The 144,179-nt window shown below is 37.8% G+C and overlaps 2 long non-coding RNA genes across 3 annotated transcripts; one reads left to right on the plus strand and one right to left on the minus strand.

Moving 5' to 3' along the window:
* Positions 1-8,070: 8,070 nt before the first annotated feature.
* On the minus strand, positions 8,071-15,698 carry LOC140613112 (uncharacterized). Of its 2 annotated transcripts, XR_012014281.1 has the most exons (3): positions 15,492-15,687; positions 8,452-8,828; positions 8,071-8,339 (listed from the first exon to the last, which is right to left on the minus strand). It is a non-coding gene; the product is annotated as an uncharacterized lncRNA (long non-coding RNA). The 2 variants fall into 2 exon arrangements; XR_012014263.1 differs by having other exon boundaries at positions 8,071-8,828; positions 15,492-15,698.
* Positions 15,699-30,004: 14,306 nt separating this feature from the next.
* LOC140613171 (uncharacterized) lies at positions 30,005-89,656 on the plus strand. The gene is made up of 5 exons (XR_012014354.1): positions 30,005-30,107; positions 31,437-31,595; positions 51,891-52,038; positions 58,747-58,804; positions 89,567-89,656. It is a non-coding gene; the product is annotated as an uncharacterized lncRNA (long non-coding RNA).
* Positions 89,657-144,179: the final 54,523 nt, after the last annotated feature.

Here is a 144,179-nt window from a genome sequence, read left to right on the forward strand (position 1 = left end):
CAGTTCTAAAGGCTGAGAAGTCCCAAATCAAGTTCAGGTTGGGTTGAATTCTAGTGAGAGAGCTCTTCCTGGTTTGTAAATGGCCAAGTCTCACTGCTTCCTCATGTGGCTTTTCCTCTGTGTGCATGTGTGTGAACAGAGAGAGAGTCCTTTCTTCCTCTTCTTAGAAGGCCCCAATCTCATCCTGAGGGCCTACCCTCAAGACCTAATTTAGCCCAAATTACCTCCCAAAGACCCGATCTCTATCGCCCTGGGGGTTAGGGCTTCAACCTATGAATTTGAGGGGGATACAAACATTCAGTCCATTCCTGGCAAGAATCAGCCCTTCTAGTTTGCATGTCTCTTGTAGTCAGTGTTTGAGTCATATAATAAGAGAACTCTTTGAAGGAGGTTTAAGGAACCCATATACAAACTGTCTTCTGAACTTAGCCTCCTGTTGGCAGAGTCAACTTCAGAAATGGGAACAGCAAGCAGCATTCCCATTCTGGGTTTGGACCAGGCCTGATGAGCCTGCAGGAACAAAATGTGAGGCACACGGGACAAAAAGCACGGTTGGCTATTTCCCTTGGGGGGGGGGTGATCTTTGCAGCTACTACAAAAATCTACAATAACAGAAATAGAGGCACAATTTTGTCTCAATTCATGAGCATTCACTTTAAAAATGCATTTATTTTTTTAAAAATGCATTTATTTGCCTTTGTGAGCAGTTGGCTTCCCTCTGCTGTTTTTCTGGGCATGTAGTCCAGTTTGATTAAACCTTATTCGTTACTGCACACAGCAATCTACGTCTTTGCGTTCCCTTCTCTTCTCCTCACCCCTACTCGCTTCTTTTCGCATTGGCCTCTTTATTTGGGATTATTATTAAATGAAACAGAGTGTGCAGGTAATTAGTATGTGGATATGACACTGGAGAAGGAGGCATAAATGCGAAATTGAGAGGCAGCAAGCTGTGATAATTCCATTATAGGCTTTGCTTCAGTGGGGCCTTTGGATTCCAAGGACATAATGCAACAGTAGGAGGTCTGCTGTTTCACTGACTGAGGGTCTCTCTGTGATGTGCCAGGTCTAGTGAATTAGGTTTGAAATCCATCATTTTACTAGTAACATTTTATCAGAGTAAATTAGTGCCCGGGCACATGGCTGTTCAGGTTAAATCGATGAGCTCACCCGGAATGACTCTACCATCCGTAATCAGCAGTGCTTTTCCACAGAGTTCTAATTTAGTTGAATAATATTGTGTTCCTGTTAACTTCTCCTTGCCTTCACCTCCTTTTCTCCCAACTGCATTAGAGACGGGCATGATTTAAATATAGAGGCAAATTTAAAGCAAAGTAAGCCAACTAAATGTAAAATGCACTGATTGCTATTTCTCCTAACAAGAGTATGGGCATAATCACTATACTTTCCCCCCTGTGGTCAAGTCCCCAGTTCATATTCCAGTTCAAACAAACTAGCTCTGAGATGTGGAAAGTTCCCTAGGATTAGAGATACAAGATAGTAAAAAAGAAAAACAACAAACAAAAAGGAGATATTTTCAGAGAATTAAGCCAAAAAATGCCCTGGCTTAGCCAATGAGTATTAGTAAATTGCCCACAATGTGCTCAGTGCTGTGTATGTTCCTGCAGCCAAAGCAGTATTTGGATTGGTTTGGGAGCACTCAGGAGTGAACTCTCCCCTTGGAGGCTGTTATTCTGGGGGGGAGGGGGAGGGGAGACTTCTTGCACTTTCTCATCTCATCTGAAGATCTGCACTTGCACTGCAGTTCCCTGCTCAGCCCAAGCTCCTGTTGGTAATGAACATAAGAGAGGTAGGATCAGGGACCTGGCATGGCAGCAGATGAAAGACTGGAAGACAATGGACTATTATAAGGCAAAGGGACTCTCTGAGAAGGAAGGTTTGGTAAAACAGGTGAGAGAAGGCGGAGAGCGGGCATAGATGGAGACCACTCAATAAGAATTGCCTGGCTTCTTTCATCAGGGAACTCAAGAGGCAACGTAGCCCAATGAGAGAACAGGTGCTAAGATGGAAGTTTCTGTTTGGTAAACATTGTTGTTAAATATAATGCACACAGAACAAAATGTAGTGATTTTGAACGCACTGCTTGATGAAGCTTTACAAGGTAATTATGTCTGTGAATCCACGATGCAGATCAAGAATATTACCAGCCTCCCTTCTGCTGCCCGACCCTCAACATCCCTCAAAAGGAACCATTATCACAACTTTCATCTCCATAGAATCATTTAGCCTAGTTTCGAACGTCCTCTAAATGGAATCATGTTTTATGTAGTCTTTTGTCTATGGCTTTTTTAGCTATTGATGAGGTTCATCCATCTTGTGTGTGGTAGTATTTCATTTTTTTCACTGCTGCATTGTATGATTCCACTGCAGTTCTGATATCTTTCGTCGATGGACATCTGTGTTGTTTCCAGTTTGACTATCACAAATAATGCTGCTATGGGGACTCCGGGCGCACATATGTATTCGTGTCAGAAGAGCATATACCTAGGTGAGGAACTGCTGCATCATAGGGTTTGTATGTTTTTAACTTCAGATACTGCCCAACTGTTTCTTACCAAAAATGTACAAATGTTCCAACTGGTTCATAATGGAGTTGATATTTGATGTTATTTATCAGTTCCCTTTCCTTTTTTATTGTTAGCTATGTTAGTGGGTGTAGAATCGGATCTTATTATGATTTTAATTAGCATTCCCCTGGTGACTAATGATGCTGAGACTGTTTTAGTATTTTAATTGACCATTTGATATTCTTTTTTTGAAGTGCCTATTCAAGTCTTTGACACAGTTTTAATGGGATCATCTTATTTTATCTTACTGACCTGTTAAATCTCCTAATATGTATTGAAGATATGAGTTATTTGTAAGATTTATGCATTCCAAGTATCCTTTCCACTCTATGGTCTGCTTTTTTAGTCTTCCTCTGAATCTTTTGATGAATAGAAGCTCTTAAGTTTAAGGAAATCTAATTTTCTATTTTTTTCCATTATGGTTAGTGAATTTTTATGCCCTTTTTAATGTATAGTTTTTCCTTATCTAAATGTCAAACAAGTATTTTCTTATGTTTTCTTCTAGACACTTTATTGTTTTACCTTATCCATCTGAAATTGTATGAATGTGCATTGGATGACATAGAGTTAAAATCCCCTCCCCACCCCACCTATGTATATTGATCTGATCCATCATCACTTAATGAAAAGATCATTTTCCTCTTTCTATTATAGTGGCATCATTGTCATGAATTAGGTGACAGATATGTGTTGGTCTGTTCTGGTCTCTCTATTTTGTTCCATGGGTCTCTTTATTAATGCTTGTGACAAAATACACAAAATAATATTTGTAGTTTTATAATAAGCATCGATATATAGTATTGTAATTATGTGACTTTGTTCTTGACAATTGCTTTTGGTCTTCATGGCCATTGGTATTTTCATATATTTTTAGAGTCAATGACCATACTTACTGACACACACACACACAGAACAGAGATCTTGCTGCTATATTGATTTGGGTTTTGATCTATCTATAAATCAATTTGGAAAAATTGATGTCTTTATAATACTGAGTATTGCAATCCATGAATATGGTATATCCCTCCATTTATTTGGATCTTTTAAGTTTATTTCAGTACTTTTTAAAAAAGATTGTATTTATTTATTCATGAGAGACACATAGAGAGAGAGAGGCAGAGACACAGACAGAGGGAGAAGCAGGCTCCATGCAGGGAGCTGGATGTGGGACTTGATCCCAGGACTCCAGGATCACTCCCTGAGCTGAAAGCAGATGCTTAACTGCTGATCCACCCACGCGTCCTTATTTCAGTACTTTTTATAATTGTTTCAATAGATGTCTTATACATTTTTCATTAGATATTTCTAGATATGTAAGAGATTTTATTCCTGTAAATACTATTATTTTTAAATGAAACACTTATGGGGATCCCTGGGTGGCTCAGCAGTTTAGCCCAGCCTTCTACCCACAGAGTCCCAGGATAGAGTCCCACATCAGGCTCCCTGCATGGAGCCTGCTTCTCCCTCTGCCTGTCTCTGCCTCTGTGTGTGTGTGTGTCTCTCATGAATAAATAAATAAAATCTTAAAAAAAAATGGAACACTTAAAGTATTTGTTGCCAGTATATAGAAATGTAATTTATTTTCATAAATAGATCTTTTATAGAGAGATCCTGATAAGGACATGTATTAATTCTAGCAGTTGATCTGTAAAATCTTTTGGATTTTCTCACACACAATCATTTCATCTCCAAATAATGAGAACTTTCTTTCCTTTTAAATATTCATATTTTACTTTTTCTATTCTTCTACCTCTCACCCTCTCTTCTTCTCTCCCTTTCTCCCTCCCTGTTCTTTTGTTGTTTTTGTTTTCTTATTGCAGTGGCTCAATCTTTCAATATAATGCTGGATGGATTTGGTGATAGTTGGCATCCTTTCTTTTTCTGGTCTCAATAGTTCAAGGCCAGCCTCACCATTTCTAGTAATCCTTTAAATATTTCTAATTCTCTATTCTTTCTGTGATCTTTTTGCATCTCCAATTTCAGTTTTGTTAAAGTTTTCTACTATGTCTTATATTTCTCTTCCTCTCTATTTTGTATATTTCATCCTTTCCATCTCTGTGCTTCAATTTGATCTATTTTCTAGCTAATTAATTCCTTCTTCTCTGTCTACTCTGATGTTAAATCCATCTACCAAATCCTTAATTCATTATTTTATTTTTCAGTTTTAGGATTTCCATTGATTTTTAAAATATATTTTAATTCTTGAGTGAAATTTCCATCCTTTCATTTATTTTCTTTAGCATACAGACCATAATTATTTCAATGTCTATGTATAAGTCTAATATCACTGTGAGTTTCCTTTTGTCTATTTTTTTCCCCTCACATTTTGCTCATTTGGTGTTTCCTGGTACTCCAGCTGATATTTTGACCAAATGCCAAAAGTGAGCATGAAAATTTGTAGAGGAAAAAAAAAAAAAAAAGAAAATTTGTAGAGGATCTGGGTGATAGTATTCATTACAGAAAGGATTTTTTTTTTTTCCTGGCAGGTAGACTTTAGGTAGTCACCTTGATCCAATCAAAATGTGTCTACTGCAGACTTTCCCTATTCCTTGAGGTTGGCTCTTCAGTGGTTCAGCTGAAAAGTTAGGGCTATTTTTGGTGTTTGCTCCTTTTTGGCATATTCTTTATTCCAATTTTGTTTCCCCAGAACTGTGATGCCAGGAGATATATACTTAGTTCTTTATTCTTTAGCCTTGTGGCAGCTATGTTTTGTTTGGTTTTTAGTATGTTGTGCCAAATACATTCTTAGCCATGAGTTGGAAGATGTCTCAGGGGAAATTGTGCCCAGTATGTAAAGCTTGCTTCCCTGGAGTTCTCTATTCTCCAGAGTTTGGCCCTTTAAGCCCTGGCTGCCTCAATAATCCTGAGTTTCAGTTTTTGCCTTCTCAGCCCAGTAAAATTACCAGTAAACCTTAGCTTCTATGCTCTGCTGTGATATTGGATAAGTCCTGAGGAGTAAAAATAACAGCATTTTTTTAAACCTGTGTGTGTGTGTGTGTGTGTGTGTGTGTGTATGTGGTAAGAATACTTAATATTTACTCTTTTGGTAAATTTAAAGTGTGTGATACAATATTATTTATAGTCACATAACCTATTCATCTTTAAAACTGAAGGAACTTTTTGACACCATAACCCCTGAAAACAAACATTTTACTCTCTAAAATAACATCTTTTGGACTTGTCTCAACATCTGGATATCTTGGTTGCTCTCCAATGCCTTCATTTAGCTGGTTTGAATTTCACTCAGGTTTTATAATTGTTATGACAGGAGATTTTGTATGATACCGGGTATTCTATCATAGCCAAAGTAGAAGATTGAGATAAATATTTGTCTTTTCCCCTGATTGGCTTTGATACTGGGCAACTTAGTAAGTTTTATGAACCTGAGTTCACTCATTTCAAAATGGATTCAATACAAACTACCTTAATGTAAGATGGAATAAGTAAGATATGCACATAGAGTTAACACAGTTCTTGGCATTTAATAAACCAAATATTTTCATTTTTTTCTAATGATAACTTTAATACAAATAATCAGCTGCTTTACACACTTGTTCCAGACAGGGTTGAAAGAATGTTCAAGGTGTTAGGTACAGTATAAAGAATGCCCAGGGGCATATATATAATATGTTAATACTGCTCAGGCAAGTAGAGATTCAAGGTAGACTAAAAGACAGTACAATTATAGGAAAAGCACAGTTATAAGGAGGCAGTGGTTGGGAGTCTTAGCAGATAGGTAGGTGGGCTGTCTACATTAAAAAGTCAATTATCCAAGCTTGTCTGCTGGCCACAGGGGATGGTAAAAGGTCAGAACACAGGCAGGGCTCTTATTTCTAGGGCTGGCATGGACAAAGTAGGCCACACACACGTAATGTGTAAATAGACAGGATATAGAATGTTTAAGAAAAAAAAAAACACTCAAGCCCATTATTTTCAATAGCCAAATTATGGAAATAGCCCAAGTCTGCATCAAATGATGAATGGATAAGGAAGATATGGTGTATATACACAATGGAATATTATTCAACCATAAAAAAGAATGAAATTGGGACACCTGGGTGGCTCAGCAGTTGAGTGTCTGCCTTTGGCTCTGGGCATGGTCCCAGGGTCCGGTGATCAAGTCTTACATCGGGCTCCCTGCATGGAACCCACTCCTCCCTCTGCCTATCTCTCTCTCTCTCTCTCTCTCATGATTAAAATCTTTAACAAAAAAAGAATGAAATCTTGTCATTTTCAATGATATGGATGGAGGTAGGGAATCCTATGCTAAGTGAAATAAGTCAGTCAGAGAAAGGCAAATACTATATGATTTTGCTCATATGTGGAATTTAAGAAGCAAAACAGATAAGCAAAGGGGGAAAAAAAAGAGAGAGTGAGAGATCAAATCAAGAAACAGACTCTTAACCATAGAGAAGAAACTGATGGTCACCAGAAAAGCTGTGTGGGAGGATGGGTTAAGTAGATGATGGAGATTAAGAAGTACATTTGCTGTGATGAACACTGGGTGTTGCATGGAAGTGTCGAATCACTATACTGTACACCTGAAACTAATATTACACTGTTTGTTAACTAACTGAAATTTATATAAAAGCTTAAAAAAATAAAGGGAAAAAATAGGTTCACACCTTTATTAAAAGTAACCAGATGGAGAGACAGCCTTGTGATTAGGGCAGAGGCCAATTACAGGATTCTAGCTCATGTTTAATTGGATTTTGACAACTAACCATGATGGTAAGCCCAAGCATATGGGGTCAGAACTTCCTCTAAGCCTCAGGCTCAAAGCCAAGATTGGGAACTGGTAAGGGACTGAACTTGTAAGGAGAATTGTGTATCCTAAACAATGGAAAGATAAAGGGTACAGAAACTGGAAGAACAAGGCAGGATCAACCGGTCAAAGAGTCACAGAAGTAATGCTGCCTTCAGTCCCCTACTTTTATGCCATGGTTCCATGTCTATAGAAAAGTGTAGTAAATGGCAGGGACTATTTATTGGCTCTCTGGCTAGCTTTATATCCCTTCTTGAGTATGGAGGATCATGATCCCAGGGCGTTAATCATAGAAGAAAACCAGAAGCCTCACGTGAACACTACATTAAGAGAGGCATACTAAGTAAGTCTTCATGGGGATAATCTACTCCCTTCGGGTCTGTTACCATTGAACATAAATAATAGAGCTTGTTGTTTGTTCTGTTATTTTTGGGTCATGATCATGTTGAATCAATCAACACAGATTCAATGAAACCTACTACATGCTAGACTCTGCATTTAGACATTCTTTGGCCAAACCCCAGGTACTCCATTTTTAAGCCAGATGAGCCTCACCTGGCTCTTTGTACTCGTTTCCTAATATGTAAAATGATCATAATCATAGTACTTATTTTACAGGGTTGTTGTGAAAAGCAAATGAGATGCAGAGGGCTTAGCACCTTCTCTAAAGCATAATAAACGTTCCTTATATGTTTGAGTCATCTATTGTGAAACAATAAGTCACAAAAACAAACAACATTTATTATGGCACAGTTTCTGTGGGTCAGGATTTCAGAAGCAGCTTAGCCAATGGTTCTTGTTGGGGTCTCCTACGAAGCTTCAGTCAAGGTGTTGTCTAGAGGTGCAGTCATCTCTAGGCTCAACTTGAAGGATCTGCTTCCGAGCTCACTCCCATGGCTGTTGGCAGTGTTCTCCTCAGTGCGGCCTTATGGCATGGCAGCTGGATTCCCATACAGCAACACAAGCCAGGAGAGTGAGAAAGAGCACACCTAGGACAGAAGGCAGAGTCCTTAGGACATGACATCCTATCACTTCTGTTGTAAACTGTTCATTTGAAGTGAGTCACAAAGTCCAGCCCACACTCAGCAGAAGAAAGCATACCCACTATAGATGTCACTTCAATCTCATCAGGGCAAGGCTGACATGCAATGTGCAAAGCAGAAGCCTGTGTCACTGTCAGATAGTTTCTCTCAGTTCCAACTTCCTGACTGAGCATAAGGGACCCCAGTAGTCTGGAGGCATGAGGAGATGGCCCACGGCTGCTGAAGATACTGTGCGTGTCGTTGGTCTTGTCAGTCCTGGGAAGCTGAATATCTCCCTGTATGACAGCCATTCTCTACCAGGGACTTATGCTGGGACCCACGGGTGGTGGTTAGTTGCAAGGGCTCTAGATCCGTGCTGATCATATTCAAACTCTCCACCACTCACCAGCCAGGAAACCTTGGAGGAATTACCTAACCTTGCTGCATCTCAGTTTCCTTAAATGAAAATGGGAAGAAAAATAGTAAGTGCTTGTAGTTGAGAGAATTAAACAAGACAATCATGTAAAGTACTTCAGAATAGTGCCCGCCCCACAGAAAGTACTCAGTAAATGCTAGCTATTAGTATTTCTATAAACATAAAGGAAGAAATTGCATTATCAGTTTATCTACTTCCCTTTGTGGGCATGTTAAAAAACTTGCAATATCCAGGTACTTAGACTAACCTTAGAGTCACACAGGCTCCATCTTTCTACAGGGAGAAATCGGAGTTACTGCCCAGGCATCTTTGAGCGGAGTGCTACTGCCTTGAACTTTCTGGGGTTAGGCAGCCCTAAGGAAATCTATTTTCCATATATTAAAAGTGCCTGCAACATACTAGCCACTCAAAAAATACCAATTACCTTCTCATCTCTCCCTTTACTCCTATTTACAATGAACTAGAAGTGAAAAGATATCTCTCTATAAAATGTAATTGGCAATAGAAAGGCGTACCTGCTGAGTGAGTGGTTCAGGTGGTACGAGTTATGGGATCCCAGAGGAGGAAGTGATTTGGTGAGGTACTCAGGAAATGGATGGGTAATTATCAAGGGAATTTAGATTCTACAACCCACCAGAAAAGATAGTTTAGGGTGAGCGTGCATTTTCTTTCAATTACCTGACAACCCAAGGTGAAATCAGGCTGTTTGAAATGTTCTGGTATTAGCAGCTCTGCCCTCATATTTCTTCATATATCCTTAACCAGTTGGGTTTTCTTTTAGTGAAAATGGTGTTAACTAAATCAATTTTCTTCTAAGGCTGGTGATCAGTATCATTTACATCTTTACAGAGTTTTCAGCTCCTCAGAGGCAAGTTTTTTTTTTTTTAATATTTATGTATTTATTTGCAAGAGACAGAGAGAGGAAGCACAGGGAGGAGAGGGGTAGAGGGTGAGGCTCGATCCCAGGACCCTGAGATCATGACCTGAGCTGAAGGCAGCTGCTTAACCAACTGAGCCACCTAGGCGAGCCAGAGGCAAGTTATTGACAAATAAAAGGAAGTTTGCCCTTTTAATGATCATGTGAATTAACCAGAAAGAGAAATTCATTGAGGTGGTAATTGCTAGTCAATTTGAGCCCTCCTTATTATACATGCATTAGAAACACTTCCGTTAAGGGGCACCTTGATGGCTCAGTGGGTTATAAGCATTTGCCTTTGGCTCAGGTCATGGTCTCAGGGTCCTGGGATGGATCCCCGTATGTATCCAACTCTCTGCTCAGCAGGGAGTCTGCTTCTCCTTCTCTCTGTCCTTCCCCTCATTCATTCTATCTCTCTCTCATAAATAAATAAATAAAATCTTTAAAAAAAAGAAATACTTCTTTTAAAATAGGTTACCTGCTCTACTAGATGTGAGAATAGTCGAATGTGGAAGTATGTATATTTTACAATTATGACCCTTAAATGAATTGGCATCATTAGAACATTAATATTTCCTCTTAATTTATTAAGCATTGAATGAAAGAAATTTAGAAACTGGGGTAGAATTTTCTCGTTTTGGGAAAAAAACTTGGCAGAGTGTAAAAGGATAGATTTTCAATTCAGAACTAAGAAATTTGAAATGGAGCAAACTAATTGAAGGTTCCCAGCTCAACAATTAAGACTATTAACTAGATAAAATATTTATAAATTAGATACTGAGGATGGAACGTATGGCGTGAGGACTATAGTTAACATTGCTACGTGGTGTATCTGAAAATTGCTGAGAGTAGATACTAAAAAGTTATCGCATAGAAATACATGAATGTTGAGTCCTTATGGTGTATAGTTTAAACTTACATGGTGCCGCATGTTAATTATACTTTCCTAAAACTGAAAAAATTAGACAACTTACTTATAATTTGTAATGCCCTGTGGGATTCAGAATATCTGTTGGGAGCTGTTTTTGGTGTTGACTTTTAACTGGATTGTTGTATCTTCAAGGAAGTACAAAAACTACTAATTATCTAGTATTTCTAATTTATTTTGTAAAACTGTTCCATAGAAAATACTTATTAACCACAAAACATAATAAGAAGAGATATGATTTCCTTTCTTTTTTATAGCAATTGTGATTGTAATCCGAGTAGTTTTCCGAAACTACTTTCTATGGCTGAAACATGAGTCAGTTTGGAATTTAGGGCAATGCTCTCTACTGCAATGGACATTCACATTTTTTCCTGATAGATAATGAGCAAATTTTGGTAGCAATCAATAATCTAAACCTAAAACAAATTACTTACACCTAATCAAAAAAAGGTTTATTCTTTTGCAAGGTCCATTTTATAACTACAACGTATCACAGTAAACAGATTTGCAATAGCATTCTTCTCTTCTCCTCTCCAAACTGTCTTGATTTTATATGATGAGGCAAAAACACTCAAATTAAGAATGATGTATCCATTGATCTCTGAGTAGCTTTCTTCTAGACTCTGCCAATAAGAGATTATTATTTAGTATAAATTTCTCATCAAATTTTATTTTAAATTGCAAGGAAGATTATTATTTCACGAGAAAGACTAAGGAAATTCATCTCTTCTCTGGCTTTTGTATTTTGATTTAAAGCACCACGGTTCTCCCAGGCTTATAAAACATTGACTTACTGTATGAGGTTACTATTGCTACCAAATAAATCACCACAAACTTAGTGGTGGCTTAAAACAACACCTGTTATTATCTGTGTCCATGGATCAGAAGTCTGGGCACAGTGTGCCTCAACTGGTCTTACTCTGTGGATGGTCTCAGGAAGCCACAAACCAAGATTCTGATGGAGTTGAGTTCATGATTAGAGTCTGAGGCAGAACCTGCTTTGGAGCTCATCCAGGATGTCAGGATTTCATTCTCATGCTTTCCATGTGGCCCGTCCAGCTCTAAGCCCGCAACAGCAAGTTGAGCCCTGCTCACGCTTCACATATCTCTGACTTCTGCCTCTGCCATGTCTTGCTGCCTTTAAGGGCTGATATGATTATTTGGGCCCCAACTGGATAATCCAGGATAGTCTCTCTATTGTATGGTCTATTGTATGGTCAATTGGTGGCAAGCATGGGGTTCTAAAAACAAATTCTCAGGATATATTTTTGAGTGAATGTGTTTATTCTTGAACCAATCGCTGCCTAGTGGGATGGAATATGCTGCAAGCTTACACCGATCAAGGCCAACTCTTGGGGCTGGAGTAAATCAATTCAGCCTAAACCACCTGGTGGAAAATCCAGGGTCCTGTAGAGGAAAGCAGAGGCTGGCTTGGCAATTAACAAGTATCTTCTAACAAATTGCAAATAACTATGAAAAAAGAAAAAGGAAAAAAGTGTACTACCCTACCATCCTAGCATCACCACTATTAATATTTAGGTTTGTTTACTCTTTGGTTTATGTCTTTTCCCCTTAGATAAGTGTTTTATTTAGCATATTTGTAAAAATAGTATATTTATAATTTCATGTCATACCTTTTCATTAGATATTATTTCATATCCTTGATAAACTCTAATAACTGGAATAATGGTATTCCATTGAGTAGAACATACCATATTTACTTAACCAATCTTCTACTATTGAACACTATTGAACGTTTAATTGACTCCTTATTATTGTTTGCTTCGTTTATTTGTTTTGGTTTATTGCTTTGCTATTATGTATGCTAAAGGAAATCGTTATGTATGCTATTCCAAAATTTCATCTAAACAAGCCTAAAAAATGATTTAGTCTTAATGCCTATATTTATCCCAATATATCAACAAGATAAGAGATGGAATTTACATATGGTAAGTACCTGACTCTCCTATTGACTTCAATACCTTTTTCTATGTGCTAATTTATTTAGGCAATCAAATTAAATACTTCATGTCCATGCATGAGAACATACTGTAGCCTTCCCTAAAAACATAGAGATATGGGAAATTAGGATACCTTCTTTGGATTAAACTAGTGAAATTTCTAGGCACCAATGTATGCCAAGTACAGTTATAAGCACTAAGTGATAAAGCAGACATAGTCCCTGCTCTCATGGGTGGATATGATTAATCATCCATGGAATTAATTAAAGAGATTACTTACTGATGATTGAGTCTAGCATTTGGGAAAACCCTAAGCTTCAATCAAGACAACTTGGTTATCATTTTAGGGGGTAAGGATATGAATGAATAAGTCAGAGAATGGAAACCTAATTGATAACAGGAATTCCAGTTTGAAGATTGAATATGGGAGGCATAGAATTGAGATACTCAAAGATATAAAAGTGGTCATTGTCCATCCCTTAGCTGTGCAAGGAAGAGCCTCCCTGTGGATTCATGAAATCTGGTCCCTCTGAAAGGGACATCTGTGCTTGCTCATGGGACCATTTCATTTTGTTCTGATTTCAGTCTACTAATTGATATTTCTATAGTAGATTGATCCCCTCTAGTTTGATCACAGCCTGGTTTGGGGTGTATCTTTCAAGCACACCAGCTTCCCAGAGGAGACATAAAAGTTAACCCTGCCAGGGCATCACCTATATCCTGCTAGAGCAGAATCTTGCAATAGGCTGGGTCAGACCATGGGTGTTTGAGACAATTTTTTAAATCACTGTTTCTCAAATCATGGGGCAGGAGCTATGAAGGAGGGGATGAAATTAATGAAGTGGCTTGTGATAAAACATTTATAAAAATATGAAATAGAATAGAGGGGAAAATGTGTTGCTAACAATAAGGCATTATGGGAGTCAGGTGCTAACCTGTCCTGTCAACACACTATCTTTTCCTTTTTATTTGAATTGTAACACTGATCAATTCAGTCAGCTAATTAGTTAATTGAAAAATATCAAACCAGTTTGTGAGTGATTAAAAAATTAATAGGTTATTAATGTTGCAGATTAACTGTGCAATGATATCAACTAGAGTGCTTATTAAAAATGCAGATTTCATGCATCCACTCTTAGACATTCCAATTCAGATATTTATTTTTTTAAAGTTCATTTTATTTTTTTAATTAAAAACATTTTTTCAATGTATTTTTTTAGAAATTTATATTTTATTGGTGTTCAATCTGCCAACATATAGAATAACACCCAGAGCTCATCCCATCAAGTGCCTCCCTCAGTGCCCGTCACCCAGTCACCCCCACCCCCGCCCACCTCCCCTTCCACCACCCCTAGTTCGTTTCCCAGAGTTATGAGTCTCTCATGCTCTGTCTCCTTTTCTGATATTTCCCACTGATTTTTTCTCCTTTCCCCTTTATTCCCTTTCACTATTTTTCATATTCCCCAAATGAATAATTCAGATATTTTGAAGTGAGACCTGGGACTCTATTTAAACTAGAGCCCCAGATGACTTTGGTATAATCAGTCACATAAGTCCTGAGTTTGGGAACCAAGGTTTGGATGACAAACTCAACACAGGGAGGAGCTCTTTTTGTCTACTCATTTGAAGCACTGGGATATTTGTACTGTCAATACTTAGGTGTTTTAGGTATACCAGTAAAGCTAATGGAAGGTAACTTGCGGAGTATATGAAATTTCTCAAATGACGTAGAACAAATACTGTGCTGTGGAAAGAAAAATGGTGTCCCCTCTCTCAAGATAACTCAACAAAAGACTGATTTTTCTTAGGATTCACCATGCTTAGCATTATGTTGCTTTTCATCCTTTATCAACAACAACTTGGGAATTTATCAGAATATGTGAATACATAACGATGAATATCTAGGTTGGGAATAGCTGAAACGCTAAGCTTAGGAATTGATATGGAACAGGCAATCCCATTTATTTAAGATTTTTTTTCCTACTTGTGCAATCAAGTTACCATGGGAACCTAAAGGCTCATTTACCACATATGAATGCACAATGCTATCAGTTTTTAAATGAACACAAAAAACTTGCTAAAGATCCCTTCAGTTTCTTCTACCTTCAGAATGATGTACTTTATAAAAACGAACAAATTATTTAACTGTAGACAGTTTAAATGTAGAATTTTGGTAAAACTCCAAATTGGTAAATTTAATTTTGTAAAATCAAAATTATCTTTGTTCATTTGAATGTTTTCTCTAATAATCTAGATGTTGATGTATATAATCCTTCAAAGAGGGGTGACATTTAAGTATGCAATGATGTAATTAATCTGAATGGACATTGGCAGTAGCTTTGCAGGGCCTTGTGCTCATCTAGGCATTAACCCAGCTTTTGACTGGATTATGGAGAAGTTCTGAGAATGTCGGAAGAGCTAGAATGGCTAGAATGGGAAGGAGAGACAAAGAATTCAAACAGCAGATACTTTCCAACTAGTATAAAAAGTCAGTATTTTAACACATACACATTCAGTGTGTGCTATCTGTCTGATTTCTAGGGCTGCTTCAAAGGGACTTTTGAGCTTTTGATTTCATGTTGAAGTTCAGGCTAGTGAGGTAGCAATTAGATGTTGCTAGGAAGACCGTAGGTGCAATTTAGAATGAGAAAATATAAAAGTGCACAAGATAATCAGGGTGATTTTCCAGTGAACAAAAAAATTGGGTTGCATTGAGCAAAATGATGATTTGCTCATTTAGAACACCACTGATACAGAGTTTCACATATTTACACATAGATAGACAGGAAAATATGCGTAGGCAAATGTTGGAGGAGTCTCAAATGACAATGAATAAGAAAGGTCTCTTTTCTTTTGTTTTCAAACAAATATTTCTAACCTTGTTTTGTCAAAACTCCTTCATTACCAGATAGAGATTGGCAATATTTCAGTCCAACGTTGGTAACTACTAACTCTTTTCTCACCATTACTTCAGTTAGGATAGGCTTGTTGTGCGTGTTCCCAGGAGCTGCCTGTAGAGGTAAAGGGCCAGGCAGGTGGTGTCTTTGTCTTTCTTAGGGGAGGCTATAGCCCATGGCCCAGCAAACATGCAGGTAGGGAGAAGGGAGAAGTCACAATCATCCTTTGTGACTCTGACACAAACGATCAAAATAACTAGAGGGCCCTCCCTTCCTGCTCTCCTGTAGCAGTGAGGAAAGAGATAGTTGTCACAAACTCTGTGCACCCCCAACAGTCAATCCCGCTTCTCCCCTCTAGGACTTTTTATAGTAAGTGGGAGGGAGATATTCTACTAAATTTGATCGGGTAACTGATGAAAAAAATGGGTCTTCCCTAAAATGCAATAAATAAATTATAAGTCATAACAAAGAGATACTATTTCATATCTATCATATTGGCAAAAATTATATATGACCTAGTTTGGGTTATCAGATACATTTGTGCACCCTCATTGCAGTGAAAATTGGTCTAATCTCTTCGGGGGAAATTTTTGGCACTATCTTTTAAAATTAATTTTGAACATACTCAAAACATTTTTGATTGCATTAATTTAAAAAGATGCATATATCTTTTAACCCTAGATTTTAATTGCTAGGGATTTACCATTCATACCTATTGCATAAATCCAAGGGTGATTATTGCAGCATTAACATAATAAGAAAAAAAAAAGGACCAAAACCAATATAAACATCGTCAATAGAGTACGACTCTATTATATTATACATATAACAGAATACTACAGAATTTAAACTAATTGAGGCAAATGTATACCTGCTGATTTAGAAAGATCTGGGAGATATGTTACAAGAAATTCCAAGGCACAGACATGAATAATATATGATATGATGGTATTTTTATAAAACTACATATGCAATTGTTTCTCTCTATATCCTTTTTAATTAAAATATTTTTTGTACATGCATACAAATTCTGAAAGTGTGTATAAGAACATATATACAGTGTTTATCCCTGTGAGTGGCACTGACAATTGCTGGGTGCGGAGATGCTTTTACTACTCAAATTATATACTCTCTATTGTTTGAATGTTTTAAAACTATTTGCCTGCCTTACTGTCATAATGACAATAAAGTAGTAGAAAGCTAAAATAATTCCGGTATGAAGAATGGAGGTTATAACTAAAGAATTAGTTTTTGTTGCTCCTGTAAAGGTCATCAAATTTAGCACATTGAGAAGGAGGTGGAGAACCTGTTTTGTGACCCCCCTCCCCTGTTGTTCACTTGGCCATTGTTTGTTGTTATAAGATCTGTGTTGTTGCCCCAGGTGCTCATACCCCCCACCTGGAAGGCCTCCTGCCTCTTGCTCATATTACCGTTGGTCACTATGGCAGCTCCTGTTCAACACAATCCCTTTGAAATAAGGCTGTGTCCACTGCATGGGTGGCATGTGGCCGGGGTTAGGCAAAGAGTTTGTGAAGCAGCATCTGTGTCTCTCACCCCGCCTCCAGCTAGGAGTGGCTATGGATTTTCCTTTATTCTTTAAATACACCTGCATAACTACATGATGAAAGGGATTATGATTGTAGGGTAGGGAAATTGTCTAGAGCTGGAAGCCATACAAGGCTTTTCTTCTAGACCAACGGAAAAACAGTCAAGAATTTAATCCCTGGTGTACATCTACTTTTCTAAAATTGGTTCTACTGTCTGCTCTTCAGGAGTACCTCCTTCCTCTCATGCATGGTGCCAATTTCTACCAACCCTTGGGAAAATGTATTCTCTGTTCAATGTGCCTGAGAATACTAATTGTTAAGCAATAATCATCCTCTCTTTCTTCCTTAGCAATACAATCCTGAATTTATTTGATAGGATAATGTGTCCAGCTGAAAATTTACATTTCCTACACCTGCTCACATCTAGTGGTGAAGAGAGGTATGTAGAAGTGTTTTATGGGACTTCTAGGAAACATTTTTAAGGATGACTATGTGATTTTTGGCATGGGATTTTTGGCTTTCTTCCCTGCTGCTACTTCTTGAGGAAAGCTCAGCTGTGATGGCTGGCACTTGAGCCATCATCTTGAATTATGATAATTCTCTCTATTGAGAATAAAACCTAATTCAGGTGACCTGAATCCACCTCACCTTGGGGAGATCAACAATTGGTAAAGAAACAGGGCCACCGGCCTGCTTTGGTTTTCCAGTTTCTAGAGTTACAGTACAGATTGGACATAGTTTGGTTCCCTTTGAATTCTCTTTTCTGGAATATGTTGGAGACACACTATTTTTTCCAGTTATACAGCAGTAGTTTAAAAATATTTTCTATGGCTATTGTCTTAATGGGATGCCTCTGGGTTGCATACATTTTGGTCACATTAACCCAGCTAATCCCCACACCAGCCCTATGTATAACTCACAGTAGAGATCTCATTTCACGTTGCTATGCAGAGCAGTACTGATTTCTTTCATTGGCGATTCTTCCCTCCTGCTTTTTAAATTGCATTAAGTTGTGAATTGCTGGCACTTTGAAATATGCCCAGTCCTGACCCAAGTCCACATAATGATCACTACCCAGACCTCATAATAAAATTACTCTTACAAGAACTTGTTTTAGTTCTTAGGCAAGGTCATGCTTGTCCATAATCTCTGATGGTAGTACGGTATGGTTAGTGGATAAATTCCATATTTTTTTGTTTGTTTGAAAACAGTTTAACTTACCAAAAGTTTTTTTTTTATATTACTTATTTGGAGTTCAATTTGCCAACATATAGTATAACACCCAGTGTTCATCCTGTCAAGTACCCCCTCAGTGCCTGTCACCTAGTCACCCCACCTCCCCTTCCACTACCCCTTGTTCATTTCCTAGAGTTAGGAATCTCATGTTCTGTCTCACTCTCTGATTTTTCCCACTCATTTTCTCTCCTTTCTCCTATAATCCCTTTCACTATTTCTTATATTCCCCTTATGAGTGAAACTATATGATGATTGTCCTTTTCCGATGGACTAATTTCACTCAGCATAACACCTTCCAGTTCCATCCATGTCGAAGCAAATGGTGGGTATTTGTCATTTCTAATAGCTGAGGAATATCCCATTGTACACATAGACCACAGCTTCTTTATCCATCATCTATCAATGGACACCGAGGCTCCTTCCACAGTGTGGCTATTGTGGACGTTGATGCTGTGAACATCGGGGTGCAGGTGTCCCAGCATTTCACTGCATATGTATCTTTGGGGTAAATCCCCAGCAGTGCAATTGCTGGGTCATAGGGCAGATCTATTTTTAACTCTTTGAGGAACCTCCACACAGTTTTCCAGAGTGGCTGCTCCAGTTCACATTCCCACCAACAGTGCAGGAGGGTTCCCCTTGCTCCACATCCTCTCCAACATTTGTTGTTTCCTGTCTTGTTAATTTTCCCCATTCTCACTGGGGTGAGGTGGGATCTCATGGTGGTTTTGATTTGTGTTTCCCTGATGGCCAGTGATGCGGAGCATTTTCTCATGTGCATGTTGGCCATGTCTATGTCTTCGTCTGTGAGATTTCTGTTCATGTCTTTTGCCCGTTTCATGATTGGATTGTTTGTTTCTTCGCTGTTGAGTTTAATAAGTTCTTTATGGATCTTGGATACTAGCCCTTTATCTGATGTGTCATTTGCAAATATCTTCTCCCATTCTGTAGGGTGTCTTGTAGGTTTGTTGACTGTTTCTTTTCCTGTGTAGAAGCTTTTTATCTTGATTGAGTCCCAATGGTTCATTTTGCTTTTGTTTCTCTTGCCTTCATAGATGTATCTTGCAAGAAGTTGCTGTGGCCAAGTTCAAAAAGGGTGTTGCCTGTGTTCGCCTCTAGGATTTTGATGGATTCTTGTCTCACATTTAGATCTTTCATCCATTTTGAGTGTATCATTGTGTCTGATATAGAGAATGGTCTAGTTTCATTCTTCTGCATGTGGATGTCCAATTTTCCCAGAACCATTTATTGAAGAGACTGTCTTTCTTCCAGTGGATAGTCTTTCATCCTTTGTCGAATATTAGTTGACCATAAAGTTGGAGGTCCACTTCTGGATTTTCTATTCTGTTCCTTTGATCTATGGTCTGTTTTTGTTCCAGTACCACACTGTCTTGATGATTACAGCTTTGTAGTACAACCTGAAATCTGGCATTGAGATGCCCCCAGCTATGGTTTTCTTTTTCAATATTCCCCTGGCTATTCACAGAAATCATAAGATGATTTGTTCCAACTCTCTGAAGAAAGTGCATGGTGTTTTAATAGGGATTGCATTAAATGTGTAAATTGCCCTGGGTAGCATGAACATTTTCACAGTATTATTTCTTCTAATCCATGAGCATGGAATGTTTTTCCATCTCTTTGTGTCTTCCTCAATGTCTTTCAGAAGTATTCTGTAGTTTTTAGGGTATAGATTCTTTACCTCTTTGGTTAGGTTTATTCCTAGGTATCTTCTGCTTTTGGGTGTAATTGTAAATGGGACTGACTCCTTAATTTCTCTTTCTTCAGTCTCACTGTTAGTGTATGTATAGAAATGCCACTGATTTCTGGGCATTGATTTTGTATCCTGCCACACTGCTGAATTGCTGTGTGAGTTCTAGCAATCTCAGGGTGGAGTCCTTTGGGTCTCATCTGCAAAGAGGGAGAGCTTAACTTCTTCTTTGCCAATTTGAATGCCTTTTATTTCTTTTTGTTGCCTGATTGCTGAGGCTAGGACTTCTAGGACTATGTTGAATAGCAGTGGTGAGAGTGGGCATCCCTGTCGTGTTCCTGATCTTAGGGGAAAGGCTCCCAGTGCTTCCCCATTGAGAATGATATTTTCTGTGGGCTTTTTGTAGATGGCTTTTAAGATGCTGAGGAATGTTCCCTCCATCCCTACACTCTGAAGAGTTTTGATCAGGAATGGATGTGGTATTTTGCCAAATGCTTTCTCTGCATCTATTGAGAGAAACAATGGTTCTTGTTTTTATCTCTTGTTGATGTGATCTGTCACGTTGATTGCTTTACAAGTGTTGAACCAGCCTTGCATCCTGGGGATAAATCCCACTTGGTTGTGGTGAATAATCTTAATGTACTGTTGGATCCTATGGGCTACTATCTTGTTGAAATTTTTGCATCTGTGTTCATCAGGGATATTGGTCTATAATTCTCCTTTTTGGTGGGGTCTTTGTCTGGTTTTGGAATTAAGGTGATGCTGGCTTCATGAAACGAGTTTGGAAGTATTCCATCCATTTCCATCTTTCAGAACAACTTTAGTAGAATAGGAACTGTTTCTTTAAATGTTTGATAGAATGCCCCCTAGAAGCCATCTGGCCCTGGACTTTTGTGTCTTAGGAGGTTTTTAATGACAGCTTCAATTTCCTCCCTGGTTATTGGCTCGTTCAGGTTTTTTATTTCTTCCTGTTCCAGGTTTGATAATTTGTGGTTTTCCAGAAATGGGATCCATTTCTTCTAGATTGCCTAATTTATTGGCGTATAGCAGTTCATAATACGTTTTTAAAATCATTTGTATTTCGTTGGTATTGGTTGTGATCTCTCCTCTTTCATTCATGATTTTATTAATTTGAGTCTTTTTTCTTTTTAATAAGGCTGGCTAATAGTTTATCTATCTTATTAATTCCTTCAAAGAACAAATTCCTGGTTTTGTTAATCTGTTCTACAGTTCTTCTGATCTCTATTTCATTGAGTTCTACTTGAGTCTTTAATTCTCTTCTTCTGCTTGATGTAGGCTTTATTTGCTGTTCTTTCTCTAATTCCTTTAGGTGTGAGGTTAGCTTGTCTATTTGAGTTTTTTCCAATTTTTTTTTTTTTAGATTTTATTTATTTTTATTTATTCATGACAGACAGAGAGAGAGAGGCAGAGACACAGGCAGAGGGAGAAGCAGGCTCCATGCAGGGTGCCTGAAGTGGGACTCGATCCCGGGTCTCCAGGATCACACCCTGGGCTGAAGGTAGTGCTAAACCGCTGAGCCACTGAGGCTGCCCAGTTTTTTCCAATTTTTTAAGGGATGTTTGTATTGCGATCTATTTCCCTCTTGGACTGCTTTTGCTGTATCCCAAAGGTTTTGAATGGTTGTGTCTTCATTTTCATTAGTTTCCATGAATCTTTTCAATTCTTCTCTAATTTCCTGGTTGACCCATTGATCATTTAGCAGGATGCTCTTTAACCTCCATGTGTTTGAGTTCCTTCCAAACTTCTTCCTTTGATTGAGTTCTAGTTTTAAAGAATTGTGGTCTGAAAATATGCTGGAAACAATCCCAATCTTTTGGTATTGGTTGAGACCTGATTTGTGACCCACTATATGTTCTATTCTGGAGAAATTTCTGTGCTCACTTGAGAAGAATGTGAATTCAGTTGCATTCAGATGGAATGTTCTGTATATATCCGTGAAATCCATCTGGCCCAGTGTGTCATTCAAGGCCCTCATTTGTTAGTGTTCTGCTTAGAAAATCTGTCATTTGCTGAAAGTGCCATGTTGAAGTCTCCTATTAGTGTATTATATTACCTAAGTATTTATTTACTTCGGTTATTAATTGATTGATATACTTGGCTCCCACATTAGGGGCATAAATATTCATGATTGTTAGGTCCTCTTGTTGGATAGACCCTTTAAGTATGATGCAGTTTCCCTCTTCATCTCTTACTACAGTCTTTGGGATAAACTGTAATTTACCTGATATGAGGATTGCTACCCCAGCTTTCTTTTGAGGACCATTTGAATGGTAAACGGTTCTCCACCCATTCATTTCCAGGGTGTAGGTGTCCTTAGGTCTAAAATAAGTCTCTTGTAGGCAGCAAATAGATGGGTCTTGCTTTTTTATTCAGTCTGGAACTCTGTGTCTTTTGATGGGATCAATTTAGCCCATTCACATTCAGAATTACTATTGAAAGATATGAATTTAGTGTCATCGTAATACCTATTCAGTCTCTGCTTTTGTGGATTGTTTCCTTGGACTTCCTCTTTCTTTTACAGAGTCCCCCTTAATATTTCTTGTGGAGCTGGTTTAGTGGTCACATATTCTTTCAGTTTCTGCCTACCTTGGAAGCTCTTTATCTCTCATTCTATTCTGGATGAGAGCCTTGTAGGATAATGTATTCTTGGCTGCATGTTCTTCTCATTTAGGGCCCTGAATATATCCTGCCAGCCCTTTCTGGCCTGCCAGGTCTCTGTGGAGAGGTCTTCTGTTAATCTGATATTTCTCCCCATATAAGTTAGAGATCTCTTGTCTCTTGCTGTTGTAAGGATTTTCTCTTTATCTTTGGAATTTGCAAGTTTCACTATTAAATGTAGAGGTGTTGAATGTTTTTTATTGATTTTGGCAGAGAAGAACCTCTCTATCTCCTGGATCTGAATGCCTCTTTCCCTCCCCAAATTAGGGAAGTTCTCAGCTATATTGTTCAAATATGCTTTCTGGCCCTCTGGCCCTCTCGGCGCTCTCTGGAATCCCAATTATATGTAGATTTTTCCTTCTGAGGCTGTCATTTATTTCTCTAAGCCTTTCCTCATGGTCTTTTAATTGTTTTTTTCTTTTTTCCTCAGCTTCCTTCCATTCCATCAACTTGTCTTGTATGTCACTCAATCTTTCTTCCACCTCATTAACCCTCATCGTTAGGATTTGGGTTGCAAAGCCAGTTTGGATTGCATGTCATTTAATTGTTTTTTAATTTCGGCCTGATTAGATCTAAATTCTGCAGTCATGAAAGCTCTTGAATCCTTTATGCTTTTTTCCAGAGCCACCAGTAGCTTTATAATTGTGCTTATGAATTGGCTTTCTGACTTCAAATTGTAATACAAATTCTGTAACTCTGTGGCAGTGAGTACTGTTTCTGCTTCTTCCTTTTGTGGTGAGTTCTTCCTTCTAGTCATTTTGCTCAGTGCAGAGTGGCTGTATGAGTGGGCTGAGTCCAGGATATCAGCCACGACCTAAGTAAATTTCACCCTAGATGATTCTGATGAGGTCAGAGACCAGAAATTGAAAACAAGATCAGACAAAATAAACAAAAGGAGCACTAATGTGAAAAACAAATTTTAAAACAAAGTAGTAAAAAATAAAAGGTCAAAAATCCCAAAGAAGAAGAGAAAAAAAGAAGAGGAAAAAAGCAAAAGCAAAGAGGAAAAAAGAAAAAAAGGAGAAGAAACAATAGGAGGGGACTGTGAGATGTGGTGGTGATGAAGTTGTAGTGAAGGAGATTGTAGTCTCCCTGAGGGGTCCTAGAGGGTGATCCTCTTGGTTCTGAATGTATTTTGTTCTGTCTTAAATTTATATAAACCAGCAATACTTGTAGATGGGTCTTGCTTTGACCCATCAAAGGCCCAACATTGACCTCAGAAACCTAAATTAGATAAAAGAGGGGGGCAGAATGGGAATGAGTAATCTCACAGAATGAACCAGCACGGTACACCACTGGTTCTGGGTGCTGCCGGTCATGTTTTAGAAGGTATTAGCTTCCACCATTGTAGAATAAAACCCAAAAACATATCTTGTATATCTCCCCAAATTAAATCGAATATGTTGAAAGGAATCTAGAAGTGGAAAATATATCTAGGACCTGTCATTATAGCTATATGAAAGTCAAAAAGGAAGAAACTTAAAAATGAAGAGGTGGTAAAATAATGTAGTTAAGGTGGGAAAAGAGAAAAAAAAATTGGAGATTTATAGTCTGATATAAAAACCAGTTGTACTGGAAAAAGAAAAAAAAAAGGGGTGTAGGTACCCTTTGGTTCTATATACTGTAAGTCCCTTGACCTACCCTGGAGCTTTCCAGCACTGCTGGGTCCAGACCTGCTCTCCCCCTGTCCTTGCAGCTGGTCTCTGGGGGAGGGGCTGCCGTGCTCTCAGGTGTGTGCACCTGGGGAGATACACTCCCCCCCCACTCAGTGCACAGGGTGACACCAGGAGGAACAACCACACTAGGGGCGGCCAGTCTCCAGCCCTGGGGTCAGCTCGCACTGGCCTGGGTGCTCCCGCGGGGGAGGGCGCTGGCCTGCACTGCTCGGGGATGCCCGTCGGCAGGAGGGTCCCCCGTCCTGTGCCCACCCTCCAGGGCGGAACCACAGGATCCTGGGCTGTCTCCCCGCACCCTGGTGTCCCGGGCCTGCGCTGCTGGAATCACGCTCCTGGGGCTGAGGCCGGGCCCCTGAAGCAGCAGGACGCAGCCCCCTCTCCCGGAGCCCCCCCGCCAGCAGGCGTACCCCGAGGCCCCCCGCCCTTTACCAGACCCCCGAGGTAGGTGCGCTGTCCCTGGGCGCCCCTCCTCTGACAGTGACCCCGGGACTGGAGGCCCCCGTCCTTTCTCGGTTCCCCCCCGCCCTTCCCGGGTTTCCCAAGTCCCCGCTGAGTCCGTTCCCTCTGGGAGGGATCCGGGAGGAGGGAACGTCCCAGCGTCCCCAGGCGGGGCTCTCCTGTCCCCAGGCTCCCCTCCCCTAGCCCCTCCGGGTGGGGCTCTCCTGTCCCCAGGCTCCCCTCCCCCATCCCCTCCGGGTGGGGCTCTCCTGTCCCCAGGCTCCCCTCCCCCATCCCCTCCGGGTGGGGCTCTCCTGTCCCCAGGCTCCCCTCCCCCATCCCCTCCGGGTGGGGCTCTCCTGTCCCCAGGCTCCCCTCCCCCATCCCCTCCGGGTGGGGCTCTCCTGTGCCCAGGCTCCCCTCCCCCCTCTCCCTCCGGGTGGGGCTCTCCTGTCCCCAGGCTCCCCTCCCCCATCCCCTCCGGGTGGGGCTCTCTGTCCCCAGGCTCCCCTCCTGCCTGCCCCTCCGGGTGGGGCTCTCCTGTCCCCAGGTTCCCCTCCTCACCTCCCCTCCGGGTGGGGCTCTCCTGTCCCCAGGCTCGCCTCCCCCCTCAGCCCCTCCGGGTGGGGCTCTCCTGTCCCCAGGATCCTCCCCTCCCCGCCCCCGTCCGGCTCCTCACGGCCCCTCCCCCACTGGGTCCTTGTTTATTTTATTTTCTCACCTTCCTTTCTGGTTAGAAGCGCAAACCTCTTTCTGTCGCTCGGCTCTTTTTACATCTCAGGTGGGATGGGCAGGTGTTCAGGATGGAGTGACCGTCATCCAGGTGGTTGGGGGTGGGTAGGGGAGGCCCTGCTCCTCCGCCCTCACCCCTAATTTCCATCCTGTGATCGTAGATATTAGAAGCATTATTTCAAGAAAGGGTGAGGGGATCCCTGGGTGACTCACTGGTTGAGCGTCCAACTTAGGCCCAGGGCGTGATCCTGGGGTCCTGGGATCGAGTCCCACATCGGGCTCCCTGCATGGAGCCTGCTTCTCCCTCGGCCTGTGTCTCTGCTTCTCTCTCTGTGTCTCTCATGAATAAATAAATAAATTAATTAAAATCTTAAAAAATAAAAATAATGGGTGACCTGTTTGCCTTCGTCTGTACCAGGCACATGCAGACAGAAACTACGTGCAACGAAAGGCCCCTCATGCACCCGAGAGAGGCAGTTCCCCTGGACTAGGGGAGCCTCCCGTGTGGGTGCTTCCTTGTGGGCCGCAGCCTGTTATCTGAGATTTCATAGGACATGTTGATTTGAGTTATCTGAGGCTTTGGAACCTCCATAAATACTTACATGTCACAGGAAAGATATTAAGTGTAAAATAATTTTGATCTGTAAGCTGGACATGAAAGGTGGAGCTATCAATTTCTTTGAAGCAAGTATCCACGGGGATGGACAGGTCAGCTTGCAGTTTGGGGCAGGATATCAAGGCACAGGTGCCTCGCGCTCTTAGCACCCTGGGCCTGGGAAGTGGAGAGGCAGCAGCCGGAGAGCCCTGGGTTCTTGCAATACGTCTAAGGGGCAACGGAATATAAGGCTCATGATTTATTTATAAGTTTCCCCTACATGTTCTGGTATGGACTGTATGTTCAGTCAGTTTGAGACTTGTGTTTCTTTAGATCCCAAGCAGGGTTACGTGAATTGATATAGCAAGTATTTTAGTAATGATTTCACAATGCATGCCCGTTGATACTTATTCTTTAATATTCTTTTATTCCCTTTAATATAAGACATTATTTTTAAAAAGCCAGAAGATCCAACTTTAGGAATAAAGATTTTTAAAAATATGTGTATGCTATTATCTTCCCTTGCTCTGTAGGATGAATAAATCATCCCAAATTCACTTTACACGTTTAGTGTTTTTGAATGCATACAGTTCAATCTTGAGTTACCTGTTAGGGCATTATTTCTGGATAAAAGACTTAAAATTGGATGTTACAGGTCACAGATCTGTATTTATATATCAATTTCATGCTTCAGAAACATAGCTTCTTATAATACTTGATTACCAAATTATGTTGTGTATAAAAACACATAAATGTGAGTGCTAGTGTTGTTTCAATGCCTGGAGAAAAGAAATTGGATAGTCTAGAAATGAGACACAAAAAGCAAAATCAGTATCAATTGTTTAAGAAGAATCATTTGCCTATTCTAAACCATATTGATAGCTTAGCCAAAAAAAAAAAAAAAAGGAAACTTCTAAATTATGAGACATGTAATAGTCATGGGGAGAGTTGCTTTCGCTAACCCGAACCCTTTTAAACAAATGATTTGTAAAATAATTGGTCTAAGGAAGAGGCTACAGTGGCACCATCGTTGGCATCTGTGTGGGTGGAATGCTGCAGAACATCTTTTGGGGACATAAGTTACAGGGTTTAAAGGCATCCACAGAAGAAAAAGGGGACCACAGATTAGAAAAAGACTGACTTGGAATGGGAGAAACAACAGAAAACGAAAATAAAATTGCTTCCTGATTTCAGTTTGTGTTGAAAAATGGTTGTCTATGGCTAGTTGCACCAAATGTATAATAAACTAACATGTTTTTCCTGATGAAGAGTGCTTTATGCTTCTGGGAGCTGTGTTGGACAATTCACAGGCATGTTAAAATAGAGCCTGATGTACCCTCAATCCTAAATTTTTTTGGTCATATTTTTGCTGGCATGATCCTTTGAAGCTTTTGCTGCGGGAATGTATTAGAAGAATAAAATAAGTTTAGTGAGTGCTGAGAGAGAAAAGCAAACAAATAGACACATATGCATATCAAAATCAATATCATAAAATGGCAAGCACCCCCATTTGCCCTGAAGTTCCTCTAGGTTTTATCACAAGCTATAGCCGAGAGCTATAAAGTGGTTTTCTCTGTTCTCGTTTTGGGAGCTTGGGCGAGAAAGCTATGGATGAAAAACTACTCAAAAATGAGGAAAGAAAAAAAGAACTGAAAAACCTTGATGAGAGTGTTTTGGGTATATGTGTTTGAAGACAGAGCCAAAGTCACCCTCTGAAAACCCTTTGGAGCAGACCAGCTTCTTGGTACGTGCTGTATCAGAAAGTACTGACCTCATGGCAAGGAGTTGGTGGTAATCCTGGATCCTCCCCTACCAGCGAGTTTAGTGCTCTTTTTATTTCTCTGTCTCCTCTTTTCTGAGAGATTGATTTTACCCAGTGACCTGGGTTGAATAAGGTTATCTGGGTCCAACTTGAGGTCCACTCAGAACCTCAGCGTGTGACCTCTTTTGGAAATAGAGTCTTTGCCAATGTAATCAAGCTAAAGTAAGGTCATACTGGATTAGGGTGGGCTTTTTTTTCTCATGTTGTGTAAGAGTCTCACATTTACAAAAATCACAAGACCTGCAATTGTTCTAAAATGCATTTTCTATATTTTAATTTTGTTTTTTTTCCAACCACTTTGTTGAGGTATAATTGACATACAAAAAGCTGTACACATTAAGATACACAAACTCGGTGGGTTTACAGAGAAATACACACTTTGAAGCCATGACCACGATGTGAGCCATAAATCTATCCATCACCTCAAGTTTGCTCATGCCTTCCTTCTTGTCCGTATTATTTTCTTGTAACAAGAGCATTCAACACAAGGTCTACTATTTTAATAATACTGTATTGTGTATTTAAAAATTTGCCAGCTATGGCACTATGCTGTACAGGAGGGCACTAGGACTTACTGATCCTGTATAACTAAAGTTTTATGCCTTTTGCCTGATACTGGCCCCTTTCCCCTACTCCCAGCCCCACGCAACCACCCCAGGCAATCATCTCTGCCTCCGTGATTTTGACTATTTTAGATTTCTCATATAAGCGGTATCAAGTACTATTTGTTCTGTACCTGGACTATTTCGCTTAGCCTCCAGGTTCATCTGTGTTGTGCCCAGTGACAGGATTTCCTTTTTTTTTTCTTTTTAAGGCTGAATAATATTTCATTGTATGTCTATACCACATTTTCTTCATCTATTCACCCATCATGGAAATGTTGGTTGCTTCCATGTCTTGGCTATCGTGACTCATGCTGCAATGAACGTGGGAACGCAGATGGCACTTTGATCCTAATTTCAATTCCTTTGAATACATATCCAGAGGTAGAAATGCTGGATTCTTTGGTAGTTCGGTTTTTAATATTTCGAGGCATCTCCATATAGTTTTCTGCAGTGGCTGCACTAATTTTCATTTCTACGAACTGTGTATGAATGTTCCCTTTTCTCCACATCCTTGCCAATTCTTACGATCTTTTTCATTTTTTACAATAACTCCTATAGCTATAGGAGTGAGGTAATATATCATTATGGTTTTGATTTGCATTTTCCTCATGATTAATGATGTTGAGTACCTTTTATACACCTTTTTATACACCTGTTGGCTATTTGTATGTCTTCTTGGAGAAATGCCTATTCAGTTTCTTTGCTCATTTTTTAATTGGATTTATTTTGCCTTTGAATTATTCAGGTTATTTATATATTTTTGGCATTAACCATTTATCAGATATGGTTTATAAATGCTTTCTCTGATTCCATAGGTTGCTTTTTAATTTTGTTGATGTTTCCTTTGCTGTGCGGAAGCTTTTTAGTTTGACATAATCCCTCTTGTCTGTCTTTGTTTGTGTTGCCTATGCTTTTGGAATTATATCCAAAAGATTATTGCCAAGGCAAATGTCAAGAGCTTTTGCCCTATGCTTCTTATAGGAATTTTACAGTTTCAAGTCTCAATTTAAAGCAGAAATTCCTTTCAAGCCAAGGAATCCAAGGAGTGCCAGCAGCCACTGGAAGCTAGGAGAGAGACATGGGACCTATTCTCCTTTGCAGGCTTCAGAATGAACTAACCTTGCCAACACTTTGATTTCAGACTTCTAGTCTCTAGAAACTGTGAGACAATAAATATCTGCTTTAAGCCACCTAGTTTATGCCACTTTTATTATTATTATTATTATTATTATTATTATTATTATGGCAACCTTAGGAAATTAATATACCTATTTTACACAAAGAGTAGAAAATTAAAGTGAGATTTAAAAATCCAACATAAGAATGCTAGCTAATATATGTAGAGCATTATCTAATGAGATACAATAAGAAACAAGGGCAGGAAGGAATACATTTTTAATTTGTATAATCATTACATTAAGATTGAGATTCCCCAATGTTTTGCAACTATAATTTCAGAAGCAAGCTCTGATGCAGCTACCACTCATCACAAGCCTTTATGGGATCCCTAAACACTGGAAGAGATTACTATGGTTGCAGTAACCAGTACAAAGACCCAGTTGGTAAGCCTATGAAATTTATCAAAATAAATCCAATGCTCATGTATATCTTTTACATAAGGATTAATGTCTTATAATAAGAATATTTGAATTACCTGATTCAAATGTTAATAAGAATGGCAAAGAGAAAAGAAGATCTAAGTAGAACTTTGATCTGAGCAATAAATTATTGATGATAAAGATATTTATCTTTATCAAAAATTTCCTTTGCACTCCTTAACATTGTTAGGGAAACAATGAAAATCTTACCATAGTATAATTCTTCTTAGATTCACTTTCATTCAGGAGAGAAAATGATATGTTGCTAATTAATATATGTAATATCATATAAGCAACTGATTCATCAAATTAACATTCTGACACTCTCCTGGCATACGTTAAAATTTGGATGCATGGAAAACATCAGCATTTTTTGTCTTTTTCCTTGCAATGAAGAATTTAATGTTTGGTCTTGACAATTATAGTTAAGGATCCTGTGTCAGAAACACTAGTGCGGAATGCTGAAAAGCTGCAGAATACTTGGAAATGGTTTAATCTCTGAGGGAAGAGTTAAATCTCTGAGTACCGGGAAAAAAACAAATTGAAGAGAGTAGATGATTTTCAGGCAAAGACTAGACCTATTCAACCATGTTAAATTTGGAAGCAGAAATAAAGTATTTAATTAGGTTGGATTTCTGGGCATCAACTTCATAGGAATGATAAATATGCTTCTGTATCCTGCCATCTTCATGATGAGCCAAGTCTAAGAGATTTACTCAGCTCATTCATGGAGCCTTTGGGTACTCTGATTTGACAAAGCAAACAGTTCTCTGTTGCCCAGCCTCTAAACCTAACCTGATTGCAATTTAAATCTGTTCTTAAATGTCGTTGCCTTCTGCAGGGTGAGTGACCTGGCCCCTCAGGATAAATCAGTTCTGTACCAATAGACCAGGTCAGACAGGTACACCCCTGGACACCAAATACAGGTTATGTTTGTGTCAGGAATCCTAAGGCCAAGCAGTTCTTTTTTCTTCTCATTCTGTTGTTACATTACTAGGTTGCAAAACAAAGAAATAAAATTAAGGACACCTGGATGGCTCAGCAGTTGAGCGTCTGCCTTCACCTCAGGTCCTGATCCCGGGATGCGGGATTGATTCCTGCATTGGGCGCCTTGTGGGGAGCCTGCTTCTCCCTCTGCCTGTGTCTCTGCCTCTCTCTCTCTCTGTGTCTTTCATGAAGAAATAAATGAAATCTTAAAAATACAAAGAAAGAAAATTAACAAGCAAAGTTCAAAATTTTAGTCCCAGATACCTAAATGACTGTTCTTCTCCCTTTCTGTCTTGTTGCGTAAAGAAGATGCATACATCTAGAATTTGATGGTGTTTACAACGACTTGTAGAGGTGAGAGAGTCTACCTTTTGAGAACTTTGATCCTTTCAAGAAGATCTAGAAAAGTCCTGAATGCCTGAGATCGTTGATATGGACGTGGAAAAGGATGCTTCACTAGGATAAGTATGTCGTTTCCGTTACCTGAAAATAGAGTAGAAAAGAGCAACCTAAAGGGACTTCCTCTTTCAATGAATAAATCTGACTTTTTAATCAGGGATGGCACAGAAGGGGTATTTCTAAAAACTCTTACTTATGCATGATTTCTGTTGTGTTCTAGTTTAACTTTGAGTTAGGCTTTGTCTTAAAATCGATAAAATTTGAATGTTTCCTCTGGACCAATTACCTTAAGCCAATACTTGACTAGCTTGCTGGTCACCACTGATGCTTTTGCTAGTATTGGGTTAGTTACAAAATTTAAGTGGAATTTTTTTCAAACTTCATATTTCTGCCCCCCCCTTTTAAAAACATTAACTGAAACACACTGAATCAATTAATCTTATTAGCCAAAAGAATACCTGTCTCAAATAATTTAGTGGTTCCACAAACATAGATTTGTACTTTTGAATTCTCCACCCAGCACTAATTGAATAAATCAATGAATGAATCAATCAATCAATCATTGAATCAGTGGATGAAGAAGGAAGATTTTAAGTATATGCCTATTTCAAATGGATTTTAGAACACATTAGAAAAAATATTGTAAATGACATAAAAATAGACGTTTGGAAGTTTCATGCCCTTAAAATTGAGATCAGGTCAGAATATTTTATGAGTATTCACCACATAAAATCATTAAGAGGAAGACAAGTACAGTCTTAAAAGATTTAGTCTAATTAACTGGTCAAAGAGCAAAAAGGAGATTTAAGTAATTTATAAAATGTATATTGAGAAAATATCCAAGAAGAATAAGTGATACAAACTCTGAAAGCTAAAAACCAAATTTTACAGGGAATAATGGAATGTTTAGATATATAAGGTCTATTGAATAGTTAAGAGAAGATTTCTCTTTTGCTTGTCAAACTCAGCTAAATTTTCCATTTCCCTAGTGTGATAAAATTGAATAATCCAAATGAAAATATAGGATGGTAGGATACAGATTTTAAAAGAATTAAACATTTATTTAAGACGTTCATTTTCAGGCAGCCCGGGGGGCTCAGCGGTTTAGCACCGCCTTCAGCCCAGGGTGTGATCCTGGAGACCTGGGATCGAGTCCCACATCGGGCTCCCTGCATGGAGCCTGCTTCTCCCTCTGCCTGTGTCTCTGCCTCTCTCTCTCTCTCTCTCTCTCTGTGTCTCTCATGAATAAATAAATAAAATCTTAAAAAAAAAAGGCATTCATTTTCAATAATACTACTGTGGCTTATGTACCTGAGCAGACCTCCATCTAAGAAAGAATAATCCAGGATAAATATTAAATGAACTGATGAGTTTCAGGAAAGCAAGGACTTCTCAGGTTAAAAAACTAATCAAAGGCAGGAACCCAAAGAAGTAAAGAAAATAGTGAAATTTGTTTTCACATGAAGGCATTTGCTGGGCCTGTGAACTTGTGCTATATTTTGAAGAACTCTCACAGTTTGGGGAAAAAAGACAAGATCCAGGACCTGCGTAAAGTGGAGGATGTAATATTAAGCCCTTATATCTTAAAGTCGGCACTCTAATGGGTGTATAACAATAATTCAGAGATCATCTTCTCTGCCACTGTCAAGCAGGACCACAAGAAAAATTAGTTACCTAAATATGACACTGAGATGGGGTGGGGGATATCATTAGTAAACATTTGTAAACACCAGATTGACCTCATGCAGCTTTGAAACTTAAATTTATGTTGCCTTTGAGATGTAAAAATATAAAGTTAGAGGATTGCTGTCTGATAATTTCCCCAGGCACTTGGCAGAGGCAAATGCAGAACTTTAAGGATCTTGTTTTCATCTTAATCATCTTAAATGTTTCCCACAATAATAACTAAGAACAGAAAAACACAAAGTACCATAAGCAAGAGCCATCAGAAAAACATCCTCAAGCCTCAGATATTGTAATTTTCAGATGCAGAATATAAAATATCTATGCTTACTCTACTTAAATAAAAGACAAGCTTAAATTACGTGCATAGGACAAAAACAATAAAGAAAAATCAAACATATTTGACAAAGAATCAAACATAACTTTTAGAAATAAAAATAATAATATCAAAAATAAAACCCAGTAGAAGAAGGGAAAATTATAGTAGAACTGAAACAAACAAGTAAACTAAAAAGAAATTATCAACTAAAAAAAATCATTTATGATCTAGCAAAGAGAGATAAAAGTCTGGAAAATACAAAAAATAAGTTAGGGGATATGGAGGATAGAGCGTGAATATCTTCAAAATGTCTAAATGGAGTTCCAGGGGAAAAAAGATAAAGAATGGGCTAAGGCTATCTTTAAAAAGCCGGTGGCAGAAAATTGTTTAAGAACTGGGAAGACATCAATCTATAATTTCTAGGAGTCCTCCAAATTTTAGGCAGATAAAAAAAAATCGGTAACTAGACAAGACAGCAAATATATGATGATTTTAAAAGCAAGCATTGAGGAAAGACTTAGACATAATATAACTTTTTCTTAGCAACAAGGGAAGGCAAAAGACCATGAAATGATGTGCTAACAGAAAGTACCTATTGATATAAAATTGCATAACCAGCAAACAATGTCTTTATGGTAGGATAGTGCAATAAACATATTTGCCAACTAAAAGGAACTGGAGATAGTTTTTCACTGTTAGACTTCCAGCAAAAGAAACCCTGGAGGATATACCTGATGCAGAAGGAAAGCCATATAAGATGGAAGGTCAGAGATTCAAGAATAGAGTGCAGGAAATAGCAGATTTGTGCAAATCTATATAAAAATCTATCATATAAAACATAAGTAATAATGTCCAGTCCAAGTGAATTATAGACCTATTGTAAAACCCAAAGCTGTTAAAGTTTTCAGAAGTTGATATCCAAAAATATCTTCATGATTACAAGACAGGAAAATTTCTTTTTAAGGCACGAACTCTACTAACCTTTAAAAAAATAGATTGCTAAAATATGATTACATTAAAATTATGATTTTCAAAACTTCTGATAATCTAAATGCACTAGAGAAGGAACACAACATCGAAAGGGGAAAAAAAGCAGAAACTGGGAAAAGATATATAACTGAGGAATACAAATATCTAGAATATATAAGGAACTCCAACAAATCGTTAGGGAACAGCAAAACTCAAGAGAACAAACTCAACAGAAGATTTCAATAGGTACTTTACAAAAGAATAAATCCAAGTGGTGATTATACTTACGAAATCATGCCCAAACATGCACAGAAATGTTTATAGCCATTTTTTATTAAACAAAAAAAAAAAGAGGAAATAATATGAATGTCCATTATCAGTAGATTAGCTACATACACTGTGATAGGTTTTCAGAACAAAATATTACATATCTATGAGAAAGAAACTCTAGCTATGGGTATCATCATGGAGTTCACAAATGTAATTTTGAATAAAAGAGAAGTCATATGGCTTTATTTATACAGATTCAAAAACTTGTAAAACTAAAAAGTGTATTGTTTGGAAAATCTATGTGAGAAAATTATAAGCAAAACCCTGATAATTATTCTGCAAGGTAAACGTCAATCACCTCTGGTGCAGAGGCAGAGAGATTAGTTTGAGGGGGGTACACCATTTTTAAAGTTTCTGGCAATTTTCTATTTCTTATCCTGAAAATGGTGGTGAAATGAGTGCTTGGTTCTCTGGTGTTAAGGACAATACCTGACCCAGAGCAGGAGCCCAGTAAATGCTGTGCAGTGAATGACGGATGAGTCTCTCTACCTTTGAAATTCATCCTTTATTTTTCTTTTTAAAAAAATTTGTAAGAAGTCTTCCTTTATATACCTTTCCCAGTCAGCTTGGCCTGCTGTAGGAGGATATCATAGACCAGGTGGATCAAACAGCAATCTATCAGAATTCTGGAGGCTGGAAAGTCCAACATCAGGCATCCAGCAGATTTCAATTCTTGGTTCTCTTCCTGGTTGGCAGCCTGCGGCCCTCTTGCTGTTACCCTCACAGGGTGGAGAGAGGGAGAGTAAGCTCTGCGGAGCCTTCTCATGAAGACACTAATTCTGTCACAGGAGCTCCACCCACATGACTTCATCCAACCCAAATTCCCTTCCAGTAGCTCCTCTTCCTAATGTCATCATATGACATTAGGGCGGGGAGTGGTTAGGGTTTCAACATATGAATTTTGTGGAAACACAAGCATTCAGTAAAATTAAAAATTTTGAATTAAGATCTCCCTTGGAAAAAGACACTTAGAGCTGATTTTAAGGACCATTTTTTTCCAATGTGAACTCCAGGTAAGGATTACATCTTAGTTGCTCTTTTATTGCAGCACCTAACAAGGTACCTGGTACCTGATAAGTCTCAAAAACTATTAACCAGCCAGAAAATATGAAATAATTATTTTGGTTGAGATAGTGCCCTCTTAACATAATGAAGAGAAAATTCAACTGTTGTTGTTGTTTTGGAACGTAAGAAGAACCCCTAGGATCAACAGTTCATCTGGAGTTAACAAGCTAGTTCCAACCCCAAAATGGCCCATTTCTAGAGAGGTTGTAATGGTGATATTCAATAATCGTTTGCACCGTAGCATGGATTACTGTAGCTAGATAACTAATCAGCTGAAGATAGGGACTACAGAGAGAGGAGAGGGATGATGAGCTTTTCAGAAATGATTAAATTACCCCCTTACCTTTAATTTTGCCTGTCTGGCAGACCATTCCAGGGATACAGTTCTGCCCGGTAAGTGACTAGAAGCCTGGGGGCCACCACAGAGCAGACCCAGGGAAGTACAGAAACTCACACTTCATGTGGACACACACGTCAACCATCACAAGTCTTTTCTAAGGGCTCTGAACCTAATGTATTTATCATATTCTCACACCCTCCTTTTCCTACATCTTGGATTTCAGTGGTTGGTTTGTCCTTTGGGGGTGTCTGACAAGGTTAACTGTCTTACTCCCTCGCCAAAGTAACCATCTGAAGAGATCTCTGTAGCTGTGCGATAAAAAGGAAGTGAACTTGTTCCAGTAACAAGACTGGGACGAGTTAACTCGATGTGGCCCTGGAACTTGAACTTATGAAGTTTTTACTTTGAACCTGTTGTGGGCATGAGAAAATGTTAGGTTTCTAGAAAAGTCATAAAGAGGGTTAGTCACTGCTCAAAACTGGTACTCTCAATAGTCTCAGAATATCTATTAGGATTTTGCTTTTACCATGTATAATACTGATGAGCTTATCTATATATTATTGCTTAATAAGATGTAACTTTTATTACTATGCTTATTCATTAATCCTGGGAATCATGATGAAAGTGTAACACATAAAACTTACATAATATAGCATATTATGGGTGTCATATAAGTGTGATCATATATACATATTATATATGTGTGTGTGTGTGTGTGTGTGTGTGTGTGTATCTGGGTGTGTGACTCCCTGTAAGATAGATGTAGATGCAGATGTGGATGTGGATACATCTTCCTGGGCAGGAATAGGAGAGACAGATGCTCTGTGTCAGGTATGTTTAGGGTTTTCTTAGACATGGTTTTGTGGTGGAAAGTAGAGTGATGCTCAATGACTGTATGTGACCTCAAACAAGATTTTGTCAACTTTCCTAGGGTCCCAGAACTAATAACGTTATTTTGAAGGCTTGGTGGCATTATAGGAGGACCAGGACCCACTTTTTACTAGTAGGCTTCTGTGGGCTTCTAAGGTGACAGTAAGGAAGGCAAAGTCTGGCTTGAATCAGAATCTTAAGAGAATATATTCGTTGCATCTTGCTTGTGGGGATAATACAGAAATGGAAGCATGAACACTTACAACCGAGGAAAAAAATAACTTCAAAACAGGCCTTGACATCTATTGGCAAGCCCTGTGGCAAGACTTTTTGAAACATAAAGGTAACTGACCATTGCTCTACTTCTGCTGTGCAGTGCTGAGACATGCACTTGCAGTCAACTGTGTTGGCCTAATAAGGTGGAGGATGATAAATGTGAACTGTGATTATGCTGAGTGAACTGTACTGTGCCTTGTAATCCATTCATGTATTGATCGCATAACTCCAAGATCGATAAGCTGCACCAGCTCAGATGGGCTGATTGTGGCTCAAATCCAGACCAGTCTATGTGCAATTTTGATCTGGACTTAATGGAAAATGGCCGGGCATCAAAAAACCTGAAATGAACCTTAATCACACAGACAATAACCCTTACAGATGCGCATGCCAGGGAAGATTTGGGGATCTCTGTACCTCCTGATCCTAGAAGCTGACATGCCTACATGTCTCTTCCACATGTCCTGACTATATTAAGCTTCCTCCATGTTTTTACACATATACATTTTATTTAATTTGCCCTCCTTAATTTTTTTGGGGTCTGTGTCTGGTCATTCCATCAATCGAAGTCCAACGCTGTTATTATTTATATGGTGGTCGTGTGATAATATAAACAAAGTACAGAAAAACATTTTTTTTCTTACTGTCTACAATCCCATTGTAATTTTGGCTCTTTCCTAAATAAAAACCCATCTTATATGATAGATAATTATGGGGCATAATGTCAGGAAAATGAGAAAAAAATCCGTTTATCACTGGGGTCTACATTTTTTGTGGAGATGCTAGATCAGCATCTCCCTTTTTGTTTCTCTTTGAGAACTCTTATCATCTAGTTATACTTAGCTATATATCTGGTCTTGCAGTTCTTACTCTATATTCTTCATCACGAGATGAAGGAGACAGAATGACATATACCCTCCCTATCTAATGGGGAAAAGTGGCAACTTTAAGAAAGTAGAGGTTTAAAAGAGATTATTTAAAAGATAAAGGAATGCAGGAAAGATAGTTAAATTCATGCTTAACCTTAACATGACATCAACCTTGAAGCTCAGGCGAACAAGGGGAAGGTGAGATTATTACCCCCAAATTAATCTTTAACAGAAATTATACATTAGCTATACAAAACAGAGGCAAAACTCTAAGAAAAAAAAAGGAAAAAGGAAAATCACCACCAATGTTACTTAACCAGATGAATATTCCTTGGATTTCCTTAAAATATCTTAAAATCCCCCAAATAGCCAGTTTTTTTTCTTTCTTCTTAGTCTCCAGTGGTGCCCACCAAACCTGTAACATTTTCCAGGACCATAGAATTTTCCATCAGCTGTCTCTTCCCTAGTGCCTTCTGGATTAGGTCTGGAAGAGATTTTCTCACTTTTCTGATAACTCTGGAATTAAAGGGGTCATAGTCATAATGATCATAATCTTTACATATCCACATAATAGAACTACAAAGTTTTGGCAGTTTGTCAAAACAAATTTAGAGCCCTTAGAAATGCTTTATGTATCTTGGGATGCCTGGGTGACTCAGCAGTTGAGCATCTGCCTTTGGCTCAGGGCGTGATCCCATAGTTCTGGGCTCCCTGCAGGGAGCCTGCTTCTCCCTCTGCCTGTCTCTGCCTCTCTCTCTGTGTCTCTCATGAATAAATAAAATATTTAAAAATAAAAAAGAAATACTTTATGGTTTTTTGACTCTCTAAAGCATTGGCATGCTTCTACAAGATTCAGAAGAGGGTAGCAGGCCTGAAAGATTGGGAAACGGAGCTTCTGGCTCCAACATAGCCTCTATTTCTTGGGTATCTTGGAATCGTGGTGATGCCAACGCATTCTTGAATCAAGGCTGGAAATCTTTGGCATACTTAACACTTTTATTGTATTGTATAACCAATCTGTTCTAGAAATTGGTTACCTCTGATTGATCCATTTGCTTATCACATAAAACATCTCAAAATACAGCATCCAATATGTGAGAATCCATAGGGTTTCTGGAAGGAAAACTCGCTAAAATGAAGGCCCCCATGAGTTTCTTGCTCTCAAGCCAGTCTGCATTCTGCCTCCAAAAATTCTTGAAAGCTGTCATATAACTGTTTCTGTCAGTTTATGGCTCCAGGTAAGCTGATCCCAGCTGCGATTCTCTGTATTCATCTATCTTTCCAGATTTCAGGATGGCAGTTTGCCCGGGTAGTTTGCCTCAATTCTCGGAGGGGTCTAAGACAAGTCACTGATTTTCCGTGTGTTCAGCTATTTTCTTATTATAAAGATGGGAGTGATAACTTCCAAGCTCTTTACTTGTCAGAGCTGAAATTGGAATGATTCTAGGATTTTTCATATGTAAAAAGAAAAAAATAATAGCTTCCTGCATGGTTTATAGAAAGGAAAGCATCTATTACCGTGTCTTGTTGCTAGCTGATTGTTAATTCCTGAACTCCGTCATATTGCATGTAAATGAACTGAAGTCCTTGTGGCTTTTCAATCATATGCTTTTATTAAGCCTGGTTTTCTCCACTTTGTACTACTACAGTTAGATTTTTAAACTCTGGAGCAGGATTTTGCACAGATACCTTAAATTTTATAGATATTCTAGGTATATATGAAGTAATAGCTATTATTATAGGTAATGAAATACAGATCTACATGGAGCTTCATGACATAGCTCAGCTGTGCCAAATGACATATCAGGGAGTGAGGAGGCTGGGAGTAGCAATGCCTGATAGAGCCAGAGTACAGAGAACCAACATGAGGATTGAATCAGATGCAAAGTAGAGACTTCCAAAAGAGATCAGTTAATAATAATATTACTTGAAACCAAGGAACAGTTGAAGGACTAGGGGAAGTCTCATCCTGGAGAAAGGAGATTATGACAATCATCTTAAAATATAACAAGAATGCTAAATAAAGAAGAGACTGAATTTGTTTTTGTGTCTAGAGAGATTAATCCTAAAACTCAGGATGGAAATTTAGAAGCAGATATTTTTGGCCTAATGTAAGAAAGAATTTTCTAATAGTCAATACTCTGAATATGTGTATAATAGAATCCAGAGGACTTCTAAGTTATTTATAAAAAAGAATACAGCCACAGCTGGAAACTGGTCTGGATGACTTTAAGCCATAAGGTTTTGTTATTCTAGGCTACTTACACATGATCTCATATGTTGTTTCATGGAGATTTTCACGATTGATCATGAGTTCAGACTTCTATAGCTCTCATAATATATCACAAATACATTTTCATATCACTGCTTTTCGATTTATCAAAATTTGATTTTTTTGTGCTTGTGTTTAATATAAATTCCATGTTAAGAAAGTCTCAGTCAACATAGTACTGGAAGTCCTAGCCTCAGCAATCAGACAACAAAAAGACATTAAAGACATTCAAATTGGCAAAGAAGAAGTCAAACTCTCCCTCTTCGCCGATGACATGATACTCTACATAGAAAACCCAAAAGTCTCCACCCCAAGATTGCTAGAACTCATACAGCAATTCGGTAGCGTGGCAGGATACAAAATCAATGCCCAGAAATCAGTGGCATTTCTATACACTAACAATGAGACTGAAGAAAGAGAAATTAAGGAGTCAATCCCATTTACAATTGCACCCAAAAGCATAAGATACCTAGGAATAAACCTAACCAAAGATGTAAAGGATCTATACCCTCAAAACTATAGAACACTTCTGAAAGAAATTGAGGAAGACACAAAGAGATGGAAAAATATTCCATGCTCATGGATTGGCAGAATTAATATTGTGAAAATGTCAATGTTACCCAGGGCAATATACACGTTTAATGCAATCCCTATCAAAATACCATGGACTTTCTTCAGAGAGTTAGAACAAATTATTTTAAGATTTGTGTGGAATCAGAAAAGACCCCGAATAGCCAGGGGAATTTTAAAAAAGAAAACCATATCTGGGGGCATCACAATGCCAGATTTCAGGTTGTACTACAAAGCTGTGGTCATCAAGACAGTGTGGTCCTGGCACAAAAACAGACACATAGATCAGTGGAACAGAATAGAGAACCCAGAAGTGGACCCTGAACTTTATGGTCAACTAATATTCGATAAAGGAGGAAAGACTATCCATTGGAAGAAAGACAGTCTCTTCAATAAATGGTGCTGGGAAAATTGGACATCCACATGCAGAAGAATGAAACTAGACCACTCTCTTTCACCATACACAAAGATAAACTCAAAATGGATGAAAGATCTAAATGTGAGACAAGATTCCATCAAAATCCTAGAGAAGAACACAGGCAACACCCTTTTTGAACTCGGCCACAGTAACTTCTTGCAAGATACATCCACAAAGGCAAAAGAAACAAAAGCAAAAATGAACTATTGGGACTTCATCAAGATAAGAAGCTTTTGCACAGCAAAGGATACAGTCAACAAAACTCAAAGACAACCTACAGAATGGGAGAAGATATTTGCAAATGACATATCAGATAAAGGGCTAGTTTCCAAGATCTATAAAGAACTTATTAAACTCAACAGCAAAGAAACAAACAATCCAATCATGAAATGGGCAAAAGACATGAAGAGAAATCTCACAGAGGAAGACATAGACATGGCCAACATGCATATGAGAAAATGCTCTGCATCACTTGCCATCAGGGAAATACAAATCAAAACCACAATGAGATACCACCTCACACCGGTGAGAATGGGGCAAATTAACAAGACAGGAAACAGCAAATGTTGGAGAGGATGCGGAGAAAAGGGAACCCTATTACACTGTTGGTGGGAATGTGAACTGGTGCAGCCACTCTGGAAAACTGTGTGGAGGTTCCTCAAAGAGTTAAAAATAGACCTGCCCTACGACCCAGCAATTGCACTGTTGGGGATTTACCCCAAAGATACAGATGCAGTGAAACACCAGGACACCTGCACCCCGATGTTTATAGCAGCAATAGCAATGGTAGCCAAACTGTGGAAGGAGCCTCGGTGTCCAACGAAAGATGAATGGATAAAGAAGATGTGGTTTATGTATACAATGAAATATTACTCAGCTATTAGAAATGACAAATACCCACCATTTGCTTCAACGTGGATGGAACTGGAGGGTATTATGCTGAGTGAAGTAAGTCAGTCGGAGAAGGACAAACATTATATGTTCTCATTCATTTGGGGAATATAAATAATAGTGAAAGGGAATATAAGGGAAGGGAGAAGAAATGTGTGGGAAATATCAGAAAGGGAGACAGAACGTAAAGACTGCTAACTCTGGGAAACGAACTAGGGGTGGTAGAAGGGGAGGAGGGCGGGGGGTGGGAGTGAATGGGTGACGGGCACTGGGTGTTATTCTGTATGTTAGTAAATTGAACACCAATAAAAAATAAATTAAAAAAAAAAAAAGTCTCAGCAGATGAGAATGGCCCAGAAAAAAAAAGAAAAAATACTAAAGAACAAAAACTCTACACGCCACATAGCACCCCTATTTGCCATTGGAACCAAAGATAAATCACGGTTCAGAATAACTCTTCAAATACTTTTGCTCAAGTACCTTCTTACTTTTTTCTTTAAGATTTTATTTATTTATTCATGAGACACACACACACACACACAGAGAGAGAGAGAGAGAGGGAGAGAGAGGGAGAGACACAGGCAAAGGGAGAAGCAGGCTCCATGCAGGGAGCCCAATATGGGACTTGATCCTGGGACTCCAGGATCAGGCCCTGAGCCGAAGGCAGATACTCAACTGCTGAGCCACCCAGGCGTTCCATCAAGTACCTTCTTAAACAATTTTGAAAAACTCTATATGCAGTAACGACACCACAATTTTTCACCATGAGTATAAATATTGCAAAACATACAGGTGAGTTCAGGTGAATAGAAAACAGCAACATTTATAAATTAAACTATTTCGGGGAGAGTTTTCAGAACAGTGGAATAAGAAACACAGAAAATCCTCTTGCCATAAATTATGATAAAATTCAATAAAATTGTTAAAAACAACCTTTTTTAAGACACTAGAAATTGATCATAGGCCTTATCGAAGAGTCAAAATGATTAAATCTGGAAGAAACCATAAGAAAACACCTTTGTGACATTGAGTTAGGCAGAAATTCCTGAAATAAGATGTGAAAAGCATAAACTATAAAAAAGTAATTGGCAAAATGGACTTCATCAAAATTAAAATTTTGCTCTTCAAAATTCATGCTTAATTTAAGAACATGAAAAGACAAGCTATGACTTGGAAAAATATTTGCAAAAAGTATTTAATAACCAGCTTGTATGTACAGTACATTAAAGACTCTAACAACTGAAAAATACAAAGAAAAACGAATGTGAGAAGGGTAGAAAGATCTGAACAGACTCTTCATAAAATACAATACATAGATGATCAATAAGCACAAGAAAGATGGTCGGTATCACTAGTCATCAAGGAAGTGCAAATTAAAACCAAAATGAGGTACTACAACATGTCTACTAGAATGGCTAAAGTTAAAAATACTGTCAATACCAAATACTGGTGAGAATATGAAGCAACAGGAATTCTCAAACATTACTGGCAGGAAGGCAAAATGGCAAAATCTAACAAAGTTAAACATACACTGAATATATGATCTAAGAATCCTACTCCTACTCCTACTCCTATATTTACCTAAGGCAAATGAAACCTAAGATATATTCACACAAAGATTTGAAAATGAATATTGTAGCATACTCTGAATTGAAAACAATTCACATGTTTCTTAGTTGGGGAATGGACAAACTCGCTGATATTCTACTTGGGACTCAAAAGGAGTGATGCAACATGGATGCATCTAAAAACATCACCATAAGTGAAAAAGTCAAACACAAGTTCTAATTTAAGATTCATTTATATGAAATAAAAAAGAGTGTGAAATCAGAGTAAGCTAAAGCTGACGAGAGGTTGTCAGGGCTTGGGGGTTGAGGAGAAGATGGAATGGAAAAGAAAGGACACCTTTTGGTGTGATACATTAAATGAGTGCATTTTATTATATGTAAGTTAAAACAATGAAGCTAAAACTAAAAAACCCAAACTATTCTTTAACAATATAAAATACGCATTCTTTCCATTCCTCTGGAAATTGTACATTCATCTTATTACATCCACAGAATTTTATGCTAATGTAAAATGTATTTATGCTTGGAGGTCTTTTACTAATCACCCTAATATATTTCTGGACAGGTCCAATATGAAAATACATTGAAATATAGACTTCCTATCTATTAATGTCACTGCTACATAAATCTCTATGTACTACTTTTTTTCTGGATTGATGATCTTCAAAATTATAATTAGTACACAATTGATCAAATTGGTCTAAATATATTTTAAATTTTGATGAATAACGATCTAAACTTAATAAGTAAACATATCTCTGAATGAGCTGGACGGAGGTGAGTAATCATTTTGAGGTGAAAGGAGACTTCTTCTTCTTCTTCTTTTTTTTTTAGAGACTTCTCTTAAGTGAAGTATTTCCAATATTCTGTTTCTTGGCTGCACCAGAGGTTGTACTCCTCAGGGCAATGCATCATATCTAGAAGCTTCTGGATGGGTATGAGGGGAGCCTATTTGAAGGGTTGTTGTGAAGGAAAATAGGCAAGAAACTCATCCTAATGCCTTAATTCCAGTCACATCCTCAGGTGTTCAGTTTTAAAAGAGAGAACACCTGGACAATGTGCATCTGGGAAATGGAAGACACTTTTTTTTAAAGCTCTCACCTCCATTTCTTCTTTTCTGAGTGTGAAAACCACTGGTCTAGGGTGGTAATTATTAATCCTACTTACTTAAAAAAATATATTGATACTCAGGCTCTACAATGGACCAACCTGATCAGAATCTCTGAGGAAGTGCCCCGGCACCATATTTTTTCAAAAACTCTTCTGGTTACTCAAATGTGCAGCAGCCATATTTGAGAATATCTGGTCTAGGATTTAAATTGGGAAATTGACTTTCAATTTTGGAGGGCAACTGGTAAATGTTAATCTCAGTTTTCTAAATTTTATAAAGGAAAAAGTGAAAACTAACAATACCAAGAGTTCCATTTGATGGCTTGAATTTTGTGTCTTCAGAAGAGAAAAAAGAAAATTATAAAGCAGGAAAGAAAAGAGAAAATATGATTGTCCCAGCCATTTCTTACTTAGAGTAGTCATAATCCACAAATACGAGTAAGAGAATTTTATAAAAATCTTTTTCGCTTCTCATTTCTGGGGATTTGAAAGTTAGAAAACATTCTGCTCTAGTGTAGTCAAAGCCAAGCAAGGTAAATTATACTCTTAAGGAACATATTCTCCTGATTAATTACTTGCCAAAATACAGGACTCATATCCAAATAAATCTTTTTTCTCATTTGCTGTTTTACTCCTGTCCCCATTTATCTATTCCAGTAAAAAAAAAAAAAAAAAATTTAAAGATCACTTATTCTTTTCATTACAAGATTTACTAGAAATTAACAAAATTTGCTGCTTGAAGGATTTTGCTATTACTATTTATCCTAGAACTTAAACTTATTAACACTCATAGATTATGCCACTATAGTTATTGTATGCTTTCCTGGGGTTTTCCTAGACCTTATATATATTGTAAAGTCATAAGTGGTAGCAGATTCTAATTTTAAGATCTCAGAATTTATTTCTGAGATGTCAAGGCAGATTTCTTCAAATAGTTGGATTTTCTTTCATGATGTGGAAAAGTTTCCAGCAGAATATACATTGACTGTTAGAGGGAAGGGATTATTCATCATGAAGCTGCAATCAACTTTGAATGTACAAGTGGAAATATCAGGAAGCTCCATCTTTTGTAATAGTATCTTCTGGTATCCTAGGAAAGCTATAATCTGTGCCACTTAGCAATTGGGCCCCATCAATGCAATTTTTCTGTCTGTTAAACAGGAAATAAAAATGATTTGCTGTAGACTGGTTTCATAAGTATTTTTTTTTAAGATTTTATTTATTTACTCATGAGAGACAGAGAGAGAGAGAGAGAGGCAGAGACACAGGAGGAGGGAGAAGCAGGCTCCATGCAGGGAGCCCGATACGGGATTCGATCCTGGGACTCCAGAATCATGCCCTGGGCTGAAGGCAGGCGCTAAACCACTGAGCCACCCAGGGATCCCTGGTTTCATAAGTATTTTATCCATCTGCTTATTTACCTCTGTATATTTCCACATCTTAGATTTTTCTGTACAATATTTCTATCAACACTTCACTAATCTTTAATTATCCATCTAATTTTCCTATTACATATAATAGACATTCATTTTCACCTATTATCCATTGCTTTTTCTTTTTTCTTCTCTTTCAATATACTGTCTATGCTCTCTGCTTATCTGAACTCTTTATCTCTGAAAACTATCTAAATGATCCCCATCTTTCCTTCCCTGCCCTTTTCTAAGTATCTTCTATATTTGACTTACAAATAACTAGCAATGCTATGTGGCCAAGTTTCCTAAATTGCTTATTGCAACATGCTTTATTTTTATCCATCTTGAAGTAATAGTCCTCAAAATTTTACATGTTCTATCTGTCTCTTACCAATTCCACTTTTCCATCAGACTATCAATGTAATTAAAATTTCCATATTGGAGGTCATATTCTGAATGGACACCATAATGCTCTGAATTATGGTGTATAATTCAGCTTACCTTGAATGGACCATCCTTTACTTTCTTGCTTCTCCATTTTTCACATGCCAAAGAGACATCTAGTAACGGTGTATTTTGAGTGTGAGTGAGATACTGAGATATGGGAGGTACCCGAAAGTGTCCTGTCATCAAGATCTAATTCCTTCTGATCTTTCCTCCACTATAATCCCATCCCCGTGTGGAGAGTGAAGCCCTGACGCCCAGTCTTACAGGATAGACACTTTGGAGATGCGTATAATCTTTCCCTTTCCTTCTATATCTATATCTGATGTCTAATACGATCTCTAAGTTTATTTTTTAGGCTTCTATAAAATTTAATTCTCCCTTCTCAGCTCTGCTATTCCCTTTCTAAATTCAGATAAACTATTTACTGTGCATGAAAATGCCCAACAAACGTGTGTGAGAATAATACATTGTTGTATATACATACACAATACATTATTGTATAATTACGTAATTGTATAATTTATACTTGCATGCATTTATATATTTATATGTGAATTGCATGAACAAGTGTAATCAAGTAAAAATAACACTTTATTCTAATATTTAATGATGATTAATGTATGGTAATTAAGCACATACATTATCCCAATGAGCATAACATTATTGCAAACAGTATTTTATTACTTTTACATGGACAAGCCAAATTTATAATTTTTTTGTCTATGTTATTCCTATAATATATGTAATTTCTGCTAACTATTCAATGTACATTTATAGTCCTCTTTGCCACCACCACCCCTAACAAACCTTACAAGGTAAAGAACCTCACCTTACTATTCTCCACTTGGGGCCCTTTCGCTGAGTACTTCTCTGGTTTTACCCTTATAGCTCTCATTTCTCACCTTAGGGATTCTTAAGCAACTGTCTCCTTCTCTAGCCCTCTCCTGCAGTTTAGGAGACCAAAGAGATGGAAATGTGGGCTGTTTCCAGTGGCAAAGACCTGGAAGTGCCTGGAGGGAAAATGGACCGGCCCAGAAGAAATGCAAACAATAACTGCTTTTGACAAAGGAGTAGAGGCCAGAAAAGAAAAAAGTCAGGGTGAAAGGAGAGGAAGGAAGGAGGGAAAGGGGCCTGCCTGAGCCACTCCTGCTGGTAATTCTGACCCATTTCCTAGATTTAACTCTAGAGCCAGCTAGGTCTATAGTGGAAGTTCACAGACAATCACACTCAACAGGCATTTTCTAGGCACATTTCACTTGCCAAGCACTGTGCTAGTTACTTACCATAAGCAGTGGTGGAGATAAGGTCTCACTGTTAAAATCAGGTCTCTTGGGGAGAGAGAGAAGCAAATGAGTATAAAAGAGATGTAATTAGTATCAAAATGGGGGAAATTATTTTTGTGCTCTGAGAAAGAATAGGAGAGGAGGGAATCTAACTCAGACTTTGGGGCTTTAGGAGGGCATCCTAGAGGAAACCATGTTTTCATGGAGACCTGCAGTGCCGGTTGAAATGGGCTGGGTGGACCTTGAGGGTGTGTACTGGGGAGGGTGCAGGAGAGAAGCATGGTTGCAGTAGCCATAAGAGCCCGGTGCCAGGACTTGGGTGTCCAATTAGAGCACAGATGGAGGAGGAGGAGAAGTCTACATTTGCCCTCTTCCGATGATCCTGATCCTCCTCTTTGCCCAGGCCTCCTACCCGCCCCCAAAACACATCAAATCTACTCCTGCTGATCTTGTTTGAATTTGCTAAAACAGTAGATAAGTGGCTAGGAGATCAAAGGTTTTAAAATGCAAATCTCTTGGAGAGTTTGTGCTTGCTTTACTGAATTTTAGTCAAAATACAAATTATAATGTAAGATTCCTTCCCATCTTAGTGTAGAAAGTGCATAACAAATAGGAAGTCACCTGATGCTTAAATTCAGACAGAAACAGAAGTGGATATAGACATAGCTACACACATTCAGCTTATTCTTGGACTGATGAGTCTTAGAAACTGCTTAAAATAAGAAAGGAAATACTCTGGCTTGTCCTTTTCCTAGGATGTGAGATATCAATGGATGTTAAATAAAAGCATATTTGGCTTTCTAGACGAGTGATTTTCAAAATGCTAGAATTAAAAGGAATTGAAAGAGAGAGAGAGAGAGGGAGAAATTCTTCACTGTGGAGTTTCCCAAAGCTTTAGTGTGACAATAGTTTTGTGAATGTCTCAGTAGGTATGACTTGGCCCCCTTTCCCAAACTTACTGGCTACGTAGCCCTTTTATCATTGAATTCCCATTAATTTTTCACTGAATCAGTATTTTTCAACCCTGAAGAAATACCAAGTGTTTGAATTTTTCCCTCCATGCTGTACTATATTGGGAATAATTTTAACTTGACACATGGTTGGTCAACATATATATTTCTGTAAAATTTTGTAATTCTCCTTTGAGAATGAGAAATCTTTTTATTGTACAACTGTTCTAGGACTAGAGAATGAATTATGCCTAGAGTCTGCTCGATCTTCTTAGGATTGTGGGTCATTCCTTGTTATTTAAGAAAAATTAGGATGAGATATTGTTCTGAAGTCCATGTGTGTTTTGAGTAATATTATAAACATGAGAAGCTTCCAAATATGACAATCCTTTCTCTTGCAACTCTATTATAACATTTTATTTTTTGGTTTCCCATCAACTAAATATAATCCAAAAACCTTTGGTATAATATATTCTAAACTTGTACCTAAAAAGCTCAGCAAAACTACCAAACAAGGGTATTTTTTTTATGAAGATTTTTTTTTTTCTAGTGCCAAGACATTGCAGTAACATCTGTTTGGTATAAATAAAACCTTACCAGGTAGTGAGAAGTTTCTCATACTGCCCCATCCACCTATTAGTCGAGCATATTAAGCAAACTTGGAATTAACAATGTTGGATCCGTTTAATGAGGAAGGCATTGATGATTTCTCTCCTCAAATTCTGGCACAAACTATTTCAGGCACTGAAATAATTACGTTTGTGAGGTTTTTAATGAGGAAACTGTCCCAACTCAAGACTTAGTTTAGGAAAAGGGATTATTTTGAAGGCCTAGACATGGTAGTTATGCAGATCTCAGCTCCTGGAATCTTAAATGAATGTGAAAGAATCAATTTATAATCAGGACAACTCAGGTGTCATGTTACCACTCATTCCCTTCTCCTTACAATAGTTAAAAAACTCTGCCTTATTCTAAGGCAGATTTATATATATATATATCTTAACTACTATTAAAAATGAAGCATCTGTGGATATTACCTCTCCAAATTATATTTCTGAGAATGTTTCACATTTAAATGCAGTTTTCAGTTTTTTAAAGAAGAAAAATCATTATTAGAAGGCAGCTGTTATGAGGTGAATATTACTTCCTCCTAAAAGATGTGTTAAAATCCTAATCCCTAGTACTTTTTTTTTTTTTTTTTCCCTAGTACTTTTTAATGTAATCTTATTTGGAGATAGGATCTTTACAGAGGTAATCCATTAAAATGAGGTCATTTGGTTGGGTCCTAATCCAACATGACTGGGATATCTGAAAGGGGATACAGAGACAGACATGCATACATGAAGACACAGTGGGGAGTGGGGGATGGTGGAGAAGATGGTCATGTGATTGGCATGATGCATATCTCAGAGGCAGTAAACTCCAAGCATTGCTTGAAGAAACACGGTAGGATTTTTTCCCAAGAGCCCTTGGAAAGAGCATGCATGGCCCTGTGGACACCTTGATTTCAGATGTTTAGCCACCAGAACTATGAGATGATACATTTCTGTTGTTTTAAGGCACTGAGTTTTGGGTACTCTTTTGCTGCAGCCCTAGAAAATGAACATGGTAACTCAGGTTGAAAGCACAGGATTTAAGATGTTGGCTTCCCCAAATTATACTGAAGAAATTTCTCAAAGAGGAGTCCCAAAGATATTTATGGATGAACAGCGTCACTGGGATTGGGGTTTTCAGCCATCCTATATAAGTAGATGAAGGAAGCAATACTATTTTACAAAATTTTATATATACTCATCATATTTCTCTGTGTTCATGTGTATGTGCTATTCTTGTCTTCTTCACAGAAGAGGAAAAGAAACCACAACCTCAATAGTAAACTCAGGAGAAGAGATGAGTGAGACAGGAATTGAGGGAAGAAAGCAATTGATAATGCCTTGTGGGAAAAATCAGTGTATTCCAAAACAAAATGTTAAAATTGTGGGAAATTGGCCACTGAATCCTCTCCATGAAGAAGTTAAGTTAAAAAAAAAAAATACACTAGCAACTGTGTCACTTGATCACAGTTAATCTAGAGTTGTGTGCTGTAATTTGCCTTTCCCTATATGGAGAAAACTTTGTGCCCACCCGATGGCAGTCAAACTGTAAAAAGCAATGAAAGTAATATATGAAAATTAGTAAGCATTCATTTACGAAAGGAAACTGGTATTCTTAGGATTCATTTGTTTCAGTAACATCCCCACTGCCTCAACCATGAAGTATCCAATTTCACTAAGAAATCCTCACTATTTAAAGACTGAAACTTTTGCTAAATATTGTAGACTGTACACAAATACCACAGCTTCTAATTATTCCCCTTCTAGATATAACCTAAACTCATTCAAAAGCATGTAGTTGGCCCCATGGGCTCAGGCACATAACTTGAGTTGTCATTAAAGTATAGATCTCCAGAAAACCAAACATGATTCTTTATGTCAGGAGGTAAAATGTGTCTATATATGTTCCTCAAAAATATTATTTTATGTGGCTGGAAGAGCCTAAACCACAGGGCATGGTTTGTTGAATAAAGATTTGGTCTCTACATAACACTTACCAGAGACTAAACAGAACTAATGTGCGATTGAGTATAATTGACTATTGTACCAAGAGTACACTAAGTTTCTAACATAGATGTCATATTTAATTCTCATGTGACTTTCTTAAGTGGATGTCCATATTCTAGGGATGCAGAAATTGAAGATGAGAGGTTACAAAGCTGCTCAAGGTTCTGGTTCTGGTAGAAGCTTGAGAACAACTCAATTCCTACTTCCCATTTACTACTACAGATGAGAAAAGAAGAAAAATAAATCCACAGAATTCACCTCTGGAAGGTAAGAGAAGAAGGAAAACTCATAAACGCCCAGTTTTGTGTAAGTATGGCCAAAATACCATAACCAACAGTATAAGCTCAACACTCAACACCAGAACACAATGGAAAAACACTAATAAGATATGCACGAAAGAGTGTGAACCAAGGATTTTAGATTCCACCAAGCTGTCCCTTAAATAAAGGGCTATTGATAAACCTATTTTATTTTATTTTATTTTATTTTATTTTATTTTATTTTATTTTAAAAATCTGATCTATTTATTTGAGAGGGGGAGAGATAGAGAAAGGGTTAGGGGAAGAGGGAGAGGGAGAAGTAGACTCCTTGCTGAGCAGGGAGCCTAACATGGGGCTCGATCCCAGGACCCTGAGATCATGACCTGAGCTGAAGGCAGACGCTTAACCAGCTAAGCCACCCAGATGCCCCTAGAGAAACAATTTTAAACATAGAGGAACTGAAGAAGCATTCCCATGGATTGTTTATGAGAAATCTACTAACAGGTGAGCATTAGTCCTCAAGAGATAATCAGTGAAATTTTAGCAAAAGACTTAGGGTAAGTGTTGACTTTTTTTTAACTCTGAAGTAAAAATTGAACAAAGATGGTAGTAACCAAAGAAAGCAGAGGGCAGGATTTTGATATTAGATCGGGTAGTCAAACCAAACAAGCATTAAGCAAGATAAAGCACGGTACTTTAAATACAAGATTTGTGAGAAAAATTCTTCATACAACATACCATAACTCTCATAAGGTTTCTGTAAACAAAGAAAAAATTATATCTACAAGTTAGGAACAACTGCTTTTCAAGTGTCCATAGATGTTTATAAAAATCGACTCACAAAGAAGATGCCAACAAATGTCAAAAAGCAGATGCTTTATAGGCCATTATTTCTGACCATCAGATAATAAACCAGCAACTGTCATCTAAAATAAATATAAAAGAAACTCCAACCTCAGGAAAACATTTGTGGAATTTTAACATTTTTTTTGAAAACAACCTGAAACTTAGGAAAAAGCTGCAAAAATAAGAACACAGAATATTCATACATCCTTTTACCCAGATTCATTTACAGTGAAATGTTTCCCATTTACTTTATTTTTCATCACTTGCATTTGCTCTGCGTGTGTGTGCCTGTGCATGCATATACTGTCTCTTTTCTGAACTGTGTTAGAGGTAGTTGCATACATCGAGGCTCTTTAATTCTAAGTGATTATTAAGTATCTCTATGAATATTTCCTAAGAATAAGAAAGTTCTCAGTTGTATCCACAGTATGATTATCAACTTCAGTAAGTTAAGTGTAACACAATGTTTTTATCTAATCTACAACCCATATTTCCTTTTTGTCAGATAACTCAATACTGTCTTTTACAGTGTATATTTTTCCCTCCCAGTGAAGGATTCATTCTAGTATCTGATATTACTTTTGTGATGTCTTCTTTCTTTTAAGATTTTATTTATTTATTCATGAGAGATACAGAGAGAGAGAGGCAGAGACACAGGCAGAAGCTCCATTCAGGGAGCCCGATGTGGGACTCAATTCCAGGATTCTGGGATCACACCCTAAGCCAAAGATAGATGCTCAACTGCTGAGCCACCCAGGCATCCTTGTGATGTCTTCTTTAATCTGAAATGTTTCCATAGTTTTTGTCTTTGATGACATTGCTGCTTTTGAAGGATAGTCTCTCTTCACCTTTTTCTTTTTAATATAATGATCTTTACTGGCCTGCTTGATGTTTTCATGGTTAGATTCAGATTAGACATTCCAGGACAGAATAATACCTTAGTGATATCCTGTCCTCAGGATATCACATCTGGATGCACACCATGTCCACTTGCCCTCCGGTAGTGATGTTGATTTTAATCATTTGATTAAGGTCTACATTTTCTTACTATTTACTATTTACTTTTTCCATTGTGGTAAAGAGTAATATGTGGGGAGAACTTTAAAATGGTGTACATGTCTTAGGCTCATCAGAATTTCCCTCTACCTTTAGCACAAATTGGTGAGTCTTCTCATAACTAACCTCTACTATGATAGCTGCAAAATTAAGATTTTCCAGTTACAGCATCCTCTTCATATTTATCAGTCAGTATTTGGCATTCCACTATAAGCAAGGTCCTCCCTTCTTTCCTGCTCATTTATTTACCTACCTGTTATCATAATGAACTTAAGTCTTCCTATTTTTTAAAAAATCTTTGATCAATTATTGCACCTTAATTGGGTGTTCAAATCATCCCAGACTTGGCCAATAGGAACTCCTTTTCTCTATCTTTTTAGAAAAAGATGAAACTTTAAGATTGTGACCATTCACTTCTTTTTAGTTTATTTTTTATTTATTTATTTTTTTTGCTCTTGTCTCCTTGAGACATGCCACCATCTTTTTTTTTCTCTCACTTCTCTTTCTGGTACAATATGTTCCAGGGTCATTGTGTTTCCCATTGGAATCATCCATTTCTCCAGGAATTTTTGGTTCTCTTCATTAAAGACCCATATTGCTACATTGAGTATATTCATTCCTACTGGTATCTTCACTCCTTAGACCTTCCTGCACACAATACTCATGAAAGTGTAGGGAAAAAATACTTCCATATAACTCTTTGCTCAAAAATAATACAAAAGTCCATATACTTGAACTTCAAAATAAATTTAAAACAAAACAAAAACCCCATCTAAAGAAACACACATGTTAAAACTTATGGAACACAAATTGAAATCAAATATCTAGCCTTACATAATTTTATTAGTAGTAATAAAGAATGAAAATAAAGGAACTGACCATTCATGTTCACCATAATAAGCAATAATCACAAAGACCCAAGGAAAGCAAAAGAAAAACAAAGCAGAACTTATGATTTAGAAAACAAAGCAAAACAAAAATTAGAACTGTTTGAAATATACACACACACTGTAAAATGTGGACATTTCTGACAAGTCCATAATTTAAAGAAATTATGTTTGGATAAATTTTCCTTTATGGACCTGAAGATTTCTTTAATACTTGTCATACATCTGGGGATGATGGTGGCTCAGTCATTTGAGCATCCAACTCTTGATTTCAGCTTAGGTCATGATCTCATAGGCTGTGGGATTGAGCTCCTGCTTGAAAGTTCTCTCCCTCTCCTCCTCCTCCCAACTCTCACATGTGCTCTCTCTCTAAAAAGAAATAAATAAAATCATATATTTTAATTACTTGCTTTATCTTTTTAGAAAAAGATGAAACTTAAAAATTGTGACCATTAACTCCTTTTAAGTTTTCTTTTTTTTTTTTTTAGTAAAAGATTTTACTTGAGAGAGAGAGTGAGCAAGAAAGAGAGAGAGAAGGAGCAGGGGGAAGAATGGAGGGAGAAGGAGAAGCATACCCCACACTGAGCAGGGAGCTAGATATGGGGCTCAATTCCAGGACTCCAGGATCGTGACCCAAGCCAAAGGCAGATGCTTAACCAACTGAGCCACCCAGGTGCTCCTTTACCCTCCCTTTTAAAAATGAATTCTATCATATGTAATTCACATTATTGCAACCAAAGATACATGCAATATTTACAAATTTCCTACAGGACTCGTTGTATAAGGTACATGCAGATTGACTCTTTAATGTTGATGCTAAAGAAGAGAGAGAGATTTGCCAATTAATTCTACTTTGCAGGCAGCCTGGGTGGCTGAGCGTTTTCCCGCCACCTTCAGCCCAGGGCATGATCCTGGAGACCCGGGATCGAGTCCCATATCGGGCTCCCTGCATGGAGCCTGCTTCTCCCTCTGCCTGTGTCTCTGCCTCTCTCTCTCTCTCTCTCTCTGTCTCTCATGAATAAATAAATAAAATTAAAAAAAAGCCCACTTTTCTGAGGCACCTGGATGGCTCAGTTGGTTAAGTGTCTGACTCTTGATTTTGGTTCAGGTCATGAACTCAGGGTCATGAGACTGAGCGACAAGTCAGGCTCTGGGCTGGGCATTGAACCTGCTTAAGATTTACCCTCTTGGTCTGTACTCTCTTCTCTCCCACTCTTTAAAAATAAATAAAAAAATAAATCTACTGTGCCATGGAAATGCTATGAGGATAAGTAATTTCTGATGCAAGAGTGAACATTTGGGGTCTGGATATTTTCCTGTGAAGAGGGTACTTGAATGGAAGCAAACTCTTCTGCTCTCTGCTTCCTGGAAATCTGGCTGATCTTTCTTGGCAGATGCTGGTTTTCTGGGGCTTCATATAAATGGGAGGATCCATTTAAGGAAAGAGAAAACAAAATGATGTAAACACAATTTGGGATGAGAATAATTATTTATTTAGAATGAGAAAAGACATCATGAAAACTTACTGAAGGCTTAGCAATTGAGGTCTCATCTGACATTCCTTCAGGCAACTTTCCATTCATGCTCACATATTTCATAATTCTAACCTGGCCTCCCTCTCACCACCTAGAATACTGAACACCTTCCAATAGTTCTCAACACTTGCAAGAGGTCCGTGTCAAGTGACGGGAGTGAAGGTTAAGCTCTATTAACTTGGCAGTAAATCTTCCTGTGGCTCAGACTTATGAAAAAACATCCACCACGAGCCAGGCATTATTGTACACATAAGGATACAACCTTGAATAAAGGACCTGTCTTTATAGGGTTTATAACCTAGTGCTGGGAAGGGATGCAGAGAAGAGGTCAAATATAAATATACCAGATGGTGATAAGGACTATGGGGAAAATAATAGGTTAAGGGAGAGGATGCTGGGGAGAGTTTCTATATACAGTGGTTGGGGAGACTTCTCTGAAAGGGTTATATCAACATTAAGGACTGAAGGAAGTGAAAGAGAGAATTATTTACACATGTAGGGATACCGTTTCCTGAGAGAAAACAGCAAGTTCATGGACCTGGCAAGAATGGGTACTTGCCTTATAGAGTCCAAGGGGAAAATCATATATGATCTTTTAAAGTTTTTGACTTTGATGCTGAATGAAATGGGGGACCACCAAGACTTTTGGCTGGAGGAGTGTTGTGATCTAACATGTGTGTTGAATGAAGAATGAGAATGGAGTGGAGGGTGGGCAAGGGCAGATAAACGGAGACCAGCTAGGAGGCTTTTGAGATAATGGTTTGGACTTCTAAGGTAGTGGTAGATGTAGTGAGAAGTGGCAAGGTTCTTAGTGTACTCTGAAGGTAGCGCTAAAAAGATCTGCTGATGGATTGGGTCGTGAGAGAAATAAAGGAGTCAATGATGAAAGCAGTGTCTTTGACTTGAGCATCCAGAAGAAAAGAGTTTTATTTCCTAAGAACAGGAAGTCCTTGGGGGTATCCCAGGGACCATGGGAAGGTGTGGTGATGGTTGAGATCTGGAGTTCAAGTTTGAGCTTATGGAGGACCAGGGGCTTGTTGGACATCCAAAAGGAGATGTTGGTGCTATTTAATGATCTGGCGCCTGAAATTCAGAGGAAGCATTTGGACTGCAAATGCAAATTTGTGTCAGTGCATATAGTCTTTGCAGCAGTGGATTTATTAGGTTACCTAAGGAATGAATTTATAATGAGCCTGGGGCACTCAAAATTTTATAGTTTGAAATGAGGAAAACCAGCAGAGCTTGAAGAAGAAACGAGTAAATGGGTATCATAAAAACCATGAGAAGTGTTTGAAGAAGGAGGAAATAACTTTGTCAAATTCTGTAGTTAGGTGGAGTGATATTAAGATTATCTAAATGTTATGCAATGTATTTATAGAGACTATGGGGTCAGTAGAATAGCAATTTAGTTGGTCTCTGAGTCCCTTGGTATCTTGAAGTTTCTGCCACATTGCTGACATTAAGTATCCTAAAATTCAGGTCTAGTCTAGAGGAAGTAGTCAGCTGTCCACAGGGTGGTAACCAGGCAGGAACAGGCAGGGCATGGTTCGGGGACCTCAGCAGATTTTATAGCATTGAGCTGCACTGGTAGCAGCCCAGGACTTGCTGGGGATGCAGAAAACAGGGAATAGGATTAAATCTAAGCCTTATTTCTCCCCTAGCTCTCCTGAGGTTTGTGGAGCTCCTGTGTGCAATTGCTGGCAGGCAAAGGCAGGGAGAAAAACTTGGATGGCTTCTCTCTCTCTCTCTTTTCTTTCATTTCACTTTTATCTGAGAAAGATCATATATATTGGAAGGGCAATTCTTTCACAGTGAAATTTTTTTAATGCACTTAGACACAAAACTTGTTCCAGCAAAAGTGTAAAAACCTTTTTTTTTTTGTGAAATATAAAAAATATTACCGTTCTGAATGAGTACATGTGTAAAGGTGAAGCAGCAAGTTTTTGAAGAATTGTTACCTTTATTTATTTTTAGATAGATTTTAAGCAGTCAACTTAAGCAGAGTCAAGAAATTAAACTATGTTTTACTTACTTATTTGTTTTTAAAAAGATTTTATTCATTTGAGAGAGAGAGAGCAAGCGAGTACAGGGTGTGGGGGTAGAGGGAGAGGAAGAAGCAGACTTCTCTATGCTGGGCTCCATCCCACTGGGATCATGACCTGAGCCAAAATCAGATGCTTAACCAAGTGAGCCACCCAGGCACCTCTAAACTAGGTTTTAAACCAAAAATTTCTTTCTCGGTATAATCTTACACTCAAAATGAAATTTAATTTCTGAATGACTGCTCTGGAAATTGACAGTCACTTTGAATTGGACAGCATGCGTACTATGACGGCATGTTTAGAACATAGCTGATGCCTGGCTTTCAATCTCTTTCCACCTATCCCCAAGATTTAACAAAAGTTTGGATGCCCTAAATCAGAGACTCCACTGCCACAACACTTCTTTGGTAAGTACAATGGAAATTAATTATTTTGAAAGGTTCTGATTCCCAATTTACAGAAATCTACACTGAAATGAAGATTGAAAATGTATGTATTTAACAAATTTCAGAAATTTGTGATTTCTTGATTTGAAGATTTCCTGAACTCATGCTTCTAGAATAAAATGATACATTTCTATTGGTAAGTTAATTTGGGAGGGAATCTTAATTCTTTTCAGATTACCTTCATTTCATTACTGAAGTAAAGGGGCATTTGTCACTGACTGCAAAACAGACATACAAATATGATATTTATAATCCATGAAGATTCAGACTCTTACATAAAAACTAAATTACCAAAGATGCTATAGTTGTAACTTTAAAAATTTCCCTAAACTCGCCTTTATACCAAAGTTCTAGGGTTTATCACTTCCTTAACTGGCTGCAGTAGTGTGTGTGTGTGTGTGTGTGTGTGTGTGTAAGATGGACTGATTTTACAACAGATGTGTGTTCTAAATCACATACACACTAACATATGTATCCTAGAGTCTATATTTTGTGGAAAAGCGAAAACTTAGTGGAAGATAGATATTCCAAAGAACCAAATGCACCAATTCTCCCTTCTAATTTTTTCTCTATTAAGAGTATGTGTATGCTGTCTAAAATGCCATGTCTTCGCATTTTCTCACGTATTCCTGAGAGAGAATTTCTCTTTCTTACCAAAGGATACAAGTGTTGGATGAGAGCCTAGCAACTGATTTCCTAACTACGCTCATGTGAAATAATAAAATGTGAGCCCCTAGCACTCAAAACTTGATTTTTAATATGATTTTTCCACTAATTAAAACCAGAGCTTCTCAGGGTATAGTTCAACTGAAAAAGAACTTTTATTTTCCTGTGCAAATGCTTTTGAAAATATCTGAGGGTAATATAAAAAGGACAAAGGAAGGAATTTCAAGTGACCAAGCAGTAATAATTAGCTCTGTCGACAGAAGGTATAGGTGGAATCTGTAAAGGCCATTTGCCCACGGTGATCCTCTGAAAGGATAAGTATTCGAAAAGCTTCTAAAAGAAAAGGCGTGTGTGAGTTTCCAGTGACGTTTACTAGGCAGCTGTATGTTGTTATATATCATACACTGAAATTTGTGCAATACCTAGGCTAACAGTCACAGAAGATGTATAAAAATGTAAAGTGTACAAAATATCTTTTAAGAGTGCTCGATTGTTAATTTTGTCACTTTTATATTGAACACATTATGTCAGTGTTGTATGATAATGAATTTAAAATGGGATGACTGCCCAGAAATGAAAACATGTAAAATCACCAGATTTATAGATCGGTAAGATAGAAAAAAAAAAAAAATCAAAACATCAAGTTGTGTACCTTAAATATATACAATTTTTAGGTCTCAAAAAGGCCACCAATAAGGGAAATATATATTCCACTATTAATGAACACTTTTACTTTTAAAGGGTGATTTACAAGCTGCAAAAATAAAATGTAGCTTCATTTGACAGCTTCAATTTCTTTTTCTTGTTAAATCATATCTTATTGTTAAATCATACCTTGTTGTTTCAGCAGATTAGTATCAAACCAAACTTTTTCCAAAAAGCAGTAACTTGTTGCCATTCTGTTCTGCTTTTAGTTTGCTTATCATTTGTTCATTCATTCATTCATTCATTCACACAACAGATTTCTTACTGAGAAACTGCTGTATGCCCACCCCAGTACTATTACTACGTTACTGGCCAATCTCCAATCTTTGCTTTCAACGAGCATTCATTGCAGAACATAGAGACAGACAATAATCATCAGACTTATTAAATAATTATATTGTTAGCTATATTAAAAGATAATTAGTGTTTGGGGGAAAATACCACAAGGTAAGGCAGATTGAGAACTCTGGGGAACAGGGGGTAAATTCTCGCGGTGTGGTCAGGTTAGATCTTATCAAAAGGTGACATTTGAGCAAAGGGCTGAAAGAGAAAGGCAGGGTGGCTAAGATACATCTGGTGGGAAAGCGTTCCAGAGAGAAAAAAATAGAACAAAGAAAATATTGTCTATGGGAAGTATCTTGATGATCGATTCCCAATCATTAGCAAAAATATCGATGTGGAATTTTTCAGTAAATATTGTTTAAATTGCTCTTATTGCCTGAAGTTCTCTAATATTTACAACACATTAAGTAAATTTTCGTCTCTCAGGAAGATGATAGCAATAAAAAGTGCTGATAAACTCTCGTCCTCAAGCAGGGCTGACAGAGATCTGTGTGAATGCTTCTGGAAAAGATGATTTTTATGGAATTGAAACAAGTGGAGTTATAAATTGTTTGCAAAGTCCCAGTGAGAAATCTATGTGAAAAATCTGTGCCAGATTAGTGTTTAATGTTGCAGCTGCAGAACGGCCTGTCCATAAAGTCCTCCTCAAAGGCGCTGATGGAGTTCCTACTGGAAGTTGTCACCACTGTCATTGCCAGTATGGGTTTAGGGTATCCTAAGAAAGAGCTAGTCGTGGATATGATGTAAAATGGATGGAGAAACAGCCTCTGCCCACTGAACCCTGGAACTCTGTCACCACTGTCATTGCCAGGCTGTAAGAGGGTCTGGAGGCTACACCCTCTTGAAGCAGATGGCCCGATGGGAGGCGAGAGCTCCTCAAGACTCTGCCTCATGGACTGGTGGAGGGTCTAGGTTGGGTTATACCTGTGAAAAAAAAGCTATTCAAACCACAAACAGAGAGTTGAAACCATACAAGACAAATGCTGAGAACTGATATGATTTGCCAAACAGAATGTTGTGTGATATTTGGTGTAAGCAAATACAAGGGCGTCAAAGGAATCCTCTGAATAGAAATGTCCTGATAGATATGCCCTTTTTGCTTGTTAAAAACCCCTGAAAAAATTAAATCTAGCCTTGAGTGTTTGAACTCAACTAGCCATTCAGCAGTACTCAAAATATTTTTCTTCCTCTAATCAGCTCTGTCTCCTATTTTTTTTATTTGTGTGTGTGTGTGTGTGTGTGTGTGTGTGAGACAGAGAGAGAGAGAGAGAAGAGAGAGAGAGAGATAGCACTTAGTTATCAGATGCTTAGAAAGTTAAGCCTATTTTCTCCAGGATTTAGCTACAGTTTCCATTTAAAAGTTTCCAGGTGATTTATTTCTATGTGGGAGGTATCAACCCTTGGAAGTAAATGCTCTGTTAGTATTTTTCACTTGGAAAAAACACTCAAGTTTCATTTCAGTATTGCAAGGCAAATGTAAGCCCAGGTTTTGGAGGAAAAGGGACAAGATAATTTTTTCTTTCTCCTCGTGAAAAAGGACTCTCCCTCCTTAGGTCTCAGTGTGTAGAAGTCAAAAGGCTACTGGAAAAGAGGGTAGGTAAGTTTTCATAATGAACCGAGAAGACTTGTGGGAAGAAAAGAGTAAGACCTTGACACAGTTCCTTTTTTGGGGGGGCAGGGTGAGGGTGGAGACTGAATGTTAGAATATCGTGAACGTAATGAACCCCCAGAGATCAGCAGACAGGAAAGGGCACCAAGAAATCAAAGAAAAAATAATGATGCGGGTAAATATGGGTTTAGGGTATCCTAAGAAAGAGCTAGTCGTGGACATGGTGGAAAACGGATGGAAAAACAGCCTCGGCCCACTGGACCCTGGAACTCTGGTCTAAGCCTATGCATGTGGTCCACACCACGGGTCAGAGAGCACGTGATTCCATCTGCCAGTGTTGGGACTCACACGGCATTAGAAGGCATTGCTCTCTTGCTGGTGCTATTGAGATCCTGTGGGGCCGGCGAAGGGGGGTGCAGGTTAATGCAGCCAGCCCTGTGGCAGCAGAACTGAGAAACACCCTCTCCCATTCCCAGCTGCCTTTTCTCATACCTTCTCAACTATGATTAGCCCAGGGCATCGGCTCACTTGATGGAATTCACAGTAAGAGTGACTATTTAAGGGGGTTGGATACGGCTCCGGGGACTCATGAGCTGCATCTGTTGCAGAGACTAAAGTTTCATTCAATGGGTCACTTTATAGTTCCACTTTTGTCTTGTCCACATCTTCTTATATGTTTTGTTTGATGAAAACTCTGCCCAAGCCAGTGTAGACTTAAAACTGGTGCTGTTCAGACCCGGTGCTGCAAATTTTTCTGTCCTGATAGTGCAGCACATGGCTTTGGTGGCCGCTGGGGCGGGGTTGGAAGGGACCACGGCACTGGGGGCAGCCGTATGTTTCTCATAGAACCTGGAAATGGAAGGTTAGAAATGCATTATTGGGAGACACTACTTTTCAGGTAACTGAAATATGTTTTAGTTTTCAGAGTGCCTGAGACCAAAAGAAACGTCCCTGGCGTCAAATACAATATACGTACCAATGAATCCTGCATATGCTTTCTGGTAAATAAGTCCAACAGCAGTGAACTTTCCAGTGTGTTCTCCACTAGTGTGCCTCGCCTGCTCCATCAGCTCTCATTCCACCTGGGGATCCTCAAGTTTCTCCCAGTCCTTTTGAGAATTCTAGAGAGAAGTTTATGGCTTGACAACAAGTAAATAGGCACAGTTCAGTGTTCTGAACCCTCCACTTCACAGTATGGAGAAGAATTCAGCTCCCGATGTTCTAGGGGTAGCTGATATGGGCATGGAATAAGCTATTTGATCTAATTCTTCCTTAAGTCAAGGCTCTCTGAGGTGAAAACACGTTTGTAATGGTGATGTGCACGTGGGCAAGTTAATGTTTGCCATCGTGAATGGTAGGGAAAATGATGGATTTAACCAAAGCTGGCATTAAAGAAAACTCACAGGTGAAAATCTCTCTCTCTCTCTCTCTCTCTCTCTCAACTTCTCACTTCAATATACACTGAACAACCAAGACTGTTGTTCCACTGCCTCTTAGCTTGTTAACACATCGCGCTGAGGAGTCTTCACATTCAAACTGTCTTGTGCTATGATTTTTCTCCTCCACCCTCTTTTTAATTTTCTTTCCTACTTCACCCAATACCAGCCGTTCTTGTCCTATATTCCCTTCTCTCAGAGTGCTTCCAGGTGTCCAGAATTAATCTTGTAAACGAAGGTGGTGAGGGATAATTGCCATCGTTTCCGTATCACAAAGATATTCCCATTTTAAAGGGGTAATTCTGGAAGTGGGATGTCCTATCCCAAATTAGAATTTTCAATTCTAGAATAAGGTTTTAGTGGTCCTTCTTGGATAACATTACCTGGGCAGGGACTTATCTGCTTGTATTGTCCAGATGTAATAGGCATGGGATGTGTAGCCATAAAACTCTGGGCCACTGAGCTGAGTTTGACAGTGCAGCTATACAGCGAGTAATGCGGATAATGACTTTTATACAGTGCATAGGTTTGATATGGCCTTCCACCTTGAAGATTTTTCATAACAAAAAGTTGAGAAATCTGTATTATTTGAGTAACAGCAACAATAAAACCCACATGGGGCTTTGCAACTTCTGTGCTTTGAATAGATTAGAGATGGTCCCTGAAATATTAAACTCTTTATCCCATTGATTCTCAAACTGAAGCATGACTCAAAAAGCCTAGAAAGCTTGTTTTTTTTGTTGTTGTTGTTGTTGTTTTTTTAGATTTTATTTATTTATTCATGAGAGACACAGAGAGAGAGGCAGAGACACAGGCAGAGGGAGAAGCCGGCTCCATGCAGGGAGCCTGACATGGGACTTGATCCTGAGACTCCAGGCTCAGGCCTTGGGCTGAAGGTGGTGCTAAACCACTGAGCCACCCGGGCTGCCCTAGAAAGCTTGTTAATATGCACAGAGTGTCTGTCTTAAATGGGGTCTGAGTATTTACATTTCTAGGAAATTTTTAGGTGCTATTGCTGCTGCTGCTTTTGATTTGGGGACCAAATTTGGAAAACTCTTTTTAGTCTTTGGGACACTTCAGTCATCAAACACGAGTTCAAGGAGCCACATCTGGCAGTGCTTGCTCTAATATGCCTGCTAAGCACTGAGGAGATGAGTTACCTTGGAGAAATCTGCTTTAGCATCCATCTAATGCAGCCCAGGTTGCTCCTGGAAGAGTTTACACTCAGAACACAGAATATAGCTCAAGGTGAATTGCACAGGGGTGAGAGTCAGAGAGGCCCTAAGAAATCTCCTGGAGGGTGTTCTTGTAGGAGTAGGCTTCTCAATCTATCTGTAGATGTTCTCCATTATTTTGGAATATCTTATCTACAAAAGTTCATTTGGTGGAGGCATCTGGGTAGCTAAGTTGGTTAAGCGGCCAACTCTTGATTTCCATTCAAGTTATGATCTTAGAGTCCCAGGATGGGGATCAAGCCCCACTGGGGGTAGGGCCTATCTCAGTGGGGAGTCTCCTTGAAGATTCTGGATTCTCTCTCTCTCTCTCTCTGCCCTTCCCTCAAATAATAAATAAATAAATAAATCTTTAAAAAAGAGTCTCTGGATTTGAAATCTACCTGCAGTACTATAAGAGATTTCAACATTATATTAGTAAATGAGGGTAAAGGAAGTGCTTTTGGATTTTTTAAATATAATTTCAATTTGCTAGTTTTTAAGCAGCTATAAAAATGGGAAAATGGTTTTAAATTTTTTTATTATCTATATGTGAACAAAGTTTTTTATTTGATGTGACTCTCAAGGATTTGGAGAAAGATCACCATAAAAATCATGATTAGGAATTGCCTGTAGGCAGCTTAATCATAAAATCAAACATAAAAATCTATTTTCATAAAAGAAAGCTCAAGTTTCTCATTAAAGAAAAAAATGAAAAGTCTTTATTTTGAAGTTTTATATAAATTCAATAGTTAATACTCTTTCTATCACTTTTATTTGACTTTTCTAACATTGTTATCTTACATTAAGGATGTAATTTTTTTCCCCACCAAGTTCTGTATAGATACTCCCAAATTTATTCCAGTTTATCCCAGTTCTCATACAGATATAATAATTTTTTATGTCTACTTTAACCTGAAAATGGCTGAGAGAAACTGCCACAGTCTCCACTGAATGGATTAGCAAGGCAGGATTTAAAATTATTCTCCCTTCAGAAGTCTGTTGCTTTTCTATGTACTAACAATGAAGCAGCAGAAAGAGAAATCAAGGAATTGATCTCACTTACAACTGCACCAAAACCCATAAGATCCCTAGGAATAAACCTAACTGAAGAGGTGAAATATCTGTACTCTGAAAACTGTAGAACTCTTATGAAAGAAATTGAGTAAGAAATGGGAAAACATTCCATGCTCATGGATTGGAAAAAAATATATTTTTAAAATGTCTATGCTACCCAAAGCAATCTACATATTCAGTGCAATCCCTATTAAAACACCACCAGCATTTTTCAGAGTGGGAACAAATGATTCTAAAATTTGTATGGAACCAGAAAAGACCCTGAATAGCCTGAAAAGACCCAGAATGTTGAAAAAGAAAACCAAAATGTTGAAAAAGAAAACCAAAGCTGGAGACATCACAATTCTGGACCTCCACTGTATTACAAAGCTGTTATCATCAAGTATGGTCCTGGCACAAAAACAGACACATAGATTAATGGAATAGAATAGAGAACCCAGAAATGGACCCTCAACTAATCTTTGACAAAACAAAAAGAATGTCCAAAGAAAAATGTTTTCAACAAATGGTGTTGGCAAAATTGAACAGCCATGTGCAGAAGATCACTTTCTTACAACATATACAAAAATAAACTCAAAATAGATGAAAGATCTAAACATGAGACAGGAATTATTCAAAATCCTAGAGGAGAACACAGACAGCATCTCTGACCTTGGTCACAGCAACTTCTGGCTACACATGTCTCTAAAGGCAAGAAAAACAAAAGCAAAAATGAACTATTGGGATTTCATCAAGATAAAAACTTTTACAGCAAAAGTAAACCATCAACAAAACCTCCTACAAAATGGGAGAAGATATTAACAAATGACACATTAGACAAATGGCTAGTATCCAAAATCTATAAAGAACTTATCAAACTCAACACCTAAAAAACAAAAAAATCTGATCAAGAAATGGGCAGAAGATATAAACAGACATTTCTCCAAAGAAGACATACTAATGATGAACAGACACATGAAAAAATGCTCAATATCATTCAGCATCAAGAAAATACAAATAAAAACCATAATGAGCCATCTTATACCAATCAGAATGGCTAAAATTAACAACTCAGGAAACAAGAGATGTTGTTGAGGGTGTGGAGAAATGGGAACCCTCTTACATTGTTGGTAGAAATGCAAATGGGTGGCAGCCACCCTAGAAAATGGTATGGAGGTTCCTCAAAAAGTTAAAAATAGAAATACCCTACAATGCAGCAATTGCATTACTAGGGATTTATCCAAAGGATAGAAACATAGTGATTCAAAGGGCCACCTACACCCCAATGTTTATATCAGCAATGTCCACAATAGCCAAACTATGGAAAGATCCCAGATGTCCATTGGCGGATGAATGGATAAATGGATAAAGAAGAGGTAGTGCGTATATATATTAGCCATCAACAAGAAGGATATCTTGCCATTTGCAATTACGTGGATGGAACTAGAGGGTATTATGTTAAGTGAAATAAGTCAGTCAGAGAAATACAAATACCATATGGTTTCACTCATATGTGCAATGTAAGAAACAAAATGGATGAACAGGGGAGGGATGGCTGGGTGGCTCAACGGTTGAGCATCTGCCTTTGGCTTAGGTCGTGATCCTGGGTCTCTGTGTCTCTGTGTCTCTGTCTCTCTCTGTGTGTCTCTCATGAGTAAATAAATTCTTTAAAAATAAACAAATAAAAATACTTTCAAATTTAAAACATCCGTATACGTTTTTTAATGTTTTACCTTCATCTTTCTTTTAAAAATTTTTTTTATTTACTCAATTTAGTTAACATATAATGTATTATTAGTTTTGGGGTAGAAATTAGTGATTTATCAGTTGCATAAAACATCCAGTGTTCATTACATCCAGTGCCCTCTTTAATGCCCATCACTCGATTCCCTACCCACCTCCCTCCAGCAATCCTCAGTTTTCTTCCTAGAGTTAAGAATCTCTTACGGTTTACCTCCCTCTCTGTTTTTATCTTATTTTATTTTTCCTTCCTTTCTTTCCCCTATGTTCTTTTTAAAAATTTGTTTATTTATTTATTAATGAGAGACACACAGAGAGAGGCAGAGACATAGGCAGAGGGAGAAACAGGCTCCCTGCAGGGCCCGATGCAGAACTTGATCCTTGGACCCCAGGATCACCACCTGAGCCAAAGGCAGACACTCAACCACTGAGCCACCCAGATGCCCTAAATTCGAAAATATTCTTAAATAGTAAATTAATTGTGAACATTTTTGAGTTTGCTACAAGGAAAATGTAAATTGAAAATACGATATTGTGAAATACAATACATTCTTCAACTTTTCAAAATAAAATAAAACTTTTCAAAAATAAAATAAAAAAATAGAATAAAATTATGCTCCCTACTTCTATGTCTAAAACTGCAGAAAATAAGCCACCATAGAGCAGATTTGTGCTGTTATGGCAAGAATCGATTGCATTATCCCTCTTAAAAATAATTTTAAGGTAAGTAGGTATCCATTGCTTTAGGGGAAATATGAAACAGCATCATTTTGTGGTTTGACAAAAGCATCAATTTTCCTTGGTATACAGAAAGGAGCATGGGGAAGAGGTAGATAAATCTGCACAAATGATAAGGATCCTCCTGGGAAGAAAATGATCAAAACACCAGCCAGTTTCCTTTTGAGATTCACTGTTATCATAATGAACCTCTGTGGTAGATTAGCATAGCTCCAACTAAGGCCCCCAGAGACTCCCAAAAGAAATTCATCTCATAAGAAATGAAAATTCTAATTGGTGGCTTGGATTCGTAACTGCCTGCATCATGAAGGGAAGAATTATTTAGGCACAGCATTTTTCAAAGGTGAGAGATCTCTTTCTGATTCGGGTACTCTGACATGGAGACCAAAATAATGAATAAATTTTGTGAATAAAATTGTGATTTCAAATTTCTATATAGTTTATATGGCTATTTGAGGGGTAAGTAGAATAGTGCATATAAAATGCTTAGAACAGTCAATGGCCCATGGTAAGTGCATAATAAATATTAGTCACTGCTAATGTCAAAAAAAAAAAAAGTATGAATCCTAACTTGGGAGCTTCATGAATACTTGGAAGCCCAAATATTCTGATCATAATATTGAAAGCAATGAAGTTATTTTTCTTTAAAATAAAACAAACGCACTCACCAGGTTCAGAAAGAACATCTTCAAATCTTTGTGAGATCAGTTTTCCATGCCAAAATTGTAGCCTTAAAATGGGGGCCAATGTTGATGGATCAGAATTTTCACTTGTGTTTGCTTGGCATTTAGAAACAAGGATGATTTTCTTTGTTCTAAACAAGTTTCTTTAGTTCTTAGATAATTTCAGTGGGAAAAGGGAAGAAAGAAATATAGAGAGACGAGCGAGGGGGTGTGGAGAGAGAGGGAGGAAAAAGAGAAGAGAAGAGAAGAGAGAGAGAGAGAGCTGTTGGATAACTAAGCTGGCCAGATACAGACTTGAGTAATGTGTTAAAATACAAGGAGAGTTGACCACAAGGTGGTGAAAGGCACCAACTGGATGATATAATAATAGGCATATGAGAGGCAGTTTTAGAATTAGAGAGCATTGTGGGGGACAGGGAACATCTTTACATTTTTTTCATTACAGGAATTTCTGACTTGAGAGGCAATTTAGGAAATCAATAACTAGAACTTTAGAAGAATATTTGAAGGACACTAAAAATAAAGTATGAACTTTAAATCGTTTCAGACAAAATGATTTAGGATTGAAATCCCTATAATTAATCCACATACTTAAAAGCGTGAAGGTGAATATTTAGATGCAGAATGGTGTTAGGGGAGTTGCATATTTTTTTTTTTAAGATTTTATTTATTCATGACAGACACACACACACACAGAGAGAGGGAGAGAGAGAAAGAGAGAGAGAGAGAGAGAGAGAGGCAGAGACACAGGCAGAGGGAGAAGCAGGCTCCATGCAGGGAGCCCAACATGGGACTTGATCCCAGGTCTCCAGGATCACGCCCTGGGCTGAAGGCGGTGCTAAACCGCTGAGCCACCCGGGCTCCTGGGGCAGAAGGTGGATAATGTATAACCAAAACCAAAAAAAAGAAAAAAAGGAAAATCCACAACAAAGATGCTTCCTATAACCTTCCTGAAGATGGATTTGAATTAATACTCTCATTACCAGTTTAATTTTTTTTGTGGTTTTAGATACGTATCTGTCTCTGTCTGTAAATATGTACATGCACACATACAAGCACACATGCATGCCTAGGCATGTATCTGTACTTCTTACATATGTACATGTGTACAATCTATTTTTACACTTAATTTTGTTGAAAACTGGAATGTAGCTTATCCTATAATAGGCTAATTGCTTCTTAATTAACTTTTTGCTCATTTGTTTGTTTGTGTTAATCATATAATATCAAGGTAAGAAAACCTCTTACTGGATCCAGAGGCCCATATAAGCAGCACCTTTCAAATAATGTTGGCTTAGCAAGGCTTCTTGCTATCGCTGGGCCGTATTTTATATTTATGCCAATGATAATGCCAAAATGTAGCCATACTTGACTATATTCTCCTTATTCCTGCATATTTCAGGGAATAAGAAATGTTAGGGATGTTCTATATACCACTTTTGCATCTGGGTTGTAAAGAGCGGGTTCTTTTCTCTGAGAGCTTCTGAAAACCACAAGTATCAATTGCACTTTGCTATCGTACTCAAGGGGACTTTGGAAGTAAGTGAGTTCATTACAGCGAGACTTAGACTTGAAGTCTTCATCATCAACGTCACCAGTTTTGGCCTAGGGTGGCAAACTGTGTGAAAATACTCTTAACACCCTTAATCAAGGTTAACCCTGTAGCTATGACTATACAAAAGAACGAAATGAAAATTTTAGTACCTACCCTTATAACTTCATCAATACAAATGACTCTGAATGATTTAGAAATGGGCCTTTTCTTTTTCCTTCAAAGGCACATTTTTAAGGAGTGGCATGAGTACTTTTCGATCATTTTAGCTTGGATTTGGAATTAATAATCAATGAAGTATTCATCAATTTCTCAGGGTTTTTTTTTTCCCCTCTATATTTTCAGCTAAATGTATTCTCCCTATTTTCATGTTGAAATGGAAACAGCCCAGCCTTAATGTTCCCAGTGCATTAGTACAATTTATATCAACCTGATATGTAAAGAGCATTTGGACTTTTAACAACAGATCTTCCTTTATGAGCAGAGATTGTTTAGATTTTTCAGAAGAATGCAGAGGGTTAGCAACCTATTAGGTGAGTCTGGGCCATGGGAAATAGCAATGCAATAATTTAGTCTAGAACTCCCTTCCTTCCTTGATTGCTGCCATTTCCCTCATGAGTTGCATAAAACATTTCAGATATGTTTATTTGGTCTAATAAGTAGGGAATGTCATAGACTTGTGCCAAATTTTCAGTGGTTTGTAATGCACGTATTTTCTGAGTCTGGGAGTTCTAATGTGAAGTGGGAATGGGAAGGGGTCTCCTTCCGACTCGCATGTGAACTCTCCATCCTGCCCAGTTTATTACATTGCACACTGCAGGATTTATTTCCAGGACAGGAGTCCTCCAATTCACTTTTATCAAACACACATGACAAAATTTTGCTTTCTGAGATCTCCCAGTTAAAATTTATCATAACTTCCTTTTTTTTTTCTCACCCAAACATAATTTATAATAGAAGAGAACAACAGGAAAGACTGATGAAATCATTGTTCTTTCCTTCAAAGTCTTAGAATCATGAGTAAATTGTACCTGGAGTCTGTCACTATGACCTAAAGCCCTGGTGCTTTGTTAATATAACCAATATTTGAAATAAAAAACAGAAATAAAAGAAAAATCCTAAAAATAGGCTAGTCCCTAAATATGATTATTTACAAATACAAAATCTACAAAAAAAATCTATTTACCATCCATCATCTATCAGTCTATCTCCATTCTAACAATCCTCATCAGCTGTTAAAATTTTTATTTTTATTTAACTTTTACCATTTAAACTCAATAGTTTAAATTTTCAACTATCAAATTGTTTCATTCTGGCAACCGTAGAAACATTAATATACCCTACAATACTCTGCTGGTAATTATCCTTAGTAGCCATTAAGTCTCACAGGAAGTGAGGAAGTTATGAGTTTCGTTCTTCTTGCACATTTCCAAAAGGAAAAAAATGGAAAATAATCTTAAAAGAGAAATAAAAATAAAATTATAGAATAGTAACTCGCTGTATTATGTTCATGTACAAAGCTGAAGGAACATTGGGAAAACCTAATTGAAGAACAATTTTGCTTTTTTATAGCTTGAGAAAAGAAAGTTTTACCAATTTTATTAGCATATGGGAAACAAGTAAGGTTAATAAAGAATTTTAAGGAGAAAATTGTCTTAATCTTAATTCATATTGTAAAATAAAAGCCAGTAGGCAGACAGATAAATACACACACACACACACACACACACACACACACACCTTTTTTTTTTTTTCTTTTTGGATCTAATAGACACTATAGGACTGTAGTCTTTTCTGTAAATGGATTTGAAAAACACAAGTACCAAATACTTCTCTATTGCACTCAAGAGAATATAATTACAGCTGAAGAGTTGAGAACTCTCAAAACACATATGAAACTCCCAGAAGATTGTACTGGCTGAAAGTTTAGATGTTAAGTAAGGGTTTAGATAAATCCCTAGATGGCTGAGCCATAACCAGTCATTTACAGGCAATTAGAGATTTAGAGGTGTAGGTCTTGGGAGGATTATGTCACAGCAAAGGCAAAGGGTCCCTTAGGGCACTTTAAGAGCCAGCATTCTGTCCAATTCTCTCACTCTTGTTAAACACAAGTCTTAGATACCTTCATCCCCTGGGACTTTATATATATTTGCATTTTTGGCATGGTCCCCAGGAACCAGTAGCTAGTCCAGGTTAAATCTAACAGCACTAGATAATCTCATCCTAAGTGATGAATTCCAAATTAAATACTATGTACCAGGAAAGAGATAAAAGCATTCCTAGAGTTCACTTTGTAAAAATTGTAGGTTTGAGATGACCTCTTCATTCTCTTTTGCATATTTTTTTCTCCAAAATTTATTCCATTAATATTATACTAAATTATAGAGATAGTTCAGATATAATTACATGTTACAAGTAAGAATAAAGGGGGAAGAATCATGTAGCATGACTGAAAATAAATAATTTTGACCCCTTTCATTTCTATTACATTGCACATCCCCAAAGATTTGAGTATGCGATTGACTGATTGCAAATCTGCCCCCAAGTTCTTTATCCTTTCTTCTACCTCCAACCTTTGCAATGTAGTTTGCTGTTCCTTCAATAAAGAGGTGGTCTACTTCCCCAACTCTTATCTAGTCTGGCTTTGTTACTAGCTTTGGCCAATAAATTCAACAGAAATGATAGTGTGCCAATTTCGACTATGGAATGGCACTGTTTCAAACTTCTCTTTGAACGTCAGCCACTCTCACAAGAACAAGCTTGCTGGAGATAGCACGTGGAGGGAGGACCTGATCATCTTCAAGACTAACTAGCCCACAGGTGATCAATCAGCTGACAGTAGATGCATGAATGAGCCCAGCTAAAATGCCAATAATTGTGCAAATGATCTATAGATTTATAATTAACAACAGAAGTGTATTATTTTATGATACTGCATTTTGCAGTGGTTTGTTAATAACCAAATAATAAAGGGATAAAACATGTAATTGATGGGCAGCCAGGTGGCTTAGTGGTTTAAGTGCAGCCTTCAGCTCAGGGCCTGATCCTGGAGACCCAGGATCGAGTCCCACGTTGGGCTCCCTGCATGGAGCCTGCTCCTCTCTTTCTCTCTTTCTCTCGTTCTCTCTCTCTCTCTCTCTGTGTCTCTCATGAATAAATAAATAAAATCTTAAAAAAAACATGTAATTGAGTTATTTGTTAGATATATATTATCATAATGAGAATGTGGCTTCATACTCTCTTCTCTCAGTATTTCCTTGGTGATAGCAAATGATTTTGAAACAAGTGGTTGCATATTAAATCCAAGAGAACAAGGAGAAAGCTAGACACTACAACTTAAGGAAATGAATTTGATGAAAATATTCTTTCATTAAATGAATTATTAGAGAACTACACTGTATGTTTGTATGTACTTAATAATATTTTCTTAAAATATATGTTAGGCCAAAATAGTAGTAGGTTAATTTTAATAAGCTATTTTAAACACTGTACTCTCAATAGTTAAAAGTTATGAATTATTTGAAGAGCAAGATCACCAAAAAAAAAAAAAAATTACCAAAGTCAACCATAAAACATAAAACCATAAAACACACCATAATTACCAAAGTCAACCATAAAACATAAAACCATAAAACACACTATACAAAATTTGAAGCAATAGAAATCATGCCATGTCTTCTCTCAGACAACGCTGGAATTAAACTAGATCTCAATAACACAAAGATATCTAGAAAAAACAAAAATACTTGGAAATGAAACAACATATTTTACAATAATACATGAATCAAAGGAGAAATCTCAAAATACTTTAGAATTAAATGAAAATGTAACATCAATATTTGTGGGATTTGAATACATATATTTAAAAGAAGAAAGATCTAAAATCAAAACTCTAAGTTCTACCTTTAGGAACTAGAAAAAGAAGAGCAAATTAAATCCAAAGTAAGCAAAAGATGAAGAGGAGGAGGAGAAGGAGAAGAGATGAAGAAAAGAAGAGGAGGAGGAAGAAAAGGAAGAGGACAGAATAAAAAGAGGAGCAGAAATCAATGAAATTAAAAATGGGAAATCAATAGAGAAAATCAATAGAATCAATAAAACCAAAAGCTGGTTCTTTGAAAAGGTTAATAAAATTGATCAGTCTCTAGACACATTAACTGATAAAAAAGAGAGGACACAAATAACTAATATTAGAAATGAAAGAAAGAATGTCAATGCAGATCTCACGTACATTGAAACGATGATAAAGCAGTACTATGAAAAACTCTATGCCCACAAATTTGATAGCCTTCAATATAAAGTCTAAAACTGTAATGATTCTAGGAGAAAACATAGAAGAATATCTTTGTAAACATCAAATAGGCAAACATTAGGCTTGGCTAAAAATGCTGTAAGCCTAAAGAACTGATATATTTTTTAAGATTTTATTTATTTATTCATGAGAGACACACAGAGAGAGGCAGAGAGACAGACAGAGGGAGAAGCAGGCTCCATGCAGGGAGCCTGATGTGGGACTCGATCCTGGATCTCCAGGATCACACCCTGGGCTGAAGGCAGGCGCTAAATCGCTAAACTACCCAGGGATCCCTGATATGTTGTTTTTAGTGGAAATCAACAATAACACTTTTTTGAAAGACATTTACAAAACAAAAAAGCAAGTGAGGAACTAGGAGAAATATTTACAGCACATATATCTGATAAATCATTTATATTCTCAAAAAATATAATAATATGGAGTTCTTCATTTATATCCCATGCACTCTTCTATGTGAGAATTAAATTTCCTAATTAAAGGTTAAAACAAACAAAAATGGCAAAACTCTTCCAAGTTTTCTACATCATGATTCAACTAACAACTTTTTTATTAAAAAAAAAATTTTTTTTTTAAAGATTTTGGATCCCTGGGTGGCGCAGAGGTTTAGCGCCTGCCTTTGGCCCAGGGCAAGATCCTGGAGACCCGGGATCGAATCCCACGTCGGGCTCCCGGTGCATGGAGCCTGCTTCTCCCTCTGCCTGTGTCTCTGCCTCTCTCTCCCTCTCTCTGTGTGACTATCATAAATAAATAAAAATTTAAAAAATAAAAAAATAAAGATTTTATTTATTGAGAGAGAGAGAGCAAGAGCTGTGGGAGAAGGGAGAAGGAGAAGCAGACTCCCTGACGAGGAGCCCAACATGGGGCTCGATCCCAGGACCCCGGGATCATGACCTGAGCCAAAGGTAGATGCCACCCAGGCACCCCTTCAACTAGCAAATATTTTAAAGAGAGCTTTTGGCATGATACACAAATGTGTTTCTGCACAAAAACAGTACCCTTTTCCCACTGGATTCTTCAGCTGCTTCCCTTCATACCTGTTATATAAACAATCTCCCTTTACAAAAAGATAGAATGAAATAGGTATGTCCCAGGGAAATATTTCATGGACAGGAATCAAGGGAGCATAGAACAACCTAGAAATGTATATTCATTCATATATACATATACACAGCGATACAGAATTTGAAGAAAATCTCCAATCTTTATGTTATTTTTTATTAAGATGCTGTTGGAGGATCTCCTTCCCAGGACATGATAAAGTCTACAGGATGCATCACCGGTGAGGCGGTCACTGTTTTCCCGCATCCCGCATAACCCTGAAAGAGAAGGCCATTACTGTGTCCAGTCATTCGAGATTCCACAGAGCCCTGTTGCACAGCATGCTGTCTAAGGATTTCTTGATTACCAGTGAATTCTACAGCTCTACTATGTGTCATTGGCAGTTTAAATGGAAAATTTAACAGATGTCCCTGTACCTATAAGGTTTTGGCTGGCAACCATCTTGGGCATCCTGGACACTAAGCTCCTGTATTTTTCAGAGTCCTTTTTACTTCCAAAGATTGTGCTGACAGCAATCGATGAAACAGAGGCCGTTCCCACCATGGAACAACCTTCTGCTTTTACCTTCATTGATTTTTGGCTTGTGCTTCTCACCAGAGAGTAATTGTTAGAATCTCCCGTGGACCAAGGAAAGCCTGCAACCCCAGCATTCATACCGCTTTTGTTGCCCAAGTCACCTGCAGGAACTTTTTATAGCCTAATTGCATCCATATTCAAGGAAAGACCGTATGTAGTGTGTCTGGCAAGAAAGGAAATGTACCCAAATTGGCTCCAAGATTGCAACCCCGAAATGTTTATGTATGCTTTTAGTTTAGCGTTTCTTTAATTGGAAAGTGCCAGGAACCACCACCCACCCCCAGCCTCCTGCAGCCCTGACCTCTCAGGATAGGCCGCATGCCCTGGAACTCAGAGAGTCACCCTGCACCCACCCCTCCATCTGCTCCATCCCTAGTGTTTTGAGATTTTGTGGTTGGAAGCTGCAGCTGGCCTAAGGAAGAAAATAAAAAAGAACACTTCGAAAAAAAAAAAAAGATAACTCAAACAATATAATAATATGCACAATGAAAATCAAGACACCCCCGCAGGGCTGGACCTCTAATCTTCCTCAGTGCCAACCTCTCCATTTCGTGCAAAGTGCTGGAAATGGTTTATACACATGTATGAGCATGTGCCAATTTTATGATATTTATTAGAGTTATCATATATATAAACAAAACACTAAGGGAAACATATATATACTCCTTGGCATAATATGTTTTAAATTTATTTTTAATTTCCATATGGTAAAATGCACTCCTTTTGATGTGCAGTTCTAGGAGTTTTAACAAATGCATAGAGTCGTGCAAACAGAACAATTCTATTAGTCTTCTCAAAAATCATCCCCCAAGATCTCTCTTTATTCTAATTTTATTTTTGAAAGATTTTATTTATTTCTTTGAGAGACAGAGAGAGAGAGAGAGAGGAAAGTATGAGCAGGGGGAGGGGGCACTGGGATAAGCAGACTCCCCGATGAGGGAGGAGCCCAGTGCAGGCTTGGATCCCAGGACCCCAAGATCATGACCTGAGATGAAAACAGATGCTTAACTGGCTGAGCCACCCAGACACCCCTCTCTCTTTTTCTTAAAATTGTAATTCCAGTGTAGTTAACATACAGTGTCATATATATATATATAAAATCATCCAGTGTAATTAACATACAGTGTTAATTTAATCACAATATAGTGATTCAGTAATTCCATATATTACTCATTGCTCATCAAGATAAGTGAACTCTTTTTTTTTTAAAGATTTTTTTAATTTATTCATGAGAGACACAGAGAGAGAGAGAGAGGCAGAGTCATAGGCGGAGGGAGAAGCAGGCTCCACGCAGGGAGCCCGATGGGGGGACTCCATCCTGGGATCAGGCCCTGAGCCAAAGGCAGACGCTCAACCGCTGAGCCTCGCAGGCGGCCCAAGTTAAGTGAACTCTTAATCCCCATAACCTATTTCACCCATCCTGCCATCCACCTCCCCTCTGCTAACCCTTAGTTTGTTCTCTGTAGTTAAGAATGTTTAATGCTTTGCCTGTTTTTAACTTCGTCAAATCCTGCCTCGATCTTTCTTTAACTTCTAGAACTCACAAATCTGTTTTCCTCTCTATGGTTTTGCCTTTTCCAAAATGGAACCGTACAGTATGTAACCTTGTCAGTTCTTTCACTTAGCAGTATGTATTTGAGATTCCTCTGTATTGTGTATGTTGTTTCTCTTTGATGCTAACTAGTATTCCACTGTATGGCTATATCACAGTCTACCCCTTTCCCAGTTGAGGGACAGCTGGACTGTTTCCAGATTTGGTGATTAAGAACAAAGCTCTTCTAGGGGATCCTGTATGGCTCAGTTGGTTAATTATCCAGGCCTTAATCTCAGGACTGTTAAATTCAAGCCCTTCATTGGGTCCCAGGCTGGGTGTGCAGCCTACTTAAAAGAAACTAGTAAATAAGTATATAGAACAAGATTACCCTACATATTTCCAGAAGATGCTTTTGTGGGAACATAGGTTTCTGTTTTACTTGGGCAAATACCTAGAAGTATGGCTTTTAACCTAATATATTATGAATATCATTTAATATTAGTGCCAAAACCACACACAACTCCCCCCCCCCCGCCAATCCCCTGCTGTAGAGAGGATGGAACTTAGACCCTAACCTCTCTGTTAATGCCCAGAAATATTGCACAATTTTAGGAGAAATGTAAGTTTAATTTCTATTCCTTTCTTTGCTATGATTTTCTAAAATGAATTATGTATTCTCTAATAAGGAAAAAACCAATAATAACAAACGCAAATTGCCTTCAGTTTTTGAAAGTACGTTTCAAGAACTGATTCTGAATTTAATTGGCTCACTTAATTTTTTAAAATACTACTTAGATTTTGTAACGAATTTCAAGCAGCAGTTTCTCAAGTCTGTTTTGAGTTCATAAACCCAAATTGCTCAACCTATTGGAGCATTTGAGGTTTTTGCTAATGGTATTGTCCCATGTTAATATCCAAAGAATTCACTTATTAACAAGCTTGGACAGTCTCTGGCTTGACTGGTTACAGCAATCTGAAAGCATTTAAGTCAATGAAATAATTGGTACTATGGACCAACAACAGGAAAACACCGCTCAGATGTTTAAGCATTGTGTAAATAGCCATCGTATGATTTTTCCAAGAAGAAAAAAAAAATAACGATCAGAAATGGAAGCTTAAATTCAGAGAACTTAAGTAGAAGTTGATAAAGTGTTTTAGCACCCGGCTCTGTTAGATTGCTTGCCCGTAAATATCCTTGTGGGAGGGCATTTCAAGGACCCTAGCCTTTTGATTCATAGGTATTATAGTAATGAGATTAATTTAAGACATGTGTATTCCCATCTTATTTTTATTTATTAAGGGGGTCCTTGTTAAAGAAAATTCTTGACATATATGTTGTGTTCTTCCAAAATCCATACGGTGAAGCCCTAACCCTCAGTTTCTCAGAACGTGATGGCATCTAGAGTTAGAGCCTTTAAAGAAGTGTTTCAAAGTAAATGAGATCATAAGGTAAGCGCTAACCTGCTATGACTGGTGTGTATGTACAAAGAGGGGATTAGGATACACACACAGATGACTAGGTGACCTTGTGAGGACACAGTGAGAAGTGCCTATGAGCAAGGCAAGGAGAGCAGGCTCAGGAGAAAACAAGCCTGTCAACACCTCCATCTTGCACTTCAGCCTTTAGAACCATGAGACCGAATTTCTATTGTTTAAGCCACCCGGTCTTTGGTGTTTTGTTCTGGTGGCCCTAGCAAAGTGAAACACCTTTCACCACATAGTAATGTTTCTGCTTCCTGATAGTCAACTGTCCCAGCTTGAGCTTTTGCTATGGTAACTTTGCTTAGAAAAAACTGAAAAAGAACAGTTACCTCCAGGTTATAAAATAATGCTCAGCAAATACATCATAGATTGGCAAGTTCTACTTTTTAAAAAGCTTATAAATATGATGATTACAGTAGAATTTGATTTAGTCAACAAACCTTTGTTTCTGTCTTTCCTCATTTCCTGTCTTCCAGAGATATCATTGCTCACTATATTATTATTATTATTTTACCTCTTGACCCCCTTTTGCCCATTCTTTCCCATCCCCTACCCCTTGCCTCTGGCAACCACCAGTCCTGTTCCCTGTATTCATGAGCTTTGTGGTTGTTATTGTTTGCTTTTTAGATGCCACCCATATGAGAGATCATCTGGTATTTGCCTTTCTCTGTCTGGCTTATTTCATTTAGCATAATGCCTTCAAGGTCTATCTATGCTTTCACAAATCGCAAGGTTTCGTTCTTTTTTACGATTGAATAATTTCTTTTTTTTCAAGTGTTTTTATTTCAGTATAGTTAACATACAATGTCATGTTAGTTTTAGGCTACAACATAGTGACTCAACAAGTTTATACAGTATACACTATGCTCACCATAAGTGTAGCTACCATCTGGCACCACACAACATGATTATAATATCATTGACTACACTCTTCACGCTGTGCCTTTTATTCTTGTGGCTTATTCACTCCCAAACTGGAAGATGTCCTATTCCCCTTCTCTCGTTTTTCCTATCCTGCCATTCTCCTTCCATTCTGGCAACCATCAGTTTATTCTCTAGCTTTATAGGTCTGATTCTGCTTTTTGTTTGTTTGTTTATTCACTTGGGGTTTTTTAGATTCCACAGATGAATGAAATAATATGTCTGTCTTTTTCTATCTGATTTTTTTCACTTAGCATAAAAGCTGCTAGGTCCATCCATGTTGTTGCAAATGACATTCTTTTTTATGGCTGTACAATGTTCCAGTGTATATTCCACATCTTCCTTATCTGGTCTATTAAATAATTCCTATGTAGTCAACTTCCACACGGGAAGTTTGATATTGGAATTCTTACCTTAGCTTCCAAGTTGACTTTAACAAACATTTATTGGGTCCCTCATAAATAGACTCTGGAGATTTACGACTCAAGAAGTTCACCTGCACTGGTCCTTATCCTTATGGAGGGAGCCAGGGAGATATTATCACTAACTAAATAACCACAGGGGGATATTTTAAGTGCCTTGACAGAGGCATGGATGGGTACAATAAAAGCACAGATAGGAGCTCCCAATCCAAAAGTAGTGTGCTTATGGAGTGGGGGAATACAAAAGACCAGAGAATGATTTTATGAGAAATTAATGTTTTAGCTAAGACTTAAAGGTAAAGAAAGAGTAAATTAGGTAGTACGAGGAGTAAAAAGGATGTTTCTGGCAATGGAGAAAAAGCATGAGCAAAGGTGTGATGGTGGAAGCAGCATGAAAAAGCTAAGGTATTGCAAATAGTTTGGTTGCACTAAAGCATTAAGGCAGTAAGGAGGCAGAAAGTGGTGAGATTGAGTTTGGACAGGTAGGCATGCGAAAGACATGGAGAACTTTGTAAACTATATTAAAGACTTTAAGTTATTAGATTCTAGTTAGTTAACATACAGTGTAATATTAGTTGCAGGTGTACAACACAGTGATTCAACAATTCTACACATCACTCGGTGCTCATTACAAGTGCATTCCTTCATCCCCATCACACACTTAACCCATCCTCCCACCCACCTCCCTTCTGGTGACTAAAGATTTCAAATTCTACAAAGGAGAAATGACAGATAAGAATTTTTTTTTTAATCTGGCACAGACATATTTGCATTTTTAGAGGGATCCTTTTGGCAGCAATACTGGGAGTAAATCATACAGGTTTGAGATCAGAGGCAGGAAGAATGACAAGAGGGTCATTGAAGTGGTTCATAAAAGAAATAATGTAATCCAGAAGTGAGGAAGTCATGATAGAGGGGAAGAAATAGAAATATTAAGGATTGGGAGGATAAGTTTCTTGGTAGGTCTGCAAGGAGCATTATTTTGAGGAATTATGTGGTGGTGAATTCAGGAATAAACAGGAATGGGTATTGTGATGATTAATTATGTCTGCACAGGCTTAGCAGGGGAGTGTAGGTGGTGGGGAGATTTCCTGCACTTGCCTGCCAAGATTTCAAAGGGAAAAATGAAGTGGTGTAGACAGAAATTGGATTTTGGAGAGGGTGGGAAAGGGAGCCAGAGGTGAAGGTACCTCAGTTTTCCAGCTTTAGTCACTGGGTATATGTCCCACTGAGTGACCCACTGATAAAGGAGAAGAAGGTTTTGTAGTGTATGTGTGTGTGTGTATAAACATTTGTGCCCATATGCATCTATTCTGGGGGACAGTTCCATTTTTATTATGTTGAGGTAGAGTTCCCTGCACAACATTCAGGTAGAGATATCAATTAGAAAGTTGACTGCATAAATGAATCTGAAACTAAGGGAGAGTTGGAGAATCATATTTAAGAGTGATTAGTGCCTTCAGTTTAAAAAAATCAGGAAATGTAGAATAAAACAAAACGTGGAAGATTTTCTCCACATGTCAAGGTTAACTTCAATTTCTTAAAATAGCAAGGGGTAGGAGTCAAATCTGTCTTCTATTTCTGTTCTCTGGTGTCCTCCAGGGAAGATAATTAATTTTCCTTCAGCTCACCATTTCTACATCCAAAATAGAAATAATATAACTTGTCTTTTACTTTTATCTCAGCAATCTTGAGCCAGATCATTCCTGTTCCTAATCTTTTAATTAATCCCCCTTGCAAATGGGTTAATTCTTCCTAGATACTTAGTGGATGTTGCATTAACAATTCACAGCTCTCATTGATGACATATTTAGAAAAGTTCCTACAAACCCTAACTTTGGCTAGAGAGTAAATGTACCTCTCATCACCAGCAATCCGATCAGCCAAACCAGACATTATGATTGTAATATTCTTAAACAATTTTTTAAGGGATGGAGGGGCAGAGGGAGAGGGAGAGAGAGTCCCAGGCAACCTCCGTGCCCTGTGTGGAGCCTGACATGGGGCTCCATCTCACAACCCTGATCTCATGACTGAGCTGAAATCAGAAGTCAGATGCTTAACAACTGAGCCACCCAGATGCTCCTGATTATTACATTTTTATTGATGATATCAGCCTTTTCAGTAAAAGAATGAGAATTAGCCCACCCCCATCCCACCCTCCGCTCTTCTAGCCCTTCTACTTCTCAGTTTCCCAGGATTCGCCTTAGGATAGAACACTTCCTTGTTTACTCTCATTAGATAGCCTCTCATCAGGGATCATTTTCAACATTTTTTGGATCACATATAGGATTCTCATCTGTCTTACACATTCTGCTCATGCTGACCTATGTTTCCAGAACTTGCATTCTTTTCAGAATCTTGAGAAACTTTCCCATCAATCATCTCACTCTCATCTTCTCAGAATATGTCTTTTATTAGCAAATGTGAGATGGAAAAAAATAATCTTTAGTAGTGACAATAATGGCTTGGTTTTATATTGTTATTTATTTTGTATTTAAAAGGATGCCTGGGTGGCTGGGTGGCTGAATGGTTGAGCGTCTGCCTTTGACTCAGGTCTTGACCCCAGGGTCCTGGGATGGAGTTCCCCATCAGGCTCCCAGCAGGGAGCCTGCTTCTCCCTCTGCCTGTGTCTCTGCCTCTCTCTCTGTGTCTCTCATGAATAAATAAATTTTAAAAATCTTTATTTTGTATTTAAAGACTTTTTTCTTAATAAGCACTTCTCTCAACTATTGGAAGTTCTAATGTCTATAAAATATTGTTATTATTAACATACATAGAAGCAGTGTATTTATCTAATGCTTTTAATATTGTCATGGTTTTATAGAATATCAATGTAAGAATTAAATATATTGCCAGATATTACAGACCTAGGCAGGGAATAGGTTCAGATAAATACTTACAGGATCAGTTCTAAGGATGAATAATAAATTGATAAATGGGAATTAGTGTGATTTGAGGTTTAAATTTATGGGGAAAAATGCTTTGCACCTACCACTGGAATTAAATATAAAAATGTTAATGGTGGTGTTATTAATGATCTGATTCTAGGATGTGCATGTGTGTCTTCCATTAAATAGGGGGATCAATCATTTCCGAGTGGAGAAACAGTGAAAGACCCTGACAAGTGGCAGATTTAGTCTGTATATTTAGTTCTTAGAGTGATCACTTGATAATTTATCAATGAAAAATAGATTTCCTTTATAATAAGAAGCAAAATAAACACTAAACCTTTAAAATTAAAGGGAAAAAGCCTTATAAGTAATGGTGGCATTTCAATATGTTCTTCCTCAGTTGTGTTAATAGGTAAAACCCAAACAATCCTTTGTTTTTGGATTATAAGTGGCCACAAAGAGCTGTAAAATAAAAAAATCCAGTAAATAACAATGGATGATGGGATGCAGATTTTTCTATTCCAATGGAGGATCCAAAATCTTGACAATAGTGACATTAGAATTATGAAGCAATGGGCCATTTAACAATTAGAATAAGGTTTTATGTTTTCAGAGAAATCACTAATATTTTGTAACATGTGGAGAGTATTTTTGAAATCAGTTGATTTGTCTTATCTCAAATTTACGCTGCCCTTTTAAACTATAATTTTAAGTGTAATCCAGGAGATAGTTGGACCTCTCACTGGCCCAGCTCATGGGTTCCAGTTTTAGCCTAATCTTCATTCATACCGACAGAGATCAGCCATATCTGTGGCACTCTTGGGAGGCAGCCATTGGGTTGCCAATGATCAGAGACATGGCCACAGTGATATGAGCATGCAAGGTGGGAAATGAAAAATGTCATCTAAGAGACGAGGCAACTGAGTCTTGGGACATTTGTAAGACACCTCTGGAGAATCTCAGAACTATTTAGGAAGAACATTTAGAGAGGCTGGAGTTTGAAAAAAGCAGAAGAAGGCTGAGACAGAGGAATATCCTTATTGTCACTTTACTCTTACTGCTTTAGGCCATAGGACCTTTGAAAAATTTGTTATAGTTTGACAGTATATTTTAGCTACATTATCATAATCCAGGTGTATTACTTTCCTATGGCTGATATAGCAAATTTCCACAAACTTGAAGGGCTAAAAAACAGAAGTTTTTTTCTCTCAAGTTTTGGAGGCCAGGAGCCTGAAAGTTTCACAGGGCAGTGAGGCCTCACTCCCTCTACAGGCCCTGGTGGACACTCTTTCTTGCATCTTCTGGCCTCTATGGCTTCTTCAGGTCTAATCATTAAAGACTCTGCTACTTCATACCGTCTTCTCCTCTTCTGTCTGGGTTAATTCTCCCTCTGTCTCTTTCTTTTATGGACACTTGTGAATGGATTTAGTGCTCATCTTGAGAATCCAGGAGAATCCCGCTATATGATATCCTTAATTTAATTGCATCTGCAAAAATTCCCTTTTCTTATTAGATAACATTTGCAGGTTTTGGGTAAAAGGACCTGAAGACTCTTTGGTGGCTATTAACCAGGTATGAGAGGATAACAGCAAAAACTAGTTAAAAAGAAATTAAGGGGGAAATCATAGGCCACTAACTTCAATTCCCACTCCTTTTCTTTTTCTTTTTTTTTTTAAAGATTTTATTTATTTATTCATGAGAGACAGAGAGAGAGAGAGAGAGAGAGGCAGAGACACAGGCAGAAGGAGAAGCAGGCTCCATGCAGGGAGCCCGACGTGGGACTCGATCCTAGGTCTCCAGGATCACGCCCTGGGCCGAAGGCAGGCACCAAACCGTTCGGCCACCAGGGCTGCCCCCCCACTCCTTTTCTTAATTCCCTATTTTTAAAACTGTATTTACTGTATTTTCATTATCATTATTATCATCATCATCTCAGGCTATGCTCTCTGCTTAATTTAGTTTTGTCATTCTAACAAACATTTTTTACCCTAGCTATGTATAAGAATTACCTGGGCAACTTTATAAAATTATAGATACTCAGGCCCAACCATAAATGAATCAAAGTATAATCTCTGGGCCTGGTTATCAACATTTTTAAAAGCTGCCTAGGTGATTTCAACAGAAGGCCAAGGTTAAGATCTCCTTTAGTAAAGGGGGACAAATTATGCTTGAATTATGGGTCTGTGTCAGACCACTCACTGGCTTTGAAACTTGAGTTTGAATCTTATCTGACCTTTACTAGCTATACGACCTCAGACGAGAATCTCTAGTGCCCATATTTATTTCAGTTAATATATGTTTATCTATAGACAGATATTTATTTATAATATGCTCAGCATTTATGCATATTCATTTATAATATAAATATGGATAATGTGTGTTAAATGAATGTCCGGAACCATGTGAAATGTAACACCATGTTAAACGATAGTGATAAGATAAAGAGGAAAACAAACATGATTGCTGCCCATGTGCAACTTATACTATTGTGGGAAAAAAAGACATTAATCAAATAAAGTCTCCTAAAATATGATACTGAGGCAAAACAGTGCTATAAAACTCTATTATGGTATTGGTAATGTTTTTACTCAGTCAAAAAGGTTCTGAAAAGCTTCTCTAAAGAAGTGATAAACACTGTGATGAAGAGCCAGGATCAGAAGAATAAGCAGGAGTTATTGAAGGAATATGAAGAAGGAAAAACAGTCTGGGAAAAGGGACAGGTGTATGCAAAACCCAGACTGTGAGAGAGCATGGTGAGCTCATGGTCTGGAGGTAAGCCAGGGACCAGTTGAGAGAGTGCAGTGACCAAACTGGGCAGGGGTTAGGCGGAAGTTCATGCAGGGACTTGAAAGCCATGTTAAGGAATCCTGCCTTCATTCTGAACACAATGGAACCCACCTAAGAGTTTTAATCAGGGAAAGTCAGGAAATGAGGGTGATATGTTGTTATCTTGGGACTCAGAGAGAGGCCAGAGTTAATGCAAATAAATGAGTGAGTGTGCTATTGACGAAGTTAACTAAAAGATGGTGGTAGCTTCAATAGAGTGATGATGACAGCAAGGAAAGGTATGGGTAGATTAAATAAATAGATGGGTGATAAAACTCACAGGGCTTGCTGAGGAAGAGTATGAGGGAAATCAGTGAAGATTCCTACACTTCTGGTTTGTACAGTTGGGTGAATGGTGAACCATGTACTGCAATGGAAAACTCCAGAAGAAAGTCAAGTTCAGGAGATTTGGTTTTGATCTTGTTTACTTTGACATTTTTATGAGTTATTTAAGAGGAATCAGAAGATGGCATTTGGATATGCAGGTCTTTAGTTAAGAAAAAAGCTTAGGATGGAGATAGGTGTTTGGGAGTCCTGTGGAAATAAACAGTAATTAAAGCTGCAGCTATAAATGAGATTTCTCAGGGATAGAAGAGTGGGTGAGAAGATATGAGAAATCAAGGCTGAGTCCTGAAGAACTCCTGGCCCAGGAAGAGGGGGAGACAAACTTGAAAATTTGGCAAAGATTATATCAGAGCCGTAGGAAAATAATCTGAGGAGCATTCATCAAGGAATTCCCCAAAGGATCATTATACTTACAAAAGTGTACCCAACAAATCTGGATGTTGATTATAAGTGGGGTAAGATGAAAAATCCACAGACTTTAATGCCATGGAGGTCACTGCTGATCCACGGAAGAACACTACCGGGAAGTAAATAAGCAGAAAACCAGATTAAATATTGGACGGTGCATGGGAAATAAATTAAAATACAGGGTGTAAATGAGTGTTTTGAGAAATTTGGTTGTGAAAAGAGTACATTACCAAATGACATTGAAAAGTTGAGGAACTTTTTCCTTACTTTCTGTTTGTTGGTTTGAATAGGGCGGATTGAGATCATTTAATAATAGTGAGAAGGAACTACATGGGAGGGAGAGGTGGAATTGTAGAGTAATAGTATATGTCCCTGAGAAGGAACTAGATTGGTCTTGGATAGGAGCTAGTTCTTATTCAAAACACTGAGAGGCTTCAGATGAAGTAAGTTTGCATGCTTGGTCTCAAGGACACGGAGACCGAGCATGCATTCTCTTTGACAAATTTTCTATTTTCTTTACAAATTCACCTACTGAATGGTAATAGAAAGGCAATGGTCAGAATTTTGAGAAGAGGGGAATATTTGCATTCAGCTTGTGGAGAGTTTAGGAGAGACCGAATCAACCAAACTCAATAGGATTTCTAGGTATAATGAAGGTCCCAAGCAAGGTTGCTGTGTTTTCAGATGTTCTAATCTTGTATTTGTAATTTCCTCAAAGCTTAGCTGTTCAGGACGAAGTTGAACTCACACAGGGTTGGAGAGGAAAAGGAAGTTAGGAATATACAAGAATATTAGTTACACTACACTGCAGACTAGATCCTCAATAAAACCAACAGTCTTAGAAACACATTCTCTGCTCACACTGATAATGCTTATTTCAGACTTTTCCCTCCCCTCAAAGTTCTAATCTTTCTTTTCCTTCCGCTATCTACTCAGAAGATGAAAGCCCCTCCTACTTTTTTTAATAATAAATTTATTTTTTATTGGTGTTCAATTTGCCAATATACAGAATAACACCCAGTGCTCATCCCGTCAAGTGCCCCCATCAGTGCCCGCCACCCAGTCACCCCCACCCCCCCGCCCTCCTCCCTTTCCACCACCCCTAGTTCGTTTCCCAGAGTTAGGAGTCTTCCATGTTCTGTCTCCCTTTCTGATATTTCCTACCCATTCCTACTTCACAGAGAAAGTAGAAGCCCTCTGAGAAAAGAGAGAAATATCCCACTTCTCTGAGACCAAACACTCAAGTTAGTGATTACCATGGAATGTGAGCTTTATAATGAGGAGAGTGAGGAAATGAGAGATGCTGATGGATGGGAGTTCCCTTTCTCCACTTAATTTTTACATAAATATTCATAACCTCATCAAATTTCTATAAATTCTTTTTAATATAAATATTCTATTGCCTTAAGTAATTAGAAAATTCCTCTACTATCATTTCTACTGTTTTATTTGATCTTTCATTGACTTCTTGTAATGAATTTTCATGGTGAATAAAGAATGCTTTCAAAAAGCTACTATGTGGGGCAACTGGATGGGTCCATGGCTGAGAGTCTGCCTTCAGCTCAGCTTATGATCCCGGGGTCCTGGGATCGAGTCCTGCATCAGGCTCCCTACAAGGAGCCTGCTTCTCCCTCTGCCTGTCTCTGCTTCTCTCTCTCTGTCTCTCATAAATAAATAAATAAATAAATAAATAAATAAATACCTTAAAAAAAAAGAAAACAACCAAAAAAACCAAATAGCTACAACATATATGTAGTTTGGCCCCCTCTCATGTCCATGTCATAACAGTGGCTGCTGCTTACCTTATATGTTTAAAGGATGATACTGATGAGGTCTGTTTAGTGTCTCTCCTCCATGGCTTCAAACTAACTTCTCCCCTCCTGCTCTACTCAACTTTCTCACAAAAGGATTAGAAGTCTTGCAAAATGGATGGGGTAGAGTGGAGCACACATGACCACAAACACATCGACGGTATGGGAAGAAAATACATTATGATCATGCTTTCTTGCTGGGCTGTCCTTTACGGAAGAATCACTATCTTCATAAATGGGTTTAGTGTTTTCAAAGTACCTTCATATCTGTTATCTGACAATTTTTGGAGGTAAACATCATTACTTCCATTTTTCAGATGTGAAATCTGAGATTAGGTTATGTCAATGGGCTTACCATCAAAGCAGTTGTATTAACCATGTCTTTATTTTCTGTATAGCTGATTTGACATCTGGGGCCTTGCTGACCTTGGAGGGCCCCTCCCAGGGATCAACAATTCCTACAGATAGGAAACAACACACTTGTGAGTATGCTCTTCAAATACAAACAAAGCCCAATTTGAGTCCACACCCCAAACACCACCTCTATCAAGTTCTCACTTTCTTTTTTTTTTTTTTTTAAAGATTGTATTTATTTATTCATGAGAGACACAGAAAGAGAGAGAGAGAGAGAGACAGAGACACAGGCAGAGAGAGAAGCAGGCTCCATGAAGGGAGCTCAATGGGGGACTTGATCCTGGCTCTCCAGGATCATGCCCTGGGCTGAAGGCAGGCACTCAACCAGAGTCACCCAGGCATCCCAGGTTCTCACATTCTAAGCTACTATCCACTGGCCCTAATCATCCCAGGGCCAGGTACCAGACAACTAGGGACAGCCCTTATCTTATGCTCTAGGGCCTGTTGAAATTGCTCAAACCAGCCAATTGTAAACCCACTTAACCTGTGTCTCAGCAGTTCTTTCCTGCTAAAACCACAATAAAGGATCCTGCCCACAGCTCTTCCCTCTCCCTCTACCTCCTCACCAACCTGGATGATTCACAGTATGGCTTCTCCTGGTATGTCATGTCTCTCCTCTTTGGGAACTATAAGTAATAAGGTATCTTTAAAAAAATATTTAATTACTTGATAGATAGCAAGAGAGAGAGCATGAATGGGTGGAGGGGCAGAGGGAGAGTGAGAAATAAACTCCTTACTGAGCAGGGAGCCAGACACGGGGCTCCATCCCAGGACCCTGAGATCATGAGTTGAGCTGAAGGCAGATGCTTTACCAACTGAGCCAGCTAGGTGCTTCAGTAAGGTATCTTTTTCACCGCTGTTGTCTCTTGATCTGTTGGCTTTGCAATATCTCAATTTTTTTTATTAATACACTATATTTCAAAATAGCAGTTTTCACTTAAAAGTTGTGAAAGTCAGAGTTAGAATCCAGGTTTGAATTCTTTCCATTTTAACACTCTCTTGCACTATGGATGGTGGGGTATGAAAATCATATTTACTATTAATTGAATCCATTCATACATTAAATACATATATTTGGAGCACCCGTAACAAGCTAGGCAATTGCAAGCACTGGAGATATATATATAATTTTAATAAGGGTGCCCGGCTGGCTCTGTCGGTTAGGTGTCCAACTCTTGAATTCAGCTCAGCTCATGATCTCGGGGTCGGGAGATCAAGCTATTTAGTCGGCTCAGAAGCTAATTGGCTGTAGAATCGAGATGCATACTCAATTTGTCTGATTTTGACATTTCTATTCTGATTCCTCTACAAGCTTTCTTTCTGAAAACAGTGGTAATAATTGAGCATCACATATTCTCAATGTTTGTAAACTGACCAGTTGTAATGTCTCCTGGGATTCTTATCAAAGAGCGGATTTTCAAGTCCCCTCTCCTTCTGATTAAAGAAAATAACCTGTTTTTATCCTGAAGCTACAAGCTAAATATAGGTTGATATAAAAATTGAAGAAGATAATGTAGTTTTACCCAAACTTGCTAGTATCTGATTGGTTAAATGACCTGCCCAAGGTCACACAGCTAGAAAGAGTTGGCATTTGAACTCAGCACCATTTGTCTCCAAAGTTCTACTTTACTACTATGCCTCCCCAGTATGAATAAAAACACTAATCAGTTACCATGAATGTGTTAGGGCTTCCTTGATTCTGCTGAAAACACATCTAACTTTTAGATGACATATATTTTTTTCTATAAAGCTTTAATTTTGATGATTTTCCCTTCTTTTAGATGTCTATAGTATTTATTATCTCTAATGTTAAATTATTGTTCAACATATGTTCCTTTGTGTTACTGTATTCTCTCTCCCCTGGATTGTAAATTCCTTGTGGTCATGACTTACATTCTGTGGCAACCACCAAAATCCATTTTCTCTTTCTCCCTAGTTACTGAGATTAAATCCCCAACTGCCCTTGAAGTTGAGTGTGACTGAAACAAAGTTCTTGCTAATGGAGTAGAAGTTTAATATGCCTTTTTCAGGCCTAAGCCATAATCATTTCTATAAGTGCTCCACCATGATTCTTTCCCCCTTTCTATGTGCCCAAATGGTAATAATCAGTATTAAATGTGGTGGAGTCACTGCTAGCCTGGTTCCCTGAGAGACTGCATGGAGCATAATGCCCTGCCAATCTGAGATGCTCTATAACATATGTGAAGAGAAAATAAATGTTAATAGTATTTGAACACTTACACTGGGGGATTGATATGTATTTGTCAGTTTAGCATACCCTAATACAAAGTCCCATATTTCTTTTGTGCTCTATCACATTATACAATGTTCAAGATGTGATAAATGCTTAACATGGTGATGATAAGTACCCTGAATAGTAGATAAAAAGCTGAGTAATATAACAACAAGTAATTCTTGTAAGTTGGATGTGCTAAGTTTCAGTCTTAAGTTTATTATAATCATTTACTTGACTTCCAGATTTTGAAAAAAAATATTGTCTTTTATATTCTTTTATTTTAGGTCAGTATTTTGATTATATTCATCTGAAAAACTGTTCTATTCTAATTTAGCTCAGGTGGGTCATCATAGCTAAAAATTATTGGTTAATTAATGCTAGTTTCACAGAATATATCATTTCCAATAGAAATGGTGGATTTAAATATTATTTTATAAGAATCAGGGGAAACATTACTTTCTGCCATTTATATAATTTATTTACAATACAAATCCATTTTTTAAAAGATTAGAGAATCTACAGTCCAAGCACTCAGATCACTCTCATGAATAATAGATCATTCTCATTAATACTTTCCATAATATATTAATATTAATGTATTAACACATTAATAATTTATTACTGGTTAAGGCTTTGAAACAAAACAAAGGAGACTTCAAATTACCAGATATATGTTACAACAGGAATAACATTTCTATAAAGCAGTTAGGGGAAAAATAAAATTAAATTATAGAATCAACCAACCCCCCCCCCCAAAAAAAAGAAAGATTTTCAGGTTCCAATGACATTACTTGGAGAAATAATTAAAGTAAGATATAGAAAAAGCAATGAAGTAAATATTTTTGTTATTTTTCTTTGAATTATAATGTGTGCTAAATTAATAGGGAAGAAGTTAGAAAAAGAATGGACCGAGTGGCTCAGCGGTTTGGTGCCACCTTCCATCAAGGGCGTGATCCTGGGGACCCGGGATGGAGTCCCACGTCGGGCTCCCTGCATGAAGCCTGCTTCTCCCTCTGCCTGTGTCTCACCTCTCTCTCTCTCTGTGTCTCTCATGAGTAAATAAATAAAATATTAAAAAAAAAAGAATAAACAATTCTGTTGACTATCGACTAAAACTTGATTTGACCAAAAGAGTTATGATTTTGATTTGCACTGTGTATTGTGTTATGGAAGTGATGAGGGATCAGATTACTGTTAGAGCTTAATGTGACTAGTCTATACATCATCCCATATATAATTTGTGAGGTCTCAGAAAGTGGCTGAGGGAAAGAGGGATCCAGAGATCCTTCTCCCCTCTGTTCCCATCCAGTTCTGATCTATTGCTTCTGCAGAAGCAAATGTCTCCTGAAACCTGTAGGTAACTGGTCCAAGTGGGACCTTAGACTGCTGAGGGAAGTCCCCACCAGAAGCCCTAATTTGCAGCTTTCTTATTCAAAGCCTGAATTAGTATCTGCATCCTTCTGTCAGAAACTGCAGGACCAAAGGTGGTTGGATTCTAAGAAGAGCTTTATCCACATATAACTGAGGATGTCTGGGGGAAGATTGACAAGGGACGGGACACACATGATCTCTCTGGACCACAATGTCCAGAGAAGCAAGATGGACAAGCTAAATCCTATTTTCTCTTGGAAATTGAGACAATAATTGAAGTTGGAGAAAATTCTTCTTGGTAGTTTAGCAAGGAGATGGCTCCCTACTTGTTTTTACACTTTTAGCCCTCTAGAAGAACATGCAAGTATGTTTTCTCCTATTTGTAGGACTACCACATCTCAGGAAATTTTAATAATCCAACCTGACAGCTAATGGCCAGCAAAGAAAGAGGAAAAAAAACTTGATTGTGTTATATCCACAGCACTAATACAGCTGCTGAAAAAGATAGGCCACAGTCTGAATAAGAAAATAATAAGAATACTTAGGTAGAGCCTTAAGGGAAGCAATCATACTTGCATATAAACACTTCCCTTAGCTTATTCTTAGAAATCCATGAGTTGCCCATGAGAATACTTGGATTTTGAATGTTTAGGTCAATAAACAGACTCTTAATATAAGCATATAGACAGACACATGGAACACGATCTTAAAAGAGAGTACAGCCATATGTATTTTCACTTATATTTAGGATCATGATGAAACTTTTAATGAATTAATTTATTATCACTTACTAGTAAGAAAAAAATTAAGGAGGTAGGTCTAATAATAATGATTCACTTAATGAATTCCATATTAAAAATTTTTTGCAATAAATCAAATGGGAAATATCATTTTTTAAAAATAAGTCATCAAATGATGCAACATTGAATAGACAGATCAAACCCAAATGATTCTGTGCAAATTCCTATTCAATACAATTTTCACATTGTAAATGGTACTATAGATAGAGTAAGGTATTGTATGTAACATTAAATTTTTGTCATTTATTCGATTTTTATTGGTTTTGTAGCTCTGTTTTCAATTTATAAATTTGTGTTATGTTTATAGTTGCATAAGAATTAAGAAAAAAAAGGTAATAATTTATTGAATTCTACATCTCAGGATTCGGAATTGTGATGTCAAGTCAATGTATCATGTGGCTGCGAGATTTTATTCCATGTCCAGACACACTGTCTCATGTTCTTTTCTTTCTTTCTTTTTTTTTTTTTTTTTACTGTCTCATGTTCTAACAACCTATAATACAATGGGCTATTCAAGAAGCTGAAAAGCATTTTCCTGAGTCCAGCTACTGTGAGATCAAAACATCTCATTTACCACCAAATTTGTGATTGTTTACAAAATACAGTGGAAAGGTAATTCTTTAGAGATGAGGTTTATTGTTGTCTATTCAAATAAAAATATCAGGAGAATATTATATTTCAATGAGAGATTAAGGAAAGGCAAACAGTGTTTAAAATGATGTCTTTAATAGAACTTATTATTCTTATGCTTACATTAGTAATTATAAAATGTAGTTTCTGAATTCTTTATTAGAGCTTAAAGGAATGATGTTATTATGTATTTGTTCTCCATTCTTATTTGTATTTCTGTTCTTGGCCTACCCCCTCATCCCTAAAAGTCCTATTTTAAATAACAGGAACAATTGAAGACGGTTCTTCTTGCATCATAATCAAGGCTTAAATGTGTCTCTGAAGCAGACCTAATCCTAGTGGCAATGATTTTGCAAATGTGTCCTTTTCAAGATATTTACCCTTATTGAGACCAGCTGGGAGGGGAGGGAAAGCATAATTTGACCAATTCAAACAGCATAATTGAAGGATTCTATCCTAATATCTTGCTCACCAAACATTGACCCACTGAATGTTAGATTGACAGGAAGCATTATATGCTCTCTTTAGGAAATACTTTTGAGTGGTTGCCATAACTGACTTGAAAATGGAATTCCTAAAAACAACAGCTAAGAAATCATCTCGAAGGAACACACCTGAGCTGTCACTCCAGCTCTCAAAAGCTCGATTCTCTGTTGACAACGTTAACTTAGGCCATCTGTAACTTGTTCCTATCTCTTCCCAATCTCATCTGGCCACTTAATATGTCTTAGATCTGATGCTTCAAGAGTCTTCGGTGTGTATAAAAAAAATGATACATCTTGATTCAGCTGATGGAGCATAAGATTGCTCTTACAGAAATATTGCAAGTTTTCCAAAAAAATTTATGGGACTTCAACAGAATGAAAGACACTATAAATTTTACACAATGAATGAAACATGTTTTCTCAGCTGTTTTCATTCGGTAGAAAATTATGTATCACCCATTTTCAAATGGTGCCCACACTTCACTCATCTATTTGATAGCTGGTTTCATTTAGCTAGTGGGAAGGGAGAAGAGAGAGGAAAAACTCCACTCATTTGTTCATCTTTCAAAAGAAAATCTGAGACACTTACAAAAAGCAATTTAGTGCTTTTTTTTCCCTTTATATGAGGTTTTGACTTATGACTTCAAGTAAGAACCCCATCAGAACCCAGCATTTCACAGGGACTTATCCTTGGGCACTTTTTGATTGCCATCTACTTAGAGTAAATAAGTGGACACTTGCAGGAAATCTATTTCCTTTCAGTGCTATAAGATTCACACCATATTATGAGATAAAGAGAAATGTTGTGGGAAATACAAACTACAATGACAAAGAAGAATTGCTCAATTTATTAGAAAAGAAAGATTCTTCTTCAAAAAGATGAAAGTAGACAATATATTGTTCTGGTGTGATTTCAATTTCATTTATATGCAGCTTTCAAATGAAATTATTTAAAAAATAATTAAAATATGAGACTTTTCTCTCATATCTTGAATGAGCTGGTTCTGAATTCTTTTCCTGCAGGAAGTTTTCTTATTTTATCCTACCTGACTTGCCTCACTTTCATGCTCATAATACCAATCGAGATATGATCGTTGGTTCTTGTTGTGTCCTTTCTGAATGAGTTACTTGCTTTCCGAAGATTTTGGCCTAATTTCTTCCACTAGATTGGCAGTTCTTTGAAGATCAGTGTGCTGTTTTCTGATTGTAACTAATCTGTGTAACCCCTGTTCATATGCCGAATAATTCAGAAAATGTTAGGGCATGATCACCTGGATTGTCTTTACAGGTAGTCTTTGTCCTGTTTTGCTCATTCAATGCTGCTTCTAAGTGGCGACTACTCAGTTCTCCTTGTCTTTCACCCCAGTTTCTGTTCTTGACGGTGGAGCATGTTCCTTTGGTTACAGGCAATAGTGCATGGCTGACTGGCATTTTCTTGAACCAATGCCTTTGTATTATCAAATGAAGAAGTTTGGTCTCTGGGAAAACTCAAGAGCACTTTAGGATTATGATACATGAATCAGAGAAACAGCACTGTCTGTTTCACTGCCACCCATCAGGTAACACTGTTAGCATTGTGTACATGCTGGGTGGGTCCCTGAAAATTAAAAAGAAAATTACCTTAAAAGTCACTACCTTAGGTGTATCCTGGACTTGATACCAACTTCTTTCTTATTTAGAATAAGGCATTTCCGTTTTGGAGAATTGAATAGGGAAATAATAAGTTGCTACTCTTTCAGGAAATGTTTTTGGGATTGATGTGGGAATTTCGATTTGGGTGTGGGAATTTGAAATGCTCAGGAGAAAAGCAAAACTCGTATAGAACAGTAACTACTCATTAGGTGACATGAGGATCTAGAAATGAGATGAGTTACAAGGGGCTGAATGTATTTGCCCTACTCGCTTCCCTTTTTTGCTTATTGGATTTATTTATTGTGATTGTTAATTGTATATGTCAACCTCACTGGGACACAGGGGGCCCCGATGATTGGCTTAACTGTTATTTCTGGGTGTGTCCTTGAGGCTGTTTCCTGGTGAAATCAGCATTTCAATCAGTAGATTGAATAAAGCAAATTGCCCTCCCCAGTGTGGATGAACATCATCTAATCCCCTGAGAGTGTGAATAGAACAAAAGGGCGGAGACACTAGTCAGGTGCCTCCTCTTGTTCTCCGTGCTGCTGGTTCTTGAGCCTTCAGACTCTGACTGGAATCTGTAGCATGGGATTCACCTCTTAGGTCTTCTTAATTTACCACCCACTTTCCTGGGTGTCTATTTTGTAGACAACAGAGTGTGGGACTTGAAAAGCTCCATAATCACATAAGCCAAATCAGTGTGTGTGTGTGTGTGTGTGTGTGTGTGTGCATGCTGTCTGTGTGTACTCTATTGGTTCTCTTGTACCCTAGCTTCCACCCTTATGTAGCAAATGTAAGACAATGTTTATCTTCTTTCAAAATTTAGAAATCAAGAGCATTTTTAAATTCCCGACTCGTGTGATACAAATATAAAATCTACTTAAGCCAGAGAGAATATATTGGAGCAAAATTGTTCTCAAGGACATAATGAATGAAATAAGGACTTGAATGAATACTTGACTGAGAATTGAGACTATTTTGTGATATACTCTTGACTGTTTCTTTCTTTCTTTTTTTTTTAAAGATTTTATTTATTCATGAGAGACACAGAGAGAGAGAGAGGCAGAGATACAGGCAGAGGGAGAAGCAGGCTCCATGCAGGGAGCCCGAAGTGGGACCCGATCCTGGGTCTCCAGGATCAGGCCCTGGGCTGAAGGCAGGCGTTCAACCACTGAGCCACCCAGGGATGCCCTGACTCTGTTTCTAACTAGAGGTGTAAATGTGGTGATAGCTCTTCTCTTTCTGGGTTTTAGATGCCTTATCTTCAGAGAAAGGGGATGGACTGTATCAGTCATTCTCAACTTAGGGCAGTTTTGCTCTCAGGGTACTGTTGGCAATGTCTGCAGACACTTTGGTTGTCACAAGTGACAGTGGTGGTGATGTTACCAGATGATCTAACATAGCTGATAACTCAGGAAAAAAACAGATGAACTCTGGCACTTTTGTGGCCAACTGCTCCATCCTGGAGAGTCCTAGGTGGGGCTGGACAAATCAAGAGCACAGCTCTAGCTGGGTTGGCCAACACTGTTGCCAAACAAACTTGGATAAACTCATCACAAGAGAAGCCAGTAACTCAAGAGATAAGGTTTGGAAAAGAGAAAGGGAGAAATTTATTTTGAGTCGGGGCAGCTGGGGGAGGAGGAAGGCCCAAGCCATAACAACCACCCTCTCTGCCTGCAAGGTAGACAAGTGAAGTTGTATAGAGACAGGTTGGGGGAAGAGAGGAGGCAGGGGATGCACGATCACAGGTGGGGGTATTGGTATGTGTTCAGCCCTAGTTCATGGATAGGGAAGGGGATATGTGTGGTGTAGTCTTCTGGGCATTCCATTGTTATCAGTTTTTCTGGTCTGGTGGTTGGAATGTTCCAGTCATTGTCGATGTCTCAAGAAAGTGCAATAAGAAGTAATTGTTGAGGTCTATAGTTGAGCAAGAGAGCTTGCTGACAGGAATACTGGCATCTCATGGGTAAAGGATAGAGATGCTGCTAAACATCTGACAATATACAAGACAGCTTCCCACAACATGGAATTATCCAGCTCCAAATGTCAATAGTGTTAAGGTTGAAAACCCCTGGTTTAGGTTCTTCCTCTTGCAGTCCTAATCTTTATGAATCTATCACTCTGCTCTCATTGTATCAAAGTATTTGAACTTTGAAGGTTTTTTTTTTTTTTTTAAGTAAAAAGAGCAAGTTGTGGTGCAAAATTAATATGAAAGAAAATTTTACTAGCAAGAAATATGGTCTCATTTAAGAAATACTCCCCTGGATTTATTAATTTAAAGGATAGGATCAATACCAACCACCTTATCCCAAGGAATATCTTCTTTCATGGATCTCTATATATACAATTTTTTAATAAAACTATTTAAGGAGGAGACTAAGGTGTTTTTTTGTTTTGTTTTGTTTTGTTTTGTTTTGTTTTTTGTCTCAAAGCTATTTTTGTATTTGTTACTGGTGACAAACCCGGTCAATAAAAAGTTGAAGAGGAGTAGAGAGAGGCTCAAAATGACTGTCTGCAAATCCCCTTGCTTGAAAATCTTTTCCAGGGGCACCTGGGTGGCTTGGTGGTTGAGTGCCTACCTTTGGCTCAGGTTGTGATCTCGGGGTCCTAGGATTGAGTCCCACATCAGGCTCCCTGCATGGAGGCTGTTTCTCCCTCTACCTATGTATCTGCCTCTCTCTCTCTCTCTCTCTGTCTCTCATGAATAAATAAATAAAATCTTAAAAAAAAAAAAAAAAAAAAACACCTTTCCACACTGCCTCTAATTGAGAAATCCTGTATGATTAGCAAGCTCTTCTTGGAAATACAGATGAGCTGGAGAATGAACGAACGTCACTCTCTGTTAGTATGAATCTCCTTAATCAGAATGATACCTACAGATACGATTTTGTCTGGAATAAGGAAATTTGTAGATGGCGCTTGCATGGGTGAGGCTGTTTGAGAATGTGACTCTCTGGTGAACAGGGAAGAGAAGGTATTGGAATGAGGCAGAATGAAGAGTGCTTGGTCTTTGTGTTTCCACTTTGGGGAATCACCTACTAAAGTGTGACTGCCTTAGGAAAGACAAAGAGGAAGACAACCCCAAATTCTCAGTTTGGACATCCTTTCTTCACAGCAAATTTCTCTAGTTGTGTCTACCAAATATTCCAGACAAGAAAAGGGGAAAGAAATGCACTGTGAATTGTTTCTTTTTTCTTTTTTTGTTTTTATTAGTAGCAGATTTTTATTTTTAGGAGGCCTTAGAAAATATTATTATCCAAGAATGCAGGAGGTTTATTTATTTATTATTATTATTATTATTATTATTTTAAAAATATTTTATTTATTTATTCATGAGAGACAGAGAGAGAGAGAGAGAGAGAGAGAGGCAGAGACACAGGCAGAGGGAGAAGCAGGCTCCATGCAGGGAGCCTGATGTGGGACTCCATGCCAGGTCTCCAGGATCACAGCACCAAAGGCAGGCGCTAAACCACTAAGCCACCCAGGGATCCCCAATATTTGAATTTATGTAACAATCCAAGGTGACTTACCTGTCCTCCTGTCAGCTTAGTGAGTCACCTGACCTCCTTGAGCTTATGGGGTTATTATCTACAGCTCATGGGGGTGTGGGAGTACTGTTTTCACCTCAAAGATTCACTTGTGAATATACATTTTTTCTTTAAATGTAATATTAATTATTTTATATATAATGTATAATTTATTTATAATTATTAGTAATGGTGTTATAGTTATAACAATTATAATTCTACTGTAATATTATATATATATATATATATATATATATATATATATATATATATGCATTTTTTTAACTAGGTCAATTGGGTATTTTTTTATTTGCCTGGAGCAGATCTACTGGTCCCCAGCTGGTAGGATGAACTGGCCTCCCATTTCAGCACCTTCTAGTTTCTGTCCTCCACAAAGGCACATCGTCTTTTCTATCAGGCAGTGGATTTACTTCTGAGCTCCTCTCCTTTTTGAAACTTATACTAAGGTGCCAACGACCTTGGGCTTTCAAAGTTTCCTTTCTGTGGCATCTAGAGTCTATTTAACAGCAGGCAAAATTAAAGGAAATTAGGGCATGAGTTAAAATTGTTGAATTTCAGATATTAAGAATGGATAGTTGAAAAATAAGGGGATTTCTAAGGTTCCTCTTGATGACCTTTTGTTCCTAACCAGACAGCTAAGCAGTATGTCTTTCTTTTCCCTTTCTGTTCCAGAGACTTCTATCCCATAGAAAATATAGATCTATTATACCTAATCTGAAACCTCAGAGCCTGGTGTTTTTCAGAATTCATTTTTTTGGAAAAGATAATACAACGAATCGGCAGAAAACAGTGGATTTTTGGGGCAGTGAACCTGCTCTGCATGGTACTTTCATGGCAGATACCTGCCATCATATGTTTGTCCAAACAGATAGAATGTACTACACCAAGAGTGAACCCTAATGAAACTATGGACTCTGGGCAATAATGTGTCAATGCCAGTTCATCGATTGTAACACATGTACCACTGTGGTGCTGGATGTTGATAAAAGGGAGGCTATAGATGTGTGGGGACAGAGAATATGTGGAAAAATCTGTAGCCTCTTCTCAATTTTGCCATGAGCCTAAAACTACTCTTAAAAATAAAATCTATTGTTTTAAAAAGGTAATACAATATATAAGCCATATATATTATGACATCAGTAGTAGAGTCTGAAGCCATACCCAGTAATCAAAATAATATCTTTACAATGAAAATTATGCTCATTTATGTTAATTGGGATAAAAATAGTTTCTTTTTTTTTTAAGATTTTATTTATTTATTCATGAGAGACCCACACAGAGAGAGGCAGAGACCCAGGCAGAGGGAGAAGCAGGCTCCATGCAGGGAGCCTGATGTGGGACTGGATCCCGGGTCTCCAGGATCACGCTCTGGGCTGAAAGCAGGCGCTAAACCACTGAGCCACCGGGCTGCCCAAAATAGTTTCTAAATAGTATATAAACAGCCTCAAGTCAATTCAAGTTAGATTTTGCCTCCAGATGAGTTGGCATCAAACTTGTAGAAAAAACAATTGTTTTTCTGAGATCTTTGACTTTGAAATTATGGATAAGAGAATTCTCAACCCACTCCTTCATTTATATTGGCCTCAGATAATCAGCCACTTCTTAATAGCAGCTCCCCAAGTTTCCTAGTTTGGTGACAAGATTCACAGCTGTCATCTTGGAAAAGTCATCCCACGTACCTCCTCACCTATGCCAGTGTTGCCCATGGCCATGTTCCCTGGGGTATACAGAGCTGCAGATGGGGCCAGGTGACAGTAGGTGTAACAGTAGAGGATGATCTCCTATCCTGGCCCTGTCTATTATAAATCATCATAAAGCTGCCCCTGGATTTTGGAGACAGCAGCTCACTGCTACTATTCTTCTATCTCTGCTCTCAGAAAAGGGCAGCTTTACCCACACATTTCTGGGTAAATAAATGTGCTTTGCTCTTTTATCTTTTATCAAAAAATAAAAGTCACAGTTGAGTTAATCACCAAATAACCCAGGAGCTAAAATGCCAAATGTCTGTTTTTTATATCACCACTTCCAAACCCCGAAGTATTTCTTGTGAAATACCTACAAGTGTCCCTTCTTTTATGAATTAGTTAGCTTGTTGCACTAAAAGTAAGCTTTTAAAATGTAAACAGTTCTGAGGTGTATGCTACTCTCATAAATCCCTCAGTGATTTAAAAAAAAATAACGAGTCTCAATTTAACATTTATGTTCATTGAAGACAAAAAAATTTAGACTGGAAATCCAGAGGCAGGTCTGCTAGTAACTATCCATTTCACCTGGACAAGGTGCCTCTGATTTTTCATGCATAAAACGAAGATGTCGGATGCAAGGCCATCTCTAAACTTTGTGTCCATTACATGGGTCCTTCTTCAGATGGGCTTCAGGGGGTCGGTAAAACCATGGTTAAATAAAAGTGTGTGTGTGTGTGTGTGTGTGTGTGTGTGAGCATGCACAAGCTTACACAAATAAGCCTTGGGTAAAAGCAACATAGCTTTCATGAAATTCTAAAATGAATACATTCATTTTGCCTTAAAACTTTTATGATTTGATAAGTATAAATTTTCATATATCAGATATGCTTAAAACAAGTTATACTTGCAAATATATGGCAGCCTTAGGTGGACATTTATTGAAACAGCAGGGCCCCAAAAAGAAATAGGTGGCATACTCAGGGAAGTTTGAGGAACATTTAACAAGGAAATAATTACAAATGTGTAGATAGAGTTGAGGAAAGTAACAAGAATAATGCAGTACCCAGGCACTAGTAATGGGGGAGAGGAGTCTAGTAATGGGGGAGGAGGAATCATTACCACTTTTAGGCCTGAAGAGGCAAGGGGAGATTACCATCTCCCCTTGGGAGGCAGTGGGGAGGCAAGCCCTTACTATAATCCCAAGGAGAAAGTCATGACCTTAAAGGAATAGTGACTTTGGTCTAGGCTTGCAGCTCTTCTTATGTGACCCCTAGAAAGAGAACTGGGAAAATAAATGCTTTAACCATCATTTCCTCCATCCCTTAAATTTATCTCCATTTTTCTACAATAGCCAAATTCAAATGTAAAAAAGAGATAAAGGAATCCATTGACATAGGTCAGCATCCTCAGACAGAGGAGAATGGATCTAGACAGGCAAAATAGAGGCCACCCAGCCAAGCAATACAGAGTAGATTAGGTGGAGGCAGCAGATGCCTGGAGACAGAACCAGTTTTGTCCCTGCTCTGTGACCCAGACCTTCCATGTGGTTCTCTTTCTTCATCTGTCATCGAAAGTGATGATATGAATGTACCTTGGAGAGTTGTTTTCAAAAATAACCAATAAAAATGAATATAAAACATTGTGCAGATATAAAGTGCCATATGGATGCTCAAAATTTGTGGTTATAGGTTTTAAATTCCTATAGGAGGCATGCCAAAAGTAGGGGTGGCATGTGCACTGGTTTTCATGGCCCTGAGGCTCCATCTGGGACTGAGCCAGCTGTGGAGAAGCTGCATGGACGTTTCTGCAGGGGATCTGTCCTTGATATAGTTCAGTCAATGCATAATATGGCTATGGGATACCAGAACAACCAATGGATTCAATGACATATCAGTGAAAGACTGGTCAAATCAGCTATTTATTTCTCGCAATTTAAAAACTTCCATTTTAAACTAATTGATGGTGTGTAGTATTAGTGATTGCAAAGCCAAAACACAGATTTCCAGGCCACCGCCCTGGAGATTCTGACTCTGAGACATAGACCCTGGTAGCTCTACAACAGCCTTGCCCAGGTGATTTTTATAAGTGGGTTGGTTCCGGGGACACCCGATGCAGACAAACATGGGAGGCCTTACTGTGTTCAATCCTTTGTCACAAAAGGGAATGATCGAGAAAGAAGAAGGAAGAAGCAGAGAGTTAATTTATTCCTTATTTAGGTAACTTGACTTCCTAATCCAAACTATTGGCAGAGTCAGGAGATGCTGGGTATTATTTGAAGATGCTACAAGACTGCTCGAAAATGCCTCTCTCACTTCCCACACCCAAAAATCTCACATGACTCATTCTTCTGCATTAGGCCATTAAAGACTCATGTTCAAATGGAATCATTACCTATGAGCCAACATGGTGCATTGGAAGGTCATTGGACTGGGAGTCAGAAAACCTGGTTCTGTGATTTGTTGTATTTCTTACCTCTTATTATCTGTCTCTAAGACTCCTGGATCCTTAGGTTGCTTCTTTACAAAAAAGGAAACAGATGAGATTAGAGGCTTTCTGGGATATTTACTTATTAGTGGAACACTTTTGTCAAATTAAAGTTTGCAAAAGGCCACGATATGTCAAATATGTAAAAGTTGAATCACTTTACTAAGAAAAAGGCCAGAGAATTTAGAAAGAAGCCTGTTCCACCTTTTCTGTTGACCCCTCATTGTTTCCCTTGTGATGTTTCCCCAGAACCCTAGCATTCTACACACCTACATTTAGAAAATCACTGCGAAAAATGAAATCTAGGGTCTCTTCATGTGTAAAAGGTTTTATTACATTTAGATATATATTAAACTATTAATCACAGATTTTGAGCCATCAATTCAAAGCAGTTTCTCAGAAACTTAATCATCAAAAAATATTCGAGAAACTAGAATATTTAATAAATATATTTTGATGAAGCACAGAAATTAAGAAGAGAGAGCCAGGCTCTAAAGAGAAGGACCTAAAAAAAATAAAAACAAATAAAGAGAAGGACCTGACAGCTGAATGGACAAGGTTGAGACATTCTGAAAAGGGTGAAACATGAAAGCAGTGAGATCTCTGTCAGGGGGAAGGAATTCTAAGGGGAAATGGGAACAAATAATATGATACTAATAACACCATCAATTATATAATTTTATGGATTCCTGAAATATTCACATCCTTTTCCCTTTATCTTCTAATAAATCCTCAATACAAGCAGGATTGGTTGAACCTCTCCATCCTGCATATCAGGGTTTCTCAGTCTTAGTGCAGTAGAAATGTTGGGCTAGATAATTCTTTGCTGTAGGGACTGTCCTGTTCATTGTAGGATGTTTAGCAGCATCCCTAGTCTCCACCCTCTAGATGCTAGAGTAACTACTCTCCAAAGTGGAGTTTACCAAGAATGGCTCCAAATATTGCCGATGGCCCTTGTGGGGTCACACCACTACCAAATGAAGACCAGTGCTCTATGTACAATTATTGAGATGAAGAGAAACCATCTCAATTATTAGAGACAGGATGGCAGTGGCATAGCTGTTGAGTTAGGACATTTGTTCCCAACCCAGGTTCTTTCCCTGTGCAGTTGTTTGAATAAGATCATTTCTTCTCTTTATATTTTGCTTTATTTTGTATCTGATCTTGGCAACAATTGTATTTCCTAACTTTCCATACTTCTTCCAAAAAATACACTTCTAAGACCCGTTTTTTTTTTTTTTTCCCCTAAAAACAGAAAGTCCTGATTATGAGAGCAAATTTAGGGCAAGGATAGAGTCAGGCATGTACAAACCCAGTACTCATTGCTTGAAGGAATATTTGCTTTAGAATGGAGCCCAGGGCTTTTGGGGGATACTGCTCTGGACAGTTAATATGTTTATAAAAGACATCCTTCGGTCCATTATTAATTCAGCTGTCTGTAAGACTTGGTGACTTCTGTGTGTTTCCTCTTTAATACTTTCTGTTGAATCTTTAATAGCCATTTAGAGAAATTAGCCATTAGTTTCAAAAAGCTCATCATGGTAATGAATTTCTATACCCAGAAATTGATATCATGGTCTATAATTTTGAACCTTGATTGGACTGGTATTAGAAAAGGAATTTATTGCTTTGAAGAGTTAGAGGATCAATACACTTGGAATAATGTGTTGGGTAACCATGCCAACACAACTTACATACAAGGCTGGAGGGCAAAGTGGTTTTAAAATAATTGACAGAAAGATAATTAAGTCTAGTTGTGACAAGACATAAGATAAATGATGATTCACTTGAAGCCCTCTGGTATTTCTTTAGCTGAAGAAAAAATAAGCCTAGATAGCAAACATTAAATCTAATAAATGATTCTCTAAATAAGGTTTCCCAGAGTATGTCCCTAGGAGAAGAATTTTCCCTTATTTTGTTTCCCTTTTCATATTTAGACTTATTTCATTTAATCTCTTCTAAAGGACTGAAAGGAACTCATTTGTCTCCTGTTTAAGAGTGCAAAATGGATAAACATGCAGGGAAGTTGTAGCAAGTAGGGTCAAATGTGGTAAAATTGTGATATTGTTGAGTTCTTCATTGGTGGACCTTCCTGCTGTTCAGTACCACTCTCCTTTCTCAATCTTTTTGTATTTAATAAACTCTTTAATTGACATCAGCCACTCCCAGCAAGAAAAATCTCCAGAATGCTTTCCTAAATTGTACCATATGCCAACAATTCAAACTGAGATACTCCTATCTCTGAAAATGCATGGAAACTCTCTTAGAGGTACCCTGGCATGAATAATATTAAGTGAATCAATTTCCAGAATTTTAGTTTCCATATGCTTTGTGCAGAGTATCTACAACTGAGATGTTAATCAATTCTCCACATTCCATCTTACTTTTCTCCATCTCATCCATCTATTACTATGGTCCACTGCCCAAAATACTTAAAAAAAAAATGCACCAGGGGCACCTGGGTGGCTGTTGGTTAAGTGTCTGCCTTTGGTTCAGGTCATGATGCCAGGACCCTGGAATCCAGCCTAGGTTGGGGTCCCTTCTCATCGGGGAGTCTGCTTCTTCCTTTTCCTCTGCCTCTCCCCTAAATTGTGTTTGCTCTCTCTCCCTCTAAAAAATAAAAATTTAAAAAGCATCAAATAAAAGAATAATTTAAAATCCCCTCTGATCAAGAGACCATAATCTCCATTTCTTCCCATATCATTAAGAAAAGCAATTTCAATTCTATTTTGAGGTTAAAAAGTATTTTGCATTTATTTGTTTTGAATAATTGTATAATAATAATTATAATAAAAGTCAATTCAAATGAATTTTTTTATAGCATCATAGAGCCTCAGGGTCACAGGAAAAAAATATATGTAGTGTTCTTGCAAAAAAATATATTATAGGTGCCTAATAATACTTTCAAATATAAATATTATATTATAATGGCACTTTTGTGGAAGAGGTAAAATGAAAATATGGTTTTTAAGTGTACAAATAAGAAATTAAATTGCTCATGCATTTATTTAAAATGGTTGATGGTGAGTGTCAAATTATTATGCTGTTTACATCTTGTTGAATACATTTAAAGAAGTGATACAATAACTTCAAAGCATTAATACTTACAAAATGCTAGAAGTTACGCCCTCAAGATGATGGAGATGAGCAAAATGTTTCTTTTTTTTTTTTTTTAAAGTTTTATTTATTTATTCATAATAAGACACAAGCTTGTTACTGTAGGCCATGGACCACTGTTTTTGCCTTATAATAGTGTTTTAGCCTGAACCTTTGAAATCGTATGATGCTTTTTCACTGGTAGGAAGGTGGGCATTTTGTTACTCTTTACACCATGTATCATTAGTTCACTACATTTCCAATTCTTGAAACTTTCTGTGTGGAATCAAATAACTCTTCAGAAAATGTGTCTACCCTAATTTTTGTGTGTAAGTGTTAATTTTTTAACTTTAAAGTATTACATTAGTTTTAATTTTCAGGATTTCCAATATCTACAGACTGTTACTTGATTGAAGTCAGGTAAAAAGACATCCTCCAATACTGTGTTTTGTGTTTCTTTGATTCTTGGAGAAACTCTACAATTAATAGCGCTTCAACAGCAGAGTAAAGGCAGTGGGAGATTATGAATTAAAATGTTTTTGGGAAATGTATATTGAGTTTCAGTTGTCCTACATGTGTCTAGGCAACATGGAAGATGTTGATGCTATTCAAACATAACTGGTAGCTCTGTCATTTCTGAACTGTAGTTAGGGCTTTGTTAATTTAACAACATATTCAAGTAAATGAAATAATGAAGATGGCAATAAAAATTTTTTCTATCTTTTCAAGATATTTTACCTTTATGTCGAAAGGAATAGAAGAAAGAAATGTCTTTAATTTTATGTGCAGTAATACATTTTTTCTCTTTAATCCATGTCCCTGAACAATTAAGGATAGTTGCTGTCTTTAAATCACATGCTTTTATGACTTCTCTAAAGATTTACTCTTGCATATATAGATGATCCCCACTTAACGACAGTCCAACTTGGGATTTTTCGACTTCATGGTGGTGCAAAAGTGGTGTATTCAGTAGAAACTATACTTTGAATTTTGAATGTGGATCCTTTCCTGGGCTAGTGATATGCAGTGGGATCCTCTCCAGTGATTCTGAGCAGGGGCAGTGGCCACAGCTCGCAGTCAGCCATGAGCATGAGGGCAAATAGCTGGTACACTGACAATCCTCGGTGCCCACACACCATCCTGTTCTTCACTTTCAGTGCAGTAGTCAATACATTACATGAGATAGTCAATGCTTTATTATAAAACAGGCTTTGTGTTAGATGATTTTGCCCAATGATAAGTTAATGTAAGCGCTCTGAGCTTGTTTAAGGTAGCCTGGGCTAAGCTATAATGTTTGTTAGGTGTATTAGATGCATTTTCAACTTATATTATTTTCAACTTATGATGGGTTTATCAGGGCATAACCCCATTGTAAGGCTTGGACGATCTGCATATGAAATGTGGAATGAAGGACTTACAGCAATAACCCAAGAGACGCTGAGCCACTTAGAGAAAGGCAGCATCTTATAAATTTTGTGTTCCTTGTGCTTCACTCAGTAGCAATATCATAGTAGGCAATTAATAAAATTGTGTTCAATTTCCTAAAGCAACATTTTCATTCCAGGACTAGTTTTAATATACTGAATACATGTCTACCAATATATGAACTACCCAAATAATTGGTGAAAACTATCAGAATCATTCATATAATTGCTTTAGGATCCATTTCCAGTTTTATTATATAGCCTCACCCCTAAGTTCAAGATTATTGCAAATGCAATTTACAGGTTCTTTAAAAAAATACTTAGTGACATGTACAGCTCAGCTGCCTAAATATATCCTATTTATTCAAATGGACAAATAATTCACAGTCAAGGAAAATGGGAAATAATCAAGGTTTTAATCCTTATCCTTCTCCCTTCTACCTATTTAAATGAGACTGTTGTTCCCAGAAAGATTGAAGAAAAAATATATATATTGTAATTATAAGAAATTATTTAGGGGATCCCTGGGTGGCTCAGTGGTTTAGCACCTGCCTTTGGCCCAGGGCGCGATCCTGGGGTCCCAGGATCGAGTCCTGCGTTGGGCTCCCGGCATGGAGCCTGCCTCTCCCTCTGCCTGTGACTCTGCCTCTCTCTCTTTCCCTATGTCTATCACAAATAAATAAATAAATCTTTAAAAAAAAAGAAATTATTTATATAAAGACAAATATGTAAACATCTATTTATCTATCATCTATAAAGATATGTATCTTCTATTTGTCTAAGTCCTGCTTGTTCCTAGTAAAGAAAATTATTGTCCACTTTGACTAAATCTAAACTGAGATGGCTGGGAGAAGGAAGAAAGCATTGTAGAACGTTTGCACTCTACAATGAAGAGAGATCTTCTTTGTACCTGCTTATTTTTTTAATAAGACCTTTGTCAAAACAGTTTCTTGACTTGTCATAAATTATACTATGTAATGATTTTGGTCCCAAATTCAATCTGCAAACAGTATGCTCACAGCTGGCATATCTGTTACATTTTGCTTCTGGCTTGTAGTGTTTAATTTTATTTAAGAATAACATCAGCTCAGAGCTGGCACTGGTGCAGAGACTTCAGAAACTTGGTACGTTTGAATCCATAAACCTACAGCCTGAACTTGATAGCTAGATGTGCTGAGTTCTGAGTTTTGCTATACATCCTGGTCCCCAACCCCAGGCATGTGTGCACGCACACACACACACACACACACACACTTTTTCTTTCTCTCAAAGCCATATGGGTAGAGTTGGCTATTGCAATTTAATGGTAGTCAATAACACTATAAAATCTAAGCTTGATTTATGTTCTTCTTATTTAAAGAAAGCACACTGCATTCTGTATAATACACTGTAAATGATAACTGCAATGGCAACAAAAGAAGTCCTATATAAGGGAGTTCTCTTTTCTCGTCCAGGAGAAGTTCTCCTTTCTCATCCAGGACCAAAATAAGAGATGTGCAGGACAAGAGTTTCAGTCCTCAAGAACTGAGATCTGGAAGCTCAAAACCATTTTCAGGATGAACTAGTGTCCTGAAAGAATAAGGTGGTGAGTTAGTTCTCAAATGATACCAAAATCAGGCCCAGAAGTGAAGCAACCCTCTTCAGTGGCGTCATAAAGAAAATGTGCTGCTAAACACCAACATCCTGTTGATTTTCCAGAAAACCTTGGACTGGCTTTTCCGAGGGCATCCACCTCTCTCAGCCTCACACGTCACACATCCTAAAGTACAAAACTGCAAAAGGGATGAGCTCAGTCTAATACAAAGGCATTAGCAGGGCTAGCTGAGTACCAGATTTCTTTTTTTTCTTAAGATTTTATTTATTTATTCATGATAGATGGAGAGAGAGAGAGAGAGAGAGAGAGAGAAGCAGAGACACAGGCAGAGGGAGAAGCAGGCTCCAGGCAGGGAACCGAATGCGGGACTCGATCCCAGGACTCCAGGATCACGCCCTGGGCCAAAGGCAAGTGCGGAACCGCTGAGCCACCCAGGGATCCCTGAGTACCAGATTTCTAAGCTTTTTCTGATTCTATTTAAACTAGAAAAAAAAAAAAAAGGGAACAAATAAATATCATTTACTAAACACCTACAAGTAGGGGGCATTTTACCCCTGCTGTAGGGACTGTAAACAAGTTTGAAGTGTCTCTGACCCCACAGAGTTTATTTTTCCAGATGCAGAGAATAGATGTACATACATGAAATGGTAGTGGAAATACACACATAAAATAAAAAAGATGAGAAAAGACAGTAGAGTGTGTCATTAAATTCTAGACCATGAACAACAAATTCTGAGAGTAGGCACTGCAGGGCAGGGAGATCACCAAGGGCACCAGGATGATGGAAAATGTCATGGGTCTTGAGCAAAGCCTATAAACATACACAGCGTAGAACTAGGCAAAATAAAGAAAGGAGGACTTTCTAGTTGGGAAAAAAGAGCCAGGGGCTGGTATGTTTAAGTTCAGTAATGAGACAGTGCTGACCTTAGCAGAGTCTATTTGTACCCTTCTTTATTTTTCTGTTTAGTTTCACAACTTTCCCTTAACAGAACACAGCAGGATTTGAAGGGATGTGGAAGCCTGGACCATGAAACCAAAGATGAAAGTAAGTTTAATGTTGAGTAGGCATCCTGATAAACTGAATGAACTCCAAAAATGATGGTAGCTAGCACTTACTCTTTACTATACCCCAGTTATGCTTCTAAGTGTTTTACACGTATTAACTCGTTCATATCCTCAATCTCTGAGGTAAATCCTATTATTTCACTGGTTTTCAGATTAAGGATCTCCATGCACAGAGAATTTAAATAATTTACTGAGTCAAGCTGAGTGAAACTAGAACTCTAGATGGAGTCTCAATCAGCCCTAACCTTCCTACTTTAATAAAGGTCCCAGCAAGACTCTGCAAAATGTCATATGGACCTCAAAACTATCGGCAACCTCACAGACTACCTGGGTCCACAGGCTTCTCTGATTGCTGAATATCTATCCATCATCTTTCTATAGAGATTTTATTTATTTATTCATGAGAGGCACAGAGAGTGGCAGAGACACAGGCAGAGGGAGAAGCAGGCTCCCCTGAGGGAGCCTGTTTTGGGACTTGATCGCAGGACCCTGGGATCACGACCTGAGCCAAAGACAAGACGCTCAACCACTGAGGCACCCAGATGCCCTAATTTATTTATTTATTTATTTATTTATTTATTTATTTATTTATTTAATATTTATCTTTAAAATAAAGTTTTTGTTCTTTCTCTCTGGCTTAGCTTTTATTAGTATCATTTTAAGCTTAATTTTCTTATTTTATATCTCTGTTTAATGAATATTAGTTATATCATCTTCTATACCTCTAATGACCTAAATCATTAAAGATGATTTTTAAAAAACTTATACTAGGGCAGCCCGGGTGGCTCAGCACTTTAGCGCCACCTTCAGCCCAGGGCATGATCCTGGGGACCTGGGATCAAGTCCCACGCCAGGCTCTCTGTGTGGAGGCTGCTTCTCCCTCTGCCTGTGTCTCTGCCTCTCTTTCTCTCTCTCTGTGTGTCTCTCATGAATAAATAAATAAAATCTTTTTTTAAAAAAACAACACTTATACTAATATACCAGCATACATGTGATCTTGACAGTTTGTTTGCTTAAATTCAGATCAGTATATACATGTTATAGCCTTCCCTTCTCAGTACACATACATATCCTAAAAAGTGATTTGCAATCCTTGTGTAATAAAGAAAATGTATGAAGAGGGAGTACATGCCAGTGGTTAAGGTGGGAAGAATTATAAAACCACAGGACCTAAAATTAAATTTTGCCCTATTCCTCTCACTTAACTTCCTATATAATTTTGCACAACTGACTTAACTTTCCTGTGTTTCAGATTTTTCTTTTTTAATTTATTAAATTATGTAATATAACTTACTTGATAGAGGTGTTAGGAATATATTTATAAAGTACTTGTATAGCCTTGGCACTAACAATAGTTACTACTACCACCACCACTGCCAATAGCAATGATAAAACATAACAATAAATGTTAGCTATTATTTATTATTATTATTATTATTATTCAGAAGCCACTACCAAAATTATCTCATGAAGAGAATTGACTCCTCTCAAGATTTATTTACAATAAACCCTTTTATGTAAAAGGTGAGATCCCAGGATATAGCTGTACACGAGACCACAACCAAAAAATAGTTAAACTGCTCTATATAAAGAAGTGAAGGAATTGTTTTTTAGCTATAGGGTATAAGAGAGAAGGTGTGAAGCTATTAATACAGTGAGATGAAGAGCCCTCAGAAATTTTTGTATTGCAATTCAGAAATAAGCCAAATAAAACAAACAAACAAACAAAAAAACAATCAGATCATTCTATAAGGTATTCAAAGGTATTTACATTCTTTGTGATAGCTGCTCTGGCTTCTTCAACACGTGAATGCTATTTAAAAAAAAAAAGAAAAAAGAAAAAAGAGGAGAGGAATTTGAGCTACATTAAAAGAGACTTAAGAGTATGGAACCATTAGTATGATAGCAGAAGACTAAATTATAGTCTCTGAATATAATTTCAGTAAAGCCATACCCCATAACTACACTGTAACTAAAAGAAGAGAATACTGGGAAATTAAATTCAAATATAAGAAGGAAACTGAATGTTCTAAACCAGCACAGTGATCTCTGGAGCCCATTTGGCAATAAGGCAGTAACTGTGTTCATGGCAGGAAAGTTCAGTGATGTTCTACAAATAGAACACAGATAACACTGACCAGGTTTCATTCCTAGAAGTAAAGGGTCCTACCCTGAGTCTGAAAAACTTGAGGGACAATTCTGCAGTCTGGTAGGACAGTATGGTTCCTAAAGAGTGTAATGGGAAAAGGTTTGGGATTATTGAACAGATTGAGTGATCCTAAAAAAATAACACTTCTGGGGAAAAGGGAGCCACGTTGAAAGGAGGAGGTGCCTCTTGAAGGGATGGTGGTAAAGGGAAAGAAGGAGGCAATGGTAGTTAAAATCAATGATAAAACAGGACACTAAGAATCAGACGAATGCCAAAATAAATCAACAATAAATGTCATTTTTAATTAAAGAAATTGTACTTTCTTAGAGCAATAGAAGATGCTTTTAAACTAAGAAACCAAATAAGTCATACCAACCTCCTCCTTTAGAATGCCTACTATTCCAATAAAAACTAATTATAAATTTAAATGAAGAGAATTTAATATCCACATGGAATTTATATAAGAAGAAAACACAATATGAAACTCAAAATTTGCAGGAGACAAAAACACTGGTAATAACAACAGGAAGAATGCATGAAAAGAAAAAGCTATAACTCAACACTGTAAATTAAATATAATTAGATAATTAAGAAAAGAAATGAAAAAACAGGAAGATATAAACAGGGAGATAATCAAACTCAAAAACATGAAGAAAAATATAAGAATATATTAGAATATGTGGCAAACTATATTAATTATTAATATATTAATTAAATGACCAGGGGATAATAGCATATGATTAAATTATAATAAGTGGCATAGAAAATAGCAATGCAATTATGGAGATAAAAGTCCAATAAAAAGAGTTTTAGCATAACATAAAAGAAAACAACAGGATCACATAAAAAGTCACTAATTGAGAAAACAGGCAAAGAAGATCCACTGTGTACATAATTGGAGTGGCTGAAAAAGAAAACAACAATGGCGGAACTAATATTTGAAAGGATATTTAAAGAAACTCTCTCAATACAATTAAATAAAATAAGATCTAACTAAATGCATTCAGATAGATAAGACCTATTGGTCAATTCTTAGATATATTCTAGTAAAATCAAAAGATAAGTAAAGTAAATTTAAATAAATTTCCTCTTGTTGCATCCAAGCCAAAAACAAGCAAACAAACAAACAATAAAAATCCAAATAATTTACGAAGGAAATAATACAATTGACAAAAGACTTCTCAATAAGAACATACAAAGTAAATATAAAATAGCAACATTTTAAATCTAAGAAAGAGCCAAGGGTTTTATGTCCAGGCTAGCTCATCTTTTACTATCAAGGCTAAACAAAAATTGGTTTAAAGTTGGCAAAAATATTGTAATCATAAGCCTTCCCCAAGGAATTAACTGTAGGATGAGCTAAATTTAACCAAATGATTATTAGGAAATTGGCCAGAGAACTATGGGATGTTGAATAAGTTCCACCACAAATATAATCCTAAAATAAAAGTGGTTCTAAGATGGAATAAATGCCATAAGCTCTTAAAGAAGGAAATAACACAACTTAAAACTGAGTGAAGAAAGGAAAGAGGCAAAGGGAGAGTATAAGAAACTCAGTGAATGCTGCTTGGGCAGTGCAAGAGAATAAAGATATCATTTAATGCTAACAAATGGAATAATATTGAATTAAGTAATAACAAAGGTGAGGAGGAGCATTATGTAAAGTGAGTAATAAAAGTTATATATATAAACACATATGTGTTTTAAAATACCAAGCAAATTTTAAAAGGCAAAGGAAAAACCAATAGTGAAAAATACAGCAAACATAATACACTCAAAATATTCAAAATAAAATAACATAATAGAAATGAAGCCAAATGTATGAATTCTATCAGTAAATACAAATGGGCTTAATTTAATGAATATAAGGTTTATTTAATAAAAAGGTTTTTAGAAAGCTCCCCAAACAAAGCTCAGTTTGATGCTGTTTACATGAGGGATACCTAATACACATTTGTTCAGAATGATTAAAAAAACTGGACAGCCACGTGCAGAAGAATGAAACTAGGCCATTCTCCTACACCAGACACAAAGATAAACTCAAAATGGATGAAAGATCTAAATGTGAGACAGGAATCCATCAAAATCCTAGAGCAGAACACAAGCAACAACCTTTTTGACCTCGGCTACAGTAACTTCTTACAAGATATGTCTATGAAGGCAAGGGAAACAAAAACAATAATGAATTATTGGGACTTAATCAAGATAAAAAGCTTCTGCTCCACAAAGTAAACAGTCAACAAAACTAAAAGTCAACCTACAGAATGGGAGAAGATATTTGCAAATGACACATCAGGTAAAGGGCTAGTATCCAAGATCTATAAAGAACTTATTAAACTCAACACCAAAGAAACAAACAATCCAATCATGAAATGGGCAGAAGACGTGAACAGAAATCTCACAGAGGAAGACCTAGACATGGCCAAGAAGCACATGAGAAAATGCTCTGCATCACTTGCCATCAGGGAAACACAAATCAAAACCACCATGAGATCCCACCTCACACCAGTGAGAATGGGGAACATTAACAAGGCAGGAAACCACAAATGTTGGAGAGGATGCGGAGAAAGGGGAACCCTCCTGCACTGTTGGTGGGAATGTGAACTGGTGCAGCCACTCTGGAAAACTGTGTGGAGGTTCCTCAAAGAGTTAAAAATATACCTGCCCTACGACCCAGCAATTGCACTGTTGGGGATTTACCCCAAAGATACAGATGCAGTGAGACGCCGGGACACCTGCACCCTGATGTTCACAGCAGCAATGTCCACAATAGCCACACTGTGGGAGAAGCCTCGGTGTCCATCGACAGATGATGGATAAAGAAGATGTGGTCTATGTGTACAGTGGGATATTCCTCAGCCATTACAAAGGATGACATGAGATAAAACCAAGAGTCTAATGCTTAACAGACTGAGCCACACAGGCACCCCTCTAGAACGCATTTTTAAGGGAAAAAACCAAGGTTCAGTACAGTATATATGGATAAAATAAGGAAGGAGAAAAATAAATGTTTTATGTATTCAAGACTTGGATAAATTCAAAGAGGAAAAAACCACATAACTGAAAATAAACTGAAACAATAAAACTATATATAAATCTGATAACATAATTGCAGAGGAAAAAAATAATTCTGAGTTAACTTTCACTCTGAGAGTACTTTCTTAGTGGGATATATTCTAAGGAGAAACACTGAATTTACTAGTTTCATTACTACTAGTTTTATTTGTCTAGTTAATTTGAAACTTTTATAAATATTTTAGGATAAAAAAGTAAACATGATAGTGTTATTGGGATGCAAAATTTTTGGAACAAAATATTTGGGAGAAGATAAAAGAGATTAGAAATTTCAATTTGAATTTGTAATTTTTAACATGTTTCTTAGGTCTGCCCACTGAAATGGCTCATGAAGGAATGACATCCCAGTAGTGATGAACCATACCTAGTTTCCCTACCAGAAGGAACCAGGGCTCCTTAGAGAAATAGGTGATTGTCAGTCTGGAGCAGGTGAACCTAGGATATTTCATTTCAGAAAACAAGAAAGCACTCAAAGACTGAACTTGCTGGGATTCCCAGTAGCCAAATTTGTGATAATTTGAATTATCAAAAAGAATAATGACTTTAATTGATTGTAAAGCATTGAACAAATTAAAATCTATGAACCCAATAGTGCTAATCAAAAGAATAAAACTCATTTGCCACCCTTGGAGGTAAATCTTCTACTAAATCTTTACTCTGAAAATTGCTAATTAAAGGGAAGGAATTAATCATTTACTTTGTCTTTTTGAGAGTAAAGATTTAATTTCAAACTGATTACAGAAAGTTGTTTTTTTTTTTGTTTTTTTTTTGTTTTTTTTTTTTTTACAAAGAAAAAGACAGCTAATAAATGCAGAAGGAAGAACAGAATTAGAAATCAATGTCATGCAACCCTCCATGAAATAATTGGCTGAGGCAAGGGATTATTGGACTATGCCTAAATTTGTATGGAAAAGTCATCATACAAAGGAGAAAATGTATGTTTACAACTATCAGGAGGTTACCACTTTAACCAAGGGATCAATCTTAAATTACTAAATTACTTAGAATGGTATAACCTACCCTAATGTGCATCAAAATTAGCTGAATCTAAATAAATCTTTTACTTCCAGTTTACAAGAACACCTGGCCCAAACCCTTCAAAAAGTCAATGTTATTTAAAAAAAAAAAAAAAAAAAGTAAGAAAGGAAAAAAAAAAGTAAGCAGGAGGAGGCCATTCTAAAGTAAAAGAAACTAAAAAACATAGCAACCAAATGCAATATGTAAACCCTGGTTGGGCCCTTAGATTTTTTTTTTTTAAGTATAAAAGGTATAATTCTAAGAAAAATTAGGAATGCAAAAAATATAAGAAAGTTTTAAAAGGAATTTTGTATTTAACTGAGAAAGTTTGACATAGACTATTCAGAAATATCAGGAAAAATGCTAATTTTCTTAGATGATAATGAAATTGCAGTTCAGTAGGCAAAATAACTTTTAGGAGATGCATGGTAAAGTATTTGGGGATAAAATATCACAGTGTCTAAAGTTTATCAAAAAATGTGGTGCATAATATATATAATATAATATAATATAATATAATATAATATAATATAATATATATGATAAACATGGCAAAATTTAAACGAAGTTTGAATCTAAGTGGTGTGTACATTGGTGACCATTGTACTATCCTGTCAACTCTTCTGTATGTCTGAACTTCACAGTGAAAAGTTTGGGGGTGGGGATGACGTAAGAGACGTGACAGCTCTATGGTATATGCTGGGTTGAGACTGTGCATGTGTCTCCTGAATGCCCCTGTTCATCACTATCTTGAATCTGTAAAGACCCCGTCCTCCCTCTATATTCCCATCAAGCATAACGTGCAGAAGAATGTGTTGTTCAATACTCAAGGTCAGGGACTCCTGGAGTGGCCAACCCAGAGCATCTCCTTTCTAAGGAATAGTCTCCAGCAGCCAGGCTTTACTCTTCTTGGCCATGCTGGCCATGCAAAGAGGAGTGAAGGGCCACTGATAGTTGCTAGGTTGAGTTGCTATGATATAAAAACTAGCTGCACATAGATGCCAGCAGCAGATGCCTTGTCTAGCCAGCTGCTTCTGGAGTCCCCGTATGTAAGTTCTTCCAATGAAACTACGTCTTGATTACCGTCTGCAGGTCTTTTTTTGGCCTCACGGGGCCATCACCCACTGAGGCTTACAGTCTGCCAGGATGTGGCTGTACAAAGACCAGCTGAAATGTGTGGTCTTAAAATGTATCCTGAATTAGACAAAGCATTTGCTTATTCATTTATCATATGGGGAAGATTAATGATGATAGAAATTAGGTTTAAAATTATTTAAACCAATAATGAAGTTTGAATTCTCTTATAGTTCCAAAGGTTCGTGATCATTCAAGATCTGCTGTTTGGCTTGGTCAGTTTGGCTTGGATGGCCATCGGGTAGGAGAGAGGAGACATCAAAGTGGTCTGCTCATGTCTGCTGGCTGAATCTAGTCTGCTAAGGGGTGTCCCCTACTTGAAGGCTGAAGGATATCAGGTGTGGACATCCTGTGAGGGCTAAAAGGGAACAGTAAAAGAAACGATGTCCTTTAGGCATTATTCAAGGGGCTATAATAGGTGAGTGAGTGTATACTTTTGTGATATGCTAGAATGGTAACTAGATCATTAGGTGACACTCAAGCCTTGTGACAGCTATCTGAACAGAAACGTGGAATTTGGTATAGTTAGTATATGTGTGTATTGCTCCTATAAATCCAAGTAGTCTGATTTTATTATCCTAAATTATATGTAAAAAAGAAAACAGTCAATTCAACAGAACCAACCAGTTTACAACATACTTTTATATGCAGTGAAGAAGGCAGCGAAGTAGTTTTTAACCTCATTTATACGTGAAGTAACAGGCATGGAGACTGAATTTTTTCCCTTGAGCCACGTGGCTAATAAATACAGAAGCTAAAACTTGGATAAGGCCTAAAAGCGGCAAACCGCCCTCCTGCCCCCCTTCGTTCTCTTCCAGGCTGCTTTTTTCAACAGCTGGGCCCATCAAACTCATTTGTGCTTGTGGATCCGGATCCGGGCTGGGGCTCAGGCTGGCTGGTGATGAAGTGGAGAATGGGCCCTCCACAGTAAGGAATTCTCTTTGTCCGATGTGCTTTGCGGGGTAAGACCTGGCCAGTTCTATGTTAGCTTCTTCTTATTTTAATGGTGCTTGATCGCTCACATTCTTTTCTTTTCTTTTTTTTTTTTAATTTATTTTTTATTGGTGTTCAATTTACCAACACACAGAATAACCCCCAGTGCCCGTCACCCAATCACTCCCCCCCCCGCCCTCCTCCCCTTCTACCACCCCTAGTTCATTTCCCAGAGTTAGCAGTCTTTACGTTATGTCTCCCTTTCTGATATTTCCCACACATTTCTTCTCCCTTCCCTTATATTCCCTTTCACTATTATTTATATTCCCCAAATGAATGAGAACATATAATGTTTGTCCTTCTCCGACTGACTTACTTCACTCAGCATAATACCCTCCAGTTCCATCCACGTTGAAGCAAATCGTGGGTATTTGTCATTTCTAATGGCTGAGGAATATTCCATTGTATACATAAACCACATCTTCTTTATCCACTCATCTTTCGTTGGACACCGAGGCTCCTTCCACAGTTTGGCTATCGTGGCCATTGCTGCGATAAACATCGGGGTGTAGGTGTCCCAGCGTTTCATTGCATTTGTATCTTTGGGGTAAATCCCCAACAGTGCAATTGCTGGGTCGTAGGGCAGGTATATTTTTAACTCTTTGAGGAACCTCCACACAGTTTTCCAGAGTGGCTGCACCAGTTCACATTCCCACCAACAGTGCAGGAGGGTTCCCTTTTCTCCGCATCCTCTCCAACATTTGTTGTTTCCTGCCTTGTTAATTTGCCCCATTCTCACCGGTGTGAGGTGGTATCTCATTGTGGTTTTGATTTGTATTTCCCTGATGGCAAGTGATGCAGAGCATTTTCTCATGTGCATGTTGGCCATGTCTATGTCTTCCTCTGTGAGATTTCTCTTCATGACTTTTGCCCATTTCATGATTGGATTGTTTGTTTCTTTGGTGTTGAGTTTAATAAGTTCTTTATAGATCTTGGAAACTAGCCCTTTATCTGATACGTCATTTGCAAATATCTTCTCCCATTCTGTAGGTTGTCTTTGAGTTTTGTTGACTGTATCCTTTGCTGTGCAAAAGCTTCTTATCTTGATGAAATCCCAATAGTTCATTTTTGCTTTTGTTTCTTTTGCCTTCGTGGATGTATCTTGCAAGAAGTTACTATGGCCGAGTTCAAAAAGGGTGTTGCCTGTGTTCTTCTCTAGGATTTTGATGGAATCTTGTCTCACATTTAGATCTTTCATCCATTTTGAGTTTATCTTTGTGTATGGTGAAAGAGAGTGGTCTAGTTTCATTCTTCTGCATGTGGATGTCCAATTTTCCCAGCACCATTTATTGAAGAGACTGTCTTTCTTCCAATGGATAGTCTTTCCTCCTTTATCGAATATTAGTTGCCCATAAAGTTCAGGGTCCACTTCTGGATTCTCTATTCTGTTCCACTGATCTATGTGTCTGTTTTTGTGCCAGTACCACACTGTCTTGATGACCACAGCTTTGTAGTACAACCTGAAATCTGGCATTGTGATGCCCCCAGATATGGTTTTCTTTTTTAAAATTCCCCTGGCTATTCGGGGTCTTTTCTGATTCCACACAAATCTTAAAATAATTTGTTCTAACTCTCTGAAGAAAGTCCATGGTATTTTGATAGGGATTGCATTAAACGTGTATATTGCCCTGGGTAACATTGACATTTTCACAATATTAATTCTGCCAATCCATGAGCATGGAATATTTTTCCATCTCTTTGTGTCTTCCTCAATTTCTTTCAGAAGTGTTCTGTAGTTTTGAGGGTATAGATCCTTTACATCTTTGGTTAGGTTTATTCCTAGGTGTCTTATGCTTTTGGGTGCAATTGTAAATGGGATTGACTCCTTAATTTCTCTTTCTTCAGTCTCATTGTTAGTGTATAGAAATGCCACTGACTTCTGGGCATTGATTTTGTATCCTGCCACGCTACCGAATTGCTGTATGAGTTCTAGCAATCTTGGGGTGGAGACTTTTGGGTTTTCTATGTAGAGTATCATGTCATCGGTGAAGAGGGAGAGTTTGACTTCTTCTTTGCCAATTTGAATGCCTTTAATGTCTTTTTGTTGTCTGATTGCTGAGGCTAGGACTTCCAGTACTATGTTGAACAGCAGTGGTGAGAGTGGACATCCCTGTCTTGTTCCTGATCTTAGGGGAAAGGCTCCCAGTGCTTCCCCATTGAGAATGATATTTGCTGTGGGCTTTTCATAGATGGCTTTTAAGATGTCGAGGAATGTTCCCTCTATCCCTACACTCTGAAGAGTTTTGATCAGAATGGATGCTGTATTTTGTCAAATGCTTTCTCTGCATCTAATGAGAGGATCATATGGTTCTTGGTTTTTCTCTTGCTGATATGATGAATCACATTGATTGTTTTACGGGTGTTGAACCAGCCTTGTGTCCCAGGGATAAATCCTACTTGGTCATGGTGAATAATTTTCTTAATGTACTGTTGGATCCTATTGGCCAGTATCTTGTTGAGAATTTTTGCATCCATGTTCATCAGGGATATTGGTCTGTAATTCTCCTTTTTGGTGGGGTCTTTGTCTGGTTTTGGAATTAAGGTGATGCTGGCCTCATAGAACGAATTTGGAAGTACTCCATCTCTTTCTATCTTTCCAAACAGCTTTAGGAGAATAGGTATGGTTTCTTCTTTAAACGTTTGATAAAATTCCCCTGGGAAGCCATCTGGCCCTGGACTCTTGTGTCTTGGGAGGTTTTTGATGACTGCTTCAATTTCCTCCCTGGTTATTGGTCTGTTCAGGTTTTCTATTTCTTCCTGTTCCAGTTTTGGTAGTTTGTGGCTTTCCAGGAATGCGTCCATTTCTTCTAGATTGCCTAATTTATTGGCGTATAGCTGTTCATAATATGTTTTTAAAATCGTTTGTATTTCCTTGGTGTTGGTAGTGATCTCTCCTTTCTCATTCATGATTTTATTAATTTGAGTCTTCTCTCTCTTCTTTTTAATAAGGCTGGCTAATGGTTTGTCTATCTTATTAATTCTTTCAAAGAACCAACTCTTGGTTCTGTTGATCTGTTCCACAGTTCTTCTAGTCTCGATTTCGTTGAGTTCTGCTCGAATCTTTATTAACTCCCTTCTTCTCTTGGGTGTAGGATCTATTTGCTGTTTTTTCTCTAGCTCCTTTATGTGTAAGGTTAGCTTTTGTATTTGAGTTCTTTCCAGTTTTTGAATGGATGCTTGTGTTGCGATGTATTTCCCCCTTAGGACTGCTTTTGCTGCATCCCAAAGATTTTGAACGGTTGTATCTTCATTCTCATTAGTTTCCATGAATCTTTTTAATTCTTCCTTAACTTCCTGGTTGACCCTTTCATCTTTTAGCAGGATAGCATCTTTTAACCTCCACATGTTTGAGGTCCTTCCAAACTTCTTGTTGTGATTTAGTTCTAATTTCAAGGCATTATGGTCTGAGAATATGCAGGGGACGATCCCAATCTTTTGGTATCGGTTCAGACCCGATTTGTGACCCAATATGTGGTCTATTCTGGAGAAAGTTCCATGTGCACTTGAGAAGAATGTGTATTCAGTTGAGTTTGGATGTAAAGTTCTGTAGATATCTGTGAAATCCATCTGGTCCAGTGTATCATTTAAAGCTCTCGTTTCTTTGGAGATGTTGTGCTTAGAAGACCTATCGAGTATAGAAAGAGCTAGATTGAAGTCACCAAGTATAAGTGTATTATTATCTAAGTATTTCTTCACTTTGGTTAATAATTGATTTATATATTTGGCAGCTCCCACATTCGGGGCATATATATTGAGGATTGTTAAGTCCTCTTGTTGAATAGATCCTTTAAGTATGATATAGTGTCCCTCTTCATCTCTCACTACAGTCTTTGGGGTAAAACATCTCACATGAAAAGATTGGTGATCTTTTCCTGTTGACTTCACTTGAATATAAAACGCCTTAATGAGCTGTGGCACTGGGTGGGCATGTCTGCTTTTGGTTACTTCTGAAGCTCCCTAGAATCCTTGGCCCCAGTGGAGCTTTCTCAGTTCATTGCTCTTTTTAAGGAACTGTTTGAGGAGCTTGAGGGCTCTTGAACTTGTGATGCTGATGGGTAGTGAGACACTCTCTTGGCTTAATAGGTTCTTTCCAGAATTGCTAGACTGTATTTGTTTTTCAATACCAGCAGGGGAGATATCCCGAGGGGATCTTTGTGTGTAATGCAGAAGACAGTTTTTTCCTCTCGTTTTAGTTCCATTGCTTGGTGGGTTTTTTGTTTTTGTTTCTGTTTTGTTTTGTTTTTTTCTTTTCTTCACCTCAATTTACAGCTATCTGTACTTTTGTGCACTTGGTGTGTTTAGCTAATGTCTTAGAATGGAAGCTGAATTAGAGTTTTCAATTTTATTCTTTCCTTAACAGCCTGTGATTTTCCAGATGAAGAATTCTACAGAGGAGGAAGTCAGGAGTTCATCTCTGTATCTGCTTTATTTAAAAGTATGGAACACATTGACTCCATTGTAACATCCACCTATTTTGTGTGTGTGTGTGTACGTGTGGTGTGCTGTGCACGCACATGTGCACGTGTGTTATCTAGTTGACTTCACAGACTAAGATCTTTGATTAAGTTATGGTTTTCAGTTCTAAAACAGTAGATGCTCAAATATAATTTCCCTTTTAAAATTTAACAAATTAATGGGCAGCCTGGATGGCTCAGCGGTTTAGCGACGCCTTTGGTCCAGGGCGTGATCCTGGGGTCCTGGAATTGAGTCTCACATAGGGCTCCCACAGGGAGCCTGCTTCTCCCTTCACCTGTGTCTCTGCCTCTCTCTGTGTCTTTCATGAATAAATAAATAAAATCTTAAAAAAAAAAAGGAGATTCAAATACTCACATTACAAAATTGAAAGGAAAGAAAAAGGGGGACTTGTGGCTAATTTCCAGGGAAACACAATGACAGAATTATTTTGTAGAGAGGAGACTAGTGACATATGTCTTATGTGATAAAATACATAATTTAAGTCACTGGCACCATCCAGCTTGGATGATTCCCGTGTCACTACCCTCACCTTGTGACTGACCCACAGATTAATACTCGACTCTAATTGTTGGGGAATGGCAAAATGGAAAATGAACATGAAAAGAAAGCCAACATGAGCCAAAATGCACATGTAGAAGATGTAGGAATGATGATATTTAGGAATGAAAAATGAGAATGAAAATCATAATTGTTTGCTGAGTTGCTATGCAATGCTACCAAGAAAAGTGATACAGGAGTCGGTGCCAATGAATCACCATAGATACACATGTTTGTCACATATGAGAGATAAGCTGGTGTGCTGTGGCACCCCGTGCTTCAGGGAAAGCCTAGTGGCAGAGTGGTAATAGGAGGCTGACTTAACATGGCAGTATCTGCCAACATCAGATGGCATCTGATCGCAGTTTGAAAGAAAGAAGGGAAACTACTAAATTTGAAATTGAGTAGTTTTAGAGGAGGTGGTCTCCCATTGTGAGAAGCTAAATATAGATGTTGAGCAATTAGGAATTGTCAGATTTACCCACTTACCATCCTTTGAGTTCTTGCTATTTCAAGTTTCCTAGGATACTACTCCACGACCCCTGCAGGAGCCTCTGTGGGATCAGTAATCATTGTTAGAACATTAAATGGACCTTAAACCAAAGGCGATGTGAAACTAATAACAAGCTATTTGTGAAAACATAGAAGATAGAACTCATATTCTTTCTCAGCCAGGTGTTGGATTTAGAGGCTCTTCTAACTTCTGATCTCTGTGGTATATAATCAATTATTGATAATCTGTCAGTGGTTGCAAACAGGTTTAAACTTGCCTGCCAACCCCAAGGGCTTAGCAGTAGAAGGTGACTAGAGCCTTGTATTAAATAAATACTTCTGAGAACACATCCTAGCTGAGTAGTAAAGAATGCCGGGCTCAATTAGCAATGCCGACCATGGACATAGCCATAAGTATTTATCATCCCATTCCAAACACCTTCCCCTATTTATTAGGTAGTTTAAAATTATATTTGCAGGCCAAGAAATGGATGTAGTGGTTTCTCATACAATTCCTATGAGAAGTATGATTCCATTTGATAATAGTAAAATAAAATAGATTAAATTTGCCCAGAACTCTTTATATATACTTTAAATAGCAGATTTAAAGGATCTTTGAGTTACCTGAAAAATATTAAAAGGTCACTGTAGCCCCACTTAAGACCCCCAAATCCACCTGAGCAAACACATGATCTCCAATCATGATTTTGTTGCCCCTCAGCCTTCTACCTTATTCCACTGACACAAAATCTTCAAATCAATTCTAATCTAATTCAGCCATTTCAAAAGGCCGATCGTTTGTCATTTGTCAACATAATCTATGTGTTTTTTTCTGTATAAAATGGGATTTCAAAATACATTTTGGTCTTTTTCTAATCACTTAAGTTCCCATTCATTTTCATTTCCTTAGCTTTTATCCTTGAAGGTATCTGGTAAAGTAAGAGTCCCTGGTGTCCATAAAAGTGGAACAAAACAAATATCTAATCAACCAACCAAATAAACCAATACATAATCCAAACCAGCCTACTGTTACTTAATATTGGGTTCCTTTATAGCTCATGATGGTCAATTTGCAATGGATCACTGACCCCCAATATACTTTACTTGATTTTATTTCTGCCATTTTCTTTTTGTAGTTAATAGAGGCTCTTTCAGAAAAGCTTATTTCCCCAAAGTAGCAGATTTTTAGTACAGAATACATTCATAACTGTATGCGTTTTTATTTTCTTATTACTATGTATTCACTCTTTGATTTTACACCAAATTGCCTGTTGGTTCCTTCGTCTTCCTTTGCTTATAGAGAAAGAAGTAATTAAAACTGAAATTGGGAACATGGGAGAAGTGCTAAAAGAAAAGAGTAGATCAATAAAACTTTTTTGGGGGGTGTTCTTTGCAAATATTAAAAAAGTGACATTGAGTACAATATAACCCCCTTTGGTAATGATTGGGTATCACCAGCTCCTCTTTGTCTCATTTCTCTATATTCTACAGTGATAGGCAATGGCTGCAGAATTTTTTCTATATGTTTCAATAGAAAACTGCACTATCTACAGCATTTTCTTCCAGGTTATTAATTCTTGCTCTGCTCATTGCCTTTGAATAGTTTTCAATTATTTATCAGTTAGAGGTAACTAATAGATAGGTAAATAATGTGCTGTTTGGTAGTGATTTTAATTATTTCCTCCCTTCTGGAAATCCAGTTTTGTCTCCATTTGGAATTCATCTCGACATTCTTTTACATGATATAATTTTGTACTCTTTTGACTTTTCTTTTGAACCAGTAATAACATCTGTTTGGTTCCCTCATACCGAATAAGTAAAGTAAAATCTTTTAACACAGGATTATTTCTGTATCTGCCTGAATCATGATTTACCATTTTCCTAAACTAAGAGTAGCAATTAAAGATAAGTCATTTTTGAAGCAGTTGAGAAGTTTAAAAATTTTCAAATAGACTAGGACTCCTTTTTGTCTTTCTCTTGCTCTACTTCCTCTTCTCTATTAACAGAACGGGTTAGGTGGGACAGATGCTTTCTTAATGTTGTGACAATGTTAGAATCAGAGAGAATATTTTGCTTAAACTGATAACACTATAAATATTCAAAAAATGTTAAGTCTCTGCTGATTTACTTCAGTAAACAAAGGATTTTTACATCATAAAGTTAACCATAATCTCCGTGATAGAGCCAAGTGCTAAATTACCCTGACAGGCAAATAGGCTGCCAGCTTTGCATCCTGGGTCCCTTCCCAGACTTCCAGTGCCTGCTCATCTCTCTTGGGAGAAACTAAACAGATTTCTCCAGGAAGAGAGAGAGAAAAAAATCTGTGTTTAATTTTAAAATATGACTAGGGAAAAAAGTAAACTGGAATGCCTATACAGAAGCTGATTACAGACAGAAAGACATTAGTTAACAAAAATACTAAGACGAGGAAATACTAAGATGGCCTTGCCATCTTTTTCTTCTTCACATTCCCTCACAGGAGAAATACAGGATCATTCTTTCCATTTGAATTTCACAGTTCTGCTTCAGTGGGGAGGAAACAGTAGCTAGGTTTGTTTTCTTTTCTTTCTTTCTTTTTTTTTTTTTTTAATAAGCTTTGCCACTTCTCCCCCAAACCTTTTAAATGTTAAGGGATTAGGTAGTTCTGACTATGTTCAAAGTTTGGTTTTTATTTTTAAGTTAATGTTGCTTTATAAAACTACTTTTCATTGAATTCAGTATATTTGCTTTTCCTTGTCCGTCCCCCATATCATTTTAATATGATAAAAATTAGGCTTGACTATTTTGATTTAACTAACCAATTTTTTTAAAGAATATAGTAGAAAACTACTTTTAAATTTCATATTTATAATTAAATTTACCAAACATTATTGAACACGTGTTACAAATTGTTTAAAGCCCGAAAAGCTATCAGTGACAGTTTGCAAGGCCCTTAAAATGCATAAATCACTAGCAACAATTTCCCCAAAAGACTGGAGCCACAAGGAGATTCAATTTTTTTTTTCAGTTTTAATTGTATTTAAGATTTCTTGATTTGTGACCCATGTCTTCACAAAGTAGTATCTTCTTTAATATAAAGAACCTTCTGATAAATAACAATGCTGGGCTACTGTAAGACTGACCCAGCAAAAAGATAGTATAGAAAAGTGATATTGGTGAGATAGGATAATTTTCAGGAAAAAGACAAAATCATGATTCATACAGATATAAAATATTGAACTCCTATGACATGATATTTTACTCAGGGAACTGGGAAAATGTTTAAACTATTCAATGGAAAAGTCAAAAGACCACACATTTATGTGGAATAATGGAATGTTGTAATAAATTGCAAGTGGAGACAAAACTGAATTTTTCACAGGGTGGAGGAAGTCAAAATTATTATCAGTTGCCTACAATTTACAATGGTTTGACAAATGGACAATGAAAAAAGACCATCAACACAGCTAGAACATGATAACTGAGAAGGGTACACTATACATGAGGCATAGTTTTCCATGGAAACACAATTTTTTTTTTTTTAAATAGCAAAAAGAAATAACGCAAATAAACCCATTAAACCCATTAAACCCAACTAATTTCATCAAATCAGTTCTCCTACAAGCTCAGAGTGCTGTCCATGCAGGAGTGGATACACCGAGGTACTGTGCTGTCCCCGTTTCTGTTCTGATAAAAAAGTGAATTTATGGCCAAGTAACCTGTCGGTAGTAGGGCAATCAGGTTAAAATAAAGGTCTTAAGGAAGGTTAAATTTGGCCATGCTGTGTTATTATAATAATTACGAACTGCTGTAGTTGTTTCCTTCTTTCTTTGTAAAGAAACAAAGGATGTTCTTGCTGACAAATTGTTTTGACCCATTTAGGTAGTAAATCTGCAAGAAGTCAGAGTTTGTGAAGCCTTCTTAGATAATTGTGAAACATCACAAAATGTGGATAGCGTGAGGGGTAGTGATAGTTAATCAGTTATTTTTAATATCAATCACATCAGATTGAATGGAACTTAAATTCAACTGCAGTGCATTTTGATGATCCTTTAAATTTTTTTTTCATTTCATTTATCATGACTCTTAGCTATGTCCCTAAAGACCCGACTCTGTCTGATAAAGCAGAAAAGAGATGTATTAAAAACATACTGACATCTCTGGCTTCCACTTAAGGTGTAGAAAACTGGAAAGGGCATGGCCTCCAACTAATCACAGGAAAAGCCAGATAATGTACAAAGTCACAACTTTTCTTGAACCCATTAAAGAGCCGAGGTTGCAGTGCAGCCAAAGAGCTTGAATTCTTAAGATGTGTACCGCCAAGGACAAGCAGCATGTGAGTACCTTTTCTCCTGTGACAATGACAGGAAGACAAGGCCTCCATGCAAGTTGTAAGAAGGCAGAAAGTTTTTCAAATAGATAAAGGCAGGATGTGGGCTAGCATGAGGGTATAGAACCATTAGGGCATTGACCCCTGAGGAAAATTCACACCTGCCTTTAGGCGTTCCTGGAAGTCACTGGCACTCAGGAGCAAGAAGGCAAGCAGGAGAGGACAAAGCCTCCAAGCAGAAGTCCATTTGGCTCCTTTGTTCTGGAGGAACAAAAGGCTGAAGTTGCTAGGGAAAGGGCAACATACCTGTACCCCCACCCAACCCTCATGGGGCAAGAGTGTAAGGAAGGCACCCTATACTGGGGAAGGGGTAGAAATCGCTTTGGACCTAGACTAAGGTCTCAAAACACTAGGGAAAGGACTGGATGTCTGAGAAAGCCACATCCACTACGATTACAGGATTCAGTACCAACAAAAATGGGGGGAGTGGGTTTCAATTGCATTATGCTTTGTGAAAGAATCCAGACTCAAAAGGCTAAATAAACCATCGGGGCAAACACACAGATAGTGGTTGCAAAGGGCTAGATTTGGGATAGATGACACCAAAAGGGGCATACTTAATGAAGGAATTGTTGGAAGTGATGGATCTGATCTACGTTTTCACGGTGGTGGTGGCTCCATAACTGTATACATTTGTCAACAATTATAGACTGGTATATTATATAAGTTGCATGAAAATTATACCTCGAGAAACTTACTTAAAAAGATTAACATATAGGAGTCTTCGATTATAAACAGGTAATAGCAGCAGCACAGATTTTGAATCTCCTCAAATTCATTCCTCTCCTTATAAAAACACACAAACTTGATTAGCAAATCAAAACTCCATGGATAACATATATATCCTCATCAATTTCCAAATTTAAATAGAGGGAGATGAATCAATGCCGGCTACAAGATGCACCTGTTAGTAGGTGTATAGGAGCCGCCCTGGGGCAGCTATGGCCCAGATAATCCTCAAATAGCCATCGGATCCTCACTGAAATGCTAAGAGGATCTGTTTGAGCACAGTAGCTGAAACTGAGAGGACCTCTGCACACCCAATAGTGAATAAATGCAAGGGCTCTTTGGAAATGTCCAAAGAAGTTTGCATAGTTTCTGCCCTCTGAGTTCTCAGAACGGACCAACGGAAGCCTCCTTCTAGGACAGAGCCCCACACTAAGATAGACTCATGGGAATCGTATTTTAAATTGAGTTGTACAGAGAAAATGGAGACAAAGTGGGAGAGAATGTCCAAGTCAAAGTTGCAGGTGAACCAAGTCAAAACGTAGGCTGTCATATTTTGTGACCCTTCAGGAAAACATCACCAAAGGGAATTTTATGCAGCTGTGGGTTTTGAAATGCTATCCAGACCAAGCTTTTCACTGTAGTTCAAGAAAACTAAGCTCACATAAAGAGCGACAAAAAGAATAGAGGTCAAATTCCTTGCAATGCTATTAAAAGAAGAGGCTGTAGCCAGGGTTCAGGGGTATAAGAGTGCCTGGCTCTACGGGTCCCAAACAGACCAGGTTCGGCCACTCACCACTGACCAAAAGGCAGAGAAATCCAAAGGGGGTGATGAAACAAGAAAGGAATTTATTTCAGTGAGACCACCACTGGGGAAACAGTGGACTAACATCTCAAATCCCAAGTGCCAAAAATACTTCTAGGTTTATATTAGGAGAATGTGGGACAAAGGTCAGTGGGTATGTGCAGGTGGGCAGTAGAGGTCAGATTGAATATTGTCTTAGGGGTCAGTCATGCAGGGGCTGGCTGGCATCAGGGCAGTTCCTATTTCTTGAGGGGTTAGTTTTGTTTTTTATCTGGGGATGCTCTGCCCTCAAGGTCTTTTGCCTGAGTAAAGAGATAAGCTGGAAAGAATTTAATTAGAAAGTACAGACTGAGGAGGCACCTGGGTGGCTCAGTTGGTTAAGCATCTGCCTTTGGCTCAGGTCATGATCTCCGGGTCTTGGGATCGAGTCCCAAGTTGGGCTCCCTGCTCAGGAAGGAATCTGCCTCTGTCTCTCCTTCTGCCCCTCCTCACTGCTCATGTTCTGTCTTTCAAATAAATAAAAGCTTAAAAAAAAAGTACAAAATGAGGTCAGAATGGACATAGTTGACACCCTCTTTCAAGGAGAAGACTAGCATCCCCAGCCAATATAAAGCATGCCATAAAACATGTGAACAAAAAGATAACACTACAAACTAGTATTTTAGAATTAGCTACAAGATATTCAGGAGATGAAACCACATCAGGAAAAACAACAGCATAAATCAGAATTAGAAACATTAAAAAATGAGATGATAATTACTAACAGAAAAATAATTATATATGTCATTACTAGAAGTTAAAATAATTGAAGACTAAGTTGAATGAGTGAGTAACATCCGAGTGAGACATCTGAGTGAGTAAACTCAAGGATAATACTTTTAGAAAAGGAGAAAGTGAGGGCTGCCTTGTTGCCTCCATCAATTAAGGATCTGACTTTGGCTCAGGTCATGATCCCAGGATCCTGGGATTGAGCAGCGCACAGGGCTCCACACTCAGTGGGGAGTCGGCTTGTCCTTCTCTGTCTTCCCCTCCCACTGCTCATGCTCTCATGTGCATGTGCTCTCTCTCTCAAATAAATGAAATCTTAAGAAGAGAAAAAATAGACTGAAAATAAAGATTCCAAAAAGCAATGTAATAGAAATACTTGAGAGAGAAAAGATGAGCCAAAAATATCCCAAAGTGTGCGTTATAGTAAGTAGTGCTTCAACTCTCACTGTCCCCAGAATGGAAGACAACAAGACAGTTACATTTAGTAATTACTAAATTTAGTAATTACATTTACTAAATGTAACTTACATTAGCTATAATTTTTTTTAAAAATTCCTAAAATTAAAAAAGAAAAAAATTTTAAAGAAAAAAATTTAAAATTATAACTTGAAAGGATACTTTACTACTTGAGGAAACTGACCCAGAATCACCAATATCTACTCTAGTAAAATTATAGCACATTAAAGAAAAAAGGAAAAATAATTATTAAGCATCCAGAAAGAATACCCAGTTAACTTACAAGAGATAGAAACCCAGATTTTCATCAGCTTTGAAACAGCAAAACTTTATACCAAGGTGATTGGTAGACATTCATGTAAACACATGAATTCAAGACATTCATGTAAAGAAAATGTGAGCCAATGATTAAATCAAAGCAACGGACTTTTCCAGTTTAGAGGCCACAGGCACTCTTACCTGTGTACAAGAGTTCAGGAAATATTGTTTCTCTAAGCAACTTCTATGGAATTTACTGCAATCTGAGCTGTAAACAAAATGGCCAGAGGCATTGATGTAAAGACGGGGGAAATGTTAATTGTTTATTTGCTCATGTGACTAATACTCAGCAAAGACTATAAAGGAAAGCATTTGTATATAATGTTTAGATGCTCTGACAATGTAAATACGCAGAAATTGAGACAGAATGGGGAAAACATAAGCAAAAATACTCAACTGCTTTCAGTAATCACTTTGATTATGTTAATTAACATCGGTGTCATTATTTTGAGGTGATGAATGTAATAAGGGGTTGAATGAATACGGTTGGTCCTTGAACGACGCAGGTTTGAACTGCACTGGTCCACTTACCAGCAAATTTTTTTTATAGTACTGAAGTGTATTTTCCTCACTGTGCTCTTAATAGCATTTTCTTTTCTCTAGCTTACTTTATTGTACGAATCTGGTATATAATACATATAAAATACAAAATATGTGTTAACTGTGTTACTGGTAAGTCTTCTGGTCAGTAGTCGGCTATTAGTAGTTACATTTTAGGGGATTCAAAAGTCATACTAGGATTTTCAACTGTGCAGGGGATTGGTGCCCCTAACCCTTGCATTGTTCAAGAGTCAACTGTATATAATTATGTGACATTTTAGTTTTCTTCCCTAGTGGTCTTGAAAACCAGCTTCTCAGGGAGGAGACGTGAGGTACAGATGTATGATAGACAGGCAGAAGTCAAAATCCTGACATTCTGAAATTTAATTGAAAGTATTATTGTGAAATCATGAGATGTTTTCTGTTTAAAAGTATGTGTATGTGTGTTCTCGTTCTAACCACTGAAAAGATAAAAATAATGACTAGCCTAAGAGCAACGAGCATCCCTGGAACTCAAATGGTACTTAGTAAATGTGATTTCCTTCTTAAAAAAAGCAAACAAACAGAAGCACTTTGGGAATGATATCTGATTTTAGGGGCCTGGGTCAAAAGTGTTGAAGATAATTGTGAGACATCTTGTCACTGCAGACACGAATGGAGCTATCAGAGACTATAAGGGTCAGAGCTTAAGGACTTAGAGCCAACTTGAAGAGGCTCCTAGTGTCTAAAGATGTGGAAATTCATGTCACTGAGTGTATTAACCATAAAGGTTTGAAGACATCATACATGTTTAAATATATGAGTTGAAAATGCAACTTTATAAAGAAATTAAGTGTTCAGTTTCAGAAGATAGGAAAACAACTCAACATTTTGAAGCCTGGTAAACACAGGAAAAGGTCTGTCATTCTTTATGAGTTGTTTTCCTGGATAACTCCAGAGTAGATGCAGAGAAATGTCTCCTTATAGGTGCATTCCAGCTAATAGTTGAAGAAGGGATGAATGAATTAGAATATCATCACTTGCAAAGCCTAACAGGCTTTGAAAATCAATTGCTGGTAAATTCATAAAATGAAAGACAACTCTGTGTGTCCCCTGATGGAAGAACACAACGTCAACTCTGAGGAAATTCCTTTAGAAAATCACCAAATCAGAATATGACCAATTCTTTATGTGTAATTTGAATTTATAGGAAATACTGGGAACTGTGCAGCGCGGGCATCTATACCGTGGAGATATAATCAGCAAAGCACATACTGTGTTTTGTGAACCTCAATAGGCTTAAATAAGCTAGTTATGTAACATACAAATTGTAGAGAGGGAGGGAGGAGAAAGAGATTGAGAGAGAAGGAGATGGAGGAAGGAGCGGGTAGGCAGATTTAAAAGATATATTTGTAGAAATGAGTAAACTGCATTATTTTGGGCATGCACATTCCAGTAATAAAACCATAAAGAATTTAAAGCAATAGTTATTTTAAAAGTCAAATTAGTGGCTTATATTTGAGGAGAAAGGAGGGATGGTGACTGGCCTCTGCTTCTTAACCTGAGTAGTGACTACAAAGGTTATCCTCGTAATAATTCACTGTTATAATTTAACATGCATTTTTATGAATCTACATTTTATAACAGAAAAGTTTTAAAAAAAGATACTGAGTAGCTCCCCGAATTTTGAGAGGAATAGAGCAGTAATTTGAAGTGAAATTAAAAAAAAAAACTTAAGAAAAAAAGTTAAAACCACACCACAGATAGGTGGTGTTTGATAGGGAGGCTGGTGTTGGGGCTGCTTCTTACCCAACCACAGGCTGGATGCAGTAGCTCGTCCTGCTGCCTGCAAATCTGCTTTATGGCAACTATTAACCAGTCAGTGCCAACGCCACTTCTCTATCAGGAACGTGGCTTTGACAGGCCACTTCTTGTTTCCCGAAATTAAGCAAGCAGAATAGATTCTGTAGATTCTTCTTCATCATGTTGCTCACTTCCATGCTGGAGCCTCAGGGGATGAGAATGGTGGAGCCTAAGATTGGACAAAGGGCACAATCCTTGGGAATGATTGGCAAGTTAAGTGAGAAAATACTTTTTTTCTCTTACTTTTCAAGTGCTCTGTTTAATTTTCCTATTTATTTTTATTATAAAGCTTTAAAATATAGAAATACATAGGGAACATATTAGTAATCTTGTGTTCTCTGCCCAAAGTTAACGAATGTTAATATTTTATGATTTTATCTTCAAATATGTTACATGTAAAAGACGTAAAATGTAATTGTTGACGGTCTCCCTCATTACTTTCTCAGGTTCTGGAGTTCTTCTGTCTTCCTTCCAGAGGCACCACTGTGACATTTTACATATATTCTTCTAGTACACGAGCAAGAGTTTGCTAAGGGACTATAATTAGCAGTACTCTTAAATGGTACTGAAGAACAGTGCCTCCTTTTATAGATACAGCCAAATTTTCCACTACTATGGGTGGATGAGAATTTAAGATTTCGGTATTCCCATTTCCCTGCCTCCTTGATATTTTTAGACTTCTCAACTTTTGCCGATTTGTTGACTGTTAATTAGAATTTCATTATAAATTGCCTTTTCTGATGTTCGTTGTAGAGTCATTTGTAACAGTGAGTCATCAGATTTTTATTTTATTTTTTAAGTGCAAACTGTACTGTGACCTAAAGTGATATACAGATGCTGAAGCAGGCCAGTAGCACAGAAGGCATGCTCATTTTGTTCAGGTATCAAAGAGTAAAGCATCCACTCTGATCATTATAGTGGATTCACACCAAATCAGTAGTAGAACGTGGACTTGAGTTGATTCTCTGGATTTCCATTCTCTGGAGTTCTTTCTTGGAAATTGAGAATTTGAACACATGGGTCTTCTATTTGAGAACACTAGATTTGTAAGTTGGTGTTGGGATTGCAGTTGTGTATTTGAGTGGCCATTTTGGGATCTAAGGAGGAAGAGAACGGTGGTGTGGACAGAATTAGGAAAACTGAACAGCATGGCCCCAGAAGCAGAGTCAGGACAGGCAACTTCAAGTTTCCCTCTGGCTTTCCAATCCCAGATCCATGTGAAAGCCAGACCCAGCTGCAATGCTTGCTTTTATAAGCTCTGGAAAATCTCTACTGAGTGCTAATAATAAATCACCTTTTGTTCATGGTATGTCAAGTGAGTACTTACCAAGACCCAGCAAATGCCCTTTTATTTTATTGGTTTAGATACAGCAATCATTTTTGTCAGTGGAGACATTTTTCTGGTATGGCAAATAAATGATCAACACTAAGGATCAGACACTTTTGTACCTGTTGGGAAAAGTTAAACAAAGACTACATCAGCAGGTGTTACCCTAGGCAGAGTAGAAAATAAAGTGGATTTGGAGTCAAAAGATGAGAAGTAGATTCTATGCTACTTTGTAGCTGTTTGAATTCAGGCAAGGAACTCTTCTGAATATAAATTATTTACCTATGAGATAAAGACAATATCTGTCTCAGAATTGTGGTAGAGACCTAATGAGATTACAGGTGTGAATGGGCTTTACAAAACATGTTGTCACACAATAGAGTAGAATTTGAGAAAAATCAGAGTAAGACAGTCAGCAAAAGAGCCCTATTTTCCTATGTATTTGTGTTCCTTCTATCTTTTCTGGGTTAGAAACACATAGCTAAGTTTCCCAGGGCAGTTTAAACTCTGTGGGAGATATAAACTTTTTAGCGAGGCTTCTTTCTTGGGTAAACTTAAACTTCGGAAAAAAAGAAGGAAATCTGAAAAAAAAAAAAAAAAAAAAAGGAAGGAAATCTGAAGCACAAGCCATGCTCTCTGGCGGTTTATGAACTCTCTACTCTCCTGCTCTACTTCTTTCTCTTTCTCAACAATAACCCACCAACATCCATAAAAAGAGTAAGAATTTCCTAAAGAAAGAGAGATTCTTAACTGATCTAGTTGAAAGGTGGCTTCACCCCTGATTGCTGGGCAACCTAAAAATGTCAATACGATATAGGTCATTTGATAGGAGGTTGGGAATGAAGTTTAAAGATGATTTAAAGATGATTTTCAAGCTTAATGCAAATTAAGGCTAGCGATAGACTTGGATTTGAGGGACTCAAATGATTGATTGCACACATGGAGGGAGAGGAGCATATTTAGGGACTTTATTAAGCTAGTTGTTGCTAAATAACTATTTTTTAAAATTTATATTATGGTAAATATACAAAATATAAAATTTACCATCTTAAGCATTTTTATGTGTACAGTTCAGCAGCATTAAGTACATTCACGTCATTGTGCAGCCACCAATCTTCAGAACACTTTTCATCTTGTGAAAGTGAAACTCCTTACCCATTAAACAGTAACCGTTCTAATTATTTTGGAACTTCGTTTTCCTGAATTGTTCAGTAATGTACATACTAGATCAGAAACAATATACATTGTGCCTTGTGTTCATGTACATTTGTCATTCTTAGATTACAGAGGCATAGAGAACAGCAGGCACAGGCCCAAAGCATTTGTACACAATTTAACACAACATGCTTAACAATTAACAGGACAGTGACAATAGTGATGTACCTCCAGATATCAAAACCTGACCTCATATTTGACCTAAGGACCAAATCTGAGCTGACTTAGTTCATTTTCATGGTTGATGAATCTGTTTTTTTAAAATGATAAAAATTAATAATAATCATTAGGATTTTGATTTCATGAAACAACTAATTCGGATAGGAATGCTTTACTTTGCTAAGGGTCATGAGTGCTGGCCTCCGCAACTTATTTTTGAGTGGTAAATATGGACTCTCAGACCCATCTGGGGATGCACATTACTGAATTTTCTCTACGGGAGACTTTAGCTGACATTTCCTCCATGACATATGCTTGTATGTCTATAGAAAATTGTCCAAATTCATTTTCATGCCTACTTCAGGCAATTGTCCAAAAATGTCTCTCTGTCCCTATTGTCCCTCCAAACCTTACCACTCAAAACAAATTGAGGTTCAATCAATTTCACAAAACAGCACCATGTTGGAAAGGAAATCAACTGGAAGTCCAAAGAGCACGACTTTCTTTGTCATTTTTCTTAGATCTGGAAAAACAACTGAAATAAAAAAATTAAATAAAATTGATCATATAGCCTTTCTTATCCATAATCAACGCACTAGATTTTAGTTTTAATAGACATAAATGAAGTCCTGTGTTATGTGCAAGATGAAAATGAGCCCATGATAACTGATGTATATATTCCTTTCATGCTAGAGCAGCAGAAGAGGTGGAGGGGTTTTAACAGATGCTGCTTCTCCTAGCATGACAGAGATTATTATTCCTATTATCATTTACTCTTCCATCTAAGGAGAACAGGCAGACATGTCACAGTAGGAGAAAAGGAAGAAAGCAATAAAAATGAATGTTCTTCCCGAGACGACAAGAATTTATCTTGCAAATTTTGAAATACTGTTTGGGTAGAGTAAAAGACTGAATAGGTCTGACAGTTCCACCGAGGCACTTGCTAGAGATTACCATAAATTAGCTAAACTGTTCCATAGAACACCTTTATGGAGAACAGTTGAATGCAAAATATTTGGAGGTTTGGTAGGAATTATTTAAGCTAATGTTTATTTTTCTTAAATCATATTAACTGAAGAAAATAAGATGGCATAATGTCATGTCGATTTCAGTGAAAAATGTACTGTTGTAAGAAAAGAGCTCCTGCCAAACATTTATTGAAAATAAAAAGTTATATGCAATGACAGAGATGGAGCCGGAGTATAATGCTAAGTGAAATAAGTCAGTCAGAGAAAGACAAATAACATACAATTTCACTCATATGTGCTATGTAGGAAACAGAACAAACTAAAAAGGGAAAAAAGAAGAGAGAGAGAGGCAAACCAAGAAACAGACTCTTAATTTTGAGAGCAAACTGATGGTTACCAGAGGGGAGGTGAGTGGGGAATGGGGGAAACAGTAGATGGGGATGAAGGAGCGCACTTACGCTGATGAGCACTGGGTGGTGTACAGAGTTTTGATCCATCACTATATTGTACATCTGAAACTAATATAACTCTCTGTTAATCAACTGGAATTAGAATAACAGTTTTTTAAAAATTAAAAAAATTATATGACAGTCAATATCTGAAAAAAGAGAATCAAGGAAATTAGCTACTTATTATAATTATTAATCCATTCATTTTGTATCCTTAAGGGCAATGCCTTAAAGTAAAGATACTTGAAAAACATATATGCCAAAGAGCAGGACAAATGCTTGACCACTTATGGAAGGTTGTAGTGAAATAATTTTGATATCACTCATGTTTGTGACATTATTATTCATGCAAAGAAATTTAGAAATCTACTGGTATAAGTCTGTCAAGCTACGGAAATAAACGACAATTGACCAAATGAAAGCAAGCAAAGGCTATTTATTCTGAGAGAGTCAACCACAATCACCTCCCTTTTGGCAGAGACTCAAAGGCAGGCAGAGAAGGGGGAAAGCTTTATAGTAGAAAAGGGAAAAGCTTCAAGGGTGTCCTGATTGGAGGTTGTTGACATGAGGAAGGAGGGCCACCTAGATCTTCAGCATAATTCGTTAGGGATGCATATTTGAGTTTCTGTCATTGGTCCTAACCTGGAAGCAGGAAGGAAAAACTTACAGGAAAGCCGTTCAGTTATTAATCAAGTGTTAGCCATTTGGAGCTGGTTCTTGTCAGGGCTATTGTTTGCCTTTCTGAATTGTTGCTAGTAGTAACAGTCTGACTCCTTGCAAGTCTGCCTCACAGCAGGCTGAATTCCTGGGCTGGTTATTACAGATAATGGGTTGGTTCTGGGGCAGGCTCCTGCAGGTTGTGGATCAGAGTTCTATTTTTATGTAGGGTCTGGTCCTTGTCTTTTTTTGTATATTCAATCTCTCAAAACAAACCAGTGTGAAAGACAAAATGCACAGGACAAATAAGGAGATTATTTTATTTAGGCTCTTACAATAGGGAGAACATTCATCAGTGAGAAATGACCCGAAGAAGAGCGAGAAAACCCAGAGTTTTATCAAGGCAAGTAAATAGGAGTCATCAGGATAAGTGGAGCTGGGTCTCATTTGGGTTACTGAGAAAGACTGGAGATTGGATTTATCTTGGAATATGTTAAGGCAGGAGGTCTTCTGCTATTAGCTGCCATAATATGAGAGAGTAGGGTTATTTCTATGGCTTCATGGATCTACATTCACATTTGAATTACACTTTGAAGAATAGCTAGACTGTGACTAGGCTTTGCAGGAGGATAAAACAGAATGTAACATGATCCAAGCATGGAAGCAGGAAAGCCTCAAAGCTACTTGGGTGGAAGTTGTCACGTCTTTTTAGGGGCTTTGTGTAGAGAAATCTGGCCACATGAACCTGGAAAAGTGAAAAGGAAGACAACATAAAAGACCTGAGGGATTTGGACATCATTTTGCAGACAATGGCGGAACTAGGGAAGATTTGAGGGCAAGGGAGAAATGTGTCAAAATGATTCTTTAGGAAGAGCAATCCCTTCCTGAATGTGGTCTCCTGGAAGGCAATGTAAAGGCGGTATTCTTAGAAAGATACGACTAAGAAATTTAGGAAATGCCAAAAACTAAAGGACAGAACTAGAGGGTGACAGTGGTTTTTGTGAGGAACATGGGGACAACTGCTCGTCCAGTTTGTATTTCACCCTCCTCTAGTCCTAGCACATCGGATTTCCTTTCTTTCAGTGTATCCTCCTTCCACACTCTCTTGTGAAGTTTAGGCTTGTTTATTTTGAGGTGCCAGTGGGGTAAACATCTGGGTATGTCCAGAAGATAGTTTGATATTTATGTTGAAAAGTTAACTCACATTTATTCCCCAAACTCCCTCTACTTCTGACTTGTACTGTCAATGAAAGGGGCCAGCTTCCATCAAGACAACCTGAGGATCCTGGTTAGAATCCCGGGGATTCTTGAGTCCTTTCTCTCCTTTATCTTGCAAATTCAATCAGCAATAAAATCTTATCCATTTTGCTTAGTAAATAAGATGCACACCCATCCTTCTATGCTATCTTTCTCCACACTTTCTTAGCTTGTCCTCATCACCTTTAAATGGACTTCTGAATACCCCTCAAAATGCTCCACATTCTTGCCTGTCTCCCTTGATTGAATCCCTGTACTACTATTGAGATTTTTCTTAAAAATGCAACTATGGTCATGTAATGCTTTTGATCGCTCCTATTTTCTACTACCTTTACTTATTTATTTATTTTTTTTAAAGATTTATTTATTAGAGACCCACAAAAAGACACACAGAGAGAGAGAGAGGCAGAGACACAGGCAGAGGGAGGAAGCAGGCTCCATGCAGGGAGCCTGATTGGGGACTCAATCCCGGGACCCCAGGATCACGACCTGGGCTGAAGGTGGCACTGAATTGCTGAGCCTAAGTAAATAAATAAATAAATAAATAAATAAATAAATAAATAAACCGCTAAGCCACTGAGGCTACCCTCTACTACCTTTAAAATAAAGGTTTTTTATTTAATAAAAACTCTTTTACATGGTTTACAAAGCCTCATGTGAGCCAACTCTTCTGTATCGTCATCCTGATTTCTCAAATCTACCCTTTCTTTTATCTATGCCTCAGTGGGATTGATCTTCATTTAATTCTTTAGATATACCACTTCTTTTTCTGCCTCCAATTTTTAAAATATGCTTTTCTGTCTTCTGGTAGTTTTCCTTCTTCTCCAGATATCCTTCCAGCCACCTCTCTTCTCCAATTACTTAACCTTTAGATAACAGCTCATATTTCATTCCCTTCATGGCGTCAAATGAGCCTGAGGCTTGTGGGACACATCGGGGCTAGAGGTACGTAGGCAATTAGTGAAATCTCAAAATAGATGGAATTTCTCAAAAGAACACATGAAGCAAAAGAGAAAATTGGCAAACGTGGTTCCTTGGAAAGTAACAACACTTGACGGAGAGGCAGAACAAAATGAAAAGTTGAGGGTACATAGAACAGGCATAATGGGATGGGGTTCAAGACACAGCTAAGAATCAGCAAGATTAGGTGCATCACTGAACTCTGTTAGGGTTAAAATCTTAAAAATGGTCTTTGGATTTGCCACTTAAGAATTGGATGGTGATCTTAAGAGTAGTGTTAGCCCAGCAGTGAGGATAAAAGTCAAGTGGTAGTGAGTTAGAGTGGCAACGAAGTAGAGATAGCAAGAGTAAAGTAGTCTTTGGAGAATTAAAGATGACAAAGAATGGAATGGAAAGAAGTTTTACCATTGCAGTTTTAGAGGAATAAAGATGGAACAAGGGCTTGTGTGTATATTAGGAATTGGAGGTAACTAATAGGGGCCAGGAATAAAGAGATAATTAATTTCTTGCTACATGCTCATGCTTCATCTTGGAGGTGACATCTTAAGGCATGTAAATAGTGGCAGTATGAGACTACAATAGAACTAATACAATACAAAATAAGTACAGGTAGGGATACCTGGGTGGCTCAGAGGTTGAGCATCTACCTTTGGCTCAGGGCGTGATCCTGCAGTCTTGGGATCGAGTCCCACATCAGGCTCCCTGCATGGAGCCTGCTTCTCGCTCTGCCTGTGTCTCTGCCTCTCTCTATATATATCTCTCATGAATAAATAAATAAAGTCTTAAAAAAAAATCACAGGTAGAGTCTGTAATAATCTTTTAATTGGTTTTGGAAAAGAGAGTCTATTACTATTGATATATGGTTGTTCATGATATTATGAACATTTTATTTATTCTGTGATTGTTTGAAGGTTTGGGTCTGTATTATCAAAACAAATCTGAACTGGAAGCCAAGTATTTTTGTTCCTTAAATGCTCTCAACTCCCTCCTTCAACCCACTCTAGGCTACGAAAGGGAGTTTGTGAATCAGACTGGCATGAAAATGTAGTTTAAACACAACTATCATTTTCCTTCTTCCTAGAGCAAAGATGTGGTCCAAAGACAGAATAGGTTGCTTCAGGGAGTAGTGAATTCCACATCACTGGGATTGTTTAAGCTTCTAAGAGTCATTCAGATTGATGATAGGCCTAGATGATTTTTAAAGGCCCTTCCATCCACAAGAGTCTATGAATTTCACATTTCTAAATGGCTTTAGAGGTTGAATGCAAGCTACACGCCAAGTTAAGAATAAATAGATGTGAGCTGTTAACAAAGTAAGCAGTGAAGTGGAATATTGTTTTTGCTGGCAAGGTTTGCCAAGGATAATCTGCTTTAAGAGAACTGAGAATTGATTCTATTAATGCTCATTGTTGCTCTTTTTAGAAAGACTTCAATTTGTGCTTTACTTCGAAGTTGTATTTTCAAGAGTATGAAGATAGGATGAGAGCCTGGTGTTAGGATATCTGTCTAGAACCTGATAGTAAGCACAGCTTTGCATTCCTGGAGTGATCTGAGGAAATGGGCTTAGTTCACTCCACCATCAGCCCCCCCACACACACCCTCCCAGTCCATCTGAGAGTGGTTATCTTTTCACATAATTTCCTTGTCCCTTTTATCATCCATTCCCTTTCAGATGAGGAAACTGAATGAGAGCCATTGCACGTGGTCCAAGATCAGGATGGGAAGCGATGGAGAGAAATCACCATGTACATCAAGAGAAAACATCAATAACAGAACAATCAATGATGATTCATTAAGATCCTCTCTTGATGCTGACATTTGGCCTTATGCTTAGCATTTCTGCATGCCCAGCACTCTG

The sequence above is a fragment of the Canis lupus genome, chromosome 1 (assembly GCF_048164855.1).
Source record: "Canis lupus baileyi chromosome 1, mCanLup2.hap1, whole genome shotgun sequence".
NCBI classification, from domain to species: Eukaryota; Metazoa; Chordata; class Mammalia; order Carnivora; family Canidae; genus Canis; species Canis lupus.